The sequence below is a fragment of the Schistocerca serialis genome, chromosome 3, assembly GCF_023864345.2.
Source record: "Schistocerca serialis cubense isolate TAMUIC-IGC-003099 chromosome 3, iqSchSeri2.2, whole genome shotgun sequence".
NCBI lineage: Eukaryota > Metazoa > Arthropoda > Insecta > Orthoptera > Acrididae > Schistocerca > Schistocerca serialis.
The window spans coordinates 407,183,783-407,327,961 of NC_064640.1; the positions used below are offsets into that span (position 1 = coordinate 407,183,783).

Genomic DNA, 144,179 nt, shown 5'->3' on the forward strand with positions numbered 1-144,179 from the left:
AAACCCATTCAGTGTTAGCCATTGAAGATAACATGAAAATATTATTTTTAGCAGGAAAAGAAGCCACTATGAATCCGTTAAAGAAAATAGAAATACACACTCACACACACACTCACAAAAGCACTTCCCCTGATAATATCCTCAATGAAAAGAATGAAGTGGCCATGACTTCTTTCCTGAAAAACTTCCAAAAAGTACTTTCCATACTCCAATATAAATAACTTTTGTACACCTGCCTGCAAATCTAGTAACTAATCTTAAAATATTTTATGTACCTACAATAGTCAATACTATTTATTGGACTAAATAGTAACACATTTTAATGTATTATCATCGTCAATGTTGAAATGGCACATAAGGATTTCACACACATCTTTCTCACATTTCTATGTCTATCGTTATAGCAAATGAGTTTGTAGCGCTATAATTCACAAAATCCCATGTATTTGTCATTTTTGTCTGCATTTAATGCTCTAGGTTTAATGTAAAATACTTTTTGAATGTAATGCAACAGTAATTTACGCCTCCTCCCCCAACAGAATGATATGTCTTTGTATCATTACATTGCAGCAACTTTAACTCTCATTTACTTTGTAAACTCTGTATTTGTTTTTTTATGTTGTAAATCAAACATGTGGTGCACACTGAAAACTCGTTTTGTGACCTAACAAAAGTTTTTTACAATCCAAATCAACATACGTGATTGTGAAAATGCAAAGATCATCGACAATATACTTCATTTCAAGAAAACTGCATAAAGATATGCGCGAGATGGACATTTCAACTAACTTTCATTCCAACACATACCTACAGCGCAATCATTTTGGTTACCTGTTCGTAATTGTGAATTATTATTTATCCAATGGCAACTCACGTGATACCAATGTATAATTTGTTTTGATGAAAGGGTGAAAAATTCGAAACCGGTAACAGTACTTCGTGAATAATGTAACCTAAAATCAATTTGTGGCTGATTGCTGTACAACATCAATAATTTACTTGTTTACTTTTCTTAATTTCACACTATCATTTCTTACAGTATTACATTTTTGAGTAGATCTACGCACGTACCAAGTAAATTCTAAGACTACAAGGGCGGTCAGATTGATCTTGATGTCAGGTCACTTACTTCGTGTTGACTGTACTCAGCTATCTTGTAATTCATTCGGTGATTCCTGTACATATATTCCATCGCTGGATCTGTTGTTGACAACACTGACTCATTCAGAAGAAACTCCAACATTCATTCGGTGAACACCAGAGTGGAAAACGATTTACACCTCGTGAAGCATTCAAATTGAAAAGTTTTCTTGTGGCACACTCCACCTAATCTCTACAGGAATTCTTCACAGTATCTCAGAACTTTTCCGTGAGATGTGTTATTTATACTCACACTTTCTCAAAACTGTCTTTCTGGTTTCGTTAATCCTTAGTTCTTTCGTGTTTTTAATGTGCCCTCTGTAAACTGTGCATTAACATTTGGAGAAGTAGCTTTGGCTCTCATGGTCTCAGGGACACTGATAAATAGACAAAGGAACTAAAACAAAAAAAAAAAATTATCGTTGGGAATGCATGGATCTACACATAAGAAAAATGAAATACGTGGGTATGATCTGCCATTTAATCCTGTAATTTGCTCAGCTGCAGGAAATCTGTATTAAAAAGTGGCACGGAAAAGATCGCTTCACTGAATCAACGTCTGGTCTGTTTTCGTTAGATTTAAACTTGAATGATTCTGTTTGCGATCCGCAAGGAGGACTACTGAATGTACCTAAGAGAAAAACACTGAAGTAGACGCAATCGCTCGTGTAAGTATCTGAATAGGTCTTTCCAATGCGAGCAGAAATACAGGTGTTGGACAAAAATATGGAAACACTGAGAGACATCATACTTGAACATAAAATCAGATGCTAGCCAAGCCTGCATGTTACGCTGCTGTATTTGACCACAAACCGCACCTCTCCAATGTCCTCAATACATTGCAAAGCCAATCGCCGTAGCAAGAGTGTTCTTTACAGTCGTGAGTGGCACTAAGTGAATTAAAACTTGGGTAAACTGTTGCTGCTCTTCTGGTGGGTGTTGCCGTAACTAAGACATCCGAACTGTTTGGTGTTTCAAGACGCACAATATCGGAGATTTATTATATAGGAAAAGGATCATCCTCTACGTCACAATGCGGACGAAAGCGTGTGTTTACTGATCGTGACGGATGGTCATTGAAGTGGATTGTGACGAAAAATAAGAGCACGACAGCTGCAATAATTACTGCAGAACTCAATATCGGTCTCGAACACCGTCAGCACCACACCAAAACACCACGAAGAGAGCTCTATAAGGTGGGAATTTCGGAGCCAGCTGGAATTCCAGAAATCACATATCAGTGATGCAAATGCCCATAACAAGGAAACGTGGTGCTGAAGTCATAAAACCTGGAATGTGGAACAATGAAACAAAGACATTCGGTCGGATGAGTCTTGTTTCACATCGTTTACCACTTTCGGCTGAGCTACGACTCACGAGTGAAATATGGTATGGGTTCGATGAAGATTTGGGCAATCTTTAACCTGGTACTCTGTGGTACCCGTGCGTACTCTGAAAGGTGGAAATACTACAATGTTTGTTCCCCAATGGTGATGCTGTGTTCCAAGACAACAGGGCCGCTGTTTGCACATTTCTCATCGTCCAGGACTAGTTCTCTGAGCATGAGGATGAATTGTCACATCTTCCCCTGATCACCACATTCACGAGATCTCAATATTATTTAGCCTTTGTGGTCTACTTCGGAGAGAAGGGTTTGTGATTGCTATCCACCTCCGTCATCGTTATGCGAACTGGACATTATTTTGCAGGAAGACTGGAATAAGATTCCCTTGAAAATCATACAGGAGCTGTGATTATTCATTCCGAGACGAATTGAAGCTGTTTTTAATGCTAACTGTTTTCCTACAGTAATAGGCATGGTAAAATGTGGCGTTTGTGGCGTTTCCATATTTTTGGCCACACCCTGTTGGTGCGCACATACTGCAGCTTCCATTGTAAATAGTGTGCTTCTGAATAGAGCAGGCAGGTTGAAGGTAAGTGAGACATTAAGAGTGTACTTGGACGGTTAGATAATTGGTCTTCTACGAATAGTACGAGGATCCAACAACGTCTGTCAGTAAATGTGATATTACTAGTGAACAATTTCGTGAAGTGAGAAAACTTCCAGAGTATGTAGAAAACAGAAACGGCCTACTGTATTCTGTCTGTCTGAATTTCAGTTATATTTAGAGAACTGAAGACCTGTTTGGAAGATTTATAGATCAGGAACAGCCGACTGACAGTTTTGTTTCGAAAACTGAAATATAGTGGCCGAAACCAAAAGTGTAACGTACGTACAAGTGCTACTAAAAATGAATAAAAAGCTATTGCAGAACAAAGTGACTTACATCTTAGTAGAGCTGTTTGCATCATGCAGATCAACGCCTTGTTGTTTGGAAGGAAACGAACGAATTGACAAGAAAAATACATACGCAAAGCAGTTATGTTACGTACTGTACCAGGTGATCAAAAAGTCAGTATAAATTTTAAAACTGAATAAATCACGGTATAATGTAGATAGAGAGGTACAAATTGACACACATGCTTGGAATGACGGAGTTTTATTAGAACAAAAAAATACAAAAGTTAAAAAAATGTCCGACAGATGGCGCCTCATCTGATCAGAATAGCAATAATTAGCATAACAAAGTAAGACAAAGCAAAGATGATGTTCTTTACAGGAAATGCTCAACATGTTCACCATCATTCCTCAACAGTAGCTGTAGTCGAGGAATAATGTTGTGAACAGCAGTGTAAAGCATGTCCGGAGTTAGGGTGAGGCATTGGCGTCGGATGTTGTCTTTCAACATCCCTAGAGATGTCGGTCGATCACGATACACTTGCGACTTCAGGTAACCCCAAAGCCAATAATCGCACGGACTGAGGTCTGGGGACCTGGGAGGCCAAACATGACGAAAGTGGCGGCTGAGCATACGATCATCACCAAACGACGCGCGCAAGAGGTCTTTCACGCGCCATCTGTCGGACATTTTGTGAAGTTTTTTTCTGTTTGGTTCTAATAAAACCCCATGTCATTCCAAGCATGTTTGTCAATTTTTACATCTCTATCTACATTATTCCATGGCTTATTAAGTTTTCAAATTTACACTGACTTTTTGATCACCCTGTATATAGAAAGTCCTGTGAACGCGCCCGAATGGCAACAGAACACTGTTTACCATACCCTGGTTAGATCATTCGCTAGTCCCATATTTGGCTATGAAGGAACGTGAACTACAGCAATCCTTTTGGTCGAGCTGTGTATATCTGCTGCCTAGTACGCTGCCCACGTGTGTAGCGCATCTGCAAAAAGTGAAGAAAATGGACATCGCAGAGTACCCCGACATCCTCCCAAGAGAACAGCCACCCTTTGGCAGCTAGCCTAAACAGTGCCGCGCTGCAAAGTGGGACCTTCTCTCGAGTGAAGCAGATGTGTACGAATGCAGCCAGTTTCCAGATCAGTGAACCTGCTGCTGTGGCGCCTGTTGAATGAACCTTGTACACTAGAAGATTTTTAGCAGTTAAGTCAATTCGGTCACAGTTTTTAAACAATTTATTTAATCGGGCATGGAAATAACAATAATATAAAAATATTTTGGCGACGTAGCACATTTCCATGTCTTCATCTAGGGTGGTAGTATGTAACGAGAACTTTATTTAGTGTAGCCAATCCCTGTAACATTGAGTGCCACGATAAATGTGCTCAGAGGAGGACGCGGTGTGCGGGGAGTCCCTTGGCGCCGAGCCCGGTGACGCGGAAGCTGCAGCCGGCCATAGGCAGGCGCTCTAGCTCTTCACGGGTCATGCCGTCGAACGCCGACGTGACGAACAACTCGTCGAGGCCGGCGCCGCCCCACGCCACTGACGTCACGTTCAGTGCCGGGATGTCCACCCGCTGCAGCAACTTGCCACTGCCCGGATCCACCTGGATCACCTGTAAAAAAAAAAAAAAAAAAAAAAAAAAAAAAAAAAAAAAAAAAAAAAAAAAAAAAAAAAAAAACTATTACTGTCCTCCAATCCAAAGTTTAGCATGTACTTTCCCCGTTTCAAAACGAAAATTTTTTAAACGAATGTTGATAGATTAAGCAATTGTAGTTATTCTACCTGCAAAATACTAACGCGAATTCTTTACAGACGAATGGAAAAACTGATAGAAGCCGACCTCGGGGAAGATCAGTTTGGATTCCGTAGAAATGTTGGAACACGTGTGGCAATACTGACCCTACAACTTGTCTTAGAAGAAAGATTAAGGAAAGACAAACCTACGTTTCTAGCATTTGTAGACTTAGAGAACGCTTTTGACAATGTTGATTGGAATACTCTGTTTCAAATTCTAAAGGTGGCAGGGGTAAAATACAGGGAGCGAAAGGCTATATACAATTTGTACAGAAAGCAGATGGCAGTTATAAGGGTCGAGGGGTATGAAAGGGAAGCAGTGGTTGGGAAGGGAGTGAGACAGGGTTGTAGCCTATACCCAATGTTATTCAATCTGCATATTGAGCAAGCAGTAAAGGAAACAAAAGAAAAGTTCGGAGTAGGTATTAAAATCCATGGAGATGAAATAAAAACTTTGAGGTTCGCCGATGACATTGTAATTCTGTCAGAAACAGCAAAGGACTTGGAAGAACAGTTGAACGGAATGGACAGTGTCTTGAAAGGAGGGTATAAGATGAACATCAACAAAAGCAAAACGAGGATAATGGAATGTAGTCGAATTAAGTCGGGTGATGCTGAGGGAATTAGATTAGGAAATGAGACACTTAAAGTAGTAAAAGAGTTTTGCTATTTGGGGAGCAAAATAACTGATGATGGTCGAAGTAGAGAGGATATAAAATGTAGACTGGCAATGGCAAGGAAAGCGTTTCTGAAGAAGAGAAATTTATTAACATCGAGTATAGATTTAAATGTCAGGAAGTCGTTTCTGAAAGTATTTGTATGGAGTGTAGCCATGTATGGAAGTGAAACATGGACGATAAATAGTTTGGACAAGAAGAGAATAGAAGCTTTCGAAATGTGGTGCTACAGAAGAATGCTGAAGATTAGATGGGTAGATCACACAACTAATGAGGAGGTATTGAATAGAATTGGGGAGAAGAGAAGCTTGTGGCACAACTTGACTAGAAGAAGGGATCGGTTGGTAGGACATGTTCTGAGACATCGAAGAATCACCAATTTAGTACTGGAGGGCAGCGTGGAGGGTAAAAATCGAAGAGGGAGACCAAGAGATGAATACACTAAGCAGATTCAGAAGGATGTAGGTTGCAGTAGGAATTGGGAGATGAAGAAGCTTGCACAGGATAGAGTAGCATGGAGAGCTGCATCAAACCAGTCTCAGGACTGAAGACCACCACAACAACAACAACAACAGTTATTCTACAGTATCTGACCAGCAGTACCTGGACACTTATTAGGGTGTGTCCACCATTCGTCTTTATGGCTGCTTTAACTCAGCTGGGAACATTTTAAACTGGGTGTCTGAATGTCGATGGAGGAAACTGAAGAGCCGAAACCAAACATGGTTGTGATGTTGGACTTGGGGTCTGTAGCGAAGTCGACGTTTTAACTCATCCCAAAGGTTTTCCACTGGGTTCAGGTCGGACTCTCGGCAAACAGTCCAATTCAGAAATGTTGTTGTCCACAGACCATTTCCTTACATATGATGCTTAAGGACAGGGTGCACTGTCATGCTGGTACAAACAATCATCGTCTCCAAACTGTTCCTCTACTGTTGTTGTTGTTGTTGTTGTTGTTGTTGTTGTGGCCTTCAGTCGGAAGACTGGTTCGATGCAGCTCTTCATGCTACTCAACCCTGTCAATTTTGGATAAATGACAGCATCGGTCGGAGATACTGGAATCCTTTATTTTACAGATCGATTTCGGGCACTGTAAGAGTATATGGACTATCAGACCAATTGTGTGATTGGATTAAAGAGTTCCTAGATAACAGAACGCAGCATGTCATTCTCAATGGACAGAAGTCTTCGAAGTAAGAGTGATTTCAGGTGTGCCTCAGGGGAGTGTCGTAGGACCGTTGCTATTCACAATATATATAAATGACCTTGTGGATAACATCAGAAGTTCACTGAGGCTTTTTGCGGATGAAGCCGTAGTACATCGAGAGGTTGTAGCAATGGAAAATTGTACTGAAATGCAGGAGGATCTGCAACGAATTGACGCATGGTGCAGGGAATGGTGACTGAATCTCAATGTAGACAAGTGTAATGTGATGCGAATACATAGAAAGAAAAATCCTTTATCATTTAGCTACAATATAGCAGGTCAGCAATTGGAAGCAGTTAATTCCATAAATTATCTGGGAGTACGTATTAGTAGTGATCTAAAATGGAATGATCATATAAAATTAATCTTCGGTAAAGTAGATGCTAGACTGAGATTTATTGGAAGAATCCTAAGGAAATGCAGTCCGAAAACAAAGGAAGTAAGTTACAGTACACTTGTTCACCCACTGCTTGAATACTACTCACCGGTGTGGGATCCGTACCAGATAGGGTTGATAGAAGAGATAGAGAAGTTCCAACGGAGAGCAGCGCGGTACATTATAGGATCATTTAGTAATCGCGAAAGAGTTACGGGGATGATAGATAGACTCCAGTGGAGGACTCTGCAAGAGAGACACTCAGTAGCTCGGTACCGGCTTTTGTTGAAGTTTCGAGAACATACCTTCACCGAGGAGTCAAGCAGTATATTGCTCCCTCCCACGTATATCTCGCGAAGAGACCATGAGGATAAAATCAGAGAGATTAGAGCCCACACAGAGGCATACCACGAACAATACGAGACTGGAATAGAAGGGAGAACCGATAGAGGTACTCAAGGTACCCTCCGCCACACACCGTCAGGTGGCTTGTGGAGTACGGATGTAGATGTAGATGTAGACTGTGTAACCATCTTCAGTGCAGATTAGTCGAAACTTGTAGACCCATATTGTAATGGCACAACATATTCTGTGAGGTGCAACATGTGCTGTGATTATTACTTTCTACAAATATCTTGATTTTTATTGCATACAATAATTTTTAAATTTACAGAAGAGACTATTTTGTAACCGTAGCAGTTGCCGATGCAACGTACAGTTGTAAATAAGTTCACTGTACGTTGGATCGCCAACTGCTAAGATGACAAGATAGGTTCTACGGTCAATTTAAAAATTATTGTATGCAGTAAAAGTCAAGATATGTGTTGGAAGTAATCATTACAGTACATGCTCCGGCTCATAGAAAATATTGTGCTATTATGATATAGGTCTACAAGGTTCGAATAATTTGCACTGAAGATGGTCACATAGCCATCGAAATCGATATGTAAAATAAGGGATTTCAATATTTACGACTCATGCTGCCATTTATCAAAAATATATTGACAATAATATGATCGTGGTGCACACGGTTCACAATGGGATTAGGTATCAAGCCTCTTCATCCCCAAATAACTACCGTAGCCTACATCTTTCTAAATCTGCTTACTGTATTCATATCTTGGTCTCCTTCTATGATTTTTAACCCCCCCCCCCCCCCCCCCCACTTTCCTCCATACTAAATGGGTGATCCCGTGATGTCTCAGAATGTGTCCTATCAACCGATCCCTTCCTTTAGTCAAGTTGTGCAACAAATTTCTTGTCTTCCTATTTCTGTTCAGTATCACCTATTTACCCGATCTACCCATCTAATCTTCAGTATACTTAGCATTCTTCTGTAGCACCACATTCCAAAAGCCAGTAATCACTTCTTGTCTAAATTGCTTATTGTCCATGTTTCACTCCCATGCGTAGCTACAAATGGTTTCAGAAAAGACTTCTTAACACTTAAATCTTTATTAGATGGTTACAAATTCTTCTTCAGAAACGCTTTTGTTGCCATTGCGAGTCTACATTTTATATTCTTTCTACAGAAATCATCAGTTCTGCTTGCTAGAAATATCCTGCAAGAACTCCACCAGGCCATTTCGCTCGGAGGACGCTAAATTAATACGACGCCACTGCCCGCCGATCTGACTGGCCTGCGCGTCTTTTCAAGTGGCCGCACTTAGAGCTTAGCGTACCGCTCACAGCTCAACAGACACCTCACATTTAATATTCTGCAAGCACTCCACCAGGCCATTTCGCTCAGAGGACGCTAAATTGATACGACCCCAATGCCCGCCAATCTGACTGGCCTGCACAACTTTTCAAGTGGCCACAGGCAGAGCTTAGTGTGCCACTCACGGCTCAACAGACATCTCACATTTAATGTCCTGAAAGTGCTCCACCAGGCCATCTCGCTCAGAGGACGCCAAATTGATGCGACCCTACTGACTGGCCTGCTCATCTTTTCAAGGGGCCGCACTCAGAGCTTAGCATGCCGCGCACGGCTCAACAGACACCTCAAATATAGTATCCTGCAAGCTCTCCACCACGCCATTTCGCTCAAAGGAGGCTAAATTAATACGACCCCACTGCCCGCCGATCTGAGTGGCCTGTGCATCTTTTCAAGTGGCCGTACTCAGAGCTTCGCCCCAGATGCTGGGCATCTATAGACCTACCATCATTAGTATCGAACGCTGGCGCGACGATACATTGAGGTAACACGATGCTGCTAAACATTACTAATGTTCACAGACAATTTTAGTGTATCAGCATTAATGACTATTTGTTTCTATCAAGAATACTACTCTCATTTATACAGTGAGGTAACAAAAGTCAAGGGATAGCGATATTCACATGCTTGTAGTATCGTGTATTCAAGGTGTAAAAGGGCAGTGCACTGGCGGAGCTGTCATTTACACTCAGGCGATTCATGTGAGAAGATTCCTAGGTAATTACGGGCGCATGACGGGAACTGATGGACACTGAATGCTGAATGGTAATCGGTGCTAGACGCATGGGTCATTCTGTTTCGGAAATCGTTAGGGAATTCGATATTCCGAGATCCACAGTGTCAAGAGTGTGCCGAGAACACCACAGTTCAAGCATTATTACATCTCACCGCGGACAGTGCAGTGGTCGACGGCCTTCACTTAACGACCGAGATCCTCGGCGTCTGCGTAGAGTCGTCAGTGCTGACAGACAAGCAGCATTGCGTGAAATAACCGCAGAAATCCATGTGGAACGTACGACGAACGGATCTATTAGGACAGTGCGTCGAAATTTGGTGTTATTTGGCTATGGCAGCATACGACGTACGCGAATGCCTTTGCTAGTAGCACGACATTGCCTGCGCTCGTGGCCGTATCGGTTGGACCCTAGACGACTGGAAAACCGTGGTCAGTTCAGATAAGTTCCGATATCAGTTGGTGACGCTGACAGTAGGGTTTTGTCAACAAATCAGTGTGCAAGATGGTGGTGGCTCCATAATGGTTCAAATGGCTCTGAGCACTATGGGACTCAACTGCTGTGCTCATAAGTCCCCTAGAACTTAGAACTACTTAAACCTAACTAACCTAAGGACATCACACACATCCGAGGCAGGATTCGAACCTGCGACCGTAGCGGTCGTGCGGTTCCAGACTGTAGCGCCTTTAACCGCTCGGCCACTCCGGCCGGCAGGCTCCATAATGGTGTGAGCTGTGTTCACATGGGACCGACTAGGTCCTCTGGTCAACTGAACCGATCATTGGCTGGAAATGGTTATGTTCGACTATGGGAGATTGCAGCCGTTCAACGAAGCAATTTTTATGGATGACAATGGGCCATGTACCCAGCCAAAATTGTTCTCGATTGTTTTGAAGAACATTCTGGACAATTCGAGTTAATTATGTGGCCACCCAGATCGGCCGACATGAATTCCATAGAACATTTGTAGGACATAATCGAGAGGTCAGTTCGTGCACAAAATCCTGCATTGGCAACACTTTCACAATTTTTGACGGCTATAGATTCAGCGTGGCTCAATATTTCTGCATAGAACTTCCAACGACTTTGAGTCCACGCCACGTCAAGTTGATGCACTACGCCAGGAAAAAGGAGGTCCGACATGATATAAAGAAGTATCCCATGACTTTTATCATCTCAGTGTAATAAGGCAACAGTGTATTTTACGTCTATGGTTCTGTAGATGAATCCACAACTACGAACATAATTTCCCCAACTGACATCTGGTTTGATATTGTAGCACTCATTCCGAGTTCTACCCAAAAGCTCCAAGAGCCTAATGTCCACGTCCCATTATAATGTACATTGTCATAATTTGGTCTGCATACACCTACTTTAGCTACATTTTTTAAGTATAACAGAGATTTAAACATTCCAATATTTTCTTAAGCAGCGGTTTATTCAACTGCCAAACCATAGAGGAGGTTGCTCCCACTGAGAGCTTGAGCAGGATGTACACTATCTGATCATAAGTATCGGCACATCTATTAATGGACATTAGTATGGGGTGTGTCCAAGCTTCGCATTTGTGATGGCTTGAACTCTGCTGGGGACAGCTTACATGAGGTGGCTGTGGAGGAAGGACAGTCCAATCTTCCTCAAGAGTGGACACCAAAGGAGGTAGTGATGTTAGAGGATGGGGTCTGGACCAAGTAAACGTTTAAACTCATCCCAGAAGTATTCCCCGGGGTTCAGGTCTGGACTATGGGCACGCCAGTCCGTTTCCACGACTATTTTTGTCAACAAACAATTGCCTCACAGATGCTGCTTTACCATAGGGTGCATGGTCATTCTGATACAATCAATCATCGTCTCCTATTCCTCCATTTTACGAAATACAAAATGCTGTAAAATGTATTCATATCCTTCCACATTTATCGTTTTCTTATGCGCAATAAGCGGTCCACACTCAGTCCACGAAAAACACCCACTTACCGTAAGATCATCTCCGTTGTAGTTCACTGTTGGCCTTCCACATGACGCCATGTAATGTTGTCCAGGCATTCGGCAAACCCTAACACTTCCATTGGATTGCCACTGGGTACAACGTCATCATCATGTCAAAAAAATTACTTTTTTCCAGCTATCCACTGTCCAGTGGTGTCGCTTTTTACGCCACTACAAGCGTCGCTTAGCATTGATTACAGAAATGTAAGGGTTATGAGGATCTGCTCAGCCACTGTACCCCATTAATTTTGACTCTCTACGCACAGTCACTGTGCTAGCTAGCCTTTTGATAGCACTTTGGAACACACGAGTTATGCCGTCAGCTGATTTCATACAATTTTTTAAATCCATCCTCCGCAGTTCTCGACGGTTCCTGTACATGAGATGTTGGTTTAGCTGTGGTTGTACCTTGGCGTTTTCGCATCACAACTACATCAACAACAGTTGACAGCTTTAGAAGCAGCTTTAGAATGGTTGAAATGTCCCTGATGGATTTGTTTTCAGGTAATATCCAATGACTCGTTCATATTCGCTGTCACTGAGCTCACGTGGCCAACCCAGTCCACCGTTACTGCTTCTCTACTGACAACACAGTACCCCACGCCTCCTTATGACCGAGCGAGGTGGCGCAGTGGTTAGCACACTGGACTCGCTTTCGGGAGGACGACGGTTCAATCCCGCGTCTGGCCATCCTGATTTAGGATTTCCGTGATTTCCCTAAATCGCTCCAGGCAAATGCTGGGATGGTTCCTTTGAAAGGGCACGGCCGGCTTCCTTCCCCGTCCTTTCCTAATCCAGTGAGACCGATGACCTCGCAGTTTGGTCTCTTCCCCCAAACAAACCAACCAACCAAGCCTCCTTATGCAGGGTGTTGATTTTAAATGAAGACATTGAAATATCTCGAAAACTACACACCGGGTCAAAAAAAGTTGTAATTCGAATTGGACTGTCTCGGAGGTGGACACCCAACCATATTACACGCATCCTGTCACCCCACCCCGAGCGTCGGTGGCAGGGGGTGACTTTGAAATCTTCAATGGGACCCGCGTTTTAGTTGCGGGTTTTGATTCTACGGCAAAATCTACATACGTTTTGTCTGAAGCATTATCTTCGTTTCGCCACAGATGGCGCTGGAATCGGAGGAATAGGAATGAGTACACAGTCGTAATTTACGACATGCTACCCAATGGCCCTTGAATATCACTGTTCGACATGGGTTCTATTTCTGATATTAAAGTATGTGCTTCTAGACCATTTTACCGTGGGAAATTCAAATATGTAAACAAAATATCGTTGTCAGGGATACTTTTTATGTAATATGTATATATATGTATATTCACAATTCATGGCAAACACAGAGACGTTATAGAGAAATGCGGGTATGTTGCCGCATCCAGCAGTGATAAAACGTGATAATTTCTTGTGCAACAGCAGGTGGGAAGAATCAGACATCATTAGGTTATCCCCCGCCACACCTATGTCATTAAGACCACCTGAAACATTTCATTAACTCGAACGGCGACAGCCGATCGCTGCCTCGACAGTAAAGCTTCACGCCTCCTAGGGGCAGGTGCATCGAGTTTACAGTGGTGTTAGCCGCAATTTGTGTCAGTCTTAACGAGTGGGTGTTTTGGCTGATAAGTAACTGTCTGTCATATTTCCGAGCACTGTTGAATTTTTTAGTTCCTGTGTGTAAACTGATTGAGCCTGGTGCTGAAGGTAAAACGACTGCTTGTTTTTACACATCAGCGTTCCTCTAGTTCCCTACTATTAATTTAATACAGGTGTATTACCAAAGTGGTATTTTTAAATTTGCAGAAATGCCACGTCGTCGTGGATGTCGATATAAGCCGGACAACTTCTGCTACATCTGTGGGAAGTTCACTTTTGCCAGAAATAGGAAGAAAATTTCTTCAGTCATAAAGAAAGCATACAAACATTACTTTGGAGTAGAGGTAGGAGACCAAGATAAAGAATGGGCACCACATTTCTGTTGTGCTACATATTACTGCAAACTAACTCAGTGGTGGAAAGGTAAAGAGAATGTGGCGTTATTTGCTGTTCCCATGGTGTGGAGGGAGCCTAAGGACCATGTTACTGATTGTTATTTCTGTCTATCAAAAATTCAAGGTTTTACAAACAAAAAGTTGTAGAGGCACATTATTTACCCAGATCTGCCTTCAGCGAGAATGCCAGTGCAGCATTCCGACAACCTTCCAGTACCTTCAAGAGCTCGAGGTCAAATTCCGAGTGACAGTGAAATAAGTAGTACTGAAGAAATCACAGATGATGATTCTTTATATCACTGCACAAGTGAGTCATCGCCACATTTGTTAACACAGGCAGATTTAAATGTTTTAGTACGCGATCTGGGACTAAGTAAACAAAAGGCGGTTCCCGGGTTCGATTCCCGGCGGGGTCAGGGATTTTCTCTGCCTCGTGATGGCTGGGTGTTGTGTGCTGTCCTTAGGTTAGTTAGGTTTAAGTAGTTCTAAGTTCTAGGGGACTGATGACCATAGATGTTAAGTCCCATAGTGCTCAGAGCCATTTGAACCATTTTTTGAACAAAAGGCGCAGCTGCTTGGTTCAAGGTTACAAGAGTATAATCTACTGCACCAAAGTACTAAAATCAGTGTGTTCAGGCACAGAGAACATGCCTTTATTTCTTATTTTTCAACTGACTAAGCACTGGCATTTTGCAATGACGTTGCTGGCCTGATGAAAGTGCTGAACTTCACTTATATTTCACAGGAGTGGAGACATTTCATAGATGCATCGAAAACAAGTCTGAAGGGTGTTTTGCTCCATAACGGAAATAAAATACCCTCTATTCCAGTAGCTTACGCTAGTTTGACAAAAGAGAATTACGAATTCGTACAAAGGATGCTAACTAAATTCATTAAAATACAATGAACACAAATGGAAAATATGTGTAGATTTCAGGGTAATTGCTATGGTACTGGGAATGCAACAAGGCTACACAAAGTAAGTCTGTTTTCTTTGCGAGTGGGATAGTCGAGACAGAAATTCTCACTAAGTGAAAAATAAATGGCCTAGGCGAAGATGGAAAGTTGGCGAAAAGAATGTACAACGTGAAAGTCTGGTAGCTCCTGAATATATACTACTTCCACTGCTTCACATCAAACTTGGCCTGATGAAACAATTTGTGAAGGCTATGGATCCAACAGGCTGTGGGTTTGCATATCTAGCTACCAAATTGCACCGTCTTTCAGCTGCAAAAATAAGGGAAGGTGTATTTGTGGGCCCACAAATCAGGGAGCTGCAGAAAGATGCAAATTTTGAAGCATGTTTAACTGATAAAGAAAAAACCGCATGGGACTGTTTCAAGACGGTGTCGGAAAACTTCCTCGGAAGAAGAAGAGATACTAACTACAAAACAATGGTGAAGGATATTATCAAAGCATATCAGGATTTGGGATGCAATATGTCTTTGAAGGTACATATGATGGACTCTCATCTGGACTACTTCACAGATAGTTGTAGTGACGTATCGGATGAACATGGGGAAAGATTCCATAAAGACATTTCTACCATAGAAAGGCGCTATGAAGGGAAGTGGGTACCTTCTATGTTAGCAGATTATTGCTGGAATATCATTCGAGAGAAGAAAGATTCACAATACAAGAGAAAAAAGTGATGTGCATTACAAGGCAGATGCTAATTGTTTGTCAATTTTCTGTAATTTCTCATGTCAAATAAATGTTTCAAAGTGTATACACAAAGGTTACGGTGTTATATGTTAGATCCAACCCTCCATTAATGTGATGAACTTATAACATCATAAAGATGTGCATTTGTTTGTCGAATTTCACCTCACGTTTGCTGCACTATATCGGAAACTGAAAAGAGAAATAAAATTGCGATTACTCATAAACTATCCCTGACAGAAAAAAACCAAAAACAGTTTTCAATTCAGCACTCAAAATACAACTAGAATCACAATATTTTTCATCAGAAATAGAAAAAAAGGTTTTTTTTTGTAGAACAGTGTATTCAGTAGCACGTGCGATCCCACCTTCACGCTGCGAGGGTAGGACAGGCCAGTATTTCATAATTTCTAACTGGAAACCCCATTCGCAACGTTGTATTCCTCCGACATACCGAACAGGAGACTACTCGACGCGCCACCCCACGTGCAGCGATGTACGACGTAAAAGGCAGCACATTACGACCGGAGCTCACATATCGTGCAGACGCAGAACATAGCGGCTCTAAACATTGCAACACTTGGCCAGTGCCGGCCGAAGTGGCCGTGCGGTTCTAGGCGCTGCAGTCTGGAACCACGAGACCACTACGGTCACAGGTTCGAATCCTGCCTCTGGCATGGATGTGTGTGATGTCCTTAGGTTAGTGAAGTTTAACTAGTTCTAAGTTCTAGGGGACTAGTGACCTCAGAAGTTGAGTCCCATAGTGCTCAGAGCCATTTGAACCATTTTTTGAACTTGGCCAGTGTTTATTGCCTGCACACCTACGTATCATTTGGAGAACAGGCTTGGAAGTGCATGATGAACGTTGCAACCACAGACGAAAAATTGAAATGATCCTGATTTATGAAGAATGTAGAAGAAATGCTGAGGCTGCTGTAACCTTGTATGCCGAGCGTTTTCCAGAGAAAGCCCGCCCTCGTTCGTTCTTTTACTAGGTTGTGAACGCTTTTATATCTGATGGCAGCGTACAGAGCGACAAAAAGAAACGAAGCAAACGTGTTACAGGAGAAGCTAATGTAACAACTGCACTAGCGGCAGCGCACCACAACAAACGGATAAGCGCCCGGCAATAACACCGCGGTTCCGGTCTATCCGTAGGTAGCATTGTTACGACACTGCGTCGTCGTACGTATCACCCACACCACGTGTCTCTACATCATGAAATTCACGGCATCGCTTTCCACAACCGGATGGTGTTTTGTGAGTGGGCACGTCAACAAATGGAACGACCTCCACGTTCTTTGCCGAGGTACTATTTTCCGACGAGTCTACATTCACAAATCATGATAGCGTAAGCGGCATAACACGCGTTACTAGAGTGTAGACAATCCCCAATGGTTACAGAGAGTTAACCATCATTGTCTTTGGTCGGCTAACGCATGGTGTGGTATCATGCGGAACAAACTCATTGGTCCGTATTTTATCGACGGCACGTTGAATAGACGCAAATATTGAACGTTTTTGGAACAGGAACTACCGGTACTCCTGCGTGACATTGCCCTGGACGTTCGATAACGTATATGGTTTCAGCATGACGGTCACCCAGCGCATTACGCAACTGAAGCACGGGAGGTATTAGACAGTGGTTGCATTCGTCGGTGGATCGGCAGAGGTGGCCTATTAATTGGTCCGCGACATCACCGGAATTGATATCGTCGGATTTCTTTCTGTGGGGATATTTAAAAGATAAGGCGTACCAGCATGTGCCAACAGGCCGTGAAGACATGGTCGAACGCTTCACAAACACCTTTGTTGACATTCCCGCAGATATGCTTCTGTTCTGTGTATAGTCATTTGAAAAGCGAATCAGGAAATGTATTGAAGTTGGCGGTATTACATATGAACACTTACTACAATACGAAAAGAAGAGTAATGTTCGCTTTGAGCCACGGCAACTGTGGCACGTCGAGTAGTCTCCTGCTCGATATATCGGATGACGGTTGGTCGGTTGATTTGGGGAGGGGACCGAACAGCGAGGTCATCGGTCCCATCGGATTGTGTCAAGGATGGGCAAGGAAATCAGCCGTGCCCTATCAAAGAAACCATCCCGGAATTTGCCTGAAGCGATTTAGAGAAATCACGGAAAACCTAAATCAGGATGGTCGGACGTGGGTTTGAACCGTCGTCCTCCCGAATGCGATTCCAGTGTGCTAACCACTGCACCTCACTCGGTACATGTCGGAGGAATGCAACTTTGCGAATGGGGTTTCCAGTTAGTTAGAAGTAATGAAATACTGGCCTGTCCTAGCCTCGCAGCATGGAGGTGGGGTCCCACGTGCCATTAGATATCGAAGGGCCACTGAGTAGCACACCGTAAATTATGACTGTGTACTCATTTCGGTTCCTCCAATTACAGCGCCATCTGCGGTGAAACTAAGAAAATGCTTCAGACAAAATGTATGTAGATTTTGCCGTAGAATCGTAATCTGCAACAGAAACAGGGGTTGCCATTGAAGATTTCAAAGTTGCCCCCTGCCGCCCAAGCACTGGGTGGGTGGGGGTCGAATGTAGCATCGTTGTATGTCCTCCTCCGAGACAAACAAATTGGAATTATAGCTTTTTTTAACCCGCTGTATAGGTTTCGAAATATTTCAATGTATTCACTTAAAATGAACACCCTGTATATAGACGGGTGCGGCCCTGGTGACATTTAATGGTCAATTTCCCACTACATAGTGTGTCCAGATAGTTTTGATAAGACAGTGTACTCCATACCATATAGTGGTTACAGCACGTCGGTGGTGTGAAGGGTTGGTCGCTGCGTAAGACACATAGATCACATAGAGGATGATCCGCAGTAAGGGTGCCAAACAGTCATTATTTAAAGAATAAAAATCAGTATTAATAAGTCATGCTACGTAGAAAACATCAGGAGAAGTCAGTCATTAGCCATAATTATTGTGGCATTATTACAATGCAGTAGATTTCAAGGTTTTGCTGAATTGATGTCGAGAGTAAAGTCGCCATAGAATATTCGAGAAGGTACGAAATCGTGTGAGTTACATAGTAGGCTTTATAGCGCGCCAAGTGCATCGGTCGGCGTTTAGACTTGATGCAGCCGCTCTCCTATCAGGGGAGACACTTTGTCAGTTTGCCGCATGAGTGCAACACCGACTCGTACATCATTAGAACGAACTTTTACGCGAAGTAGGTAGAAAACTGTCCAAATGCTTACTGACGAAGCTAACCTGCTTGCCTCCCTCAATGAAAATGATTTGTGCATGTTATGTGTCCCGGCCGCGGTGGTCTAGCGGTTCTAGGCGCTCAGTCCGGAACCGCGCGACTGCTACGGTCGCAGGTTCGAATCCTGCCTCGGGCATGGATGTGTGTGATGTCCTTAGGTTAGTTAGGTTTAAGTAGTTCTACGTTCTAGGGGACTGATGACCACAGATGTTAAGTCCCATAGTGCTCAGAGCCGTTTGAACCATGTTATGTGTACGGAACCAAGGTCGCTATTCATAGGCGATGCGTCTGCTGCTATATAGCAATATTCGGTCTGGTGTCATAGGTATGTAGCACCACGGACGAATCACCATCAACAGTGTCACATGTTCTCACTCCATGGCACATTGCGGAGAGATTTGGAATTTGACGCATGACATCGGCTCGAAGTCTGGAAATCAGGAACTTCACGCCATCACGTCTTTTCCCTTGTCAGTCAAATACTAGAGGTGACAATTTATTTCACCACAACATGCGTTCGAGTCTAGAGCCACCGCATAAAAGTTTGTTGGCGACCTGGACTACGGCAGTGAGTCTCTGCCCTAAGAGAAATGAAAATGTTACCTGTTTGCCACCATAGCAGGCCACCCACAGTTTTCCGTCTGTATCAATAGTTTGGCCGTCTGGGAATCCTTCCACGCCATGTTCTTCAAAGTTGAAAACCGTCCTTCTGTTGCCTGCAAAAGAAACGCTTCCGTCAGCACAAATCTCCAATTTTAGAGGAAAACAGTTAGGAGAACCATACGTTGCTTACCTATTTCAGCCTTGGTGACATCAAAGTCGAAAGCATCTATTTTTCTAGTGGGAGAATCTATATAGTACATGGTTTTGTTGTCCAGGCTCCATGCAATGCCGTTTGACACGCTGACATTTGGTAAATGCGTCTTAGCGCTTCGGTCTTTGGAAATACTAAAAAATATTCCCCTGTCTACAATGACCTGTTTATTTATTATCGGTGCCATTGTCCCTGAAACGAAAGTAACGAGCAATTTTAAATCTCTGTTGACATACAGCTTTTAATCTTTGGAGGTGCCTATATACTGTACACTCTCATTCTGAAGTCATGGAGCAGGAATAAGAAATGATATGGAAACAAAGAAAAATTTCATTTTTTAAACATATATTAAAAATATTATATATGGTGTAGAAAAATTCACTCAGTCGTAATTCACAGCACGATTTCTTGAAATCGAGCAATAAAACGCTTCCAATAAAATTTCGTCCTTATCGCATTTTCGACAGAAATTGTCGTCAAAGAAGGGGAATTTGGCAACATGGTAGTGACATGTAAGTCAAGTATCTACTTTCAGTGTAGTGTAAATTGGGTTCGAATGTATTAGATTATCTATTTGACGAGTTTGGCATGTCTGTTCTAGTCCACCGGTTCACCTCATCCTTGGTCTTCCCGAAATTCTTTTGCAAATTGGTGTGGTGCTTACGGGTGAAGGCAGAACCAAGCAGAACAGAAGCTGAGACAGACCAGAAACCATAGAGAAATTTAATGCGTAGTGCGAGAGGACAATGTGAACGCTAAAAAGGTAAAATAAGTCCCAAATGCGATGATTTTACTCTCATTTCTGTGTTAGTATTAAGTAACGACACATGTTTAGCGCAGGACTTGGTGTACTTAACCTATAACAACAACCTTCTGTATAGCCAGATAAGCTAAGAGTAGCAAATAATTACAAATACAGTGTTATTCAAAATGATCTAGACACATTCAAGTGATGGTAAAAAATGTTTGTATTGAGGTAAGGCATTTTATGATTATATACATGGAAACAGCAACCCAGGAAGTTTTATTGTCACAATTATCTGCAGCAACACGGCTTCCAGACCAATATAGAAGATATTTTGCGTATTCCTGCCGCAGTTGCAAGAGGATAATGATAATTTCATTTTTCAACAGGATGGTGCTCTACTGCACTTCTACAACGATTTTCCTGGGTTCTTGGGTCCTGACCTACTACGACGATGGATCGACCGTACATCGGCTGGCAATCTCCAATTACTGGCACGTTCTCCGGCCCTGACATCCTATAATTTTTACCTGTGAAATTAATTATGAAGACACTGTTTTCACACCTCCACACAGGCGTGGGCCGAATTGGATTACAGACTTTTTGTGTGCCGTGTGACTAACGGTTCACACACAGAACATTTGTGAACATGCCACAAAAATGTTTTGAGATGATTTTTCCATACATATAATAATATAGTACCTAACAACAATACAGACTATTATAAAATCATTTGAAAGTGTCTAGATTATTTTAAATAAACCTGTATATCTACTTCGAGAATTAAACCATTCACCACTAGTATTCTAATCCACCACTCTACCCACTGCCCACTGCACAAGTTGGCCAGCTTTGTATATTGTATTGAATAAAGAGATACATGTCATACACCTGATTACATACTACGGCACTGTCATTCATTCGGGGACCATTTTCTTCAAAAAATACAGACAGAGTTGACAAAAGTATGGAAACACCATAAACATAACACATTACCATGCTTAAAACAGTGTAGGAAAACAGTTGACATTCAAAATCGCTTCCAGTGGCCTCGGAATGGATAAATACAAGTCCTGTATGGTTTTCAAGGGAATCTTATGCCACCCTTCCCGCAAAGTAGTGGCAAGTACAGGTAGCGATCGTGGATGTGAGTAGCGATCACGCAAACTTCTCTCCAGAGCAGACTACAAAGGCTCAGTGGTATTGATGTATGATGACTGTGGTGGCCAGAGAGATGCGACAAATTATCCTCGTGCTCACAAAACCAGTTCTGGACGATGAGAACTGTGTGAACAGCGGTCCTGTCGTACTGGAACACAGCATCACCACTGGGGAGCAGATATTGCACCGTGGGGTGGACATGATCAGCCGAAACGGTCACATAATCTTTGGCGGTGATATGACCTTGTAGAGTACCCATGGGGCATATGGAAAACCACGATACGGCTGCCCAAATCATCACCGAACCCCCACCATACTTCACTCTTGGCAGCAAGCAAACTACATCGTGTGCTTGGGACATAAACTCGGCCCGCCGGCCGAGGTGGCCGAGCGGTTCTAGGCGCTACAGTCTGGAACCGTGCGACCGCTGCGGTCGCAGGTTTGAATCCTGCCTCGGGCATGGATGTGTGTGATGTCTTTAGGTTAGTTAGGTTTAAGTAGTCCTAAGTTCTAGGGGACTGATGACCTCAGAAGTTAAGTCCCATAGTGCCGAGAGCCATTGGAACCATAAACTCGGCCGGAAATTGGAAACAGTGTGAAAAAAAACTCATCCGATCAAATGACTTTCTTCTTTGCTCCATTAGTCCAGGTATTATGGCTTCGGCACAACGTTTTCCCCTTGCGGGCATTTACACCACTGCTGTGGGGTTTTGGAATTCTAGCTCGCCCTGCAACTTGCAGCTTATGAATCTCCTTTTGTGTTGTTTTGGCGCTGACAGATTTCGCGATTGCGGTATTCACTTTAAAGAAAAATAGTTCAAATGGCTCTGAGCACTATGGGACTTAACATCTGAGGTCATTAGTCCCCTAGAATTTAGAACTACTTAAACCTAACTAACCTAATGACATCACACACATCCATGCCCGAGGCAGGATTCGAACCTGCGACCGCAGCGGTCGCGCGGTTCCAGACTGAAGCGCCTAGAACCGCTCTGCCACACTGGCAAGCGCATTCACTTCTGCAGTGACTTTTGCATCTGTCATCTTCTTATTTTTCGTCACAACCCTCTTCACTGACCGTCTGTAATCATCACTCACCACACAATTTTGCCTGCGATTTCTCTTAGAGGATGATGTCTTTCTGCTCTCTTTGCAATCAGTATAAATCTTCGATACGGTGGCTCTTGAAACACCGAACACTTCGGCTATCTAGGTTACGCAAGCACCAATCATACGAGCACCAGCAAGACGCCCACGTTCACATTCACTTAGCTCAGACATAATGCACTCGCAACGACACAGAACACTAATCTGACCACGACTGGCACTTGCAATGCATTGTGGGCACTGAACAGGTGACGTTCGTGGTCAAATACAACAGCACCACAAGCTGGCTTGGCTGGAACCTGCTTTTATGTTCGAGCGTGCATGTGTCGCGGAGGCTCCGTATATTTGTTCACCACCTGTACATAGGATGAAAATTTGTTTATATATCTTTATGTTGCTAGTATGCAAACAATCGTTCTGTGAAGATCAGGTGTATAAATTTTCCTCCACTCTATATATAGGTGCCGTTGGTAGCGAGGCAAACATCAAGATAGAAGCCCAGATGCACCGGAACTCTCCCTGCCGTATCTTCTGTTATTGAAACAGATAAGCCACATTGTCTTAGTACACTCATCGGACTAAATATTTTTCCTCCCTTCTAAAGAGCAGACTGGTCGCTTTGGAACGCCCTGGACAGTGTTGAGTTAGAGCTGGTACCAGGCGGTTACGAGACAAAACTTTTCGAGACTGGATTACTAAAAAGAGAGAAAAGTTAAGATGATGATTTCAGTGCTTCAGGTGTTCTACACAGTCTTCCACCGCTTGAGTAAAACGGACAGAATATTCATACAACCATGTTAAACTGGCCCAAAATTCCTTCTTTGGGATGTTCTTCATCTCACGCGTCGACTCGAATGTCGGATATGTCGTCAAAGCGTTGATCCTTCGTGTGGATTTCTGCATTTTCTCGTTCTGTGGTAGTTTCGTAACGATAAAACGAAGTCACGCCGCCCGTAATGATTTTTTCCAGAAAAGAATTGTTCGTGTTTGCATTTCAGCCAAATCGCGGCAGACGTTCACGTGTCAATAGTTTTTGTTTTTTCGGGAGTCAAGATTAGCGGTACGAACCTCCCATACACTTTTCTCTCCTTCAAAAGATCTAGAAAACTCGAAAATTTAATTTAGAGATGTTCCTCAATTACAATTTATGACACAACAACATTGACACACTAGAGTGTTACGTCTACAAAAAAATGTTCAAATGTGTGTGAAATCTTATGGGACGTAACTGCTAAGGTCATCAGTCCCTAAGCTTACACACTACTTAAGCTAAATTATCCTAAGGACAAACACACACACCCATGCCTGAGGGAGGATTCGAACCTCCGCCGGGACCAGCCGCACAGTCCATGACTGTGTCACGTCTACAACTTAACACTGATTGCTCACAACTGGCAGGTCGAATGCACACCTGTTGTTTACAGTTGTTGTTCAAGCTGCCACCGTAGTTACTGCACTAATGTCGCTGATACGCCAGGAATAAAATCTCGGAACTTCTTGGACGGACGGTGCACAGTGCAACACTCCGAACTCACGTCCGAGTAGGCCAATGGCTAGATGCAAACTGGCGTTCTAACCATAAGAAGTTAGTTGGTTGCGTGTTCCACTGATCAATCGCACGGTACAGTAGCCGTTATGATGTGGAACGTGTCAAGTGCACAAGCAATGCAGATACGAAACAAGATTTTTTAATATATATATATATATATATATATATGTGTATATATATATATATATATTACAATACAGAGTTAAAGATTAATATTTCTATTATTTACCCCATTCCCTTGAATGGCACAAAATGCATATACTATATTTATAGATTTATTTATTCCTATTCAAGAATTCATCGATGGTATAGAAGGATGTGTCAAGGAGATATGATTTCAATTTGTTTTTGAAGCTTTTAGTACTGTCTGACAGACATTTTATTTCATCTGGTAATTTGTCGAAAATTTTTATAGCAGTATATATTACCCGTTTCTGTGCCAAAGATAGATTGAGTAAAGGATAGTGTAAGTCTTTCTTTTTTCTGGTATTATAATCATGAATGTCACTGTTGTTTTTAAACTGGTCCATGTTGTTGAGAACAAATTTCATTAGTGAGTAGATGTATTGTGAGGCTGTTGTAAGAATTCCCAATGTTTTAAAAAGATGCCTACAAGATGTGCGATTATGAAACCCACACATTATTCTAACCACTTTCTTTTGAGCAGTGAATACTTTTTGTCTAAATGTTGAGTTACCCCAAAATATTATTCGATATGACATGAGAGAGTGAAAGTATGCAAAGTACGTTAGCTTACTGATTTCTATATTCTCAAAATTGGCAGTTATTCTGATTGCAAAAATTGCTGAAGCTAGTCGCTTTAGAAGATCCAAAATATGAATTTTCCAATTAAGATTCTCATCTATATGTACACCCAAAAACTTAGTATACTCTACCCTGTCTACTGACTTCTGTTGATGTGTTATATTTATTGAAGGAATTGTACTTTTTGCAGCAGAAAATTGGATGTACTGTGTTTTTTCAAAGTTTAGAGCAAGCACATTTGCAGAAAACCAATTAATGACTTTTCCAAAGACCTTATTTGTATCATTTTCAATTGGACTTTCTTTTACTGGATTAATAATGACGCCTGTATCATCGGCAAACTGTGTCAGTTCAGCTTCCTGTTTCAGATTGGAAGGGAGGTCGTTCACATACATCAAGAACAGAAGGGGACCAATGATTGAACGCTGTGGAACACCTAATGTAATTTCGCCCCAGTTAGATGAAGTGGCAAACTTACTTAAATCACTTGACCCATATCAGGAAACGTTTTGCTTCCTGTTCTGTAGGTATGACTTACACAACTCATATGCTATTCCATTTATACCATAGAATTGTAATTTCTGTAACATAATGTCATGGTTCACACAATAAAATGCTTTGGACAAGTCACAGAAAATTCCTATTGGTGACATTTTACTTTTTAAAGACTCTGTTATGTGGACAGTGAAATTGTATATCGCTGTCTCAGTGGAATAGCATTGCCGGCCGGAGTGGCCGTGCGGTTATAGGCGCTACAGTCTGGAACCGCGTGACCGCTACGGTCGCAGGTTCGAATCCTGCCTCGGGCATGGATGTGTGTGATGTCCTTAGGTTAGTTAGGTTTAAGTAGTTCTAAGTTCTAGGGGACTGATGACCAGAGTAGTTAAGTCCCATTGTGCTCAGAGCCATTTTTTTGGAATAGCATTTTTGAAATCCAAACTGTGATTTACTAAGTATCCCATTCTTTCTCGAAGAGTTTTGAAAACGCTGTAAGCAAGGATACTGGCCGATAATTAGTGACATCTGTGATACCCCCTTTTTGTAGAGAGGCTTGACAATGGCATATTTTAACTCGTCTGGGAAAATACCTTGAGTTTGTGATGCATTACATATGTGACTCAGATCATCAGCTGTAATTGCTCCATATTGTTTTAATATCTTATTAGGGATGTCATCTACCCCAACATAACATTTATTTTTCAAAGATTTAATAATTTTACTTATTTCACAAGAGACTGTTAGTTGAAAGTTAACCTGACAAAATTTTTTCAAAGCAGACTCTTCCATGTACTGCCTGGCTTTTTCTTTTGAACTGTTCTCACCAATTTTTTCTCCTAAACTTAAGAAATGGTTGTTAAATACATCAGCTACTTGCGTACTGTTAGGATGGTCTCGTTCTCTTTAATACTAATACTACCTACCCCAGTGGTTACTTTTCCTGTCTCCCTCCTAACAACATTCCATATTGATTTGATTTTATTGTCAGAGTTGTTAATTTCTTCTCTAACATACATATTTCTTGATTTCCTTACAACTTTTCTCACTATGTTACAATAATTTTTACAGTGTAAAACTACTTCTGGATCTTTACTTGTTTATTAGTTTGCCGTAGTACCGGATAAATATTAGTCCCAAATTTGGAAGTTCCATGTTGTGTAAGAGAAACGCAGGCAGACAGCCACACCATCCTCCACACATGGAGATACCAACGAAAATTGTTAGCTTATAAAATCGCAGTTGAATCCACGTGGAATCGCTCTCGTCCATCATATCGTGTCGTCACAGTTGCGTCCTCTTCTCCTGATGCCTGGAGGGCGGCTGGGTTGGTGTGGGTGGGGGCGAGGCTGCGGGACGCTCAAGCCTCCGTGACCCTGTGTTTCATGTAAACTGCGCCCCGTGAAATTTGTGGACAGAGAAAGTCTAGTAAAAGTCCACTAGTCCCCTCATCCGAACTCTACCAAATCTTTGAACACTGTACATTCACCAGTCAACGTTATTGTGACACTATACTCCTACCCCATGTACGTCCTTTCAAGGGTGCATTCGTCACTGACTTTATTTTTATGGATGACAATGAGCGACCGCATCCCCAGGCGCAGATGTGGAGCTGTTGGAACGAGAGGATATCCGGCGAATGGACTCGAGTACCTGATCCCCCGACATAAATCCCATCGAGCACGAGTGGGAGGCGTTGCGGAGACATGTTTTAGCACGTCCACATGCACCAACGATAATGCAGCAGCTGTCAACTGCACGTGTTGACGAATGGAACGCCCTACCACAAGAACTCTTTACCAACCTTGTGGCCTGCATGAGAGCACTTTGTTGAGCAGGCATTGTCGTCTGTGTCGGTCACATACCCCATTCAGAACCATGTCCTGCCTTTTGTAATATCAAGCTGAGCATCATGGTTCGCTTTATTTATTAAAGAAAATCCCCTAACAGCCGTAGGTATTTGAGAAGTTATTTTATTTCGACTGCCATTTCGGCATTTCAGTACGCCATGCACACATTCAGATGTATCGATTTTGGGCTACTGGAGCCATTAGTGTCTAGATATCTTGAACTCTACAACAAAAGCACCACAAGTGTTATAATAAGCGCCTGCGGCTCTACGGACACATAATATGTAGAATGGATGAAAACAGAATAACTAAGAACATTTTTAACTTCTTGAATGCAAGTAAATTAAAGAGCAGGTGGATGAAAGACACTCAAGTAGACTTGGAACGATTGAAAGCCTCAGAACAGAAAACTGAGAACACAAAACATTTCAGAAATAAAATTAGAAACAAAAAAAAACTGAATACGTCTCAAGAAACGAAACAACAAGGAATTGATGGGCAGAGGAAAGGAAGAGAAAGTACAGTGATTTACTGAAGATATTTTGGGGAGAAAAGAAAAGAACAAAAGGACGTGAATCTATGACTGGCTCTAGTTCAAATGCTCTCTTAAAAGGAAATACTCTAATATTATTTATTTTCTAACGACCAGGATGCCACCATAAATTTACTTGAGCCAAGTGAACTCACAGTACAAAGTTTAAATCTGCATTTCATCTTCCTTAAAGTATTCCGCTATCAAATTGTGCTAATGTACATCGAAACTGTAGAGTAAGGGAGTAACAAACACTTGTAGGTAGTGGAAAACCCCTTGCAACCAGTTACCTCTACAGTACGTCTTGTGCTTGTTCCTTCTGAATGGCAGTATTGTAGGAGTCACCTCAACCATGTCAGGTTGATCTTGATCCCAACTTCCAGAAACTAGATCCTTTATTCGATGTAAATGTGAAGGGTAACATCAGTGTCGCAGCCCCGTACGACTGATAGACGTCACTTGACGGTTACTTAGCTTCGTATAGCCGAATCACGGTCGACGAGAGATGTCCAGTTGTACGGCCGCCAGGTGTCTGCCCCTATGTTGCTGAAGTAAATGCCACCTACACGGGAAATACCGAGGTTTACAGCAGACATTACCAGAGGACTACTTCGGAGAAATTTCTGTGCGGCATCAAGTCGTCGCGCTAGCCGCAAGACCAACTGTCGTAACGACGAGCCGCAGCGATAAGGCCGCAGAGCTGCATTGTCTGTGGCAGGGGCATCGCGTGGCCTCCGAAGCACCGCAGCTTTATACCTAATACCCAGCCCTCTTCAGTCACGTAGGACCAGTGATGACAACACTATTGGTAGAACTCGGGTATCTCAGCCCAGAAATGCACTTCCTTGTCGTCTGCATACACCGCCACGTTGTTAGGTAAAGAGTTTCTCTCGACTGTACTTGATTATTTACTTATTTCTGGTAGCAAACGTTATGTCACGGACTGTAGAACTGTATGAAGCAGAAACGAACTGACCAGCACAGGACTAGTATAGTGTTAGAAGACGTGCACATAAACGGAGTATTTCCTTCTTCACATGTGCTACGAATGCTACAATCTGCCTTGTGGTTTTGCTCCTGCAAATGGTAATGAAAAATTTAGTGCCTCACAAAAATTGCGTTTGGTTTCCTGCGTGTATATTGCAGCATTTGCACCAAGATATATATATATATATACATATATATATATATATATATATATATATATATATATATATATACAGCTTCGTGGTTAATGGTGGTTAATAAGGTTACGAAAACGAGAAGTTGGTTATTTTATGAGCCCACTGTGAGTATTCGTCACGATTTCAACAAGGCCCTGTCTCGGTAAATTTATTCTGTTTATAATACTTAATCCTTCGTAAATGATTCAGACTGAAATCAGCTATTCTAATTGCTAGCAAAAAACAGCTGATTTCGACCTCAGTCTGTACATGGAAGTCTTGTGGTTCACACATGAGATGCTGTGTTTATATGCGTCTAGGACGATGGTTTCGGTCTTAGATTGTGATACAGATGAATTCTTTGATGTATGGCTTCACATATGGAATGATATTTCGATTGTAAGCCACAACAAGTACGACATATTGCATAATGATTAAGTATAAATAAGTAAGACTCCTTTTATAGAATTTTAAAAACAATTGTAATTGTGTTTAATGGTCTTCCATGGTGTACATATTTAATGTAATATTCGTCCACGTTTACGTATTCTTCTGTAGGTGCTTGAAAACGATTTAGTGTCGAAACTAGCCAATCGCGCAGCAAATACATTACATGATTCTACAGCCTACTAAGGTCAATGTTTTCTTTCAAAAAATTCTGTGAGGCTGTGGACCACGTATGGACAAAATATTTAAAAAAAATACGTTTATAGGTACTGTGATTTGTTAACTCGCTAAACAAACTCATAGTAAATTTAATTGCAGATGACAAGCTACCAATATACAGTAACGTAAAGAGGATCATTGGAATCGGAACAATATAGGAAAAATGAAGGTAATATAACAGAGAAAAACGGTTTTAGGCCTAATTTCCTTAGAATAATTATTTCTTAAAACGTTGTACAGAACTGGATGAAAGTACCCATCACTGATGATGGCACAAAGATGCTGAAATGTTTGGGCATTGTTTGGGCGTTGTTTGCATAATAGGTGGATTTAAAATCCAGTTGTGGTTTGTTTCCATAGCTTCACGTGACACCATTTTTTTTCTGAGTAATGCTATGGCGTCAACGTTGTTGACGACCGCATTGTTTTTAGCCTGCCGATATTCCTCTGCATAGAACTCATTCACTCACCGGCCGACTACTATAGATTCCTGAGTCATTCACTTTCGTTAAGGGTTACGAAACAGAACAGACAACATGGTAGTGTTTACATGAAAAGGAGCGAGCGTTTACCTGCCCAGAGGGTGCCGGCAGAGTCCGCCTTGCCGTCGTTGATCCGGTTGTCCTGCTTGCCATCCTCTTCATCCACTGTCGCGATCACCTCCAGAGCGGCTGGCTTGCTGCTCTCCCCATCCCACGTCATCAGCACCACTTTGCGACGCTGTGTTACAACGAATTTGTCTGCCGTGTCTTTAACTGGAATAATAAGAGACACTTCCTCATCTGTAATAAAAGAAAACCACAATTTTAATCCTTCTGCATGGTTCCCTTCAGATAAAATGATGATTGTCTTCAAGAAGTTAACAAGGAACTCATTATTACCTCTTTTCAGAATAAACACACTACCAGTCGCTTTTATAATTATTCTTTCACAGAGGCGTTTCAAAGAGCTTCAAGGTAATGCGCGTTCTAAGCTCTCAGAGCATGCACAGAAAGGAATCGCTGAAAATGTCTTCCTAGACAGCTCCATTGGTTGCTGTTAACACTATTATAGTTATTGGTGATGAAAAGGAGAAAGAAGTGGCAGAGAAAGCTGACTGAACGTGTAAGCAAATGTTTAAAAGTTAAATAAGTCGATGTTATGCAAATTACGGCAGCAGCGACACGATACAGAGCGGAGAGAGATTCGAATAGCTACTCCTAAGAAGAACGAGAAGAAGGAGGAGAACAAGAAAAGTGCACACAACCAATATCTCATTGAAGATATTGTTGAATGTGTAACTAGGCAGAAATTTATGCAGATAATACTAAGAAATAACAACTTTATGAAAACTTCACAGTTTTCGTCGCACAGAACCGGACGTCAAGGCTAGCAATGAACCTCTGAGAAAAACTGTTCTCTCAATGAGATTAGGTTACAAAGGATGATGGAACAAACAAATCGCCTTGTACGAACCAGACAACATAGTTTGGAAATGATTTTACGAACACTTTTATTGCAGTTCCATTTTTCTGTGAGAGATTTTGATAGTCACATTTGTTGTAAAGAGGATAAAGGAGTAGTAATATTCTGCTTCCGAATGAGTATCGATATTCATGCATCTGAAAATTATCGAAATTACTTACATTAGTCATGTATGTATGATGATGACGATAACGAGGATGATGACGATTTCATGCTCAGGGCACACAACGACTTGGTAATTAGTGATGCTGTTATTATTACTTTAAAACGAATATGGCTGAAATACGAGGTACATCCAGGAAGGAAGTTCCATTTGTATTTCGTTCCGCAGCAGCGCTACAACAGCAGCTTAGTGCATGCGCAGTAATTGCTTTGAGCCAAGAAGAAGAAATGATATCATTTTGAGTTCTGTGTGCGTTGTTTATGCTGTATAGTGCTTGTTTAGAATGGGTAAGTTGACTGAAAATCCCACTGTTTGCGACAATAGATACTCATTAGTTTTCTGAATGTGAAGGAAGCTTTACAAGTCGACACTCATCTACAGATTTTCGAGGTTTAACGGAGAAATTGCGATGAGTGATTCTGTAGTGGGGAGATGAGTCCGAGATTTCAATGAAGGGCGTGATTAAGTGCTCGATGACGAACGAAGTATATGTCCATGTCTGGTCAAAGAGAAATTGGTTCGTGCAGCTGAAGAACTCGTAAAGGAATACTGTAAGCTGACAGCATCACAATTTTCAAAAAATTTCCTGGAAATTTCAAGATCATGTCCACGTGAAATTATTTCCGGAAAACTGAATTTTGGAAGACATTGTGTTCGTTGGCTGCCAAAAGCTCTTACAGATCAACACAAAAGATACCATCTCGGCAGTGGACTAAGCTTTTGGCACGTTACAGCGAAGATGGTGATGGTTTTCTACACAAGGTAGCGTCCGGAGACTGAAACAATAATCAGTGGAATGGAGGCACACTGCGTCACATGTAAAGACTAAAGCGAAGAAAGTCTTCACATCTCGAAAAGTCATGAGCTCATTCTTTTGAGATAGACACGCCATTCTTCTGGCGCATTTTTTACCACGAGGTGAAACAATCAATACAAATGTTTACTGTTAGATGATTAGCGGTATTATTTTCATTCATGGCAGTGCCCAACCTCACGCTGTGGCAAGACACGACAAATCTTGCAGTAATTTGGCTAGAGCCTTAAGGAAGAAAAGAAGAGTGATATGTTGCTTCAAAAAGACTATCGATATTCATCCAACTGAAAATTATCCAAATTACCTACATTTGTTACGAAAATATGATGATGATGATTATGGCATGGTGAGTTCATGTTTATGGTACACGACGACTTGGTTGCTAATGTTGGTGCTCTTATTACTTTCAAACGATTTTGGTTGAAATACGAGGTACATCCAGAAAGTAAGTTCCGTCTAGATTTCTTTCCGCAAGAGCGGTAGAGTCGCAGTTTGGTGCATGTGCGGTAGTTGTCCTGATTCCTTACAGCGTAACCAACTTTTATTCCACCAGGAACCGTTGTACACAGCAACCGTACACTATAAGGAAGGAGAGGCACACAGCTGTCAGTAGCAATCCCATTAGCTTTTGTTTTTCTCGCAAATCTAGATTTCATAGCCATTTTCAGTGCATTTCCGTTATATTTCAACATACTCGCGGCAGTTCGTGTCACCATACGTTCTTACAGGTGTATTTGCAGAAGGACACTTCAGTGTGCCTAACAATTACTAGAGCGTAGGTACACACATCATAAATACTTTATTTTTTATAGAGTGTACGCTACAAACACATCAAAAAACTTTTCTCGCGTGATGAGTCTGAGAAACAAACGATGAAGAAGTATTGGCTACGAGTGACGTACAGTGAACTGATTCACTGAAGTTCCAAGTAATTATAAACTGAAGGATTTCTTAGGCCGTCCATCAAGCAGCACTGTGTACACTCGTTTCGGATGCACGTAGATGCCTACGGTTGCCTTTTCATTTCTTGCTACACCCGCCCCTTACCAAACTTGTAAATTTCTACCAGGTTCTGAAGTGAGTCAAAGGAATCTTCAAACATAAACTTTGTTTTAACAGTTTGGAAAATGTTGGTGATTTTCTTTACAGCTGTGTGCTGTTGTAACACTTCATGTATAAATCGGTCTGTACATTCAAACATCGATCGACGAACTACTTTTTGAATCGATAATCCAGGGCCATGAGCTCGTTCGCCTGACATTGTTTTATGTGTCTTACTACGTACTCGTCGTTCAGTTTTAATGTCTATGTCAGGAAGTGGTTTCTGAAAGTATTTGTATGGATTGTAGCCTTGTATGGAAGTGAAACGTGGACGATAAATAGTTTAGACAAGAAGAGAATAGAAGCTTTCGGAATGTGGTGTTACAGAAGAATGCTGAAGATTAGATGGGTAGATCACATAACTAATGAGGAGGTATTGAATAGAATTGGAGAGAAGAGGAGTTTGTGGCACAATTTGACTAGAAGAAGGGATCAGTTGGTAGGACATATTCTGAGACATCAAGGTTCAAATTCAAATGGCTCTGAGCACTATGGGACGTAACTTCTATGGTCATTAGTCCCCTAGAACTAAAACAACTTAAACCTAACTAACCTAAGGACATCACACACATCCATGCCCGAGGCATGAAGCTTGCACAGGATAGAGTAGCATGGAGAGCTGCATCAAACCAGTCTCTGGACTGAAGACAACAACAACAACATCACTGCATTTTTTTAGTGCTAAAAGTAACAGCATTGTCTATAACTACGGTTCATTCTACCACTAAAAGCTCATTCAGGACTTTTTATCTTGGAAAATCCTTTATCCAGAATCAGTTTTGGTGACTGTAGACATTGTTGGACTAAACTTACTTCCTCCATTATCGTGTGTCAAAAGCTGATGTAGGTCAAAAAGGTAAAATCACGTATAGCTGGAAGGAGAAAGCTTTCTGCGGATGTAGTATCAAGATTTGCCTTGGATGGATCTTGCATATCTTCCAAAGCGCTCGCAATTGTTTCCCCGTCTTCTTTTATGAGCGTAACTCAATTATAATGAGCAGCGCAGCGAGTATCAGAGAGTCGTTTCAAACTTTTTCTTGTTTTTTCTACAAGTAATTCCCCTGTATATGCAACAGACGAAAACAATGAATATAACTTACAGTTCCAAGACAGGTGACGCCAGAGAGAACACATGTGGATGCGTGAATTGTACAAAGATTTAAGGAAAGATTAGCACAGAGACTGAACAGAGCTTTTGGACTGAGTTTTCGAATTTTTCGTTGCAATCTCCCATGTACACATGACATGGATGCGGCATTGGCGTCCAGCACGTCTCTTCCCAGGTGCTGTTGAATATCCTTTGTAATACTCTCTGCAGTATTTCCCGGCATAAAAAAATGTTACAACCCGTTTCTCTATGGTTAATTCCTGGGTATAAAGTCTAGATGACTCTAGCGTGCCGGCCGCGGTGGCCGAGCGGTTCTAGGCGCTGCAGTCTGGAACCGCGTGACCACTACGGTCGCAGGTTCGAACCCTTCCTCGGGCATGCATGTGTGTTATGTCCTTCGGTTAGTTAAGTTTAAGTAGTTCTAAGTTCTAGGGGACTGATGAAGTTAAGTCCCATAGTGCTCAGAGCCATTTGAACCTTTTTTTTTTTTTTACTCTAGCGTTGACGTTGATGTCTACAGTTGGTAAAAACCGTTGCTCAAATCTGGATGACTCTACTCTGGTTCATCTAGTTGGGTTTGCATAGTCACACAATAAACTATGTAATAATAATGCATAAACTTTAAAGAAATAATTTTTAGAATACAATATTTAGTTAAAATACTAACAGGTGACTGGTAAACTCTTCACTGGATTTACGCGCGTATTTTTAAACGGCACTTTAGTACACTTGCGTAGATGGCATGGATATCAAAAACCGTTTAACGTAGAATAATTGCGTCTGGCAGAAAACTGGTTATCATTGCACCGTTCTTAAGTTTCATGCAACGTTTTACAAAAATAATTCCAAAAATTCTGAACACACTCATTGACAGTTGCCATGGCCTGATAATAGATAAGCAGGTACTTGTGTTCATATTTGACTTACGTACAGGGCCTAGAACTCCAAATAGCCTCTTGTTTACTAAAAGTATTTTGATCTTGTTTGGGATTTGATTAAAAATGAGCTGGTCTCGGGGGAGGGGGGGGGGGGGGGGGCTCCAAATCTCGAGGCCATAAAGATTTGGAGGCCACGCAAGACCAGAGGCCCGGGGCAGGCCGCCCCCTCTGCCACCTCCACCCACCGCCCCCCCTCTCCACCCCCCCCCCCCCCCCCATCCCTCTTAGTCCACCACTGCCACAAGGTTCGAATCTTGCGAATGGCAGGAAGTATTTTTTTCACTGGGTTAGACAATTGTGTGTTTACATTGATGTTGTATTTATTATTTCTTTTAGCGATATCGCGGATACAGCTGGTTTATTGCAAAGCACGGTACAACAAAAAACTACCGTATTGCGCCACAAGCAAATGAGTATAATCTTCCGAATTGCGTCACTACCAGTAAATAACCTACGTTTTCTTTACTAAATAAAGTCTGTAAACAAAAAAAAGGTACAAAAACAAAGAAACACAAAATAAGAACAGCTTTTGCTTGGTTACATGGAGAACAGCAACTTTATAACTTCTACATTTACAACAGATCACATTTACAACAATAGCCTAGCGGAGCGATGTCCAGCACTGCCCCCTCCTGGCGAGAGTACGATCGACAAGCCCAACCACACTACACGTGTGCCAAAGTATGCTATCTGGTGATGTCACATGTTCAACATTTTGTCATCCAATTTTCTGGTATTTCCCTGTACTGCAACACCAAAAAGTAGTTGTGCAACATAAACGATAGTTAGTAGGAGCGTTTCTACATCTGAAAGATGATGTCTATTCAGATTTCGCGTCAGTGGTATAAGAGTGGCGCTAAATGGAAATCAGGTTTGCGTGTAATACACACTGTAACGGTCGTGGGCGTTACTGTTTTTGAGGCTGGACTTGGTGAGTCGAGAAAGCCCTTAAGGCGACAAAAACGCCATTATCAATACGTCACTGAGTTTGAACGACGTCGTGTGATAAGTCTACGAGAACCTCGATGTCCCTTCTGCGATATTGTAGGCATACTTGGCAGCAATGTAGCCACTGTACATGATTGCTGGCAGTGATGGTCGCGGGAATGTACTGTGGCAAAGAGACAGGGCTCCGAACGGCCAGGTGGCACCACCGAGAGGGAAGACCATCGTATTCGGCGTATGGTTCTGGTACATCGTACTGCATCTGCAGCAGAAATATGAGCAGCATCTGGCACCACAGTGACACACCGAAATGTTACAAATCGGTTACTTCAAGGAAAGCTCCGACGCAGTCGCCTGGAGTTATGTTGAGGGGTGCGATTTCGTATGACAGCAGGAGCAATCCCATGCACCGTGGCTGCAAATCTATGCATCAGTCTGGGGGTTCGACCTGTTGTGCTGCCATTGATGAATAGCATTCCTGGGGGTGTTTTCCAACGGGACAACACTCGATCACATACCGCTGTTTTAACACCACATGCTCTACAGAGTGTCAACATGTTGTCTTGACCTGCTCGATCACAAGATCTGTTTACAATCGAGCACATGTGGGACATCATCGGACGACAACTCCCAGCGTCATCCACAAACGGCATTAACCGTCCCTGTATTGACAGTGCAAATGAACAGGTATGGAACTCCATCCCACAAACTGACATCCAGCACCTATACAACACAATGCATGCATGTTTGCGTTCAACATTCTGGCGGTGACAACGGTTATTAATGTACCAGCATTTAACATCTCCAATGACTTATCTCGCGCTTACATTGACCACTTAAATATGTTACCTATACAAATGTATTCCTGAAATTTTATTACTCTGCATTAATTATTTTTGGTGCTGCGATTTTTTTCCGTCGGTGTATATTCTGGCTGCCTCATTTCAAATACTTGTGACTGAAGGATAACTGTACATGCAGTCTTACAAGAAACAATTATTAGCTGGTATATAAGTTACTTACATTAGCATGTCTCTTCATATATATGGAGCGATTTAGGGAAATTACAGAAAACCTAAATCTGGATGGCCGGACGCGGATTTAAATCATCGCCCTCCTGAATGCGAGTTCACTTCGCTAGTTACAGTACTGGAGCAGACTCAAGTGTTTCGGAGTACACCGTTCAGGGCACACTTTTGAAGAAAGAGCTCTGCAGCAGACGGCCTCTTGTGTTCCCATATCAACCCAGTGACATCCTCAGTTAAGATTCAAGTGGGCCTCGCCGGGTGACTCACGTTTTTTGTTACACAATGGCAGTATTACACTAAGGGAGACATTCAGCTGACCTGCGGTAGTAATCTAAGGCACAATGGCAGCTGCGGACTGTGTGAATATTATCACGCAGCACGTGCATCCGTTAAAGTTTGATGTGTTCCACGACGGCGGTGGTATCTTTCAGCGGAACAACTGTCCGTGTTATAAGTCTAGAATCGTGCAAGACAGTGGTTTGAGGAGCATGATGGTGAACTCACGTTGATTTCTTGGACTCCAAATTCTGTACTCTACGGAACACATCTGGGACGGTAAGGGGTGCCAGGCCCGCATCAACAGGGTGTTCAGAAGTTCCCGTTACAGACTTTGAGAACTTCGAGAGGGGACTGAGTACATAATATTTTTAATAGAAACCCACGTCCAGAAACGTCGTCCAACGACGCTACAGAGCGTGGCGCCTGTGAATGTGTGTATGTGCAGGATGATTCAGGGATGATGTTATAAATTTTCTAGGATGAAGGAGAAGGGTAAATGTATCAATATGAGGTAAGGGTTCTTGTACCGGAAACAAATGAGTCGTAAGTTATTAGCGAAAACCGTTCTGATACCTCTGAAAGTTGAATACATGTACTAGTACTGTTGTTGCTAAGATTGTAGGGTAGGCATCTTTCACATTTCGTAGCATGGATCATAAGAATAAAAAATTTCCAGTAAACGTGGGCTTTAAAAAGCGTACCTTAAGAGCTATGAGCACTTGTTCAACAGAGGAGATGTGTTTCACACTAGCGAAGATGAACAGGTGCTCACAGCTCATAAGGTATACACTTCAGAAACCATGTTTACTGGATATTTTTTCTTTGTTTTGGTCTTTACTGCAACCTCTGGAAGTTTCCTACCCTACAATCTTAGCAATAACAGTGTATTGTGTATTGAATCGGGGACCTAGAAACGACGGAGAGGCTTCGTCCCGCCGTAGCCCTCAGTGGTTCACAACCCCACCACAGGCCACAGCAGTCCACCCACCCCACTGCCGCCCAACATTGAATCCAGGGTTATTATGCGGTTCGGCCTCCAGTGGACCCCAGGGGAACGTCTCGTACAAGACGAGTGTAACCCCAAATGTTTGTGTGGTAGAGTAATTATAGTGTACACGTATGTAGAGACCGTTTGCGCAGCATAGTGTAAGTGAGGCGGAATATGGGGAACCAGCCCGCATTCGTCGAGGCAGATGGAAAAACGCCTTAAAAACCATGCACAGGCTGGATGGCACACCGGAGCTCGACACTAATCCGCGGGGCGGATTCGTGCCGGGGACCGGCATGCCTTCCCGCTCGGGAAGCAGCGCGTTAGACCGCGCGGCTAGCTGGGCGGGCAGCAACAACACTACCAGTACATACATGTATTCCACTGTCAGAGGTCTCAGAACGGTTTTCGCTTAGAACTTTCCACTCGTTTGTTTCTGGTACTGGGACCCTAACCTTGGACTGATACATTTATCCTTCTGTATCATCCTTGAAAGTTTGTAACATCATCAAGGGATCATCCTTAATTTTGACGCTCTGTAGCATCGTTGGATGATGTTCCCACTCATGGTCTCCTATTCAGGCCATTAAGTACCCGCTCCCCTCTCCAAGTCCTAGTAGTTTGTAATGGGAATTACCAAACACCCTGTAGAAAACACTAGCCCGTAATTTACAGGAATTGCATTACTGTGCGTAGACGTCTGGTGCCACATACCTCCAGAAACCCACCAATGTTTTGTAGCTTCCATGCCACCCTGAATCGCTGTCATACTTTGTTCCAAGAAGCTACTAAGCATGTCGCCATAATGTTTTGGCTAATCAATAAATACTGGGTCAACGGGTAAACTAGAACAATAACGGTCAAAGCGAGCACCTTCTGTTGCGTAGGAAGTTTTATTTATTCATTGATGATTAGTTTCGGACAGATCGTCCATTAACAAATCATACATGTACGTAAGTCGTGCGCTACAACCAGACATGCATTACAGGCCATAAAATATGTAAACGTGGCGCCATACCACGTAGCGGCAACATATGAACATCGCTGTATGTGGCCTGTAATGCACGTCTGGTTGTAACGCGAGACTTACGTACACGGATGATTTGATGATGGACGAGCTGTCGAAGCTACTCATCAGTGTATCAATAAAACTTCCGACGCAACTTAAGACGGTTCTTTTAACAGATAGTGTAATCACATAACAGCTGCAGACCTGTTCAAACCTAGTTTGCTGGAGATATAAGAGTAAATTAGAACTTACCGAAATTGACGGTCACTTCAGTACGAGTCGCCGGGTCGTACTTATGAACTCGCATTCCGTCGATGTCGACGAAGTACAAGACTTTCTTGTCTGTGTCCCAGTGTGGCCCCTCTCCTAATCTGCAGGGTTCGGAAATCTTCTCCACCGTCACTGGAGACATTATGCTCTGGCTGTAAAGTTAAGAAAAACACAGTTTAATCAGCGGGCAGGGGGCTCGGTGACATAAAACTGAATGGCAAATAGGATCAACTTGATATTAGAACAAGAAGACAAGTTTTTAATACTGAAAAGGAAGAATTGTTTGAACCAATTTTGGGCACTGTTAGGCAGTGCTCTGGTCTCTAAAATTGTCTTCGTGTAGCAGTTCCTGGTCATATTGCCATCACTATCTACGAATCGAGGTCACACGTTGTATTCAATCATGTCACGCTGTTCAACAGTACAGGCTGCCAGATTCCAGAGTAGTATCTAAAAGGTACAATAGCACACTATAGCCGCGAAATAGACGAAAGTGAACTAAAATAAAAGTTAATGCCCCTCCCCTGTTTTTGTATTCCAGAAGGAGGAGAAAACGAGAAAAAAAGAAATCGGGCTTTGTGAATGTGTTCATTTTTAAGTAAGCCAACTGCTTCAGAAACTTCAGCTCGTGAGCGGATGTTGGGTACAATATTTTTCCAGATATTCACCAAAATTTTGAATATATTGTGAAGACAATTTGTCAGGGAACTGGTAAGACCAGTATCAGTATGAGAGACTGTACCAAAGTGACAAGCACCTTTTGGCTTTTGGCTGCTGATGATTCTTAGAGAAGTTTGATGTACGCGTTTAAAAGACTTCTCATCGATATGCCCCTTAGTATGAAAAGTTTGCGCCATTTTGGTAGAATGACTTAACTAATTGGTTAAGGTACGTTTGAAATAACTACAAGACGTTTATGTTACTACTTAATTAAGAAAGGATTATGAGTTTCATGACTTCAATACATTTACAACGAGAGTTACTGGAACATCGGAAGTAATGTTTACAAAGAGCGTAATCGAAAAAAGCACAGTTGACAAACTGCTGCTGATGAGCGCAGACCCGATGTAACGAAGTTCACAGAATATTTACAAATCTACAACTTACGCAGAATACAGCTATGTCTCACTGCTCTACATTTTATTCTTGTACGACGCTAGCAGCGACAACTCAATTACTACTTGTTTTGGCAATTTTTATACACACATCAAAAAAAGTTTTGCATCACCCCGGTTCCCAGAACTCCTGAAGATAGACGTTGACTGTGGATATTGTATCACAGACACAGTCCCTTTGACTGTTCAGAGACGTCACTAAATCCGTCCAAAGATGTAAACAACCATGCATGAGCAGCGCCTATTGGACGGAGGGGGTACGGCAGCCGATCAGTTCCAGTCATTACACCAGGAAGGAGGTACACGGCTTGTGTAGTCTGTAGTTCAGCTACGCCTAGACGGTCAATAGCGCGGTTTGATCGCGTCCACATTGTTACTTTGCGCCAGGAAGGGCTCTCAACAAGGGAAGTATCCAGGCGTCTCGAAGCGAACCAAAGCGATGTTGTTCGGACATGGAGGAGATACAGAGAGACAGGAACTGTCGATGACAAGCTTCGCTCAGGCCGCCCAAGGGCTACCTGCAGTGGATGACCGTTACCTACGGATTATGGCTAGGACGAACCGTGACAGCAACGCCACCATGATGAATAATGCTTTTCGTACAGCCACAGGACGTCACTTTACGACTCAACAAACTGTGCGCAATAGGCTGCATGATGCGCAACTTCACTCCCGATGTCCATGGCGAGGTCCGTCTTTGCAACCACGACACCATGCAGCGTGGTACAGATGGGCCCAACAATATGCCGAATGGACTGCTCAGGATTGGCATCAAGTTCTCTTCACCGATGAGTGTCGCATATGCCTTCAACCAGACAATCGTCGGAAACGTATTTGGAGGGCAACCCGGTCAGGCTGAACGCCTTAGACACACTGTCCAGCGAGTGCAGCAAGGTGGAGGTTCCCTGCTATATTCGGGTGGCATTATGTGGAGCCGACGTATGCCTCTGGTTGCCATGGAAGGCGCCGTAACGGCTGTACGATACGTGAATGCCATCCTCCGACCGTTAGTGCAACATTGGCGAGGCATTCGTCTTCATGGAAAACAATTCGCCCCCCCCCCCCCCCCCAAATCGGGCTCATCTTGTGAATGACTTCCTTCAGGATAACGACATCGCTCGACTAGAGTGGCCAGCATGTTCTCCAGACATGAACCATATCGAACATGCCTGGGATAGATTGGAAAGGGCTGTGTATGGACGACGTGACCCACCAACCACTCTGAGGGATCTACGCCGAATCGCCATTGAGGAGTGGGACAATCTGGACCAACAGTGCTTTGATGAACTTGTGGATAGTATGCCACGAAGAATATAGGGATCCATCAATGCAAGAGGATGTGCTACTGGGTATTAGAGGTACCGGTGTGTACAGCAATCTGGACCACCACCCCTGAAGTTCTCGCTGTATGGTGGTACAACATGCAATGTCTGGTTTTCATGAACAATAAAAAGAGCGGAAATGATGTTTATGTTGATCTATATTCCAATTTTCTCTACAGTTTCCGGAACTCTCGGAACCGAGGTGACGCAAAATTTTTTTTGATGTGTGTAGATTCCGTCACGCGCGATTCCGTCCTCACCGGCAACAACTTGTCAACTGTCCTTTTTCAAACTGCATGCATCCTTCTGGCCGTCAATGTACTGCATTTATGACATTCATGTTTCTCTCGTTTATTCACTTCTCCATTCCTGTAGAAAAACAAAACATCGAGTGCCTCTACACAAACTTTCCAACTCCAGCGAAATCACACTGTTTCAAGGGACTCGGCAACGCCGAATATTGTCAACGTGAGAAAAATGAATCAAGGGTGAAAGTAGGAGGGCAGCGTGTATAGCCATAGATCCAGTCATATGAAACGTACTCCATCCCGGGCGGACAACAACGCCAAATACCTCGGCCAACCTAGGCAATTACCAGCAACTTCCTGCTCCATCATCAATATTGCCAGGACAGACGGATATAAAAAGTAAAGCAATCATCAATCCGAAAATTGTTTTAAACTCCACATTGCTTTATTAAGATTAGTCTTGTGGTGGATGGTATGCCGTTGCCTTCCTCCGACCTTTGAACTGACTTACGCAGCCAATTATAGGGGGACTTATTAGTCGACCACAACATTGCACCTGGGGTCATGGCGCTTCGGTCGGAGTACCATGAGTATACGCAAAATTGAAGCCTGGCTCATTATCTTTCCCCTATACCTTTCACCGAATCGTTAATACATTTTTCTCTTGAATGCACGTACAAACTTTTCCTCCTCGTGTATATTTTTTGTGATTTTTTTCAGATAACGGAAGTTTCAGCTCATCGTCTATTTTAATTTTTATTTTTTTATATGTTTTACAGTTTAACGTAGATTCCGAACCACAGTGCAACTCAGCGTTTTGCACATCAGCAAACATTGCAAGAGGTGAAAGAAGTGATAAGTGACAGATAAACATGCTAGAATTGATTGGTACGGAATCCGTTGCCCACGCGCCGCCAACAAACAAAAGGCCGAACTTGCCAGGATTCGAAACTTATTTTTCCGCTCTTCTCTGTTTGCGAGCATCTTTGCTCGCACTGACTAGCAGGGCGTGCACCTTAAAATTCTCAAACAATTGCTTTTGGCTTCATTTTTTTCTGAGGTAGGAGGAAAAGCAACATTATAAGTAGTAATAACTGGAGGTAAACATTTTCATGCTGAGGCGTGGAAGCCTTGTGGATAACAAACGACGTTTCCTAGCAACAGCAACGCCGTTAATTCAGTCATGACCTACAGCATATTAAATTCTCCAGGTGAGGTTCGAACTCCCGAACTTAAGATGATGAGACTTACGTACTGCCTACTGCACTACTTTGTTTTTATTAATTTTATTTATTTCCTTTTTAAATCAGTCAGCTGGCGGAGACAACGAAATTGAGGCCCGGCAATAATCCCTCCCCCATACCTGTCACCGAATCGTTAATACATTTTTCTCTTGAATGCACATAAAAACTTTCCTTCATTCTGTATATTTTTTGTGTTTTTTCCAGACAACGGAAGTTTCAGCTCTTCGCTTTTTTATTTTTATTTTTTATATTTTTTACTTATTCATTTTTTATAATTTTTTCGTCATCTTAGCCTTTTCCCCCCTCACTTCTTTATGGAAGAAAGTAGAGATTTTTTTTCCTTCTAGTAACCACATGTGTAAAAAACTAATAAAGTATTATGTAAATAAATGTTGAACAAAAGGTAAACAATATACTGTTGTTCTTGAAATAAAAATATTCTTTCAACAACATTCTTGGAAAGTGAAACGAATAGAGAAAGTTGTACACCGCTTGTAGCACTCCATAATACACTCCTGGAAATTGAAATAAGAACACCGTGAATTCATTGTCCCAGGAAGGGGAAACTTTATTGACACATTCCTGGGGTCAGATACATCACATGATCACACTGACAGAACCACAGGCACATAGACACAGGCAACAGAGCATGCACAATGTCGGCACTAGTACAGTGTATATCCACCTTTCGCAGCAATGCAGGCTGCTATTCTCCCATGGAGACGATCGTAGAGATGCTGGATGTAGTCCTGTGGAACGGCTTGCCATGCCATTTCCACCTGGCGCCTCAGTTGGACCAGCGTTCGTACTGGACGTGCAGACCGCGTGAGACGACGCTTCATCCAGTCCCAAACATGCTCAATGGGGGACAGATCCGGAGATCTTGCTGGCCAGGATAGTTGACTTACACCTTCTAGAGCACGTTGGGTGGCATGGGATACATGCGGACGTGCATTGTCCTGTTGGAACAGCAAGTTCCCTTGCCGGTCTAGGAATGGTAGAACGATGGGTTCGATGACGGTTTGGATGTACCGTGCACTATTCAGTGTCTCCTCGACGATCAGCAGTGGTGTACGGCCAGTGTAGGAGATCGCTCCCCACACCATGATGCCGGGTGTTGGCCCTGTGTGCCTTGGTCGTATGCAGTCCTGATTGTGGCGCTCACCTGCACGGCGCCAAACACGCATACGACCATCATTGGCACCAAGGCAGAAGCGACTCTCATCGCTGAAGACGACACGTCTCCATTCGTCCCTCCATTCACGCCTGTCGCGACACCACTGGAGGCGGGCTGCACGATGTTGGGGCGTGAGCGGAAGACGGCCTAACGGTGTGCGGGACCGTAGCCCAGCTTCATGGAGACGGTTGCGAATGGTCCTCGCCGATACCCCAGGAGCAACAGTGTCCCTAATTTGTTGGGAAGTGGCGGTGCGGTCCCCTACGGCACTGCGTAGGATCCTACGGTCTTGGCGTGCATCCGTGCGTCGCTGCGGTCCGGTCCCAGGTCGACGGGCACGTGCACCTTCCGCCGACCACTGGCGACAATATCGATGTACTGTGGAGACCTCACGCCCCACGTGTTGAGCAATTCGGCGGTACGTCCACCCGGCCTCCTGCATGCCCACTATACGCCCTCGCTCAAAGTCCGTCAACTGCACATACGGTTCACGTCCACGCTGTCGCGGCATGCTACCAGTGTTAAAGACTGCGATGGAGCTCCGTATGCCACGGCAAACTGGCTGACACTGACGGCGGCGGTGCACAAATGCTGCGCAGCTAGCGCCATTCGACGGCCAACACCGCGGTTCCTGGTGTGTCCGCTGTGCCGTGCGTGTGATCATTGCTTGTACAGCCCTCTCGCAGTGTCCGGAACAAGTATGGTGGGTCTGACACACCGGTGTCAATGTGTTCTTTTTTCCATTTCCAGGAGTGTATTTCTTCCTTTAAAAGCAAACTACAGATTTTAAAAATGAAAAAATAATATTTACATTAAAGATCAGGGTACTTTTCACTAGTCGTTTTGGTCTATTTGTTTACAGGCACTTCGTTACCTCATTTATATCCTACACCCATTCTTTCAAATACAATTTTCAACGTGTTACCATATTTCCTTTTATGGTCTGTACATGTGCAGCGTGCAGTTTCGCAAATTACTCGAATACCTGCAACTTAAAGCAGTGGCTCTTCCCAGTATGACGGTTTCACGTCTCTCAAGCAGCATACGGCATACGCTGCTAGGTTACTGATTTGATCGTTTTCACTTTGCGTCTTTCGCGAAAGTCATTATCGTTGGTAGATCTTAAGTTGTTGACGACGCAGCTGACGTATTTCCGCAGTAACCAGCGTATAGCATTGTTTTTGAATTTCAGAAAATATGCCTCTTGCGGTCTGCAGATTGACATAAGCATTATATATTCCGTTGAGGATCTGGTAAGGAAGGCTATTTTTTGGCTGATCCAATTCCAGTTATTTATATTACCGCTACAGGTAAATCTGTGTATGGCGGTGTCCACTAGATTGCAAATGGCACAAAGGTGCATTGGGTTTAAGCCAATTGCACATAGTCTGTCGTTTATACTGATGAAGTTATTCACTGTCTGGCACCATGCAGAAAATACGTCAGAAGATAGTCCGACAAAACTTATATTTTGCATATAGCATCCCAGTTAAAATGTTAATTTTTTTCTATTTTACTTCTCCCCTCAGTTTTCTTCCTCTCGCGGATAATGATCCTAAAGTCATATTTTGAGAGCATCAGACTTTGTCACTAGGGTAAGTTACAAAGATTTATAAGATTCGCACATGTTGTATTCGGCCATTTGTCCTTTGAAAATAATTATAACCGTCTATATCGCAAGGGTCGTTTATTGAAAGGTGACCGGGTTTCGATCATCGCATGGTGATCTTCAGACCTACAGTCATTTTGATGGATAGTGGCTGTATGGAGCAGGAACCGCTGATTGACGATACTCCATTGTGAGCCTTGCAATCTAGACTGTTATAGCTATTTTCAAAGGTTATATTTGGATCACTGATATCTCCAGTAATGTTTTCAAAAATAATTAGGCCATTTGCCGGCCGGAGTGGCCGTGCGGTTCTAGGCGCTACAGTCTGGAGCCGAGCAACCGCTACGGTCGCAGGTTCGAATCCTGCCTCGGGCATGGATGTGTGTGATGTTCTTAGGTTAGTTATGTTTAATTAGTTCTAAGTTCTAGGCGACTGATGACCTCAGAAGTTAAGTCGCATAGTGCTCAGAGCCATTTGAGCCAATTAGGCCATTTATCCATCTTGCATCAGTCAGTGATTAGAGGCTTTCTGGCTTAACTGCTTCGAAGAGCCTGAACGTGATTCTTTCTCAGTTTCTTATAAGTGTTATAGAACTCCTTTTGAGGAAAAGTGCACACGCTTTGCTTAGCATGTCTTCTAAACCCAGACTCCCATTCCTGGTGTCCAGTGTAACTATTTTCACATCTGCTAGGAAAACATTTCCCCATCATAAGTAATTTGTTATATTATATGTAAACTGAAGTTAGAGGTGAGGAAGACAGGAAAGAAAAGGGAAGGGAGTACTGATGTCAGCTGCATCGAGACATTATGCGGAATCAGCGGCGACCAGCGAAAATGTATACCGGACCAGGATTCGAAATGAGGGATATCTTGCTTACTGAGCAGGTGCGTTAACCACTGCGCCATTTTTTTAATCGCAGCGCCTTTCCGCTGGTGGACTTGCGGACCGTTTGCTTTGTGCGGGCCATGACGTGAGCGGTAGCGAGACGAAGCGGAGCGGCGTGGAAGTGCGTGCGCGACGGGGTCTACTAGCAACACAGTGGTCTCGCAACTGCGCGGACTATCTCGACACGCCTCACGGCCAAACCACATTCCTCTCGAGCGCCACCTACCCACAGTCTCTGTCTATTTCTTCCATGCTCGCTGCTCAGAAATTCTAGCAGGAGGTCGGACGTACTTGTGCATCCGCACTGAAGGAGGTGGATCCATTGCCCATCTAGGCGAATCAGTTATATGAACCTATGCCGTATAGTAAGCAGAATGCAGAAGTTGATAAATTTAATCCCTTGCACCTGCAACATAGTACATTGTAAGTTTACTGTTACAGCTCCATGGATTTTCGCCACTGCTTCTTTGCAGTTAACGGCGATCGTTTTCATCGGGCGTATCATTAGAGTTGTCCCTAGGGTTTTATGTCTGTTTTTGCCCATTCCAGTCTTATCCGATCCAGAGCCCTCAGATTTAATACTTGACTTTTGTTTTCATTTGTTTTTGCACCCGATGCTAGAGAGTATTTTTTAAAGATTCTTTCCAATGAAAATGCCTCATCCTTTTTTTCCAGTACAACGCCCACGTCGTCAGCATAAGCCCTTCTTACTGTTTTTTCAATGTTTAATGTTAAGCCCGTTAGGCTGGCATGAACGTTGCTTAAAAAGGGCTCTAAGGAGATAGCATACAAAAGAATAGGCAGAGGGCAACCTTCAAGAACGCATCGTCTTATCTGTATGGGCTTTGTTGTTTGACCATTGACTGCTATCTTAGCAATTATGCTGGTTACAATGTTGTTCATTATGTCATTAATCCGTGGACGAAAGGTCATTGTTTTCATTGTTTGAAGAAGGAATTTATGATCAGCTTGGTCAAAAACTTTGTGGAAATCGAAAAACAACAGGGCACATTTTATATTGGTCAATGAGGTAACTGCAATGATGTCTCTATACTCTGACACGTTTTGGCAAATGGTTCTGTTTGCAGCACATGACTGGTGCAGACTGTTTTTTTTTTTTTTTTTTTTAAGCCGAAAGACGAAAGTCTTCTTTATTATCCTACAAATTATTATTATCAGAATTCAAGAGCGAAATAGGTCGAAAGCTCTTTATATTGTGTTTGCCTTTACACTTGAGAATCAATACTACTCGTATTTTGGCTTCCTTCAATTCACTGGGGAACATTTTTCCATTTATGACCTCATTTGATAAGCATGTTGCCTTATGATTCAATTAAGACCAGTAACGGGCATCTATGTGAGACCGTCTGGTGCCGGTGCTGTTTTCAGGGGTGAGCTAGATATTGTCTCTTGCATCTCTTCGTTGGTAATTACTGACAGGATCTCGTCATTATCTATTTCCGATGACTGCGGGACTAAAAGTTTTGCGAAATCCTCAACAGCTTCTTCGTCAGTTTGGTTGGCAGAGTATAAGTTGTCATAATATCTCTAATCTTCATCGAGTATATCCTTTTAGGATGTAGGCTAAGTCTTGTATCATTAAGTGCTTAGACCTCGTCAATGAAAAGTTCTACGTCTGCTCTTGGTGTGTCGCAGAAGGTGGTACAAGGATGGTGTTTTATCCTGTGAGATTGACTAGGCCTTCGATTTAATTTTGAGGCCTTCCATTTGCTGTCTCTTAATAGTTAACGATTTTGCTTCGATTTTCTTGATGTCAGACAGCCTAATGCTGGCCCCGTTCACTTAGATTAGATTAGATTAGATTAATTTTTCGTTCCATAGATCCGTGTTGTGGAGATCCTCGTGGATGTGGAACATGTCATTTTTTTTAAAGCTGAAATAACAATACTAATAGTATGAATATATACACTACATCATTTGTTTCTATTAAAAAATTCGTCAATGGAGTAGGAGTTGGCCACTAGTAAGTCTTTCAGGCTCCTTTAAAACTGATCTTTATTTGTAACTAAATTTTTTATGTTTGCTGGCAAATTATTGAAGATGAGTGTTCCTGAGTAGTGGACCCCTTTTTGAACTAACGTAAGTGCTTTTAAGTCCTTGTGCAGATAATTTTTGTTCCTGGTATTGTATGTATGAATAGAGCTGTTTGTTGGAAAAAGAGATATATTATTTAGGACAAATTTCGTTAAGGAATAAATATACTGAGAGGCAGTAGTTACGAGGGTTGTTTTTTTAAGTTAGGGCCGTTCGCGCGTATAGTGCCGTAGTTGGCGCGGACGCCGCAACAAGCCACCGCGCCACTTGCCGGCATCCTTCCCGTTCACACTGATGCAAGTTGCAGCTCTGTAGCTGACGTGTACGCATCGCTGTGCTACTTTATAATGTTTACGATTATTGAATCGCCTGCCGCGTGTGAGATACGGTCAGTGATACGTTTTTTGACCGCGAGAAGCCTATCAGCTGCAGAAATTCATCGTCAGTTAACAGAAGTTTATGGCTTGAATGCAATGAGTGAAAGTAAAGTGCGTCAATGGGTTAGAGAGTTTAAAAATGGCCGTCAAAACTTCCATGACGAAGAACGCTCAGGCCGGCCCTCTGTGATCACTGATGATTTGGTGGCTGCAGTCGAAACAAAGATTTGTGAGGACAGAACATTCACAATTTCCACTCTTTCTTTGGAATTTCCACAAGTTTCAAGATCGGTTTTGTACAAAATTGTGTCTGAAAACCTAAACTTTAAGAAACTGTGTTCTCGGTGGGTACCCAGACTCCTCACAGAGGACCACAAAGAGAAGAGATTTGCCACATCATTGGACTTTTTGATTCGTTACGAGGAAGAAGGGGATGACATGTTGAGTCAAATTGTCACTGGAGATGAAACATGGGTATCCCATATCACTCCCGAAAGCAAGCGACAATCGATGGAATGGCGACACACAACCTCACCCGTCAAGGTCAAAGCCAAACAGACGCTGTCAAAGTGCAAGATTATGGCAACTGTGTTCTGGGACCGGCGCAGTGTTTTGCTAGTGGACTTCATGCCACGAGGAACGACAATCAACTCAGATGCCTACTGTGCAACTCTAAAGAAGCTCCGCAGAGCAATTCAAAACAAAAGGCGCGGCATGCTGACAAAAGGAGTTTTGCTCCTACACGATAACGCTCGGCATCACACCTCTCAAAAGACTCGGGATTTGATTGATTCTTTTGGCTGGGAAGTTTTGGACCATGCACCATACAGCCCCGACCTTGCTCCTAGCGATTTTCACCTTTTCCGGTACCTGAAACACCATCTTGGCGGGCAGCGCTTCAATGACGACGATGAAGTGAAAGCGGCCGTGAACTCTTGGCTGTCGGAGCAGGCGGCCGAATTCTTTGAAGAGGGAATTAAAAACTTAGTTGTACGGTATGACAAGTGCTTAAATAAACAAGGCAACTATGTAGAAAAATAGGTAAAAGAGTGTAGAATCAGAAAATAAAAGTTTTTTTACAAAGTATTTGTATCTATTTTAAAAATAAAAACGGCCCTTACTTAAAAAACAACCCTCGTAGTATACCCAGTTCTTTGAAGAGGTTTCTACAGGACGTCCGTGAATTTATTCCACAAATAATACGTATTACACACTTTTGGACTCTGAAAACTTTTGTTTGACTTGAAGAGTTACCCCAAAATATTATACCATATGACATTATGGAATGAAAGTAGGCAAAGTATGCAAGCTTTTTCATTTTTATGTCGCCTATGTCTTCTAACACTCGAATTGCAAATACAGATTTGTTAAGGCGTTTCTACAGTTCTGTGGTGTGCTCCTCCCAACTGAATTTATTATCAAGTTGTAATTCCAGGAATTTAAGGCTGTCAACCTCTTCTATCTGCTCTTCTTCATACTTTATGCATATGCTGGGTGGAAACCTCTTACAGGTTCTGAATTGCATGTAGTGAGTCTTTTCGAAGTTTAATGTCACTGAGTTGGCTTTAAACCATTTATTAATGTCCATGAAAATATCATTAGCAGATCTTTCTAGTACTACACTCGACATACTATTTATTTCAATACTTGTGTCATCTGCAAACAAAACGAAATCTGCTTCTGGCAGTGTAACTGATGAGAGATCATTAATGTGCACAAGAAAAAGCAATGGCCCTAAGATGGATCCCTGTGGGACACCACATGTAATTTCTTCTCATTCTGATGATGACTGATGACTTAATTCACTAGTCCCTTGCACTGACACCCTTTGTTTCCTTTTAACGAGGTATGACTTGAACCATTTTGCAGCACTGTCCGTGACACCATAGAATTCTAATTTATTTAAAAGGATGTTGTGGTTCACACAATCGAATGACTTTGACAGATCACAGAAAATACCTGCTGCTTGTAACTTGTTATTTAATGAATTAAGTACATTTTCACTGAAGGTGTAAATAGCCTTTTCGATATCAGCACCCTTCAGAAATCCAAACTGTGTTCTTGATAATATGTTATTTGTGGTCGAATGGTTGAGAAGCTGCCTGTACATTACTTTTTCTAAAATTTTTGAGAATGCTGGCAAAAGTGTTGTTCGGATAGGTCTGTTAACACTTTGTAATAATTCTCTATAGCATTTTTCATCTCCCTGGATCGTTCAGCGCTGTATTGTATGAGAACTCGTCTTAGTTTAGGTCTGGTTGTTTTTCTCCACAATCGATGACGCTTGGGTGCCTGTCAGCTGCGCGTAGATACTTCCGTTATCGATCGTTCTAGACCCTTTTCTTTTAAAATAGAGCTATTGAAATTCCACTCATTTCTAACAAGACGCGTCTGTTGCAGACTTACATTAATACAAACTAAAAGGCTGCAATGGTCACTAAAATACACTAGAACTGTTCCGTCTTAAGTAAAACTTTCTTCAAGGGTCGTGACACATGGATCCTATCGAGTCTACTACATGTATACTCGACGAATGCTCGGTGTTTAACTCCCAAAGCATGTTTTGGTTGTAGATCGGTTGCTAGGTATTTTAACTCAGATGAGTAATTAAAATTAGGTTGCAGATCATTACAGTTTAAAACACAGTTGAAGTAACCACCGATTGTGAGGTTACATCGACTTTCCCTCAATAAATAAAAGAGTTGATCTATAAAAAAATTTGCTGTATCCAGCCTATGGGAATTTCCTGATGGAGCAAATACATTAAGACCGTGACATCGAAAATTTTGATCTCTATGGCTCTTCCGGATTCTGTACTTTCCATTTCGCTTACTGGAATGTCGTCTCTGATTTAAAAAAAAACAAAAAAAACTGTTCCTACGTTTGCAGATGATAGGGTCTATATTAACAATTCCGAAATAACATTCGATTTTGAATTCCGGTACCGCGACTTCTTGCAATAAGGCAATTTCTGTTCTAGATTCAGATGGAAAATATTTTGATGCTGTCAGTTTCAATGGTAAGCGTCTTTTATTCATGTTTACTGTAGCAATGGAATACTGGGGGATAGCCGTTTCCAGTCACGATCAGTTTAACTACAACTGCATGCAGTTGCCTCATGGAAAACAGTGTGGATCTTCTCACACTATACACTTAGTAGTTTATCGGATTGCCTATGTAAATCCACTTCTTTTTGAACAAGTCGCGTGATCCGAAGTTTTTCCTTTAACCCTTTACAGCGCAGTGTTAGGTATCGCTTAATTCGTCTGCTCTCTCCTCGTCAGTTCCTTCCCTCATGATATCGTATTTGACGTTTCGTTTCTTGTTTTCTGCTTTGTCTGATTCGAGTTTTCCTTGTTGACGCGAGACGACAAGATTCGGTCCTTGAAGACCGGTGGTAGCCTTCGAGGGAGGAGGAGATTAGTGTTTAACGTCCCATCGACAACGAGGTCATTAGAGACGGAGCACAAGCTCGGGTTAGGGAAGGATGGGGAAGGAAATCGGCCGTGCCCTTTCAAAGGAACCATCCCAGCATTTGCCTGAAGTGATATAGGGAAATCACGGAAAACCTAAATCAGGATGGCCGGACGCGGGATTGAACCGTCGTCCTTCCGAATGCGAGTCCAGTGTGCTAACCACTGCGCCACCTCGCTCGGTGGTAGCCTTCGAGCTGCCAATATTTGGTACCGATGTGTTTGCTGTTATGACAGCTTGCTGGCTGGGCACTATCACTTGCTGACTTCCTCCTTCGGCGTTTTGTCGAACGTCGGAGTCAGCGATCTGTTTGCTAGGGACTTCCTAGACTTCCTCGTGCTAACCGTGCTCTGCTGTGCATCTACACTGAAGAGCCAAAGAATCTGTTACACCTGCCTAATATCGTGTAGGGACCCCGCGAGCACGCAGAAGTGCCGCACCACAACGTGGTATAGACTCGACTATTGTCTGAAGTATTGCTGGAGGGAATTGACAGCATGAATCTGGCAAGGCTGTCCACAAATCCGTAAAAATACGACGGGCTGGAGATTTCTTCTGAACAGCACATTGCAAGGCATCCCATATATGCTCATAATGATCTTGTCTGGGGAGTTTGGTGGCCAGCGGAAGTGTGTAAACTCAGGAGAGTGTTCCTGGAGCCACTTTGTAGCAATTCTGGATGTGTGGGGTGTCGCATTGTCCTGCGGGAATTTCCAAAGTCCGTCCAAATGCGCAATGGACACGAATGGATGCAGGTGATCAGACAGGATACTTACGTACGTGTCACCTGTCAGAGTTGTATTTAGACGTATCAGGGTCCGCAGCTCGTGGTCGTGCGGTAGCGTTCTCGCTTCGCACGCCCGGGTTCCCGGGTTCGATTCCCGGTGGGGTCAGGGATTTTCTCTGCCTCGTGATGACTGAGTGTTGTGTGATGTCCTTAGGTTAGTTAGGTTTAAGTAGTTCTAAGTTCTAGGGGACTGATGACCATAGATGTTAAGTCTCATAGTGCTCAGAGCCATTTGAACTTTTTTTTAGACGTATCAGGGGTCCAATATCACTCCAACTGCACACTTTCCACACCATTACAGAGCCTTCACCACTTTGAAGAGTCCCCTGCTGATATGTGGGGTGCATGGATTCATGAGGTTGTGTTCAAAATGGCTCTGAGCACTATGGGACTTAACATCTATGGTCATCAGTCCCCTAGAACTTAGAACTACTTAAACCTAACTAACCTAAGGACATCACACAACACCCAGTCATCACGAGGCAGAGAAAATCCCTGACCCCGCCGGGAATCGAACCCGGGAACCCGGGCGCGGGAAGCGAGAACGCTACCGCACGACCACGAGCTGCGGACATTAGAGGTTGTGTCCATACCCGTATATGTCTATCCGCTCGATACACTTTGAAACGAGACTCGTCCTACCAGGCACCATATTTCTAGTCATCAACAGCCCAATGTCGGTGTTGATGGGTCCAGGCGAGGCGTAAGACTTGGTGTCGTGCAGCCATCAAGGGTACATGAGTGAGCCTTCGGCTCCGAAAGCCCATATCGATGATGTTTCGTTGAATGGTTCGCACGCTGACACTTGTTGATGGCCCAGCATTGAAATCTGCATCAGTTGGCGGGAAGGTTCCACTTCTGTCACGCTAAACGATTCTCTTTAGTCGTCGTTGGTCCCGTTCTTGCAGGATCTTTTTCCGGCCGCAGCGATGTCGGAAATTTGATGTTCACGGTACACTCGTGAAATGGTCGTATGGGAAAATCCCCATTTCATTGCTACCTCGGAGATGCTGTATCCCATCGATCGTTCTCCGACTATAACACCACGTTCAAACTCACTTAAGTCTTGATAACCTGTCATTATAGCAGCGGTAACCGATTTAACAAGTGTGACGGACACTTGTTGTCTTCTATAGGCGTTGCCGATCGCAGCGCCGTATTGTGCCTGTTTACATATCTCTGTATTTGAATACGCGTGCCTATACCAATTTCTTTGGCGCTTGAGTGTAGTTTGGTTGTTCGCATAGCAGTTTCATGCGAACTTTCGTGTGCTCCGCTACCAGCAGAGACACTTCCTGTTGCTGACAACACTGTATCTTTTTCTGAGGGTGTCGCCACATCGACTTGCGGTCCCTCACCTTCTACTGTTTCTTCATTACATGGTTTTGGCTTCCTCTTTCAAATGGTTCAAATGGCTCTAAACACTATGGAACTTAACATCTGAGGTCATCAGTCCCCTAAACTTACAATTACTTAAACCTAACTAACCTAAGGACATCACACACATCCAAGCCCGAGGCAGGATTCGAATCTGTGACCGTAGCAGCAGGCTTTCTCGTCCCACGAGACTTGCAAGAAGATTCCTCATCAGACTGATCATTAGCACGGTCAAGCAGTCGCTTCTTCTTTGTAAGCTCGCTTTCATGGGGTGATTGTTCAGCGTTACTTAGAAATGGTAGAGGTAGAAATTCATTAATGCCAATGACAGCAGTATCGGAAATGCTAGTTGAATTCATTTGAGTCGCCGGTTCAATTGTGTTACCGTTTGGTAACATCTACATCTACATCTACATTTATACTCCGCAAGCCACCCAACGGTGTGTGGCGGAGGGCACTTTACGTGCCACTGTCATTACCTCCCTTTCCTGTTCCAGTCGCGTATGGTTCGCGGGAAGAACGACTGTCTGAAAGCCTCCGTGCGCGCTCTAATCTCTCTAATTTTACATTCGTGATCTCCTCGGGAGGTATAAGTAGGGGGAAGCAATATACTCGATACCTCATCCAGAAACGCACCCTCTCGAAACCTGGCGAGCAAGCTACACCACGATGCAGAGCGCCTCTCTTGCAGAGTATGTCACTTGAGTTTATTAAACATCTCCGTAACGCTATCACGGTTACCAAATAACCCTGTGACGAAACGCGCCGCTCTTCTTTGGATCTTCTCTATCTCCTCCGTCAGACCGATCTGGTACGGATCCCACACTGATGAGCAATACTCAAGTATAGGTCGAACGAGTGTTTTGTAAGCCACCTCCTTTGTTGATGAACTACATTTTCTAAGCACTCTCCCAATGAATCTCAACCTGGTACCCGCCTTACCAACAATTAATTTTATATGATCATTCCACTTCAAATCGTTCCGCACGCATACTCCCAGATATTTTACAGAAGTAACTGCTACCAGTGTTTGTTCCGCTATCATATAATCATACAATAAAGGATCCTTCTTTCTATGTATTCGCAATACATTACATTTGTCTATGTTAAGGGTCAGTTGCCACTCCCTGCACCAAGTGCCTATCCGCTGCAGATCTTCCTGCATTTCGCTACAATTTTCTAATGCTGCAACTTCTCTGTATACTACAGCATCATCCGCGAAAAGCCGCATGGAACTTCCGACACTATCTACTAGGTCATTTATATATATTGTGAAAAGCAATGGTCCCATAACACTCCCCTGTGGCACGCCAGAGGTTACTTTAACGTCTGTAGACGTCTCTCCATTGCAGATGTCACTGAGTGTTAATTTCCGGCGTTGCGTAGATTATTTTTTAAAACAAAAACACGATATCGGCAGTCATGACGTAGGTCACCAGATTCATTATAAATATGACAGATCGGGACTTGTATTGTATAAATAACATGGGCGTTGTGGTCATCTAGAGATGTGAAATTGAATGTTCACTTTACTTCCATTTCTACAGATCGTACGCCGTTAAAACATTGTAGCTTAAACTGGGTGACCATCTTTCATTAACAATTTTCCTTACCACACCATGCTTTGAGAGGGTTTCTCTAACTTTCGAATTTTCTACCTCAAGAGGTAAATTTAATACGTGCATATTCCTGATTGTAGAATCAGCATTCTTTATTCATACTTTACTCTTTGTCGTATTTCGATGTACAAAATCCATCTCACGACCATATTTTTTCCAGAAAACGATCTACCATCAACGGATCTACAAATTTTACGAAAATGAAGGTATTATCACAGTCTAATTGCAAGGAATGCACAGAATCAGAGAGTATTCCAGTTACTTCGGTAATCCAGTCATGTATTGTTGATGATTGAACTCGACGAGTTTCCTTGCCGAAGGAAAATACCACCATGTTTTTCCTCGGGGAGTTTGCCATGATATGCTGCAGCCCTGAAACTTCGGACAAAGCCCAAATGCCGTCAAAGACGACGCAAACGACAAATTAACACACAATAACAATACTTGTAAAACACAGAAAACGATCGTAACGAACAAGAAATCATGAAACACTGGCGTAAAAACCGATGATGACGGAGCAAACTTGGACGCGCGCGACCGTTCCGACAGCTATCGCGAGACTCACTGTATATTGGGGTATATTGCATCCACATTGCTGTAATGTTGAAGGCAACTCTACTGTGGTCCCACGTTGCTGTAAAATATGGCCCTTATAAATGCACCTTAACATATGTGTGGTCACTACTGACAGATTTAAGGCCGGCCGTTGTGGCCGAGCGGTTCTAGGGGCTTCAGTCTGGAACCGCGCGACCGCTACGGTCGCAGGTTCGAATCCTGCCTCGGGCATTGATGTGTGTGATGTCCTTAGGTTCGTTAGGTTTAAGTACTTCTAAGTTCTATGGGACTGATGACCTCAGATGTTAAGTCCCATAGTGCTCAGAGCCATTTGAACAATTTGACAGATTTAAGCGAGATTGAAAACTACATTTCGCCACATAGCATACCAGCAGAACATTCGCCGTTAGCATATTTTTGTGGTTTGTTTCTGGGATGGATATGGCAAACAAGACCGTCAGTCATTCAGGCTGTTCACACCAAAACTAGCAGGAAAAGCATTAATTCCGTTCTCTTCCCTGTGTCACGAGTAAGTTGCTATAAAAACGCCGTCCGAGCAGATAACGATCCCACGTTCTCTACAATGTTAATAAATAGCCATCCATATATAATTCTGCAAATAGAGTTCTGCCTTGATCAAGCACAGTTTTGTTCTTTAACTCCTATAAATGTTTCGGTGAAGTTTCACCATCGTCAGTGCAGTGAGTTCATTTTAGTTTCTGTCAGATAGCGGGTAAACGTTTCCTTAGTAATACACTGTATACACAGTTTTGGGATTATGGTGTTTATATTTCTAACGTTATTCACAAAATATATAACTTAATATTACATGCTGATGTTACTAGGAAATTTTAATAACCAATTAGCCAGGGAAAGAAAATTCAAAGACACAACAGGAAAACACCCGGCCCAGGAGAGGACAAACAAAAATGGAGAGAACCTGATAAACTTCTGCAGGAATTTCGATCTCAAAATCGTGTCAAAGCAATTCCAGAAACCATAGAAGAAACTACGAACTAGGAAATCCCCCATCAACGCTCTAGGAGAATTTCAGATAGACCACATTGTAATATTTCCGGAAAACACCAGTGAAATTATGAATGTAAGAACAAGGAAAGGATTTTTCGAATCCGATCATCACCTACTCCAAATTAAAGCGAAATTTATACCCAACATACAAATTAAGAGAACCAAAAGAACTTTCAGAACACACACAAAGAGTACCTAAAATTAACCAAAAAAGAAATAAAAAAAAATTAAGAAAACTGACAGTAACAATTGAACAGAACTCTAAAAAAAAATGAACTTATAAAATTGGAGCAATCACCGAGGAAAAGGAAAAATAGGTCGTGAAACGTGACATATGACAGAGGCATAGAAGACAAGTGAAAGTCTGGAAAAAATTTAGAAGTCATAGAACATCCGAAAAAGTGAAGAATTCAACAGTATACAGAAGAACACTTCGAAAATAATCTATAGAGAAAAAAAGAGGTTGCGAAAACAACAGATCGAAAGAGATAGAAGAAGATTTCAACAAAAACAACACAAGAAATTTTTAGAGGACATTCAGAGAAAATATGACAGAATAGCAACCACCGAACTTATGCTTCAAAAGTCAAGACATAATCCGAAAAATCACAGTGAAATATTTGCGCAATACTTTGGCACACAACTGAACTGTGACAAACCGATGCAAACTCTGAAGTTCGAGGAGCCCACAGAAGCCTACAGAACCTAACCTCGATTACAAAACCCTGACACATGAGGATAACGTGAAAAAAATTGAAAAATAATAGGGCAACAGGAGAAGATGAACTGATTGCAGTAAGCTGGAAATTAGACCACGAAAAGGATGCACCCAAAATACACAGAATCATCGAACATATCTGGGAAACAGAAAAGGTACAACAACAATGGAAGTCAGCCCCATTACACCACTTCCACATAAAAGGAGACAAAACAGATGCTGATAACTATAGAGGAATTTCACTACTGCCTGTGGCATACAAAATTCTATCCAAAGCCCTGTTCAATCAGCTAGAGCCTCCGACAGATCCACAGACTGGAGAATACAATGGAGGTTTCAGAAAGGAAAGATCATGCAGTAAACAGATATGGTGCCTGAGAATAATACTGACAACAAGAAAGTCCAGGAACACAACAATAACATTCGTCGATTTCAAGAAGGTCTGTGACTCCATAGATAGAGAGACACTCTTTAACACACTAGAAGAAATAAAGGTGGACAACAAGAACAGAGAGCGAATCCAGGAAACATTAACAAGCACAGCATCCAAAGTGAAGTTTATGGGAGAGATCTCGGAACCATTTGAAATAAATACAGGAGTGAGAAAGCGAGATGGCCTGTAAACCATATTATTTACCTCGGTTTTGGAGAAACTAATCAGGACATGGGACAATGGAGTCAATGGGGTAAAGATGGGGAGACACAAGGATGGAACCGTCAACATAAAATGCCTGCCTGCCGGAGAGGCCGTGCGGTTCTAGGCGCTACAGTCTGGAGCCGAGCGACCGCTACGGTCGCAGGTTAGAATCCTGCCTCGGGCATGGATGTGTGTGATGTTCTTAGGTTAGTTAGGTTTAATTAGTTCTAAGTTCTAGGCGACTGATGACCTCAGAAGTTAAGTCGCATAGTCCTCAGAGCCATTTGAACCATAAAATGCCTGGCTTTTACTCATGATATAACCATCAAAACAAATAGCAGAAAAGAAGCCAAGGAAGCTCGAGAGACACTACAGAAACCTCAGCTAAAACTGGACTACAAATCTCAAATTAAAAAAACTCAGACATCCACTGGCAACGAATTATTGAAAAATAACACAAGTAGAACGTTGCAAATGCCTGGGGGACGTTATACAGAAATCAGGACTGAACTCGACATCCAATGAAGAAAGGCTCAAAAAACTACTAAAATCATGCAAACTTACATGGAACCATTACAACGAAAGAAGAATTTCCGTCAGAGCCAAATTAAGAAACCATAGCACAGTAGTCTTATCGGAGGCCTCGTGTGCTTCAGAAACAAAGTAATCAACCGAAGAACGATAATCAAGGTGATGGAAAAACAACAGAGGAAAATACTGAGAAAGATTTACAGGCCGGTTCAGAAAGAGGGGATCTGGATAAAGACACCGACAAAAGAACTCTACAAACAGAAAGAAACGATTACAAACAACATCAGGAAAACAAGGGCGAAGTTCTTCGGACACATACATAGGATGAACGAAAACAGACTCTCCAGGAAGATTTTTAACATAGTGACAACTAATACAGTGAACACCAAATGGTTTAAGGAGATTGTGGAAGACCTCAAGAAATTGAACATCTTCATGGGAAACATGAGAGACTGGGAAAAATAGAGAGAAAAAATTAAAAAGAACAGTCAATGGCATGGTGTTCATCGTCTTCCCCGCTCCAAAAAAGTCAGTTGATAAGATCCAAGATTAAGATTATATTGAGCTCCCTTTTGGACAGCATCATGAATTTCTACCCAAGGGAGGCGGGAAAGACGATGAGCACCATGGCATTTACTGCCGCTTTGTCTCCGGATCGTATTGGTAGCACCGGGTCTCATCTCCTGTAATGATGTGGATATCGAACAACGCGTGACCTCGACGCTACGAGCGATTCCGGAAGAACCATTTACTGCCAGTTCCCAACAGCTTCACAACCGATGTGAGAAGTGTGTTGCAGCCAATGGTGATTACTTTGAAGGCCAGTAACGGTATTTTGTTTGTAACTTTTCTTTCCTCCATTTTCTGAGACCACTTTCTGAACTCTCCAGACGCAACTCTTACTAGCAAGCGATATGAAATGCGACGAGCACGTAAAATCAGTATTTGGGAAGGCGAATGGAAGGCATAATTTGTGGAAGGATTCTGTGAAACCGCGATGCTTCTGTAGAGGTGGTAATGAGGCGAATTCTGGAGTAACGCTCCAGCGTTTGGAGCTCTAATCACGTAGGTCTGTACCAGACCTTGATCGATTTCAGTGACACACATATGGTCGTTAAAGCCACGTGGAAGTTGACGTAATAAAATAAAACACCTGCAGCCGCCGTTCTGATGTTATTTTATTATACTGCAAGCAGTTTCGGTAACTCAATATACCATCTGCGGGTCTTAATTCACGCTGAGGGAGTGTACTCCAGTCGTATACAGCATCCCATCAGTGGCCAACATCTATGAAACGGCTTCCGTAGAATACTGTAAAAGCGATTTTGTGTCTAAAACCATCAACTTTACTACATAAGTGAACGGCGAAGTCCCGCAGACCAACAATCATACGGATGGACATACAAAAATATGGAAGTTTATTCTAGATGCTTGGGGAACGTAGATGGGGATGTGATGCTGTTCCCGCAAGATTGTGTAAATTTAGAAAACCAGTGACTATATTGCTATCGGTTTTCCAGCAGTGTCAAGTGGTTATACACCCACGAGTTTTCAGCTGAGTATTCCTCGTCCACTGTCAAGTGGTAGCACAGTGGTGGATCAATTCAAGCACACCCTGACGTCATTTATACAGGGTGTAACGTGTATAAATGCAGATATTTCTATTGGTGACGAGGATTGTGTACTGAGCAACCGTTGTTTGCCTCATTTGCTGACTAATACTGACAGCTATTACTGGTCGTATGTTTTTAGGTGGGGCAGTACCTCTAAATACATGTGGCAAGAGCAAGCCATTAACACTTATTTTCTCCTGGGCAGCAGTTGAGGTGCTGAAGTGGGGAGGCGTGGATGCTAAATGGTTGGTCTATAATGAGAGGCGTAGTTCACTTAGTGATGCAGTTAAGACTGTGCAGAAAACATCTGGTCTTAAAGTTTGTGGCTTGTTTTGTGGGAAGACTGTTCGAAGCAGTGGAAAAACAAACACATTGATGTCTGTACGTATTAAGGTACCTTTGTCCGCAGCTCGTGGTCGTGCGGTAGCGTTCTCGCTTCCCGCGCCCGGGTTCCCGGGTTCGATTCCCGGCGGGGTCAGGGATTTTCTCTGCCTCGTGATGACTGGGTGTTGTGTGCTGTCCTTAGGTTAGTTAGGTTTAAGTAGTTCTACGGGACTGATGACCATAGACGTTAAGTCCCATAGTGCTAAGAGCCATTAAGGTACCACATATAAAAACATCAGCATTTTTCCCCACTAGACCCTGTATTTTGTACGGCAAAGAGTATTCCGTTCAGACTGTCTGTGTTCAGATGGGGAGGCCGTAGCTCCAACCACAGCTAACCTGCTCATGGAGAACTTTGAGGATATCTCCTTGAATACGGCTCCAGCAAAAGCCGAATTGTTTTTTCAGCTATGTCGGCGACACATTCGTTGTCTAGCCGTAGAGGCGTGAAAACTTGAGAGAGCTCTTAGAAAACCTCAGTAGCATCCATGGCCACATCGTAGGATGAAAAAGACGTTGCCTTGCCGCTTTTTACCGTCCTCGTCCGCTGAAAACCCAATGGATGTCTCAAACAGGGTGTATACGGAAAACCGACTCATATGAGCCGTTATCTGTACACTTTGAGCCAACACCCCCTGACCCCAAGAGTACACTGTTCGAGGGACTTTAATTCATCGAGCGGAAGCTGTCTGCTGTGACGTTTCCATAAAAACCGAAATGTTCCTGTCCGAGAACTTTTATTACAAGTTATTGTCCTGACAAGGCACGTGTGTGACCTCGAACGCTCAGAACCGCACAAAACAGTTCTTAGAGTATGAGCCATTCGCTTACAAAACTGCGCGTCTTACCATGAGAGACATTTGAATGATCACATATTCAAACTCTAATCGTAAGAAACAATATATCGATATAACAGGAGAAAATCACACCAATTTCAATGTCGTGACTGCTATATTTCCCTCTGTCTCAAATATCTGTTATTTGAGCAAAAAACTTTTTCAAATGACCTGATAGTGTTGGACAGTTATTCAGTCTCCATAGTGCACGTGTAAGATTTCAATGAAGTAGTTAAAGCAAAATGGAAGAGAACTATATATACGTCTGAATAAAGCCGCTTTTTCACATTCGATATCACTTTTGCATTCAAGCTGTCCAGTATCAAACACCACACTAATTATTGTTTTAGACTGAGTTGTAAGTCCTCTTGCACTTTGTAATATCAGTTTATACTCAATAAGTATTTGCCTTGTTCATACGTAATGATTATGGGTAGTGGCATATCTATACAGTACCTAATTTTTGGTTTCCGCTGCATGTCACGGCGTTTGTTTGTACGACAACGGAACTATGAGTAAAAATAAGTGAAATCATGCAGAATCAATCTTATGATCAGACTGTCAGTACCCGGCGCACACGAGATTACTGAAGTGATACATCATTATCGTCATTTTTTGCACTTTTCTTGAAACACTTCAGCTTGTTCTTCTCCATAAATCTGGAAGATGTGATGTAATAGGCTCATGTAGACGCAGAATCGGAAATTATTTTCTTTTGCATTCTAGTTCCTGTTCGTGGCCGCCGTGAAAAGGTGAAGCCGCGTTCCAGGGGTGTGGTTGCCGTGACCGTTCCTAAAGCATCGAGTTCATCTCCTACTATAGGTGTCATTCGACCTTATCTTCGCAATCACAGTGGAGTAGACCAGAAGCTACGATAGATTAACCACAACTCTACTTAAATCACTGTCGATTACAGTCTCATATATGTATATTTTGATAGAGACTTACAAATACATTACTCATGGAGGTCACACGACTGAACACGGTAAAAAGGCACTTAAATTAGTGGCGAAAGCGACTGGATACGAGATAGTTATTACCAAACCGGGAGACTTCGCTCAGTCAACCAAGAAAAACTCCGCAGGTAAGTAATCTATATCTATATCCATACTCCGCAAGCCACAGTGAAGTGCGTGGCAGAGGGTACTTCCCATTGCACCAATTAGTAGAGTTTACTCTCGTTCCATTCAAGTATGGAGCACGGGAAGAATGGCTGTTTAAATGCCTCTATGCGCGCTATAATTAATCTAATCGTATCTCACGATCCCTACGGGACCGTAGGGGTTTTTATTGTATTCCTAGATTCATCTCTTTTAAATCTGGTTCTTGAGATTTAGTAAGTACGCTTTCTCGGGATAGTTTGCGTTTTTCTTCAAGTGTCTGCCAGTTCAGTTTCTTCAGCACCTCCCTGACACTCTTCCACGGAACAAACAAACCTGTGACCATTCGTGTTACCATTCTCTGTATACATTCAATGTCCCCGTCAGTCCTATTTGGTACGGATTCCACACATTTGAGTAATATTCTAGGATGGGTGACACGAGTAATTTTTAAGCAATTTCCTTTATAGACTGATTTCCACAGTATTCTACTAATGAACCACAGTCTGCCACAGCCTTTACCTACGAACGAATCTATGTGACCTTTCCACTTCATATCCCTAAAAATTGTATGAGTTTGTGACGCGTTGATACTGTAATCATAGGATACTACACTCCTTCCTTTTCCTGAAGAGCACTACTGAATGTTACTGAACATTTAAAGCAGATTCCCAATTTTTTCACCACTTTGAAATCTTATCAGGATCCAACTAAACGTTTCTGCAGCTTTTTTCAGATAGTACTTCACTATAGACAAATGCATCATGTGCGAAAAGTCTGAGGTTACTACACTCCTGGAAATTGAAATAAGAACACCGTGAATTCATTGTCCCAGGAAGGGGAAACTTTATTGACACATTCCTGGGGTCAGATACATCACATGATCACACTGACAGAACCACAGGCACATAGACACAGGCAACAGAGCATGCACAATGTCGGCACTAGTACAGTCTATATCCACCTTTCGCAGCAATGCAGGCTGCTATTTTCCCATGGAGACGATCGTAGAGATGCTGGATGTAGTCCTGTGGAACGGCTTGCCATGCCATTTCCACCTGGCGCCTCAGTTGGACCAGCGTTCGTGCTGGACGTGCAGACCGCGTGAGACGACGCTTCATCCAGTCCCAAACATGCTCAATGGGGGACAGATCCGGAGATCTTGCTGGCCAGGGTAGTTGACTTACACCTTCTAGAGCACGTTGGGTGGCACGGGATACGTGCGGACGTGCATTGTCCTGTTGGAACAGCAAGTTCCCTTGCCGGTCTAGGAATGGTAGAACGATGGGTTCGATGACGGTTTGGATGTACCGTGCACTATTCAGTGTCCCCTCGACGATCACCAGTGGTGTACGGCCAGTGTAGGAGATCGCTCCCCACACCATGATGCCAGGTGTTGGCCCTGTGTGCCTCGGTCGTATGCAGTCCTGATTGTGGCGCTCACCTGCACGGCGCCAAACACGCATACGACCATCATTGGCACCAAGGCAGAAGCGACTCTCATCGCTGAAGACGACACATCTCCATTCGTCCCTCCATTCACGCCTGTCGCGACACCACTGGAGGCGGGCTGCACGATGTTGGGGCGTGAGCGGAAGACGGCCTAACGGTGTGCGGGACCGTAGCCCAGCTTCATGGAGACGGTTGCGAATCGTCCTCGCCGATACCCCAGGAGCAACAGTGTCCCTAATTTGCTGGGAAGTGGCGGTGCGGTCCCCTACGGCACTGCGTAGGATCCTACGGTCTTGGCGTGCATCCGTGCGTCGCTGCGGTCCGGTCCCTGGTCGACGGGCACGTGCACCTTCCGCCGACCACTGGCGACAACATCAATGTACTGTGGAGACCTCACGCCCCACGTGTTGAGCAATTCGGCGGTACGTCCACCCGGCCTCCCGTATGTCCACTATACGCCCTCGCTCAAAGTCCGTCAACTGCACATACGGTTCACGTCCACGCTGTCGCGGCATGCTACCAGTGTTAAAGACTGCGATGGAGCTCCGTATGCCACGGCAAACTGGCTGACACTGACGGCGGCGGTGCACAAATGCTGCGCAGCTAGCGCCATTCGACGGCCAACACCGCGGTTCCTGGTGTGTCCGCTGTGCCGTGCGTGTGATCATTGCTTGTACAGCCCTCTCGCAGTGTCCGGAGCAAGTATGGTGGGTCTGACACACCGGTGTCAATGTGTTCTTTTTTCCATTTCCAGGAGTGTATTAACATTGTCTGCAAGGTTATTAATAAAAACACCAACAACAAGGGTCCGAACATATTTTCCTGGGGCAAACCCGAAGTTATTTCAACATTAGTCGATGACTCCCCATCCAAGATGATATGCTATGTCTTTCCTACCAAGAAATCCTCGATCCAGTCACAAATTTCGCTTGATACCCCATACGATCGTACTTTTGACAATAAGCGTAGGTGTGGTACTGAGTCAAATGCTTTTCGGAAATCGAGAAGTACTGGATCTACCTGACTCCCTTGATCCATGGCTTTCATAATGTCATGTGAAAAAATGTTTTCGGAATGCGTACGGGTTGTCATGGAAGAAGACGCTCTGTTTGAAATATCTCATAACGTTTAAACTCAGAATATGATCTAAGATTCTGCAACAAACAAAACTAAACTAACTAAACTCCGTCCGAACAGGCCATGAAGGCCCAACGGCACCGACCGGCCGCCGTGTCATCCTCCGCCCACAGGCATCACAGGATGCGGATATGGAGGGGCATGTGGTCAGCACGCCGCTCTCCTGGCCGTTGTCAGTTTCGTGACCGGAGCCTCTACTTCTCAATTAAGTAGCTCTTCAGTTTGCCTGGCAAGGCCGTTGGCTCTGCAACTAATGGGTGTCAAAAACATTGCGTGGTAGTTTTGTGGGTCACTTCTGCAACTCTTCTTGTGGTCGGATGTGACCTGTGCTTTCTTCCATTCTACTGGGTGCCGTTTTCTCTACCATACGGTAGAGGAACTAACTCGATCGCGAATTCGGTATAGAAACTGATAGATATTCCATCGCACAGTGGAGCTTTGTCCAATTTTAGCGCTTTGTTTTTTTTCTGAACACCATTTAATATCTGTATTACTCATCTTTGTGGCGGTACGACAATTTAACTGGGGTAATGCCCCTGGATTTTCATTTATAAAGGAACATTTGTAAACTGAGTTCAGCTATTCTGCTTTTGCTTTGCTACTCTCAAATTCAGTCCCTCTCATCCATGAGCGTCTGGACACTAGCTTTGGTATCACTGACAGCCTTCACATATGAGCAGAATATCTTTGGGTTTTGTGAGAGGCCGTTCGAATATTCTGCTACGGCAGTCATTAAAGGCTTCACAAATTTCCCTCTTGAAAGCCAAACACATGTCATTCATTCTGCATATCTATAGCGCTATACTTTGTTTTATACCTATTACGCAGTAGTCTCTTTTTCTTTAGAAGGTTCTTTCCGTTGACTCTATACCACGGAGGGCCCCTCCCATCATTAACTGTTCTACTACGTACAAATCTATTAATTGCATGGTCAACTACTCTTCTAAACCTGGTCCATAGTTCTTTAAATTCTGTTCTCCAGAGCTAAATGTCTCGAGTTCCTTATTAACATGCGACACTACCGCCTTTTTATCTAGAGTACTGAGAATTTATATCCTTCATTTTTTAGTTACCCTTTGTCATTTGGTAATCTTTGTTGCTGCAACAGCCTCATACTAACTGATACCTTATCCTGATGCTCTTCGAATCACGCACGGGCACTGCGAGCTATGTGAAACGTTGCATTGGTTGGTTGGTTGTTCGGAGAAGGAGACCAGACAGCGTGGTCATCGGTCTCATCGGATTAGGGAAGGATGGGGAAGGAAGTCGGCCGTGCCCTTTCAGAGGAACCATCCCGGCATTTGCCTGGAGTGATTTAGGGAAATCACGGAAAACCTAAATCAGGATGGCCGGACGCGGGATTGAACCGTCGTCCTTCCGAATGCGAGTCCAGTGTCTAACCACTGCGCCACCTCGCTCGATAAACGCTGCATTGCCCTGCTGGTAGATGCCATTGTGTTGAGGAAAAACAAACTGAGTGTAGGGGTGGATATGGTCCCAAAAGGATAGATACATACTTTTCTTGATCCATTGTGTCTTCCAGAATAACGAGATCACCCCGGGAATGCCACGAAAACATTTCCCATACCATAACGCTCCCTCCTCCAGCCTGGACCGTTCCGACGATTGTTGAATGGTGTTTGCTTTCACCCGTTTCACGCAGATAGAGCATTAAACGTGATTCGTCTGAAAGTCAGCATGGGTGCACTAACCATGCGTCTGCTGCGGAGGCCCATACGCAGCAACGTTTGCTGAACGGTAGTTGAGGAGACACTGCTGGTAGCCCCTTGCTTCATCTCGGCGGACAGTTGCTCAGCAGTTGCACGTCTATGCACCCGTACACCCCTCCGCAACCGTCGTTCACCCCTGTAATCTGTCGCATATGGCGAATCACAGTTGCCTTGGCGCCAGCTTTGGATAACGCCATTTTGCCATGCACGATATACTTTAAACTCGGCGCATACGAACGGTTTACAGACTTAGCCGTTTCGGAAGTGCTTTCACCCTTGGCCCAAAAGCCGATGAACATGCCTTTTTTTAGCCGGCCGATGTGGCCGAGCGGTTCTAGGCGCTGCAGTCTGGAGCCGCGATGCTGCTACGGTTGCAGGTTCGAATCCTGCCTCGGGCATGGGTGTGTGTGATGTCCTCAGGTTAGTTAGGTTTAAGTAGTTGGGGACTAATGACCTCAGATGTTAAGTCCCTTAGTGCTCAGAGCCATTTGAACCATTTTGAACCATGCCTTTTTGGACGTCAGGTAAGTCGCTCCGTTTCCACATTTTACGACAATGACTGCTCTATTTTACGCACCCTCTTGACTTGCTTTATATATCCTCCACTGCCAGTGCTGCCTCCAGCCGTCTGTGACTGGCTATTGCACGCTGATGTCAAACATAGGCGGTAGTCATATTAATGTGACTGGACCGTGTATTCGTGGCCGCGCGGGGTTAGCCGAGCGGTCTGGGGCGCTGCAGTCGTGGACTTTACGACTGGTTCGAGTCCTCCCTCGGGCATGGATGTGTGTGTTTGTGCTTAGGATAATTTAGTTTAAGTAGTGTGTAAGCTTAGGGACTGATGACCTTAGCAGTTAAGTCCCATAGGATTTCACACACATTTGAACTTTTTTTTTATATTAGTGGACATTCATATAGGGTGTGTCCACCTTCGCGTATTGACTGCTTGAACTGAGCTGGACTCACTTTCGATGAGTCCGCCCCTGGTAGCTGAGTGGAAAAAAAAGAAAAAAAAACTGGTCAGCGCGACAGAATGGATGTCCTAAGGGCCCGGGTTCGATTCCCGGCTGGGTCGGAGACTTTCTCCGCTCAGGGACTGGGTGTTGTATTGTCCTAATCATCATAATTTCATCCCCATCGACGCGCAAGTCGGCGAAGTGGCGTCACTTTTCGAGGAGGTGTCTGAATGTTTGTGGAGTAATGGCAGCCCATTCTTTCTCCAGAGCCGAAACTAGAGAAGGTTGCTGGATGCTGGAGTCTGGAGCCAAGTCCACTTTTTAACTCATCCCAAACGTGCCCCACTGGGTTCAGGTCAGGACCTTGAGGTAGGCCTGTCCATTTCAGGAGTGTTATCTTCAACAAATCATTGCCTCACTGATGCTACTCTATAACAGAGTGCATTACCATGCTGATGCAAATAACCATCGTCTCCAAAGTGTTCCTGTACTGTACGCAGCACACAATGCTGTTAAATGTGTTCATATTCGTCCGCATTTAGCGCTTTCTTATGCGCAATACGAAGACCAAACCTCAACCACGAAATGTACCCCATACCGTAACACCACCTCCTTCGTACATCACTGTTGGCACTACACACGATCCAGGTAACATTCATCGGGCATTCGTCAAACTCCAATCCTTCCATTGGATTGCTACAGGGTACAGCGTGATTCATCTTTCAAAATCACTCGTCTTCAGTCATCCTCTTTTCAGTGGCATCACTTTTTACATCGCCTCTAGTGTCGCTTGGCACTGAGTACAGAAATGTGTGGTTTGTGAGGAGCTACTTGACCGTTGTAGCCCATTCCCTTAACTCCGTATACACAGACATTATATAAGCTGGAGTACTGGTAGTAATTTGTAGCTCACGAGTGATTCATTCCGCTGATTTCATGCAAAAGTTTGACAACCACTCCCTGCAATGCTTCATGGCCCCTGTCCGTCAGTACATGAGTCTGCCGGTACCCGTGGTTCTTCTTTCACGTTTCCACTTCACAACCACATCATCAATAGTCGACTTGGGCAATTACAGAAGGGTTACAATGTTCTTCAAACAAATGGTTCAAACGGCTCTGAGCACTATGGGACTTAACTTCTGAAGTCATCAGTCCCCTAGAACTGAGAACTACTTAAACCTAACTAACCTAAGGACATCACATACATCCATGCACGGGGCAGGATTCGAACCTGCGACCGTAGCGGTCGCGCGGTGCCAGGCTGTAGCGCCTAGAAACGCTCTGCCACTCCGGTCGGCTTAAAATGTTCTTGATGGATTTGTTACTCAGGTGACATCCTATGACTAATCCAGGTTCGAGGTTACTGAGTTTTCCTGACCGACTCATTCTACTGCTACTGCGTTTCTACTAACGAAAGTATACCCTTGCCTCCTTTTATAATGGCGTGTCCGACTCTTGTGACATCTAGTGGTCAATTCTGTATTATACAGGTGTGTCCGGATACATTGGATCAGATAATGTACTGCATATATAGGGTGATTCAGCTAAGCTGTTCACTTCCTTAACCGTTTAAAACACATTTCTGTTTTCACCCAAACGAATCGTGAACAATTTTTTCATTAAATGACACAATCCCTTTTCATAGCTATATTAATTACAGATATATCAGTATCAGTTCGGATTCTCAAATGAAACTGTAGTAATTTCTATTGCTTGTGTCATAGTTCTAAGAAAGACGAATTCAACGGCATTTCTTTCTTCAAAATCCAATTAGTAGTTTAGGAGATACTACAATATTTAGATCTTAGGATTTATTTTATTTGAACATGAAACCGGTTACTGTCGTATGTGAACATTCGTGTGGTTACACGAGAGTGTCGCGTCAGGCTGATAAGATGCTCCAGCTTGACGCAGCAAGGAGAGTTTAGTAACGTATTTTGTTTATCTATGTGTGGTGATCGTTCTTTCGTACATGCAACCGTATATATAGAATGAAAAAGAGATTTTCAGATTGCAGCTACATATGGGCACTGAAGCAATTGCAATGGTGACATGTGAAAATCTGTGCCGGACCAGGACTAGAACCCGGATGCTCCATTCTTCTAAAACGGTTGCCTCAACCGCCTCGGCCATCCGAGCACGCCTCCTGCCCAGTCCAAATTCCCAAATTCCACAAACTACAAAGGCGTCCATTATCCCCTAATTGCTCACAGCTATTCAGCTAAGTGTCGCAAGGGTTCGGATGAGTGAGTGAACCCACAGAGAAAATATCCCTTGCAGGACTCAGGTGAATAAGCTGCGGGAAAATAGGGGATAGTGGACGGAGGACACTACCTCTGTAGTGTGCGGCATTTTGGAATTTGGACTGGACAGGAGGTGTGCTCGAATGGGTGTGGCGGTTAAGGCAACCATTCTAGAGGAGCGTAGCATCCTGGTTGGAGTCACGCTCCAGCACAAATTTTCGGCTGATGTCGCTGCATTTAACGCAACGGCCTTGTGCAGTCGGCCGGAGTGGCCGAGCGGTTCTAGGCGCTACAGTCTGGAACCGTGCGACCGCTACGGTCGCAGGTTCGAATCCTGCCTCGGACATGGATGTGTGTGATGTCCTTAGGTTATTTAGGTTTAAGTAGTTCTAAGTTCTAGGGGATTGATGACCTCAGTAGTTAAGTCCCACAGTGCTCAGAGCCATTTGAGCCGTATGCAACTGGGAGGTACTAATTGCTCTTTCAGTTTAGTAACGCACTTCCCAGGTGCAGAGTACCCCTAGACGGTTTCAGAGAAAACGTAAAGCGGCCGAAAAGAAACGGGTGTACGAGGGCAAGCCGAACACCGATCCGAAAGGGGAAGACAGGACAGGACGAAAAGCAAACGCCAAACCAAAATAATCGTCAATATCGTGTGAATAAAACCTGAATGTCAAACCAAGAGAATAACCTTGAAATAAATTTGATTGGTTGACTTGGGGGAAGGGACCAAACAGCGAGGTCATCGGTCCCATCGGATTACTGAATGATGGGGAAGGAAGTCTTCCGTGCCCTTCTCAAAGCAACCATCCCTGCATTTGCCTGAAGTGATTTAGGGGAATCATGGAAAACCGAGATCAGGATGGCCGGACACAGGTTTAAACCGTCGTCCTCCCGAATGCGAGTCCAGTGTGCTAACCACTGCGCCACATCGCTCGGTTACAAGTTTCTCGTTCGGTTCGGCGACCTGAAAGCTTCAGATGCCAAAACACAACTGGCCGAGGAAGGCGTGCTTACTTTCCTCCTATCCTACGCGGCCAGAGGATGTTGCCAAGTCACGTGGTGTCCGCGCCGCTCGTGGTGCGGCCGTGAAACGAAATGACTCTGGACGGCCAACGCTGGTGCATTTGTCTCGGTATCGTTGTCTGAATCCGGCGACCATACTTAAGAGAGTCTACTTACAAATGCGGAATAACCGAGAAAATTTTTGAAACTGATAGTAATCACAACTGGCTACATATGGTGGGACTGAAACACCAACTGGAAGGCAAAGGACGTAGCATCTAAGGGTGACTCACCAGTGAACTACGGTGACAATTCTGCTTTTGTTTCTGTCATATCCTTGAAAGAATGGTGCACATAAAAACTTGGTTGGATATGTAAAACAGAAAATCGAGGTACAAAAAGTGTTAAATAATAACTTGGTGTCATGCGTTTTATGTCAAAACACACACCTACATTGCGAAATTACATCATCAACAGCAACAAAAAGAAATTCTCAATGAATTTTGTTATCCACACGTCCCTAAAATTCAACGGATGTCACGTAGTGTTCGAAATGTGCATCACACACTGCAGCTTACCTCTGTAGTTGCAAGGGTAAGGACTTCTGCACAATCTGAAGAGATTCCTGCAACATCATTGCACATGCTGCAACAATGCGATGTTTTAAATACTCTTTGGTCGTTGCAACGAGTTAAAATTTAATAGAGTGGATAACACATGAGTTCAGCGCTTTTTGCGCCAACCAACGTTAACTCGGCCATCATCTCCACGGTGGTCAAAATACTGAAAGAAACCTAACGAGTTAAACTCAGGCTTGTCAGTTTCCGGTTTTGAATAAGTCTGTCGACACCAACGGATCCTGATAATTTCTATTTTTAAGCAGTAAAATTATTATTATAAACTGACAGTAGAATTTCATTTTTTTAATATCTAGTAAACTTGTTTTGTTGATCACTGTTACTGTCTTCCAAATCCAAAAAAGCTGAAAGTATGACAGACTACAAGCAGAGAATGGTCTACTGAAGAAGCATACAAAGCAACTTAGTGTGCCACACAAAAGAACAATTGTGTAGTTAAAAACTTGAGTTGCTAGTTTGAAAAACGTCAGAGTATGCCGATGCAATAACTCCGTACTTAACGATTATTTACAACCGTTCTCTCGACGAAAGATCCGTACCCAAAACTGGGAAGATGCACAGATCACGCCAATATTCCAGAAATGTAATAGATGTAGTCAACCAGCCGCGCGGTCTAACAAGCTGCTTCCCGAGGGGGAAGAAGTACCGGTCCCAAGCACGAATCCGCCCGGCGGATGTGTCGAGGTCCGGTGCGCCGGCCGGCCTGTGGATGATTTTTAGGGCGGTTTCCCATCTACCTCGGCGAATGCGGGCTGGTTCCCCTTATTCAGCCTCAGTTACATTATGGCGGCGATTGCTGCGCAAACACTGTCTCCACGTTCGCGTACACCATAATTACTGTACCACGCAAACACTGATGTTACAATCGCCTGGTATGAGACGTTCCCTGGCAGGGATCCACTGGGGGCCAAACCGCATGGGTTTGGTGTGGGGCGACGATGGGGTGAATGGACTACTGTCGCCTGTTGTGGGGTTGTGAAACGCCGAGGGCTACGACGGGACGAAGCCTCTCCGTCGTTTCTAGGTCCCCGGTTCAATACACAATACACAATGAACTAAATTACAGTCCCATATAATTAAGGTCGATATGCAGCAGGATTTTCGAATATATATTGTTTTTGAACATTCCAAATTACCTAGAAAACAACGATATATTGCAAATAGTCAACACGAATTTGGAGAACACTCTTCTCATGAAACACAGCTAGCTCTTTACTCACACGAAGTGCTGCGTGCTATCGACAATGGATTTCAAATTGATTCCGTATTTCTAGATTTCCTCACAAGCGACTTGTAAGCAAACTGCGAGCGTATGGAATGTCGTCTAAGTTATGCGACTAGATTCGTTATTTCCTGTCAGAGATGTCACAGTTCATAGCAACTGACGGAAAGTCATCGAGTAAAACAGAAGTGATTTCTGGTGTTCCCCAAGGTAGTGAAATGAAATGTCGTGTGGCAAGAGCCTCCCGTTGGGTAGACCGGTCGCCTGGTCCAAGTCTTTTGAGTTGACGCCACTTCGGCGACTTGCGTGTCTATGGGGATGATATGATGATGGTGAAGACATCACAACACCCAGTCTCTGAGTAGAGAAAATCTCCGACCCAGCCGGGAACCGAACTCGGGTCCCTATGCACAGCCGTCGGTCGCGCTGACCACTCAGCCATCGAGGTGGACCCCAAAGGTAGTGATACAGGCCCTCTGCTGTGCCTTAGCCATATAAACGGTTTAGGAGACAATCTGAGCAGCTGTCCTAGGTTGTTTACAGATGGTACTGCAGTTATCGTTTAGTAAAGTCATCAGGAGTTCAAAACCAATTGCAAAACGATTTAGGTAAGGTATCTGTATGGCGCGCAAATTGTCAATAGACGCTGAATAATGAAAAGTGTGAGGTCATCCACGTGAGTGCTAAAACGAATCCGTTAAACTTCGCTTACACGATAAATCAATCAAATATAAAGGCCATAAATTCAACTAAATGCTTAGGAATTATGGAAAACTTAAATTGGGAAGAACACACAGAAAATGTTGCGGGGAAGGCGAACCAAAGACTGCATTTTATTGTCAGGACACTTAGAAGATGTAATAGATCTACTAAAGAGAGTGCCTACACTTGAGTTGTCCGTCCTCTTTTGGAGTACTGCTGCGCGGTGTGGGATCCTTACCCGATGGGACTAACGGAGTACATTGAGAAAGTTCAAAGAACGATAGCACGGTCTTCATATTAAAATAAGGGCAGATATACATGTTAGTTTCTTTCGCGAGCTGCTCGAGTGTGGAATAATAGAGAACTAATATGAAGGTGGTTCGATGAATTCTCTGCCAGGCACTTAAGTGTTATTTGCAAAGTAGCCATGTAGATGTAGACATGTAATTCAGTTTTTGGTGCGTTAAATACTGACAATATAATTGATCTGCTGAAGGAGGTTTTGGAATTTCAAGCTAATGGTAAAGCATCACAATATTCCCAGCAAATAAGGAAATTAGCTCTGACCCGACATTTTTATTCCGCTAAGGCGTGTAGCTGGTGACAAAAGTTTGTGAAATTATCTCAGCCTGAATCACTTCACTGCAATTACTGAGACGTCCCTTATTTACACACTGTGACCATCCTCTCACAGTAACTGAACTTGAGGAAGAAACACATTATAACACTTTTCCTCAAGCATTATTTCATCTGCAAAATAAATTATTTACGTAAACCTAAATTTTTTTAGCAGAGATGTAAAGTCAGGATATAACTATTATACCAAGCTTATTTTAATTAAAGGAAAGTGAAAAAATAGAATGTCGACGAAAACACTAAAAATGAAATGCCAATGAAAACAGCCGCAGGCTATGGTGGCCTTGAAGCTTTCCCTGATGCAAACATTTTGTCTTGGAAGACCTGAAGTATAGCGGAGAGTACAGGCCTACTAGCTAAGGTTCCCTATGGTACTTTGGTTCCAGACAAGCCCATTTAATTTGTCTACAAGAAGAAAGAAGAAGCTGAATGCTGACGAATATCTCTTTATTTGGGCCAAAGTAGGCAATAACAACTGTAAAAAATGGTTCAAATGGCTCTGAGCACTATGCGACTTAACTTCTGAGGTCATCAGTCGCCTAGAACTTAGAACTAATTAAACCTAACTAACCTAAGGACATCACACACATCCATGCCCGTGGCAGGATTCGAACCTGCGACCGTAGCGGTCGCGCGGTTCCCGACTGTAGCGTCTAGAACCGCTCGGCCACCCCGGCCGGCAACAATTGTAAAGTAAAGATTACTGGTGACTGTATGTTATATTATAGACAATAAAAATTCTTTACCTTCTTTCCTTATAAGCAATAAATTACTTAATTGTCTTGTAAGCCATCATTATTATTATCGAATTACTTGTGCTAATTAATTGTAACACATATTTTTTTTTAAATCTTCTCGTCTTTGGCGGTCTGGTTTCTTAGGCTGAGGCTGTATGCTTAAAATACAAACAAAAACACAGAATTTCCGCGCTAGTCACCGTTTCTGTTAGCTAACCATAATGAGTTTCGAAGTTTACTCCATAATCTTCAGATGGTACCTGCTTAAAACGCATTGATTTACGTTCAGTTTGCGAGCACCAGGAAGTACCACATATATCATATTCCTTCCTCTAGGAGAACCGGTTAGACTTGGATAAGAACTTGTGGGTATCTTTTAATAGTCGCGGTTCCTTCAATGAAGTGATGACCAGTCACGTAGTCTCCAACACTCCAGCACCAAACGTTAAACTCCACTGTCTCAGATGTTCAACCTGCCTACGCCAATGTGGATTCTCAGTGGCCCAATAATGCATATTTCTTAAATTCACATTTCCATGATTTAAAAAGGTGGTTTCGTAGTTAAGGAGAATTCTTTGAAGAAATATCCAATCGTCCTGATGTCGTATCAGAACCGAATAACGGAATTCCAGGCGTCTTCTGCAATCCCGCTAGTTAATCTGCTGAAGAAGTGACAGATCATACGGACAGTAGTCGTTTATGCGCAAAACACAATCAACGTTGGGGTGACTTATTCCCGAGGCACTTGAAATTTCTCTGGACCTGACATGTGGATTACGAGCAACAGCTGTCACCATGTTTACACTGAGGTGACAAAAGTCATGGGATAGCGAATATGCACTTATACAGAAGGCGGTAGTATCGTGTACACAAGGTATAAAAGGACATTGAATTGGCGGAGTTGTCACTTTTACTCAAGTGATTCACGTGAAAAGGTTTCCGACGTGCTTATGGTCACACGACGGGAAATACCAGACTTTGAACGCGGAATGGTAGTTGGGGCTAGACGCATGGGACATTCTATTTCGGAAATCGTAAGGGTATTCAATATTCCTAGATCCACAGTGTCAAGGGTGTGCCGAGAATACAACAATTCAGGCATTACCTGTCACCACGGACAACGCAGTGGCCGACGGCCTTCACTAACGACCGACAGCAGCGGCGGTTGCGTAGAGCTGTAGTGCTAACAGACATAAACACTGCGTGAAATAACCGCAGAAATCAATGTTGGACGAGGGACGAACGTATCCGTTAGGACAGTGTAGCGAAATTTGGCGTTAATGGGCTGTAGTGGCAGGCGACCGTCGCGAGTGCCTTTGCTAACAGCACGACATCGCCTGCAGCACCTCTCCTGGGCTCGTGACCAAGTCAGTTGGACCCTAGACGACTGGAAAACCGTGGCCTGGTCAGATGAGACCCAATTTCAGTTGGTAAAAACTGAAGTTATGGACCCTAGTTGTCAACAAGATACTGTGCAACTTGGTGGTGGCTCCATAATGGTGTACGCTGTGTTTACGTGGAATGGACTGCGTCCTCTGGTCCAATTGAACCGATCATTGACAGGAAATGGTTATGTTAGGCTGCATTTGCAGCCATTCATGGACTTCGTGTTCCAAAACATGTTACTGGGCCACAGTTGTTCACGATTGGTTTGAAGAACATCCCAGACAGTTCGAGCAAATGCCTTGGCCACAAAGAACGCCTGACATGAATCCCATCGAACATTCATTGGATGTAATCGACAGATCAGTTCGTGCAAAACATCCTGCACCGGCAACATTTCCGTAATTATGGATGGCTACTGAGGCAATGTGGCTCAATATTTCTGCGGGGGACTTCCAACAGCCTGTTGAGTTCATGCCACGTCGAGTTGCTTCTCTGCGCCGGGCAAAAGGAGGTACCCCACAACTTTTGTCACCTCATTGTGCACTTGTATCGCGGTAGTGCAACACACTACTTAGTTGACGTGACGAATTTAGTTATATGGGTATGAAATTACAAACTTCCGGCGGAGGTTCGAGTCCTCCCTCGGGCATGGGTGTGTGTGTTTGTCCTTAGGATAATTTAGGTTAACTAGTGTGAGGGCTTAGGGACTCCCATAAGATTTCACACACATTTGAACATTTTTTACTAACTTCCGCATAAGACAGCAATCGGTTTCAGGTTCAAAAGAAATAAATCTGAAGTTCTCCGAAACTAGTAACGGGAGTTAGAATAGTTTAACACCTTTAATTTCGTCTCTTTTAGAACTACAATAAAAGCAGCACAAATTACTGTAGTCCCATTTGAAAAAGATAAGTTGAAAGCGATATCTCTGTAATCAACGTTGTTGTTGTGGTCTTCAGTCCGAAGACTGGTTTGATGCAGCTCTCCACGCTACTATATCCTGTACAATCTTCTTCAACTCTATGTAACTACTGCAACCTACATCCATTTGAACTGACTTACTGTATTTAAGTATTTGCTTCCTTCTGCAATTTTTACCTCCCACTCTTCCTTCCATTATCAAGTTTACGATTCCTTGATGTCTCAGTATGTGTCCTTCTGTTGCACCATACTTCAAATTCTGCTACTCATTATCTTTTCTGAAATGTTTATCGCCTACGTTTCACTTCCGTATTAGACTGCACTGCATGCAAATACCTGCAGAAACGGCTTCCTAACTCATAGTTTTCCAGAATGAACTTTTTAATTCTACAGCGGAGCGTGCGCTGCTATCAAACTTCCTGACAGATAAAACTGTGTGCCGGACCGAGACTCGGAACTCGGGTCCATTGGCTTTCGCGGGGATGTGCTCTTAACAACTTTTTCTTATTTTTACTTTTTTTATGGACACGTGCGTCTTAGAATTTTTTATTTGTTTCGTTTTTAATTTTTTTTTTAATTTTATAAATTTTCCCATCTAGAATCTGTTGAATTGAAACTAAAGTCTTACTTAATGAATGTTATACTTCTTCTGTAATCAAATTAATTTCGGTCTTTCATATAAGCAATTACATTAAATTTTTTCTTCAAGAGTGGGTATCTCACTGGAACACAGCGATGGTTTGTGGGTGGACCACAGTAAAGTGTAAATATGAAACAAAAGTAATTTCCTCTTGTCCCAATTACCAGGCAGTTAAGGTACGAACGTATTTAATTCTATACATATCTAAATGTGTATTTAGCAGTAGTAGATAAGAGATATATCTTAAGTACGCGTTGTATTTGGCGGTGGTTACTTCGTCATCATTGCGATGTTTGTCGATTTTTTCCCTGTTTCCATCGTTGTTTTTACGTAAGACGGATAAATTGAAAAAAAAACTTTTCTCTTGTCCATTTATTGTTGCGAATTTCTTGTATTTCATGAATGATGTGTTGTTTAAAGTCATCAATAGACTCTCCTCCCTCGTTAAAGACGTAGTACACTGAAGCGCCAAAGAAACTTGTATAGGCATGCGTATTCAAATACAGAGCTATGTATACAGCCAGAATACGGCGCTGCAGCCGGCAACGCTTATATAAGACAAGTGTCAGGCTATCAAGATTCAGGTAAGTATGAACGTGATGTTATAGTCGGCGCACGAGCGTTGGGGCACAACATCTCCGAGGTAGTGATGAACTACGGCTTTTTCCGTACGACCATTTCACGAGTGTACCGTGAATACCAGGAATCCGATAAAACATAAAATCTCCGACATCGCTGTGGCTGGCGAAAGATCCTTCAAGAACGGGACCAACGACAATTGAAGAGAATCATTCAACGTGACAGAAGTGCAACCCTTCCGCATAACACTGGACTCGCATTCGGGAGGACGACGGTTCAATCCCGCGTCCGGCCATCCTGATTTAGGTTTTCCGTGATTTCACTAAATCGCTCCAGGCAAATGCCGGGATGGTTCGTTTGAAAGAGTACGGCCGACTTCCTTCTCCATGCTTCCCTAATCCGATGAGACCGATGACCTCGCTGTCTGGTCTCCTTCCCCAAAGAACAAGCTCGTGGAGACTCTGTAATGGTTTGGAGCGTGTGCAGTTAGAGTGATATGGGACCCCTGATGCGTCTACATATGACCCTGACAGGTCGCACGTACGTAAGCATCACCTGCAGCCATTCATGTCCATTGTGCATTCCGATGGACTTGGGCAATTCCAGCAGGACAATGTGACAGCTAACACGTCCAGAATTGCTACAGAGTGGCTCCAGGAACACTACTCTGAGTTTACACACTTCCACTGGCCACCAAACTACCCAGACATGAACATTATTTAGCATATCTGGTATGCCTTGCAACGTGCTGTTCAGAAGAGAACTCCACCCCCTCGTACTCTTACGGATTTATGGACAGCCCTGCAGCATTCATGGTGTCAAGTCCCTCCAGCACCACTTCAGTCATTAGTCGAGTCCATGCCACGTCGTGTTGCGGCACTTCTGCGTGCTCGCGGGGACCCTACACGATATTAGGCAGGTGTACCACTTTCTTTGGATCTTCAGTGTATGTGAAAACATATATATAGACCATGCAAGTGTTCTGGTCTTGGACGCTGGAAAAGCTTTAACGTCCATGTATTTTACTTTATCGGTATTTAGTTCATTAATACTCGTTGGTAACAACACCGCCGATTTAAACTTTATCCATTTTCACAGACCTGCAATTCTGGAGCAACCTACAGTTGGTGTACGGCAGTGTGAACAATTCCACAGTACTGGCAGTGCGGATGACTAGTCAGTTTTATTCTGTGGCGTCGAACAGCCGTTAGGATTAAATCATTTATAAACAGGTAAGCTGTTTCCCGTCACGATACCCACCCAGCTTTTAGTAAGTCCGACCGACTAGCCCTTAATTTGAGAGTGTTTATGAGATTTTTCACTATAAGGGCTCAACATTTTGCCTCACAATCCGTGAAAACTAGGCTACCTCCGTTAAGTGAAACTACCTTTCCAAATAAACCACCCTGTGTACTTTTTAACTTGGGCGATACATTTCCTGTCAATGGGTATGGTTTGTGCCACAGACCACTTTGTCGATGGGCCCAGTATGTTTATACATTCGATTGTCTGAATGATGCTTAATTGTCTGTTCGCTATTAGGGCACCTCTCACTTTTTCTTCCATTCCTTGGGAACTGGTGTCAATTAACTCCTTAATGTGTTACCTTAATTTCACTCCTTGCACTTCCATTTCAACACATACGGAGAAGGGGGTGGTATGGGATGGGCATCTTCATGTAGCCACAAGAGCTCTGTTTTTCCTTTGTTCATCTTTACCCCTGCTGCTTCTTTACAAATCTTTGCTGATATTTCTGTGATGTCTTGGGTTCTGTAATTATAATGGTACCATCATCAGCGTAAGCGTTCACGATGAATCGTTGTACACCAACATGAAATGCTCATACCGAGTCCTGATTGTAGGGAGTAAAGGTTCTAGGGAGCTGACAAACAGAATCATTGATAAGGGACAACCCTGCCGGACAGAACGTCGGATCTGGAATGCTTTCGCGAAATATTCGTTGATTTGCACCTATTGTTTCCTGAGGATATCTGAAATGATTTAGCACATTCCTTAGATATTGACTGCTGACGTTATCGAAAGCTCTCTCTAGATCTATGTTCAAACACCCCAGTGGTTGTTTTTGATGCTTCCATTAGTAGAAGGCCGTATCCCTTAATGAGGAAAGTCCAACTGTAATACTTCTGTTATGTATGCTACGCGTCTGTTCCGGCCCAAGGATATCTGGAAGCGCTCGCTTTAAGCTTGCTGCTACGACACGAGAAATTATTTTCGAGTCAGCGCATAACGACTTTACCGGCCTGGAGTCCGTTATTCTCCATGGGATCGGTTTCTGGGGAACGAGAACGATAATTACGGGTTACTTTCTTGAGTGCAGTTGTCCACATCGCTGTTTCTCCCTTGCAACTTCCATGAACTCTTTCTTAATAGTAGACCACAAGTAATTATAAAAGGGGATGCCGTCTGCTCCTGGGCTCCTGCGCTTTGATAGAAGTTTGAGAACATCTTCAATTTCTTCCTCATATACTGGTTCCTTTGTTAGATGTGGCGTACAGTTCTGTAGCAGCTGAGCCAGTTTCAGAGCATCAGACGGCTGTGTACTTTACTGTCTTTGGAAATGTTCACTTATTCCTTCACGACTAATATACTCGTTCATAACTTAGACGGAATATTACATAAAAATCTCTGTTTGCATCTCTTTCGTTGCTTGTGAAGTGATAAATACTTCGCTTCTCATCTGTTATACTTCTGTAATCCTTGCAGGTGAGAATTTTCCCTTCTAGTTCCCTTTCCTGCAGTTCTATTATTTTCTTTTTAAATTTGTTAACATCGAGTATAGATTTAAGTGTCAGGAAGTCGTTTCTGAAAGTATTTGTATGGAGTGTAGCCATGTATGGAAGTGAAACATAGACGATAAATAGTTTGCACAAGAAGAGAATAGAAGCTTTCGAAATGTGGTGCTATAGAAGAATGCTGAAGATTAGATGAGTAGATCACATAACTAATGAGGAGGTATTGAATAGAATTGGGGAGAAGAGGAGTTTGTGGCACAACTTGACAAGAAGAAGGGACCGGTTGGTAGGACATGTTCTGAGGCATCAAGGGATCACCAATTTAGCATTGGAGGGCAGCGTGGAGGGTAAAAATCGTAGAGGAAGACCAAGAGATGAATACACTAAGCAGATTCAGAAGGATGTAGGTTGCAGTAGGTACTGGGAGATGAAGAAGCTTGCACAGGATAGAGTAACATGGAGAGCTGCATCAAACCAGTCTCAGGACTGAAGACAACAACAACAACAACAAATTTTTTTAAAATTAATTTCCTCGATCTTCCCCTTGGCCTACTTTTGTTTGCAGTTCACAAGTGATAAGGTATTAGTACTCTATGTTAATTCTCCTGGTTCCATTAACATTGTAGGCGACCTTTATAAATAGTTTCCGAATACCGGATTTTGCAAGGATCTCCCACCACTCAATCGCGCTACAAAAGTAACGTTTCCGGTTTATCCTCGATTTGAAACGAGCACTGAACTTTGCTTTTAGCCGTGGTATATAGTGCAGGTTACAATTTAATTTCCAGCATCCTCTACCAACTACTTTGGAATGAGGGAGACCTTTACTTTAAGATCCACAGGTGCTGGTTGGAAAAGCTGACAGAGTTTACATCGACATCTTGCATAGTCATCCCCGTTGTGATGTTGGTTCTGTCAAGCCTTGGCGCTGCTGCTGCTAACATTCGTATAGTGAGCACGCGTGATGCCATGCCGCTCAATCAGATCTTTCGAGTTCAGACATCCGATCATGTTTAGCAGCAGCGGACCACAGAAGGGCGAAGCGCTTTTCGCGTCAGTCACCCTTAGAATGCAATTGGCAATTGGAATCTCCTGCGATGATGATACTGCCTCAGATAATATAGGACATCTCCGGTTAAAAAAAAAAAAAAAGAACTTTGCCACTGCAGCTCTGTTATTGGATCAGGAGGGAGCGTGTAGATTTAAAAGGGATATCTCATTCAGAACGCCTTTGACTATGAGTCCTCACGGCTCTTTCTGTGCAGCCTCTAACTCTAATCCCTCTAATCCACCCCTGGTTAAAATACAGCAACAACTGCCACCAATGCCAATGTTGTTATATACACCATATGGCTGAAAGGAACCTATCTCTGCGCAAACGACTTCTTGTAAATCGGCAATATCGATATCATTAGTTCTAAGAAATTTCTTCCAAAATATTTTTTTTTCATTCCTTATCCCGTAAATATTTAACGTTAAAAACGTGAGCACTCTTCTATTATCCATATAACTAACAGTTAATGTATCACCACTTATTCAGGTCCCCGATTTTATGGTCCAGGATCATTTTCTGTTTGTGCTATTCACGTGTCTATCTTACCTTTGTCTTTTCGGTGTTCTTTCACTTCTTCTCTCTTCATTTTGTTACGAGATACGTTTAAATTCGGTTTGGTCTTCACCCGTCACGATTTTGCAATACCTTGGGCTTGAGCGGCTTCTCTGGCGGCTTTTTCAAAGCCTCTAGTGGTGTCCACAGCAGAGCCATCAGTGAGAGTGAAAGTTGTTTTGGAAGCGTATTCCGAATTCCTTGTCGGCTGTTGTGCCCACACTCAGCTGTTGCTGCGATGTAGCCTGTTGTGCTCCTCCGTCCGTCGGCTGCTGTTTGCTTCCCTGCGTGGCCTGGCTCGGGCGGTCTGTTACGTCTGCTGTGATATCCTGTAATTGCAGTCTAGTACGTTGTTATAAATTGTTCCTCAAAACGAACACCCGCTGCGGACAATTTCCTCAAAGGTGTCCTGATTCGTTACAAACATAACACGTTGGTTTCTAACGGGTCCTTGCAGCCAGATAACAGTAATGTGGGATGGCACGTCAATTTTAACGAACATGCACTAACCTTATGCCGTTATAACACTGAACTTTGTACTTACTGAACCACTTTTCAAATTAAAGTGTTTAATCTGCAAAATTTAGAAAGAACCTGTACAAAATCATTATTTCCTAGTTCTAGGGGAAGATTCAAAATTCGAGCAGTTTCTAGCTCTTGTTAGCCATATAAATTTTTACCATGCTAACAGAATCATCACGGCGACGGAATTGAACTTCTCCCTCAATTTTCGTTAAAATCTTGTCCAACAACACAGAGTTATACAATTTGACAAACACACAATACTTTCCACTATCAGTCTACATTAATAATGCATAATATCCTGAAATACCGAAGTTACCACGTAACCATTCATTGATTTCCAAGGCAGTGGATTGAACATGACGAGTATTGCTGTCGAATGAAAATTTTAGCGCGTTTTTCCTGAGACATCCCAACATGATGAACAAGAGGGAAATGCTAATGTTAAGCACTTACAAGACTGGGAGATGTACAGCCAAACCCGTAAAAACACTTGATAATACACTACTGGCCATTAAAATTGCTACACCACGAAGATGACGTGCTACAGACGCGAAATTTAACCGGCAGGAAGAAGATGCTGTAATATGCAAATTATTAGCTTTTTAGAGCATTAACACAAGGTTGGCGCCGGTGGCGACACCTACAGCGTGCTGACATGAGGAAAGTTTCCAACAGATTTCTCATACACAAACAGCAGTTGACCGGCGTTGCCTGGTGAAACATTGTTGTGAAGCCTCGGGTAAGGAGGAGAAATGCGTACCATCACGTTTCCGACTTTGATAAAGGTTGGAGTGTAGCCTATCGCGATTGCGGTTTATAGTATCGCGACATTGCTGATCGCGTTGGTCGAGATCCAGTGACTGTTAGCAGAATATGGAATCAGTGGGTTCAGGAGGGTAATACGGAACGCCGTGCTGGATCCCAACGGCCTCGTATCACTTGCAGTCGAGATGACAGGCATCTTATCCGCATGGCTGTAACGCATCGTGCAGCCACGTCTCGATGCCTCAGTCAACAGATGTGGACCTTTGCAAGACAACAACCATCTGCACGAACAGTTCGACGACGTTTGCAGCAGCATGGACTATCAGCTCGGAGACCATGGCTGCGGTTACCCTTGACGCTGCATCACATACAGGAGCGCCTGCGATGGTGTACTCAGCGACGAACCTGGGTGCACGAATGGCAAAACGTCATTTTTTCGGATGAATCCAGGTTCTGTTTACAGCATCATGATGGTCGCATCCGTGTTTCGCGACATCGCGGTGAACGCACACTGGGAGCGTGTATTCGTCATTGCCATACTGGCGTATGACTCGGCGTGATGGTATGGGGTGCCATTGGTTACACGTGTCGGTCACCTTTTGTTCGTATTGATGGCACTTTGAACAGTGGACGTTACATTTCAGATGTGTTACGACCCATGGCTCTACCGTTCATTCAATCCCTGCGAAACCCTACATTTCAGCAGGATAATGCACGACCGCATGTTGCAGGTCCTGTACGGGCCTTTCTGGATACAGAAAATGTTCGACTGCTGCCCTGGCCAGCACATTCTCCAGATCTCTCACCAACTGAAAACATCTGGTCAATGGTGGCCGAGCAACTGGCTCGTCTCAATACGCCAGTCACTATTCTTGATGAACTGTGGTATCGTGTTGAAGCTGCATGGGCAGCTGTACCCGTACACGCCATCCAAGCTCTGTTTGACTCAATGCCCAGGCGTATCAAGGCCGTTATTATGGCCAGTGGTGGTTGTTCCGGGTACTGATTTCTCAGGATCTATGCACCCAAATTGCGTGAAAATGTAATCACATGTCAGTTCTAGTATAATATATTTGTCCAATGAATACCAGTTTATCATCTGCATTTCTTCTTGGTGTAGTAATTTTAATGGCCAGTAGTGTAGTTCTACCAAACACTAGACGTCATACCACCATGCACCGCTACGCTGCGTCCGCACTCGACGACAAGTAAACAGCTGCGAATTTTATCAACTGAGCAACCCAAGCACGACTCACGACCCGTCCTAACAACTTTTCTTCCCCCAGTTCCTCATCTCCTACCTTCCCAACTTCATCCAAGTTGCGGGACTTGCGGGGCTAGCACTCCTGGAAGAAAGCAAGCCGTGGAGACACGGTTTACCCAAGCCAGTGGGATGTTTACTGATACGAAACTCCCTGGTAGTTTAAAACAGTGTGCCGGACCAACACTCGAACTCTGGACCTTTGCCTTCTGTGGGCAAGCGCTCTTACCAGCTGAGCTACCCAAGCACGACTGACGACCTCTCTTCACAGTTTTAATTCCGCCATTATCTATCTCCTACGTTCCCAACTTCATAGAAGTTCTCTTGCGAACCATTCGTGACCAGCACTCCTGCAAATTAAATAAATTTGCGGACACACGGCTTAGACACAGCCTTAGATAGCTCAGCTGCTCAGAGCACTTGCGCACGAAAAGCCAAAATCTTGAGTTGGAGTCTCAGTCCGGTACACAGTTTTCGTCTGCCAGGAAGTTTTATGTCCATCGTACACTCCTCCGCAGAGTGAAAAATTCATTCTGGTAACATCCCACTGGCTGTTGCCAGGCATGTTTTCACAATACCCTTTCTTCCAGGAGTGCTAGTAAAGTTTCGCAGGAGAAGTTCTGCGAAGTTTTAAACGTAGGAGATAAGGTACTGGCGTAAATAAAGCTGTGAGGAGGGGTCGCGAATAGTGTTTGGATAGCTGAGTGATGTACTTAAATTTTTATTCCATGTTAACGAAGTACTTCGCCGCAGAAACGCTTTTCTTGCTATTGCCATCTACATTTCATATCCTTATAATGTAACTATGAAAAGAGACTATATGTCGTTTGCTGAGATCTTCTTCGCAATTCTTTTTGTGTGAAAGTTAAAGACATGTATGAGGAGAATGCTTAGCTGAATCATCCTTTCTTTTGCGTACAATGTATCGTTGTTGTGATGCTTTCTGCACGAAATGTGTTCAAATCTGTGTGAATTTCTAAGGAACCAAACTGCTTAGGTCATCGGTTCCTAGACTTACACACTATTCATACTAACTTATGCTAAGAACAACACACACACCCATTCTTGAGGGAGGACTCGAACCTCCGGCGGAAGGGGCCGCGCAGTCCGTGACATGACGCCTCACACCGCGCGGTCACTCCGTGCGGCCTTCCTGCACCTAAATGGAGGCAAGTGAATTCGAACATGGGGAAACTGTTGGTGGTCGTATGCTGAGTGCTTCCGAAACCGAGGTAGCCGAAGTGTTTGGTGTTTCAAGAGGCACTGTATCGAAGATTTATATCGCGTACAGTGAAGTGGAGAAAGATTATCCGCTAAGTCACAACACGAACGAAACTGTGTGTTGAGTGATCTTTACAGTCGGTCATTGAAAAGTATTGTGACGAAAAAGAAGAGGACTACAGCTGCAAAAGTCACTGAAGAACTGAATGCCGCATTCGCGAACCCTGTCACCACCAACACACCACGAAGAGAGGTGCATAAGGTGGGAATTTCAGGGTGAGCTGTAATTCCAAATTCACACATCAGTGATGCAAATAACCATAACAGGGAAACGTGGTGCCGAAAGCATAAAAACTGGATCATAGAACAATGAAAGAAAAACATTTGGTTGGATGAGTCTTGTTTCACACTGTTTCAAATTTCTAGCCGAGTTAACGTCTGGCGTAAGTGGTCCAACCGTACCAAGCTGCCAAGAGTGAAGCATTGCAGGGTTTCGGTGATTATCTGGGCGGCCATATCATGGTATTCGATGGACCCCATGGTTACTGTGCACGGTCGCAGTACTTACAATCACTAAGTGACCATTCTGGCTTATCAGGTCCATCCTATGGTACAATATTTGTTCCCCAATGGTTATGTTGTGTTTGAAGACGACAAGACACCTGCTCAGACAGCTCGCATCGTCCAAACCTAGCTTTGTGAGAACGAGGATGAACTGTCACATCTTTCCTCGCCACCACAGTCACCATATCTCAGTATTATTGAGCTTTTGCCGTCTGCTTTGGAGAGAAGGGCGCGTGATCGCTATGCACATGCATCATCGTTACCTGAATTTGCCATTATTTTTTTTAGGAAAAATGGTATAAGATTCCCTTGAAAACGACACAGGACCTGTATTCTGACACGACTGGAAGCTGGTTTGAATAGCAACGGTTTTCCTACACCGTACTAGGCATGGAAATATGTTGGGTTTTTAGTGTTTCCAAATTTTCGCCCACCCCCTGTACTTAGGCACTGTATACACTGAAATTGACCAAGGGACCAGGGGCTCTTACCTTTTTGAGTCAATTGAATCTACCGACAGTGGATATCGGCTTTGTCCCATGACGGAATGATGCGGCGTGTGACGTCATCCATGCTCAAAGAGAAAGAGAACAGAACACCGAAATACACTCCTGGAAATGGAAAAAAGAACACATTGACACCGGTGTGTCAGACCCACCATACTTGCTCCTGACACTGCGAGAGGGCTGTACAAGCAATGATCACACGCACGGCACAGCGGACACACCAGGAACCGCGGTGTTGGCAGTCGAATGGCGCTAGCTGCGCAGCATTTGTGCACCGCCGCCGTCAGTGTCAGCCAGTTTGCCGTGGCATACGGAGCTCCATCGCAGTCTTTAACACTGGTAGCATGCCGCGACAGCGTGGACGTGAACCGTATGTGCAGTTGACGGACTTTGAGCGAGGGCATATAGTGGGCATGCCGGAGGCTGGGTGGACGTACCGCCGAATTGCTCAACACGTGGGGCGTGAGGTCTCCACAGTACATCGATGTTGTCGCCAGTGGTCGGCGGAAGGTGCACGTGCCCGTCGACCTGGGACCGGACCGCAGCGACGCACGGATGCACGCCAAGACCGTAGGATTCTACGCAGTGATGTAGGGGACCGCACCACCACTTCCCAGCAAATTAGGGACACTGTTGCTCCTGGGGTATCGGCGAGGACTATTCGCAACCGTCTCCATGAAGCTGGGCTACGGTCCCGCACACCGTTAGGCCGTCTTCCGCTCACGCCCCAACATCGTGCAGCCCGCCTGCAGTGGTGTCGCGACAGGCGTGAATGGAGGGACGAATGGAGACGTGTCGTCTTCAGCGATGAGAGTCGCTTCTGCCTTGGTGCCAATGATGGTCGTATGCGTGTTTGGCGCCGTGCAGGTGAGCGCCACAATCAGGACTGCATACGACCGAGGCACACAGGGCCAGCACCCGCATCATGGTGTGGGGAGCGATCTCCTACACTGGCCGTACACCACTGGTGATCGTCGAGGGGACACTGAATAGTGCACGGTACATCCAAACCGTCATCGAACCCATCGTTCTAGCATTCCTAGACCGGCAAGGGAACTTGCTGTTCCAACCGGACAATGCACGTCCGCATGTATCCTGTGCCACCCAATGTGCTCTAGAAGGTGTAAGTCAACTACCCTGGCCAGCAAGATCTCCGGATCTGTCCCCCATTGAGCATGTTTGGGACTGGATGAAGCGTCGTCTCACGCGGTCTGCACGTCCAGCACGAACGCTGGTCCAACTGAGGCGCCAGGTGGAAATGGCATGGCAAGCCATTCCACAGGACAACATCCAGCATCTCTACGATCGTCTCCATGGGAGAATAGCAGCCTGCATTGCTGCGAAAGGTGGATATACACTGTACTAGTGCCGACATTGTGCATGCTCTGTTGCCTGTGTCTATGTGCCTGTGGTTCTGTCAGTGTGATCATGTGATGTATCTGACCCCAGGAATGTGTCAATAAAGTTTCCCCTTCCTGGGACAATGAATTTACGGTGTTCTTATTACAATTTCCAGGAGTGTATTTTTTCCAAAAAAATGGCTCTGAGCACTATGGGACTTAACATCTTAGGCCATCAGTCCCCTAGAACTTAGAACTACTTAAACCTAACTAACCTAAAGACATCACACACATCCATGCCCGAGGCAGGATTCGAACCTGCGACCGTAGCAGTCCCGCTGTTCCGGACTGCAGCGCCTAGAACCGCACGGCCACCGCAGCCGGCTATTTTTTACAACTACATTATTTTTTGTATTGTAGGTTGTGTGGGATATCTGATCTGTAGCGTTGTCAGACGTACAGCGTAGGTCATTGGAGATAATATGGTTGTGCGCTGGGTTAGCAATATCGAGGGCTTCAGTTATTCGCTTTTATTTTGTTGAGGTCATTACTAGTGGATTAGGCGACCAGGCCACTCGCCAGATTGTTCGGCATTAATATTTTCCGATTATTAATTCAAAAACATGGAAATGTTCAGAAGTAGAAATTTGAGTTCTTCTTTGGAGCTACGACTGGGGTTACCATATTTCCAAAGAAAAACACTGGAGGGTATTACAATCAATCTTTATGTGAACCACTTGGGTCACTTTTCAACAAAAGCATATTTCTAGCTTCCTCGAACCTTCTTCGAAAGTTGGTAGGCGTGTTTCTACATCTGAAAGAAGACGTCCGTTCAAATTCCGGCGCTATTACCCCCAGTATGAGGATGCAAATGTGGACTACACTCTGTAATGGTAGTGAACGTTACTTATCTTTGCGACTGGACGTGGTAAGTTGATGGTAGTCAAGAATGTCTTTAAGATGACAAAGACGCCATTATCAACACACCACTGAGACTAAATGAATCGTGTAAAAGGGCTACGAGGAGCTGCATGTTCCTTCTGCACTATTGCAAAAAGACTTGGCGGGAATGTAGCCACTGTACGTAACTGCTGGCAGCGGTGGTCACGTACGGTCGCAAGAAGACCGGGTTCCGGATGGCCACGTGACACTACCGACAGGGAAGGCCATTGTGTTCGGTGTATAGCTCTAACGGATCGTACTGCATCTGCAGTAGCAATCTGAGCAGTAGTTGACACCATAGTGACACAAGAATTGCTACAAATCGGTAACCTCAATGACAGCTCCGAGCCAGGTGCCCTGTAGCCTGTATTCCACTGACACCAAACCGCCGCCATTCGCGACTTCAGTGGCGTCAAGCGAGAGCTCATTGGAGAGCAGGGTGGAAGTCTGTTGTGTTTCCTGACGACAGTTGGTTCTGCCTCGGTGCCAGTCATGGCTGTGTGTTGGTTAGAAGCAGGCCATTTGAGGTCCTTCCACCAACCTACATCTACATCTACATCTACATTGATACTCCGCAAGCCACCCAACGGTGTGTGGCGGAGGGCACTTTACGTGCCACTGTCATTACCTCCCTTTCCTGTTCCAGTCGCGTATGGTTCGCGGGAAGAACGACTGTCTGAAAGCCTCCGTACGCGCTCTAATCTCTCTAATTTTACATTCGTGATCTCCTCGGGAAGTATAAGTAGGGGGAAGCAATATATTCGATACCTCATCCAGAAACGCACCCTCTCGAAACCTGGCGAGCAAGCTACACCGCGATGCAGAGCGCCTCTCTTGCAGGGTCTGCCACTTGAGTTTATTAAACATCTCCGTAACGCTATCACGGTTACCAAATAACCCGGTGACGAAACGCGCCGCTCTTCTTTGGATCTTCTCTATCTCCTCCGTCAACCCGACCTGGTACGGATCCCACACTGATGAGCAATACTCAAGTATAGGTCGAACGAGTGTTTTGTAAGCCACCTCCTTTGTTGATGGACTACATTTTCTAAGCACTCTCCCAATGAATCTCAACCTGGTACCCGCCTTACCAACAATTAATTTTATATGATCATTACCTGTTTGCGTGTTAGACACACTGGACCTACACCTGGAGTTTTCGTCTTGGGGTGCGATTTCGCATGTCAGCAGGAGAACTCTCGAGGTTATCCCACGCACCCTGACTGCAACTTTGTACGTCACTCTGGCGATTCGACCTGCTGTGCTGGCATTCATGAATAGCATTCCAGGTGGTGTTTTCCAACGGGATAACGCTCGCCCACACATCACTGTTGTAACCCAGCGAACTCCAGCGTTATCCACAACCAGCATTAAACGCCCTGTATTGATCCAGCAAGTGCAACAGGTATGGAACTCCATCCCACAAACTGACACCCGGCATAATGTAAAACACAATGCATTTACGTTTGCATGTTTACATTCAAAATTCTGGTGGTTATACCGTTTATTAACGTACCAGCATTTCGCATTTGCAATGGCTTATCCCGTGCTTACATTAAGCTGTGATCTTGCAATGTTAATCACTTAAATTTATTACCTGGACAAATTTGTTCCCGAAATTTCGTTACTCTACATTAACTGTTTTTTGGTACCGCGATTTTTCTCCGTCAATGTAGTTATAACTGACGATCAACAGATTCTTTGCACACTGTACAGAAAGTCTATTTCTTTCATCAGTCCAACGTATATTTAATAAGGAAAATATCCTTTCCACAATTGCGTTGTGGGCAGGAATCGAAAAAACTTATTGCACAATTTTAAAAGTTATGAATATTCATCTTCAGAACGATTGTTCACGAGATCAGAACCAAGCTAGATGGCGCAGTAGTAAGCATACTGGACTCGCTTTCGGGAGGACGACGGTTCAATCCCGCGTCCGGCCATCTTTATTTTGGTTTTCCATGAGTTCCCTCAAATCGCTCCAAGCAAATGCTGGGATGGTTCCTTTGAAAGGGCACGGCCGACTTCCTCCCCCATCCTTCTCTAATCGGATGAGACCGACGACCTCGCTGTTTGGTCTCCTCCCCCAAACAACCCAACTCCAACCCATGAGATCAGACTATCAGATTCAACTTTCTCTAAAAATGTTTATCTGGTTTCAAGTCGAAGCTGTTCACTTAGAAATATTTTTAGCCGATTTACTTCATCAAACGATTCACTGTCATCCACAAGGACATATCTGTTTTTCAAATACGCTACAACTTTTTCGCTCTTTCCCAGTTAAGTTCTTTACTAAGAATTAACCAACTGAACACAGTTAGTTCATCGTACTGTCTCATCCATTTGCTAATGTAATCACTGCACACAGAACACATTAACAAGTTGCTCATTGTCACCTATAGAGATGACATCTCTTTCTGTTAGGGGAACGAAGTTATTTTTAGACCTGTATTGCAGACTTGGCAAAGTATCACTCAGGACAGAATACACTTACACTACAGTCTTTTTTGGCAGACTTGGCACAATATCACTCAGGACAGAATACACTTACACTGCAGTCTTTTTTACCGGTAGTGCCCAATATCTGTTTGTATAGGTAGTTGGAGATCCTTATGAAGAAACCATAGATAACCCTCAGCCACAGGATTTTGCAGAAAAAGCCTAACTGTAATGGGAACATTATTTTCAGACATGAAGCAAGATTTAAGGGCCTCGTACATTTGCTATATTTACAATGCGCAACCGATATTTTTATAGGCCAGTACGTCGATAATTTTTGCATCGATACATCTAGGGCCAATAATGATATTTTTAAAATATCGATGTGCCGAGTTCCCGATATTTTTAAAAACAGCATCAGGCCTGGCGTGAACCTGGGATATATGGTGAGACCCTTGCTCTTGATGTTATAGGTTAATGAACAAACAGTATTAATAGCAACCTCAGATCTTTTTAAGATGATGCAATTATCTACAGTGAAGTACTACCTAAAACAGATGCACAAGTATTCAATCACATCCTAATATTGTTTTAAAGTGGTGCAAAGATTGACTACTTTTTTTCAATATTTAAAAACTGAAATTATGCACCTCACAATAGTATCCTACGACAACAACATCAATGAGTCACAATTGGAATCAGTCAACTCATACAAATACCCATGTGTAACAATTTGTGAGGATATGAATTGAAATGATCATACAGGCACAACCGTAGGTGAAGCCTTCGGTTCACTGCAAGATACATGGAAAATCCAGTCAGTCTAAAAATGAAATTGCTTGCAAAACAATTGCATGTCCCATCCATATTACTCAAGTATGTGGAAATTATACTAGTTACGAGTAAGAGGGGAGACTCAACGTATACAAAGAAGGGCATCATGAATGATCATAAGTTTTCTCCAACCATGGGAGTGCGTCACGGAAATGCTGAAAATCCTGAACTGGTAAACACTTGAAGGTAGATGTCAGTTATCCGACGAAAGGCTACTTACAAAGTTGGAAGAATCAGTATCAAGTGAGGAATTTAGGGACAACACTAAATATACTACAGCCCTTTATAAATTTCTCCCATAGCGACAACAAAGCCGACATTAGACTAATTACAGCGAACAAGGATGCGTTTAAGCAATCATCCTTTCACGCTCCGAATAGAATGGCAACAAAAATGTTCAAATGTGTGTGAATTCCTAAGGGACCAAACAGCTTAGGTCATCGGTCCCTAGACTTACACACTACTTAAACTTTTTTTTTTTGTTATTAGTCTACTGACTGGTTTGATGCGGCGCGCCACGAATTCCTTTCCTGTGCTAACCTCTTCATCTCAAAGTAGCACTTGCAACCTACGTCCTCAATTATTTGCTTGACGTATTCCAATCTCTGTCTTCCTCTACAGTTTTTGCCCTCTACAGCTCCCTCTAGTACCATGGAAGTCATTCCCTCATGTCTTAGCGCATGTCCTATCATCCTGTCCCTTCTCCTTATCAGTGTTTTCCACATATTCCTTTCCTCTCCGATTCTGCGTAGAACCTCCTCATTCCTTACCTTATCAGTCCACCTAATTTTCAACATTCGTCTATAGCACCACATCTCAAATGCTTCGATTCTCTTCTGTTCTGGTTTTCCCACAGTCCATGTTTCACTACCATACAATGCTGTACTCCAGACGTACATCCTCAGAAATTTCTTCCTCAAATTAAGGCCGGTATTTGATATTAGTAGACTTCTCTTGGCCAGAAATGCCTTTTTTGCCATAGCGAGTCTGCTTTTGATGTCCTCTTTGCTCCGTCCGTCATTGGTTATTTTACTGCCTAGGTAGCAGAATTCCTTAACTTCATTGACTTCGTGACCATCATTCCTGATGTTAAGTTTCTCGCTGTTCTCATTTCTACTACTTCTCATTACCTTCGTCTTTCTCCGATTTACTCTCAATCCATACTGTGTACTCATTAGACTGTTCATTCCGTTCAGCAGATCATTTAATTCTTCTTCACTTTCACTCAGGATAGCAATGTCATCAGCGAATCGTATCATTGATATCCTTTCACCTTGTATGTTAATTCCACTCCTGAACCTTTCTTTTATTTCCATCATTGCTTCCTCGATGTACAGATTGAAGAGTAGGGGCGAAAGGCTACAGCCTTGTCTTACACCCTTCTTAATACGAGCACTTCGTTCTTGATCGTCCACTCTTATTATTCCCTCTTGGTTGTTGTACATATTGTATATGACCCATCTCTCCCTATAGCTTACCCCTACTTTTTTCAGAATCTCGAACAGCTTGCACCATTTTATATTGTCGAACGCTTTTTCCAGGTCGACAAATCCTATGAAAGTGTCTTGATTTTTCTTTAGCCTTGCTTCCATTATTAGCCGTAACGTCAGAATTGCCTCTCTCGTCCCTTTACTTTTCCTAAGGCCAAACTGATCGTCACCTAGCGCATTCTCAATTTTCTTTTCCATTCTTCTGTATATTATTCTTGTAAGCAGCTTCGATGCATGAGCTGTTAAGCTGATTGTGCGATAATTCTCGCACTGTCAGCTCTTGCCGTCTTCGGAATTGTGTGGATGATGCTTTTCCGAAAGTCAGATGGTATATCGCCAGACTCATATATTCTACACACCAACGTGAATAGTCGTTTTGTTGCCACTTCCCCCAATGATTTTAGAAATTCTGATGGAATGTTATCTATCCCTTCTGCCTTATTTGACCGTAAGTCCTCCAAAGCTCTTTTAAATTCCGATTCTAATACTGGATCCCCTATCTCTTCTAAATCGACTCCTGTTTCTTCTTCTATCACATCAGACAAATCTTCACCCTCATAGAGGCTTTCAATGTATTCTTTCCACCTATCTGCTCTCTCCTCTGCATTTAACAGTGGAATTGCCGTTGCACTCTTAATGTTACCACCGTTGCTTTTAATGTCACCAAAGGTTGTTTTGACTTTCCTGTATGCTGAGTCTGTCCTTCCGTCAATCATATCTTTTTCGATGTCTTCACATTTTTCCTGGAGCCATTTCGTCTTAGCTTCCCTGCACTTCCTATTTATTTCATTCCTCAGCGACTTGTATTTCTGTATTCCTGATTTTCCCGGAACATGTTTGTACTTCCTCCTTTCATCAATCAACTGAAGTATTTCTTCTGTTACCCATGATTTCTTCGCAGCTACCTTCTTTGTACCTATGTTTTCCTTCCCAACTTCTGTGATGGCCCTTTTTAGAGATGTCCATTCCTCTTCAACTGTACTGCCTACTGCGCTATTCCTTATTGCTGTATCTATAGCGTTAGAGAACTTCAAACGTATCTCGTCATTCCTTAGTACTTCCGTATCCCACTTCTTTGCGTATTGATTCTTCCTGACTAATGTCTTGAACTTCAGCCTACTCTTCATCACTACTATATTGTGATCTGAGTCTATATCTGCTCCTGGGTACGCCTTACAATCCAGTATCTGATTTCGGAATCTCTGTCTGACCATCATGTAATCTAATTGAAATCTTCCCGTATCTCCCGGCCTTTTCCAAGTATACCTCCTCCTCTTGTGATTCTTGAACAGGGTATTCGCTATTACTAGCTGAAACTTGTTGCAGAACTCAATTAGTCTTTCTCCTCTTTCATTCCTTGTCCCAAGCCCATATTCTCCTGTAACCTTTCCTTCTACTCCTTCCCCTACAACTGCATTCCAGTCACCCATGACTATTAGATTTTCGTCCGCCCCCGTAGCTGAGTGGTCAGCGTGACAGACTGTCAGTCCTAAGGGCCCAGGTTCGATTCCCGGCTGGGTCGGAGATTTTCTCCGCTCAGGGACTGGGTGTTGTGTTGTCCTCATCATCATCATTTCATCCCCATCGACGCGCAGGTCGCCGAAGTGGCGTCAAATCGAAAGATCTGCACCAGGCGAACGGTCTACCCGACGGGAGGCCCTAGTCACACGACATTTCCATTAGATTTTCGTCCCCCTTTACATACTGCATTACCCTTTCAATATCCTCATACACTTTCTCTATCCGTTCATCTTCAGCTTGCGACGTCGGCATGTATACCTGAACTATCGTTGTCAGTGTTGGTCTGCTGTCGATTCTGATTAGAACAACCCGGTCACTGAACTGTTCACAGTAACACACCCTCTGCCCTACCTTCCTATTCATAACGTATCCTACACCTGTTATACCATTTTCTGCTGCTGTTGATATTACCCGGTACTCATCTGACCAGAAATCCTTGTCTTCCTTCCACTTCACTCCACTGACCCCTACTATATCTAGATTGAGCCTTTGCATTTCCCTTTTCAGATTTTCTAGTTTCCCTACCACGTTCAAGCTTCTGACATTCCACGCCCCGACTCGTAGAACGTTATCCTTTCGATGATTATTCAATCTTTTTCTCATGGTAACCTCCCCCTTGGCAGTCCCCTCCCAGAGATCCGAATGGGGGACTATTCCGGAATCTTTTGCCAATGGAGAGATCATCATAACACTTCTTCAATTACAGGCCACGTGTCCTGTGGATACACGTTACGTGTCTTTAATGCAGTGGTTTCCATTGCCTTCTGCATCCTCATGTCGTTGATCATTGCTGATTCTTCCGCCTTTAGGGGCAATTTCCCACCCCTAGGACAAGAGATTGCCCTGAACCTCTATCCGCTCCTCCGCCTTCTTTGACAAGGCCGTTGGCAGAATGAGGCTGACTTCTTATGCCGGAAGTCTTCGGCCGCCAATGCTAACTTATGCTAAGAACTACTCACACACCCATGCACGAGGGAGGACTCGAACCTCCGGCGGGAGAGAATGGCAACAAACTCTAATACGTGATATAATAGTAAGTGCCCTCTGCCATGAACTTGGCATTAGTTTACGAAGCACTGATATACACAGTGTTTCACAATTCATATTCCACGCTTCTAGACATTGTAGAGGAGACTTAGTTGATAAAGTTCTACATAGGAACCCATTTCCGGACACGTCATCCAAAGACGCTACAGAGCGTCAAAGTTACAGACGCAGGCGCGAGTAAATATACAGGATGATTCCGTGATGATGTTACAGACTTTCAAGGATGATGGAGAAGGGTATACGTATCAGTTTGAGTTGATACGGAATAGATTCCCAGCTATGTGAGTGGCTCGAAGACTTTTTTAAGTACTAAAAGCCAGAATGATCTCCTTGATGACGTATGTTTATCAGAGGCAGAGGTATCGTCAGGAGTACCCCTGGGAAGTGGGATGCGACCACTCTTGTTCTCTATATACATTAATGATCTGACGGATAGGGTGGGCAGCAATCTGTGGCTGTTTGCTGAAGATGCTGTGGTTGGGGTTGGGTGTTGGTGGGAAGAGACCAAATTGCGAGATCATCGGTCTCGTCTGATCAGGGAAGGACGGGGAAGGAAGTCGGCCGTGCCCTTTCAGTGGAACCATCCCGGCATTTGCCTGGAGCGATTTAGGGAAATCACGGAAAACCTACATCAGGGTGGCCGGACGCAGGATTGAACCATCGTCCTCCCGAATGCGAGTCCAGTGTGCTAACCACTGCGCCACCTCGCTCGGTGATGCTGTGGTGTACGGGAAGATGTCGTTCAGTGACTGTAGGAGAATACAATTCTAATTGGTGTGATGAATGGCAGCTTGCTCTAAATGTAGAAAAATGTAATGTGAAAGCAGATGAGCAGGAAAAACAATCCCTTAATGTTCGAATATAGTATCAGTAGTGCGCTGCTTCACATAGTCGCGTCGATTAAATAACTGGGCGTAACGTTGCAAAGCGATATGAATTGGAGCGGTCACGTAAGGATTGTAGTAGATTTGTTATCGGTAGGTTCGATCAACACGCAAGTATGATAGAGGTGCCTCGGAAACTCAAACGGGAATACCTGGAGGAAAGGCGGCGTTCTTTTTGGGGAACACTATTGAGTAAATTTAGAGAGCCGGCATTTGAAGCTGACTGCAGAACTATCTAACTGCCGCCAACGTACATTTCTCGTAAGGACCGAAAACGTAATTAAAGTTAGGGCTTGTGCAGAGGCGTATAGACACTCGTTTTTCCCTCGCTCTATTTGAGAGTCGAACAGGAAGGGAAATGACAAGTAGTGGTATACGTACCCTTCGCCACCTGCCGTATTGTGGTTTGCCGAGTATGTATATAGATGTAGATATAGATCAGCTAGACAGATGAATGTTATCCTCGTTCTTTTACCATAAATGTGAAGATGTACACACTGCACCTGTGTTATCTTTGAGCCTTCGGCTCGTTTTGTCTGCAGTTCTGACGACTGTTGTCCTCGTCATCACAACAGTATTCAAGTGCCTGCAACTCAAGTACTTTGCAATGTTATTACGTTGCGTTCCGGAAATGCTATGTTAGTTTACGATATCATCATGTTGATAAAATATCAGTATGGTAGTAATACTGGCAGTTAGCACTTAAAGATAAATGTATACTGTCTTCTTAAAGAAAGGTGCAACTGTTGTAGCCTTTGGCCTCATGAGTAATGAGCCGTAATTAGAGTCCCTCAAGTTGTACAAATTACCAGCGATAAAACGTGTAGATATGAAGTGGAAAAACACTGTAAGCTCAAATGCAGGTAAAACATATGAAAGGCTATGATTTAGTGGTGCGATGCTACGAAATTGCGTTTTATCTACGAACGAGATTGCATACAAAATTAAGTCGACTCTCGATAACTTGAAACTCTCAATAATCTGAAACTTTTGCTGGTCCCCTGAAAAATGCTCGATGAATTGAAACACTCAGTGTGTTTTGGTCCCCTCAGTAACCCGAAGTTGCAGTGGTGAGGACATCTCGCCAACACTTTATACAATTTGAAGACCCCTACTTCTGTGATTTCCATTGATATCCCCCTACTTCTGTGATTCTCAGACTGTAGATCCGTGTTTCTTGAAACTGTGATACGCCACGAGTGCTAGAAGGAACAAGTGTCTGTCAGTTAATGATAAAAGCTTGTTATTCAAGCTTTGGGGAGATGTAGTTTCGGGAAAAGATGTTGCAAAACAGTTCAATATTTTACCATCTACATTACCGATGATTTAAAAAAATAAAGATCGTGTCATTGGAAATGTATCAGGCACATGAAGAAAAATGTCACGACAGGACGAATTTCCCCGTCTTGAGAAGTGCTTGCTTAAGTGGACAAATCAGTACAGAGGGCAAAACGTTCCCGTGGGTTGTTTGATGTTGAAGGAAAGCCAAGTCTTTGCTCAGTCTATCGGGATTGGAGGATTTGCGGAAAGTGAAGGGTGGCTCTCAAATTTTAGAAAACGTCACCCTATCGCATTAAAAAAAATCTTGGGAGAGGGGGCCATCGTGGACAATTCCCTTTGTACTGAATGGATTGATGAACTAAAACAACTTCTGAATGACTTCGACCCACACAACATAATACAAAACAAATTAAATCGGGCTTTCTTTAAATATCTTCCTGATCGCACCCTAGCATTCAAAGGCGAGAAGTGTCGTGGAGCAAAATTGAACAACGGCAGAATAACTATCCTTCTAGCCAGTAACACGGAGGTATCTCAAAAGTTGAAGCCACTCAAAACAGGGAAACGTGCGAAACCACACTGCTTAGAGGGAAGAAAATCGCTCCCCATAACTTATCACTCAAACTAGAAAATCGTGGATGATGACACAATTGTTTAATGAATGGCTGACTTCGGTTAGTAGTAATACGAAAAAGAAGAAACGTAGAATTCTACAGTTCTTGGATACGATTACAACACGTAAAACTGATTTTTTTCCACCCAAAACGGCATCAAGATTGCAACCGTTGGACCAGGGCATAATATAAAATTTAAAACTCTCTACCACAGAGAAATTGTTCCACTTCTTGCTGGATAGCACTGCAAAATGTGAAAGGGTGAACGTAACAGTTTTGACCGCTACAGCCAACGAATTCATTCCCGCCAGACTCGCCGGCCAGAGTGACCGAGCGGTTCTAGGCACTACAGTCTGGAACCGCGCGACCGCTGCGGTCGCAGGTTCGAATCCTGCCTCGGGCATGGATGTGTGTGACGTCCGTAGGTTAGTTAGGTTTAAGAACTTCTAAGTTCTAGGGGACTGATGACCTCCGAAGTTAATTCCCATAGTGCTCAGAGCCATTTGCACCCGCCAGACTCAGGTTGGGAACTCCTACCCAGCTGTGGTGAATTAACATTTGAGGGTTTCGCTCATGCTGACGACGGCATCGCTGTCCATAGTGTCCTAACCGGTGCTGAATCGTTGGCCTGTAAGGTTGAGGACGAGGAAGATAACAAAGAACAACCACTAACTCCAGTCATATTGAGCGAGGCAAGGTCATCTGTCCATACCCTACGTTGCTACGTCCTCAGAAAGAAAACGCATGATTTCTCCTCCGCTCTCATCACTATCGAAAATTAAATGGACATGTTTGATGGAAGTTCGCTCTCTCTAAGGAAAATCACCGACTATTTTTCACAATGAAGTGTAACATTCTCGTTGATCTGTTTTTCATGTACTGTATGAATGTACCATATGTGTACAATGTGTGTGACAAAAGTAATGAGACTGATTTTTTTACCTACTAATTTTTTTTTTTCAAACAACCTTACCGTCCCTTTCAAAGTAGTTCCCTTCAGCAGCCATACATCGGCGGAGTCGTTGTTCTTAGACTTGGTAGTAGTGCGGAAAGGTTTCAACTGATAGGGCCTTTATAGTGTCAGTCACATACTTTTGAATGTTCTCCAGAGTTCCAAAATGACGTCTTTGTAAGGCATTTTTCAGTTTCGGGAAAAGAAAAAGTCACAAGGACTCAGATCAGGAGAATAAGGGGCAGGATGTGGGGCGTGCGGGGGGGCTGTGGAACAACAAGTACGCCTTTTGAGGTAAAAAATTCGGCGTTGGAAGTAGCAATGTGACAAGGAGCGTTGTCATGATGCAGCATCCACTAGTCTGCAATGTCCGGTCTCACTAGATTCACCCTTTTCTCTAGCCTTTCAAGGACATCTTTGTAACATACTTGGTTGACACAGTTTGTTATTACGGTTAAACGTCGGTCTGATCTCACAAGACCACGCAAACGTTCGACATTTTCGTCAGATTTTGAAGCTGAAGGGGTCCCAGAGCGACATTCATCTTCAAAGTGTTCTCGGCCTTCCAAAAACGATCTGCGCCAGAGAAAAACTTGTGCTCTTGATAAGGAATGTTCCCCATAGGCCTGTTTTAATATTTCAAAGGTCACACTCGCAGATTCCCCAAGCTTAACAAAAAACTAGCTGGGATAACGTTGCTCTGAATTCCGCTGTTCCATTTTTGCAACATACAACAAAAATACGACTTCACAAATGACGCTCTCAAAAACCACGTAATGACTGGACGGAGAACTCGGACTGAGCATCTGGATGGGATGATCACACCGATCTACTCAAATAGAACAACGCAGCGTTGCCAGGTCGCTCCCAGTGTTGTCAGTCTCATTACTTTCCTGATTCGCCTCGTACATGTGTGTATTATTTTGGGCATTATTAAAATAAACATAAATTTACATATGTATGTAACATGTATGTACTACAATTTATTTTCAATCAAATTCTCGTTTATTGGATATTTTTTTCCTTCATCCCTCTCGGTTATTGGAACTTCTATTAATTTGAATTCTCAGTAATTTCAATTTCTTCCCTTGACCCTCCAAGAGTCGACTGTACTTGAAAGTCCAACACTGGAATATTTCACATCTTTGAGATCCGTATTAGGTCTGAGTGACTGAGGAAATCAAGTGAATATAAAGAAGAGCAGAAAACAACAGGCCAAAATAATATTTAATTTGAGAAAGAGCTTACTCATCTATAAGAACACCAGTCAGGAAATAAGAAAACAGGTCATGAAAGCATTTGCTTGGAATATGGTCCTATATGGGTGTGAAACTTGGTCAATAGGAAAACAACAGAGAAGACAGCTAGAAGCCTTGTAGAGTTTGTGCTGCAAAAGGATGTTGAAGATCAGTCAGTAAGATATTGTTACCAAAGAAGAGGTGCTGAGAAGAATTTAGAAAACCAGACCTTTCTGAATGCGCATCCAAAGAAGAAGAGAAAATCTCATAGGACATATTTTAAGATACAATATCATTGGAATAATAGCAGAAGGAGCTGTTGAGGGAAGGAATCGTTGGAGACGATCAACGGTGTCATACACACAGCAGATTACAAGTGTTTTAGGGTGTGCTACATATATGGAAATGAGCAAAGAGGCGAAAGAAAAGTGGAATGGCTAACCAACCTCAGGGTTGAACACTAAAGAAAAAGAAGACAACGACGAGGAGTGCGAGTGATAATAAGTCTGTTCGGCAAACTAACCTGGCAGCAATCCTTAAAAATCTAACCAGTGTACACTGGATGAAAGGCAGTACTTTTCGCGGAAACCTGTTTAGAAAATTCTAAGACGCGGCTTTCAGCCCCAAGGCCACGATAATTGCTCCGTCTCCTACGTAGATATTCCGTAGCAATTGTAAAGAAGACAAAAAGTTAATAATAGCTTGCACAAGAACGTGAAAGGGATGAAAAAAACCCTTAATATGCGTTGCAATAAGTACGTGCTTTTTGTTACACAACCACAGTCGAAGAAAACCGCTTGCATACTTCATAGGAATACACAATGAAGAAAAGGAATATTCAGGGTTAGCATTCTGCTCGATGTCATTAAAGGTGGAGCACACAACTACATAGAACAAGGATAGAGAAGGAACCTCACCGTGTTCTTTACGATGGAAACATCCGGGCTTTCACCGTAATCGATTCTGGTAAATCACTGAAAACTTAAATCTGAATGACCGGACTGTGATTTGAAAACGTTGCTCCTCGCAAATGCGACTCCAGGACACACAATAATACTATTTATTGCACATTATTTACGGCCTGACTTAGCAATGGTGTGGCCACTGATGTGTGGCTATACAAATGCACAGCTCAACGAGTGCGACACGGCGTCCCCTGCAACAGTGCTCTTCCGTTCTGCTGCATCAAAATAACTGTTGCAAACACTGAATATTAAGTACAAAAGTAAATATCGCGATTTCAGTAAAACTGATTTGCGAACATCAAACGCAAAATAGGCGAGATGAATCGAAACTGATGTCGATAAACCGGAACTGCAGGGTGCAACGACGAAATAGTTGTTCTCTGGGTTTATGCATGTCTGCTAGTATCTGATCAATAATTTAAGTCAGTCGAGTGGCATCAACACACAACTTGAAGGTAATCATTGAAATATAAATTCCATACCTGCAGAGTAGTACGCTGTTTGAAAAGGCTAAGGTGTTCTGCCGGCGACAACCTCGCACGTACTGCACTAACCTCACTCGCCTGTCACATGAGCGTCGGGTCGCGGGAAGGTAGATTTGCGTTTGCGCGCATGCGCAGTAGCTGCCTCGGACCGCTGGCTTTTTCATCGCAAAAACTAAGCCACGGCATTCCAAGTCCAGTTCATGAAACGCCACAGGCCGTACGCGGTACACTTAAACCGCATGAGACTAACTAACGATGAAATATGCATTTGCGGAGAAGCTGGAACACCAGAACATGTCACACTGCTATGCAACACGTTGGCACACATGAGACCTATACAGAACGACAGTGACATCACCAGAATAATACGCAATCCCGATAATTGGAACACATTAAATAGCGTAGCCCATATTGTATCGAACACACTGCATGAAGAATAAAAGCGCCAAAACCCATATGGAAGAAAGCGTAGACAGGCGCAAACAACACAACAGACCACATGGGACAACACAAGCACGACCTCAGATTCCGAAACCGAGGAAGAAACCAACACACTAAGTGAACATGACACAGAAGGGATCAACAGGTAAGGGACCCAAACCAACGACACATGAAACTGCATGCCGTAACACAGTCACAAATACTCAACTGACAGTAATAATCGTGAAACAAACAAACATTGACACCATATACTAAGGCTCTAGTAATAAGGTACTGTCGCTTGGAAGGAGAAAGCTCGAAGAACTTTTATTCCGAGGCTCCCCTTCCCCAGTGACACATTGCATATTGTTTGAAGTATACTGCAAACAAGCAGTAATACATTATTCGTCTTATTATGTGTAGACAGAAGTATATTCTCTTCTTTATGTAAAGCTACAATCAATGAATTTTATATATCAAATGTGTTTTCTGTATAAAGTATGTATAAAACTAAAAATGTAATGTATTAATTTATTTTAAGTTATTTAAGGAATACTGCACTCATGTAGCAATGAACTACATTTTATTTCTATTAACAAATTTACAACCATAAGTGTATTCCTCATGTAAAACTAAAATTCACGTAGTCCATGTATCAAATGCTCAATCAGCATTTAACCTGTGTAGTACCACGTGTATGTAAGGTATCACATAGAATATACGACAACTACCAACAATAAGACAAACATACAACTACTGAATATCATGTAGTGTCCTGACATACAACACTGCAAGTAATATACCAGTACACACAAATACAATAAACATACACAAACACAAACCATTTCAGTTGAGAATAACTCGAGGTTCTACCGAGATCTACTAGCCTGAAATAGGTAGAAATAGGCTATCATCAACCAACAAGCTATATTACACATCCAAATATAGTATATCACTTCCCTCTTTGTATTGCAACTTATTTTCACCACACGTATTCTATCACATTTTTCTTTGACATTTGCATTATATAAATTATATTCTCATCAACGAGGCAGAAAAAAATTATATACAACCACTTTAACAATTGTTAAGCATTCAATTCTCTGTAACCTTAGAGAAATTTTTATGTATTAAGTTATTTCTATTACTTAAAAAAAGCATTATCAGCTATATACTAACAGGACTGTAATAATAAGATGTCTCTGCTGTTGGATTTAGAAGCATCCGACCCACCTTACATTTCAAGATGGTGGGTTACTCTGTATTGTTGATGAAATAAATAAATAAATAATTCACAATTGCATCCGATTCAGTGTACGTGCTTCCCGTGCACTGGCCATCTGTTTGCACTGCTAATACACCATTACAAAAATACAGAAAATTCTTTGCTCTTTCGTCTACGAGCCATTCACTTTTCTATTTCTACTACATACCTTCTGTTGTTGTAGCTCATTTGGTACTCAAAATGCTGGATACAAAATCTACGGATATCATAAGACTTGCCTGGAAAATGTAGATGTCGTGTTGAAACAACGAACAAGTCTGAGTTTGGAATTGCTCTCTTCAGCTAACCCCATACGTGTTTAAGAATGACTCTGAGTCATGTACAGATTAAAGGTGAGGAAGCAATGCATGAGAACTGAGCAAGTATTAACCCTTATACAGTGTATTTAAGAGCTGATAAAGTACGAAAAGTGAAGGTAAACTACAAAAAATGCTAACTGATTATGCAGTTACTTGGTACCTCGTTGAGGTTCAGGTGTACAACAGAGATATTTGAATGTTGGTAATCATTATTGTCCGACGTTTCTCCAGTTGTTGTCACGACGACCTGCGCAACATCACAGCGAAACGACGTTATTTTACATTCCTTTCAGTAAAATTTATCGCAAAGTTCCTTAAAATTTCTAGAGAGTGAGGGGATCACGTTTGATGTCGCAAAGTAAAAAAGTTGTAAAATAGTTCATTGAGAGCAACGTATCTGATGTTCGTTTTGCCTTCAAAATATTATGCGACTATATGTCTCAAGGGGAGAATTGAGTACTGCGAATATTTCATTGTACTGTTGTGAAATTTCTTGTAGTATCTGTCATAAGCTGAGAATTTTGTCTTGTCCTTTCAGTCTAGATGTGCATACGGACTGAAATTTGCAGTAACATTTACGGGTTTTCACAGATTTTTACTCTCAGATTTCTACTAAAATTGACATAGGAAAACGTGAATCTTCCTTTTTTTTTTTTTTTAACGTATATTCAGAGCTCGGGAGTGGCCTCTCTAATTTTACTCAGACTTAACATTTCCCCAGATCTAAAAGAAATATGCTACAGTTCTTGCATCTGACGCAGTTACATGGTATTTCTGTCTAAAAAATATAATAGAAAAGTAAAACTGTCATCAACACGAATGTTGATCTGAACATCACGGCTATTCTAAGTACGATGCTATAAGAAGTGTTATGCCGTTGCCTTCCATCGACCTATAAGCAGACCATATATTAACAGTTAATAATTCAGATTGGAATATTTGAACATTATGACTCTCGAAGAATCGGTCTTGTGCCGTTTTTCGTTATCTAGCCTGCTCAAACATATACACGTTACTACTATCTAGCATTTATCCCTGCTCTGACCGTATCATCTTTCAAATGAACTGATAACATACGACTCAAAACGTGATTTTTTTTCAGACAGTTGTGGAATTGTGGAATGCTCTCCCGCATTCACCACTATTACACTGATGGAAAAAATCGAAGCATCAAAAAATAGTTAATGTAGAGTGATGAAATTTCGGGAACAAATTTGTCTAGGTAACATATTTAAGTGATCAACATTGCAAGGTCATAGGTTAATGTAAACGCGAGATAAGCAATTGTAAATGTGAAACTCTGGTACATTAATAACCATTGCAACCGCCAGAATGTTGAATTCAAGCAAGCAAACGTGCATGCATTTGTTTCCAGGTGCCGGATGTCAGTTTGTGGGATGGAATTCTATGCCTGTTGAACTTGGTCAGTCAACACAGGACGGTTGGTGCTGGCTGTGGATGACGCTGAAGTTGTCGTCTGATGATGTCCCATATGTGATTGATTGGAGATAGATCTGGTGATCGAGCAAGCCAAGCAACATGTCGACACTCTTTAGAGCACGTTGGGTCACAGCAGCGGTATGTGGGCTAGTGTTGTCCTGTAGGGAAACATTCCATGGAAAGCTATTCACGAATGGCAGTAGTACAGCAGGTCGAATCAGCAGACCGACGTACAAATCTGCAGTCAGGGTGTGTGGAATAACCACGGCAGTGCTCCTGATGTCGTACAAAATCGCACCCCAGACAATAACTCCACGTGTAGGTCCAGTGTGTCTAGCACGCGGACAGACTGATAGTGGGCCCTCAACAGACCTCCATCTGATCAACACACAGCGCTTGACGCCACTGAAGTTTGGATCAATGGAATGCACGCTACAGGGTGTCTGTCTCGGAGTTGTCCTTGAAGTAACAGTTCGCTGATATCACTGTGGTGCCAACTGCTGCTCACTGAGGTGTTGATAATGACGTCTTTTTCACCTTAAAGGCATTCTTGTCCGAAATCAACTAGCACGTTCAATCTCAAAGGTACTAACGCTCACTACCGTTACATCATTTACTTAAAGCAAACCTGATGTGCACCCTCATGGTAGCGCTACTAGCGCCACTCTTATGCTACTGGCTCGAAATCCGAATAAACAACACCTTTCAGATGCAGATATACGCCTACCAACTTTCATTTGTATCGCACAACTCCTTCTTGGTGTTGGGGCTTTTTTCCGTCAGTGTATTTATCCAGCTAACACTTTAACGGTAACTTTTTTCGTCAGACTAGATAAAACGAAACATAAAATACTCCATTATTCCTGCTTCTTAAAACATTATGAAATACGGAACAAAGTAATACGAAACAAAATAAGTTTTAGTTCTCTTTTGCGTTAGTATTGAAAAAGATAGGAACAGTAAGAGTTTGCTCTCTCAGCGAGTCTTGAGTTCCAGCACTGCCCAAAAGTGAAGTATAATCAGCAAAAGAGGAAAGTGGTTAGAGAAAAGGTCATCGAGAGTTGTAAATAATCAGACTAGAATTGAGCAGGTACGTGAGTCAAAGGTAACGAAAAGCCTTGCATTAGTGGCATTAGTGCGGTGAGGTCATACTCTAGTCTGAATTTTGGTTTTGAACAGCGTGATTATTTTATTTCGTTTATTGACCTCAAGAAAATTTGGCGATAGCACAGTAAGTTCTTCGGTCCAAGAGTACTATGGAAAATAAAGAGACAGGAAGGTATTTAGAGGACAATGAAGTATATGATTGAGACTGTCGTCTGATGTCTCAATACACTGGCATGCCGAGGCTCCTGATACACATATTTTGTAGAGACAACTGTAGAAGCAGCCGTGATTAAAACACATGCGAATAATGTACGTTGCAATATTTATGGACATTAGGGAGTTTCCTGTTTTTCCAAGTTTTAGTTTTTCTTTGTGCTGCCCGCAATTTTGCTTCCACTGTACGAAAAAAATGAGTAGTGTGTAATTTGGGCTCCGAGGAAAAGAGGAAGTGGTTCTCCTCAGTCTCTAAATTTGCAGAAGCGAAAAATTGCATAACGGTCTTACTAATTTTTTACCTCAAGAAGTATTGCTCAGAAGTTGCTGATTCAACAAAAACTTTTTTACCTTAAAGTTACTGTTTTAATGGTAACAACATATTTTATAAAGTTGTAATGTACAACGTTTGTGAGGCCAATATGAAGAGAAAATCATATTTTCTTTTAAAAATGGTTAGTCTTTGATAAAGTATCTTTTTGTGCCTTGGAAACTTAGGGTGATACGCTAATACAACCTGAAACGCGTACTGCTTCTGTTTCTGGATTTTGTAAATTATTCATCGCAGTCGTCTATGGAGATAACACGTCCCTCAGACGTATCACTTGTAACTTTCAATTTAGTCATTCCGTGTAGAAAATTGGTGAAATCTTCATTTTCGTGTCACTGCAATAGATCTGTCGTAAGGTACTTACCATTAAAACAGAATCTGGTGAAAATATTCTTATTTTATTAGAGACAAAGTGATGAATCCTATTATTGATAACTTCTGGGATTTGATCGCTTCTTACTTGAAGTCTTTTAATACTTACATTTAATGGCTCTCGGGATTCACTGCATAACCATTTTAATTTTGACTCAGAAGATTGATTAGAATCAGAGATAGCAGAGATGACAAAATAGGAAACAGGAAACAAATGACGACTAACCTCGACTTGCATTTGGGAGGACGACGGTTCAAAACACCGTCCGACCATCCAGATTTAGGTGTTCCGTGATTTCTCTATAACTCTCCAGGCAAATTCCGCGATGGTTCCTTTGAAACGACACGGCCTATTACCTTCCCCCTCCTTACAAAAAGCAATCGGAGTTTTTGCTAGGTCTGTATGTAATGACCTCTTTGTCGACGGGCGTTAAATCCTAATCTTTCTTCCTTCCTTCCTTCCTTCCTTCCTTCCTTGCATGAGGGATAGCCCTTATAGCACGGAAAGATTCTCCACGTGATGGTGCTTTGGCAAGAGACATTGCAGCTATTTTCAAAATTTCAATAGATTCAACGTATATCGATTTCTCCAAAGTGTCGTTCATCTTCCCATGGTGAATTCCATTTTGGAATTAATTAACATCGAATCCAGATCAAGCGTTTTGAAATTTTTTCAAGGTTGATATAGTCGAACATGCGTCTCTACAGCTCACTTCTCCACTGACGATGATATCGTATACTTGATACGTATAAGGGAAACAAAATGGGTCTTTTTCGAAAACTTTTTCAAACAAAACGCGCACAACTCTAAATGTGCTCATGTTGTAGTACCAAAACGAATAATTTAACATTAAGACTGAAAACCCACTTCAGCGAGAGTTTGATAGACTACTTTTGCCTGCTTTTGTTCATAGCCATTTAAACTACTGAATGATGAGTAAAATTGCCAGCACTGGATAATTATTTTCAAATACATTTATGTATAAGATTTATGTTCTTTTCATTCTTCTGACTAACCATTACTGGCTGTTGGCTACCACTCGATGTATCTTTATTCTAAAAACGGCTGCATGTAATAGATAATCTGAATTTGTCATATATTTTCTAACCAAGATATTCTTCTCCGCCCTTTTGTTCTTTTACCCTCAATCTTCCCTTATACTCGTATTATCAACTGTAAAGGTATATATTTACGTTCCGAAACATATATCTTAGCTATGCAGGTTTTTTTTTCTTTTAAACGTTATTAACATTTCTCGCTGTTGGTCTGTTCGTCGCAACATTTCGGCGTTACTTGTTCTTGCTGTCCACGATTTTAAGCATTCTGCGGTAAATAAACATTTCAAAGACCCCGATCTTCTCCTTTGTTGGCTTATTTAGTGTCCATCCTACAGAACTGTATGTAAGTACAGTATATTAAGAATACATAAAAACATAACTCATTTTTTCTCATACATGAACTTTGACCTTCCTTTCAACAGTTGAATACCAAAATTTGCTTATCTTCTTCAATAGCAATGAAATTCAAAGCATTAATATAATTAAGGTTTTTTAAAAAAAAGTTTCCTTTTGCTTACGAACCTCGACCGATATTACAGCATATTTTTTGTAGTACCCTCCGTCGTTGATACAATGCTCCCAATTTTAGTATGCAGTTCTTATGTCGAAATTCGTGCTGTTTCCCAACAAATTATCTCGTCCCGCCATCTAGTGTGGCACTTGGGTGAATAATGGATTCCAGCACCCTCAAATTGTGAAAGAAAACCATTAAGTTTGTTTGAAATATGGCAGTTTGCATCAGTTATTTAATGGGAGCTATACCCGAGGATATAATATATCTCTCGTAAACGAATTTAAGATGAAGGCATTGTACGTACTTGCTGCCAGGGGCGGTGACAAGGGCGGGGGAACTTGGGGGCTATAGCCCCCTCCCGCCCTCCCCCCAATTAAGTATCATATTACACTGGATAAAACGACTTCAAAAATCAGCGAGAATATTGCCTCAACAGATTCAATCATTTTTTATATTTATGTAGCAATATAGGTTGCAACGTATTTCAAACACATTTTAACGAAAGAATAAGAGCGGCAAATAGCTTACTACCTAAACCGATAAATATCATTTAACTTAAAATGGGCGTCTTATTATTTATTAATACATATTGGATGTATATTAATGTAGGAGTATCACTTACAATAATCAAGATAGCTGAATATGCCGGGTATGCCTACCGACACTTAAATTGCTGACCCCAGACAAAAACTTTGAAATCGCCGGACATGTGGGTCAAATTGTATTATTTTCCCGGGCACACACAGTCTGTAGACGTGTTTTTACCCTGAACTCCAAAACAGTTACCAAAAACTACTTTAAGCAACACCAAATTTTACCAATTTGTCGGTGGAGGACCCCAACTCTCCTTTTATTAAGCGATATTCCATTCCCTCAAACCTCTCACCCCCCCCCCCCCCCCCCCTCCTTGATCGACTTCTAGAATCGCCCCTGCTTTCTGCAACTGTCGCCGTTCCTCAAAAGTGAAGACTTCTGGGGTGGTGCGTGTTGGGTCGTAAAAAGGAATGGCTCGGCTCGCTCTAACCCTCTGCACCTCTCTTGGGTTCAATGATCCGTCGCTTTACTCCACCAGCCGAATCTGTGGACTGATAATGCATTCAGTTAAAGAAATTTGAATAAAAATCCTGCCTACACTCGTTAATGAATGCATGAAAGGCGTTTTTCGTTGCGACGGAATCTTCTCACGAAATTCCAATCACCAACTTTCTCCTCCGAATGCGAAAATATCACCGCGAAAAATAAGGGAAATCAGAGCTCTTACGGAAAGATATAGGTGTTCATTCTTTCCGCGCTATACGAGAGTGGAATAATAGAGAATTGTGAAGGTGGTTCGATGAACCCTCTGCCAGGCACTTAAATGTGATTTGCAGAGTATCCATGTAGATGTAGCTGTAGATCATTCAGAAATAATAAATGTTTTTTTCTTTCTTTCTCTTCTTGATTTTCCGATTTTGAAGGCTCCTGGGCACATTTTCCCCTTCTTCTAGTGAGCACAAATTTCACAAAGCTCATTTTTACATGGACTGGAACGAAAATGAGAGTCGCCAAAGAAAAACTGTCAAAATTTTTAGACAGTGCCAGATAGGAGATGTAAATGCTATAGTTTTTCTTTCGTATGTGGGAATTATTTCTCCAAGAACTGACAAAATAATTGATAAAAAAAGTGTAATTGATCTCCCGCCCATCGTATAGAATCTGCGAAAGATGATCTGCTTTTACAAAAGACAGCGATCTATGGAATTCCTTGTCAGTGTGGTAAAACTTATATAGGATAAACCAAATGTGCAGTACAACAACTGTGTATCGAACACCAACGGCACACCTGCCTTCTACAGCCCAACAAATCTGCTGTGGCTGAATATGGCATTTCCACTGGCCCTTAAATGGATTACGGGAAAGTCAAGACACTGGCCATAGCCTCACCATATTGGGAATCAGTGGTCAAGGAAGTTGTAGAAATACAAATGGCCAACAACCTGCTCAACCGAGACGAGAGTATTCCATCTCGACAATTCATGGAAGCATTTCATCCAACCTCTCAGACTGTCCTTAGTCTTCACTGCTGACATTCCAACGCCTGCCTCAATTTTCGTGATTAACCACTTAACTGGTAAGCACTGTGGATTTACTGACTCAGCGCTTGTAACGTCTGTATCTTATACGCATTAGTTTTATCTGTGACTGGCGCTGTTGTACCGACTGTCTTATCTGCACGCGCATTTTACTCCGCCGTATATCCTTGAATTACTTGGTTTTAGAATATCAGTGCGTAAACAGGCATACGCTAGTACTCTCATAAGTCAGACACCGACTCGCCTCCAGGATGACTGTAATGTTAACATGCGATATATTTTGATAGAGGAGGTATTGCGGTTCCGGAAGCACGCCTATTCTATTCGCTGGAAAAAACTGCAATACAATTGAAACTTTAACAAATTTCATACTGGAAACAACCTGAGATGTTTCAACAGCGAAGTGGAACAAACAAAACAAAATTACAGAGGACATTAGACAAATGATGAAGAAAAGTAAACAATTGAGAGTGAATGGTAACAGAAGTCAGACTGCATTAACTGAACTAAATGTAATAATTCAGAGACATTTAAAGAGATGTCAGAAACTGTAATGAGAAGGTTACAAGGGAGACAATCGAGAATAACTGAAGTACAAAAAAAAAAAAAAAAAAAAAAAAACGCTTACGCTGGATAGACATATGTCACATCAGTCAGTATATCAGATGGCTCTGTTACAATGAACGGGAATTCTTTACTACAAGTGTTTGAAGATTTCAAAACCCGTTTTTAGTTAGAACGCGTTCTTACTAATTAAAACTAGGTTTTACTTAGCCACTTCGTCAAAACGCGTTTTGCCTAGTTAAAACTAGTTTTAACTGACTATCGCTTTTGACCAGCAGTAAATTGTAGTTGTAACTAAGGCTATCAGTATCAGCTAGTTTCAACTAGTAAGAACGCATTCTAACTAAAATAGACACAACTAATTTTCACTAAATTTATTTAAGGGCAAATATTGAAATGATGGTCAACTACATGTTGATTGAAGCAAAAAACAGCATTTTTGTATTGTGCAATGCAATATTTATTGGAATATTGATCGTACATCCAAACATATTCCAGATAGTGAAAACAATAAGGCGCCGACACGAAAATGGCGAGTGTTGCTGCAAACTGGAGGACAACGGGAAAAACGTAAGAAGAGCTACGCGTGTGTGTGGTGAAGAGTGCGATGTTGGATTGTGTGCAGTACCATGCTTTGAGCTATACCGTACAAAGAGTCATTTCTAATAAATATTCTTCAAGAAACTGTGTTTCCTTTAGATCTAGCACTAAAAAACTTCCTCATTATATAAAAATTAATAATAAATAATTTTTAATTCTGCAACAGCGTTACTATTGTGGAAACCGAATTGTTAGGTATTCAGTTGTTAGATAATCACTTGCGCCCACAACAATCGCACATAAGCGTGTAAATACGCGCCGCTATAATAAGCGCTAGAGGCGCGGAAAGAATTACACGCGCGGGGACAGTTGTAGGCGCCAAAACTCCCCGCCTGGGCTTCGCTGCAACGGCCGACAATAGCCCGCCACTGGGCGCTTTTTGCCACAACAAACAACACGGTCGAGGGGTTAGATCAGCTTGTACGTATTTATCATGGCTGATCTAAATCACGAAAGGCGACGCAAAGAAGAATTTGTGAGAAGGATGTTACAGATTGAAGAACACGGCAAAAGAGAAAACCACTACAATGTTATGACAAAAGAATCTCACGATAAATTAGTGGACGAAATTGAAGAAGCACAATCAGCTGAGAAAAAGACACAGAAGCAGTACAGAAGATTAAATCGATTCAAGGTTATTAATATTTGTGGGACCAGGAAGTCAGTGACAAGAAAAGAGCCTGTGAAGTACTACTTATATGTCAAAGAAATTTTCGACATTACTGAATCAGCTTATCAGGCCGTTGGTCGTGGAGGTCGAGACAGATTAAAGGTTGAAACTTCAAGAAAATATGCAAACATAACAGTGGTGATGATAAACATTTATCTGTCTATATGAGAAACTTGTCAGCGCAATAGGAGCATTAAGATAAGGGGCCATGTTCCGAAACCTATACTTCATTCAGAAATGAGCAGTCGTTACCAAGTTGATCTGATCGACATGTAAACTCAAGAAGACCGTGAATTCAAGTATATAATGGTGTATCAGCACCACTTGATAAAATTTGTTTTGTTACATGCACTACAAGGGAAGAGGGCATAGGAAGTGGCACGTCATTTAGCAAATATATTTTTGACATTTGGTGCTCCTTGTATTTTACACTCTGACAACGGAAGAGAATTTGTTAATTCTGTCATAAACGAGCTGGCTGTACTTTGGCCTGAGTGTAAACTGGTTTACGGAAATCCGAGGCACAGCCAAAGCCAAGGTTCTGTTGAACGCGCCAACCAAGACATTGAAAAAGTTTTGGCTTCATGGATGCAAAACATTACCACCAACTGGTCAAACAGTCTTCGTTTTGTACAGTTTATGAAAAATCGGGCATATCATTCTGGTATCAAGCAAACACAGAAGCAGTGCAGAAGATTAAATCGATTCAAGGTTATTAATATTTGTGGGACCAGGAAGTCTTCTTTCACTTCTAAAGGCTAAGATATCATCTTTAATTAGTAGTATGATAACTTCCTCATACATCGTGCTAGTGTTTCACTAAAGGAACGCCGACAATAGATTTAAGTTTTCCGTCAGTTCCTTATAACCCGTAATGTCGAAAATATGGCTGCGGTTCCTTTAAAACGGATATGACTGACTTTTGGCACAGAACCGCGAGTAGGTCTTATGACTTCGAGTTTGAGTCTATATGTTATTAAGGAGATACAAGATGAAGATGATCTTGAAGAGGCTTTAAATAAAATTAATGTGGTAGACGCAGTAAATGAGACACCTGATGGACTGGAACTATCACACGACTCAGAGGAGATAGCGGTTATGGCTAGTAGCAATGGACAGATTACAGCTGCAGCCAGACAAGAAGATGCAGAAGCTTTGCCCAGTACAAGTATACAGTCTCCAACAACAGCAGCAGCCAATCAAGAGGATCCAGAACCCGTAGCTAGTACGAGTGCAGAGCCTCAAATAACTCCAGCTTGTCACGAAGATCCAGAAGCTGAAGCTATTACGAAACGACAATCTCAAATACGAACAGCTAGAGAAAACGCTCATGAAAACTTGATGAAAGAGGCCAAAAGAATGAAGATGGCTTCAGATTCAATACACGCTACTGTAGTGACAATATACACTCCTGGAAATGGAAAAAAGAACACATTGACACCGGTGTGTCAGATCCACCATACTTGCTCCGGACACTGCGAGAGGGCTGTACAAGCAATGATCACACGCACGGCACAGCCGACACACCAGGAACCGCGGTGTTGGCCGTCGAATGGCGCTAGCTGCGCAGCATTTGTGCACCGCCGCCTTCAGTGTAAGCCAGTTTGCCGTGGCATACGGTGCTCCATCGCAGTCTTTAACACTGGTAGCATGCCGCGGCAGCGTGGACGTGAACCGTATGTGCAGTTGACGGACTTTGAGCGAGGGCGTATAGTGGGCATGCGGGAGGCCGGGTGGACGTACCGCCGAATTGCTCAACACGTGGGGCGTGAGGTCTCCACAGTACATCGATGTTGTCGCCAGTGGTCGGCGGAAGGTGCACGTGCCCGTCGACCTGGGACCGGACCGCAGCGACGCACGGATGCACGCCAAGACCGTAGGATCCTACGCAGTGCCGTAGGGGACCGCACCGCCACTTCCCAGCAAATTAGGGACACTGTTGCTCCTGGGGTATCGGCGAGGACCATTCGCAACCGTCTCCATGAAGCTGGGCTACGGTCCCGCACACCGTTAGGCCGTCTTCTGCTCACGCCCCAACATCGTGCAGCCCGCCTCCAGTGGTGTCACGACAGGCGTGAATGGAGGGACGAATGGAGACGTGTCGTCTTCAGCGATGAGAGTCGCTTCTGCCTTGGTGCCAATGATGGTCGTATGCGTGTTTGACGCCGTGCAGGTGAGCGCCACAATCAGGACTGCATACGACCGAGGCACACAGGGCCAACACCCGGCATCATGGTGTGGGGAGCGATCTCCTACACTGGCCGTACACCACTGGTGATCGTCAAGGGGACACTGAATAGTGCACGGTACATCCAAACCGTCATCGAACCCATCGTTCTACCATTCCTAGACCGGCAGGGGAACTTGCTGTTCCAACAGGACAATGCACGTCCGCATGTATCCCGTGCCACCCAACGTGCTCTAGAAGGTGTAAGTCAACTACCCTGGCCAGCAAGATCTCCGGATCTGTCCCCCATTGAGCATGTTTGGGACTGGATGAAGCGTCGTCTCACGCGGTCTGCACGTCCAGCACGAACGCTGGTCCAACTGAGGCGCCAGGTGGAAATGGCATGGCAAGCCGTTCCACAGGACTACATCCAGCATCTCTACGATCGTCTCCATGGGAGAATAGCAGCCTGCATTGCTGCGAAAGGTGGATATACACTGTACTAGTGCCGACATTGTGCATGCTCTGTTGCCTGTGTCTATGTGCCTGTGGTTCTGTCAGTGTGATCATGTGATGTATCTGACCCCAGGAATGTGTCAATAAAGTTTCCCCTTCCTGGGACAATGAATTCACGGTGTTCTTATTTCAATTTCCAGGAGTGTAATTATACCGAGTCCTGTTATTAACAGAGCAAAAGCAGATCCCCCAATATTATTGGAGTTGTTCTTCAGAAAGATGAACAGGGCTTGCACAAGTTTGGAACGAAATATGGGATACTCGACAAAGTGTATTGCAGGTCTGTATTTCTGAACTGATTTCAATAATTAAGGACAAAATTAATTAATTACTTGAATAGTTAGCAACATTTTCGGAGCATTAAATCAATGATCTGGAAATTTTGCTAACTATTCAAGTAATTAATTAATATTTTAAGTTTTAGTACTTACATTGTAATATATTTTATAATATGTATTAAGTACCTAATCGCCTTTCAAACAAGCTAATTAAAAGTTTTCTTCCAGATCCCAATTCGACGTGTCCAAAGAGAAATTCTTGCTGCTGGAAGACGTGCCAGGGACAAAGGTACCATTAAGAACCGCTGCCAAGATGGCATCCTTAGGATCAGGACAAGGATTTGTTCGCTGTATGTGTAAGAAGGCATGTATTTCAAAAAAGTGCTTTTGTAGGAAAAAGGAAACCTTTGTAACTCAAACTGTCATGAAAGTTTGCCTTGCAATAACAAATAATCAAAATTTAATTGTTAAAATTTTTTGATACGTTTCTCTTTTATTAAGACTGTAGAAACTTTTGTCACATGTACGAGTAATTAATATACTTATACTGTATGATTATTTTGTTTCCAATTTCGTAACTAATACTGTTAATATGGCTCTGTAATGTTCCTTAAAATGTTTCTTCAGTGTATGGTTATTTATGTATTGCTGTAGTTAATATTAATGACTTAGAGATATGATCAATTTTCTCAATAAATATCGCACTGCACAACAAAAAAATGCTGTTTTTTATTTTGATCAACACGTAGTTGCTCTTAATTTTAATATTTGCCCTAAATAAATTTAGTGAAAACTAGTACTGTCTAGTTTAGTTAGAACGCGTTCTTACTAGTTGAAACTAGTTGATGCTGATAGCCTTAGTTACAACTAGAATTTACTGCTGGTCAAAGGCGAAAGTCAGCTATAACTATTTTTAACTAGACAAAACGCGTTTTGACGAAGTGGCTCAGTATAAACTAGTTTTAAGTAGTAAGAAGGCGTTCTAACTATAAACTGGTTTTGACTACATATATATGTTTTGTGGAAGCAGTAGTTGGTATTTTCAATTCATTGAATGGACCTTTCCAGGACGCTCTTAATTACACCACTCAAGTAATTCGTATTAAACGTTTTAGGTGTCAGAAGATTATACATATTACCATTCCATTTGTACCCGTTGCAGTGCTGTTATTTCTTCTCGTATGAAGATGCGTGTCTTACGTGTGATTACAGTGTTGCGAAACTACGATTCTTTCACGTCCATTTTCTGCCGAAAATGTGCACAGGTCGAAATTTTGTTACACGCATTTCCGGGTAGACAGTGTGCGGGGAATCGCGCTGAGAGATTTGAGTGAGCTTCAGCCTGCATCTCCAGGATGAGACGTACCGACGACGCATCAGCGCCTGCCGAGTCCTGTTATCGCGCGGCACGTAACTGTATTCTCGTGTGTCCGTCAAGTGGCTCCTGTTAGCATCTTCACAGCTTCGTGGCGGCGGATCGTTTAAATCCCACGATGACCAAATAATACGAGAGTTCTTTGGAAGTTTTCAGCACGGTTCCGGCAGAGGACGAAGGACCGACTGATCACAAGGTATTTAGCGCAGAACAATGTCCAAAACATGTAAGCGTGGCGAAGAAAATTTAGTCAACCCACAAGACAACACGATAATACTGAATAACACCGCCTCTAGTCTTGGTATAGTCCCAGTTCGGCGAGGAAGTGAGATACCCCACATCCAGCTGAAACAAGTATCCTAGCGCTATCAAATTAAGAAGATACTGATAGAAGCTAAAGTAAGGTCTCACGCTTACTGGGCAGATGTGTTATCCACTACAGCACCCTGGAAATGCGGCTAACATAGCTGCACGGTCTACCCTGGTCCAATGTCCTTTCTAATACATACTTCACCCCTGAGCCCATCTTGATTCTCCTCTTCTTAAATCCTAAGTATTTCCCCAAGTCTCCCTGATACTGGAACAGCACCCCAGCTTTGTATGTAATAGGGAAATCCTGCCTGTACCTCCAGGAAAATGTACATCAAATCACTAGATCACCTACCCTGAGGTACAGACGGGATTTCACGCATTGTGTACAAAGCTGGGGTGCTATTCCAATATCGAAGAGCCTTGACAATACTGACGATTTAGGAAGGGGAAACTCAAGATAGGCTGCAGTGTGAATTGAAGTTTACGTTAGGAAGGGCATTGGGCTGGGGTAGTCTGTGCAGGTGTATTAGCGACAGTGCCGGGGTGATGCAATGGTTAAAAAACCTGCCTTAGTAAGCAGGAGAGAGCGATTGAAGTCCTGGCCTTGGCACAAATTTTAATTCATTACATAAGTTTCTGTCCTTATCAAAGATAAAACTGAGACGCAATATGTCTCCAGGGAAATGTAATTACACAGATTAAGAGGATACTGATGTTAGATTTCACCTGCTGTCCCACATAGTCCCAAATATATTCTATGAGATGAAGACTGAGTGGTTTAAGGTGCCAGTCGAGACATGATAGGGTCTCTGAGCGTTTGTCAAACCTGAAACGTATGTTTACAGCCCTGTGAACATCGCTGTTGTCGTCTTTTTATCTTGGAAAGCGGTAGTATCACACATCACACTTATCATGAAGATGTAGAAGAAAAGATAGCACTTCTTCACCGAGCTGATGAAATGAACATACAGGCTCATGTTCACGTAACCTAAATGAGTGGACCCAAGTGGTGGAACGAAAACCACCTGTAAAACATCACAAAACCGCCACAGGCATGAACTGTACTCTCCACAGACTGTGACCTGAACGCTTCATTGGACTTCCAGTGCAGTCAACACTTAACATCGTTTGAAAATAAGCGAAATCTCCACTCGTCGGATCACACAATAAGCTTGAAAGGGTACAGTACCGCCCGACATTGAAAATAGGTACAACATACTTCATTATTTTTGTCAGAACAACACATTTTTTGTAAAATAACTCAATTTCAATTAATACAGCGAAGCCGGATACCAGTGTGGGAAAGAATGACAATTTATTTATTTAATTGATCACATGTGCACTCCCACAAAATAAATCCCTACATCCAGTTTGGTGAGATCTGTGAAATGAATGAATGTATGGTCATTTGCTAACTGCAGATAGTGAATGTGAATATATCATCATCTTTGAGACGATCCTTTGGCCACCTTTGGTGGGACCAAAGAGATGAAATTGACCTGAGCTTTGAACGCCTGAAATGTGGCTGACCAATACGGTAGCAAGGTGCTCCCCCACTTCGACAGAGGTGTGAGAGGACCTGGAGAACAGCCATGTTTCAGCACTCTGCCGCTGGACCTTGTGTTGTTAAGACCTGTCTTAGGTGTGCTCCGTAAAGACAAAAGAGTGGAGACATGGTATGCATGTGGAATATTTAAGAGTAGTTTGAAATAATAATTTCTCTATTTCAGGAACTTTTGTGGGGAGAATTATATGTCAGGCAGGTAATGTTAATGGGATGGTAGTAATCTTCGGTAGTGACCAACGGTCACAATGAAACCACATGTAGCAATAAGTTGAAATACTTCCGTGTGCTTAAGTTAAGCTGAATTACTAGCGTGTGTACAATAAGTTAAAATATTTAAGAAATAGCGTGTGTACCATAAGTTGAAATATTTAAGAAATGGCGTGTGCAGGACTTGAAATTAGAGACGAGTACTTCCACATGGTGAGTACTGTGTGAGTCTCAAACTGTGTATGAGACAAAAGATAAAGAGAAGTACTCGCGTGTGTGATGAATACGTTCTTAATATTACTTTGCGTGATATGATTCCGTGTGACGCTAGATTCAAACTCTGAGAGAGAAGCAAGGTGAGTCGGCCGTCTATCCAGCAACGCCACTTGGCTTGCATTGCACAGGAAGACGTGCATATATCTCCAGAGTTCATAGTAGGAAAGTAGAATTACGAAGTGGGGCAGTGTCGTGTGAAACTGGGATAAATATTAATTGAAGTGGGAAAGCTGAAAGTGATAATGTTGTGACTATTCCCTGTGTAGTATTTCATATTGTAGTGTGGTGTATGTCATGTAATTTGGGTGTGTGTGGTTTGCATGGGAGAGTAGCGAGGTAGTTTCAAAAGATTAGTGGGTTATGCTTGTTCCTTCGGTACCGCTCGGTCTGGAGGAAAGTTTCGTGATGATGATTGTGAGAGTCGAAGTGTGAGGTATAATAAAAGATCCACCATCCTATCCAGAAAGTGCACTGTAGCGTTAAATAATTACGAGACCATAAGGTAGAGAATCACCAATGTTAAGCCATGCCCACTGGGCGGAATTTCTCATGTGTTATTGTTGTAGGTTATAGAATTTGTGTGTTTAGGTTATAGAATTTATCGGAATAAATAAGATAGTGAAAAGAAAAAGATTGGTGGCCTTTTCCTTCGAATTGTATGTTGTCGTGATATCCAGTATTTATAATGTGTGCACCACTCATATTCAGTGCGATGGCCACGTGTTGATAAAAGCCGTTAAATAAAAAGGAAAGAAAATGTGGTATTGCCAGTGTGTAGTGAACAGTCAGAGTTCTGTAAATTACTGATAGTCAGATGCGTGTTTCCGTTGCGTATTATTCATACAGGAGGATAATTTGTAACTTAATTTTGAGTACGAGAGTTCATGTTACTCGATAAATAAGAATGAATCCACTCGCTTGGCAGACCACTCATCTTACAGGCCTGACTGCTTGATGCCACAGTATGAGCAAGGCATGTGGGTGCCTCTCATAATTTCGACCCTGCCAGGATGTTTTGCCAGGATGTTTTGCCAGGATGTTTTGCCAGGATATTTTGCCGGGATATTTTGCCAGGATGTTTTGCCAGGATATTTTGCTGTTAGGGTTTGCTGTTAAGATTTTTTTATTTGATGGAATATATTGTGATAGCACTAAAAAGTAAAATTTTTTTTGTCTGCAATTTCTTTCTGGATTGGTGAGGATCTTTTATTTTTTTTATTTTTTTTTTATGTAATTAATTGCTATATCGTCCAAGGCTGGAAGATCGTTGCATAATTTTTTTTGCGTAATGTCCGTAGTAACTAGGTCGCAGTCGAAAAGTGTAGTCGCCATGGAGAATAGTGATTCTGGCGTGAATGTAGCAGTGCTGCAGGAAGTAGTTGTCGACCATGGGCTAATGAGCGGGAACGGCAAACACTCGGAAGGGGCTGAATTGTTCAGCGGACCGCGGCTAGATGATCCTTTATGCGGCGGGCTTTGTCCACAAACGGGGGCTTTTCCCGACGATGCGGGCAAGCCGGGACTAGGTCAGGTATGCAGTGATAGTGCAGCTATCCTTAGCGAAGCTATGGTTTCTCAGGCGAACGAGGTGAGCGCACCGAAAGTAGCAAATGACAATGTGCTACTGCAGTTGTTACAGAGGATGGATAGAGATAATAAGGAGAGGTAGGGAGATGGATAGAGATAATAAAGAAAGATTGGAAGCGATGGATAGAGATAATAAGGAGAGAGATAGGGAGACTAACGAAAGATTGGAAGCAAATAAGGAAAGATTGCAGGCAATGGATAAGGGAAATAAAGAGGCAATGAGGAAGCTACACACAGTTATCGATGAGCGTCTGTCCGCAGTTAATAATCGGTTAGACGAGGGGGAGAAGAATCTGGATGCGTTGAAGCAAGTATGTGATTCCGTGAAAGAAAAAGCCAATGATTTGGAGGTACGAATAAGTGCAATAGAGAGTGATATTACAGAACGTAGGGACGTGTTGCTGGATGAGCGAATCAAAGAGATAGTGGAGGACTTACTTGCAGATAAACAAGGGGCATTAGACAGCGTGGAAGCTCAAGTCACCCGGCAGGAAGTGGCGCTAAATAAACACAGGGATGAAGTTGCGGAGGTAGTGGTCAGAATGAATACGATTAGCGCAGATGTAGAAAAGATCAGTATGAGAGGTGAAACAGGCTCTGACAGTACGCAGCGAGAGGTTTATGCCGACCAGGAGGAGATACTATCACTATTACAGTTTAAAGAGGCACAATTAGAAACAAATAGGAAACATAGGGAAGAACTAGCACAGTTGCAATTAGTGTGCAGAAGTGAAGGTGAAACACCACCAGGTAGACTGCAGAGGGTGAGTGAGATAAATTCAAAGAACGAAAATAGGCAGAAAGAGGAAGACGAACTCAGAGAGTTAGAAGAACGGTTGTGTCGGATAAAACAGGTGGTAAACCCAACTGGGTATAGTCCAAGGTCGGAAAACATAAATGCGGAAGAAGAATGTAGGAGGCACTTCGTGTCGGTACAAACGTACACTTGTTTTCCGGATCCTGATAATTACCGACATCCATGCCTGTGGCTGTCTCAATTTCAAGATTCATTACCTTTATCGTGGGGACCGCTCCTCAAAATGAAGTTTGTGTGTAACCATTTGAGGGACGAGGCTAGAGCGAAAATGCAGGAAGTTATTAAAGACTGTAGTAGGTACAAGATGTTTTGTGATAAGTTTTTAAATGAATTCTGGTCGAAAAGTAAGCAGGACCAGGTTAAGCAAAGCATTTTGATGATGCCAAATTGTAACGAAGGTGGTATAAGAGATCCAGTGTCGTGCTATCAGGAAATGCTGAGACGAAATAGGTATTTGGATGTGCCATACGAAACTGGGGAGCTCATTAGGATCTGTATAACGAAGTTGCCAGTGAGATTGCGCAGAGATATAGTGATAGCAGGCAGAGGCTTAGACGATTCCGCGTCATTTCAGCACTTGTTACAGGAACTGGGTAATGAGAGCAACATTGTGAACGGCGACACGACTCATAGGTCAGACAGAGTTGAGGATAGGAACGGCAGAAACTATCAGAATGACAGCAGAGCATGGAATCAGAGGAATGATGGAAATGGAAGATGGCGAGGAAATAGGGGGCAGAATTCATGGGGATATCGACCAGCAAACCGGGAAAATAGAAAATGGGACAGAGATGGAAGAAGAAGGGAAAATGAAAATGATGGGCGAAGAGAGGATAGGCAGTCATTGGGTTCACGACAGGACAGTCACTGTCACAATGACGGAGGGACAAGAAGGGATAGACGGGTACAAACCAGGACTATTAATGATGTAAATATTAGGTATATCGATTACGGAAAACTAAGGGAGAATCTGTTAGAGGAGGTAGGAGATGTGGGGAGTGAAGTCCACCCAATAATTAGCGTAGAAATAAATAATATAATCGTACCTTGTGTCATCGACACAGGCAGTGTAATGAGTGTATTGAGGGAAGATGTGTTTAAGTGTTGTAGTCTTACAAAACCATGGCCAACGTTGCCATTGCAAAGGACAACAGTGAGAGGGGCAATTACAGGAAAGGGAATTGAGGTGAAGTTACAAGCGCAGGTAGACTTTGTGTGCCAGGCGAAGAGGTTTAGTACAGTGTTCATGATTGTGTCATCTCTAACTGTTGAAGGGATATTAGGCGTTAATTTTTTGAACCAATATAAAGCAGTCGTTAACATGAGAAATGGTTCGATGGAGTTGAAACGAGATTCGGAGGAAATTACATTAAGATTCGACGATTGCTTACATGCTAAAGATAACGCACACTTAGCATTATGTCTGGCGGTAAAGTCCGGTAGACAGGCACAGAATACGGGGTTCGAACAAGAGAAGAAGGAAATTCATAAATGTTTGGAGGAGGGGATCAGGGAGAAAATCTGGCATTTACGAGGGACCACGGTCTACGGGGAATTGCAGAAAATTTTATACGAGAATAGAGAGGTATTTAAACATGCTGCGGGTACAATAAGAAATTTTGTGTATAGATTCAAGGTCAAGCCTCATAACAGTTTAGGGCCCAAGTGTACCCGATACCTGTTGTGTACAAAGAAAGAGTGGAAGCTGAGATCGAAAGCATGCTACAACAAGGGATTATCGAACCAGCATCCAGTCCGTACAACAGCCCTTTAGTTTGTGTTGAAAAAAAAAGGATGGGTCAATTAGATTAGTTTTGGACGCAAGAAGGATTAATAAGATAATAGAGCCAGAGACAGATCGGCCGCTGACACTTGAAGAATTGCTACAAAAGTTCCACGGGATCAGAGTTCTCAGCTCAGTTGATTTGAGAATGAGTTTCTGGCAGGTGGAGTCAGATAGGGGGTGTAGAAAATACACTGCTTTCTTGTGCTACGGGAAATCGTATCAATTCCGGAAGCTACCATTTGGGTTAAATGTATCATCCGCGGCATTTATCAGAGCGCTAAATACTGTCATTCCCAATGAAATAAAAGATAAGGTAACACAGTACGTGGATGATGTCCTGATAGCCGAAAGAATCAGGGAAGACCACAATAGAACGTTAAGCATATTGCTCGGTGCATTGGAGAGACATGGGGTAACCATGAATTTGGGAAAGTCAGAATTTGGACGAAAAGAAATCGAGTTTCTAGGTCACATTGTGACACCAGAGGGAATAAGACCAAATCCAGACAAACTCGAAGCACTCAGAGATTTTCCGGTGCCAAGAACAAAACGTCAGCTACGGGGTTATTTAGGATTAATCAATTTTTACAGGAGGTTCATTAAGATTGGGGGTGCAGCGACACCCAGACTATGTCAGCTGACTGGAAAGAAAACGGTATGAAATTGGGACCCCGTCGCGCAGGAAGAATATGAGGCGTTAAAGAAGGCACTGCTATCGGCACCTCTTCTCGGGCATCCAGACCTAGGGAAAGAGTTTTGTATGGACACGGACAGTTCCCGTAGTGGACTTGGGGTAACATTGTTCCAAGAGCAAGAGCAAGGAGGAGAAGTAATACAACAACCTATTGCATTTGCGAGCCGAGTGCTTAGCAAAGCTGAGAGAAATTACACGGTAACTGAGCTTGAAGCTTTGGCAATAGTATGGGGTTTTAGTAAGTTTAGATACCATTTGTATGGGAGGCATACTAAAATCTATACTGACCACAAGTCACTACAGTTTCTGATGTCGGCCAAACTTAACCATAGACGACTCGCTAGGTGGGCACTCTATTTACAGGAGTTTCAGTTTTCGGTCATGTATATTCCTGGGCCACAGAATATAGTGGCAGATGCGTTGTCAAGGAACCCAGTAGGTCATGGTCAATGCTTCGATGAGAAGGTAAACGAGAACAGATATGATATATTGTATATGCAGGGCGTGCCGTTCGAGAAATACATAGGGGCGGTACTCACAAATATCGCGAAAGAGCAGGATAAAGACGCGTCTTGGAGAATGGTGAAGGACAGAGTTAGAGCGAACTTAGATGCCAATATAGCGCGCTTTTATACAATTCAGAACGGGGTCCTTTTCTACCGTAGAAATCCGAACACACAGGACTGGGTGTTGTGTATACCAAATGAAATAGTCAACAAGCTGATCTGGTACACTCACCTAAGTTACGGGCATTACGGGGCAAGGAAATGCTGTAAGAAGTTAAGGGAATCAGTTTATTTCATTAGTATGGAGAGAAGGCTCAAGAACGTGCTTGATAGTTGCAAATTGTGCCAGAAGGCAAAATCGTTAACTATCTCATGCAAAGCACCGCTTTTTCCGATAGTGCCAGGTAGATTGAGGGAATTGGGAGCAACAGATTTGTTTGGCCCGCTACCTAAGTCAGTGCAGGGATATAGATATGTTTTAGTAGCAGTGCAATTGGTGTCAAAGTATGTGACTTTTACCGCATTGAAACGTGCGACGGGAAGGACAGTGGCAGCAGCGATCGTTAAAAACTTTTTGCGAGAAGTAGGAACTGTAGAAAAGTTCATAGCTGACAATGGACCACAATATAGATCCAGACAATGGCTAACCACACTGAAGAAAAGAAGGATAAAACCGGTGTTCATATCCCGATACCATGCTGCAAGTAACCCAGGTGAAAGAGTGGTAAAAGAACTGGGAAAGTTGTGTAAGATCTATTGCCATAGGCAACATAGAAGTTGGAGTATTTTTCTCAAAGATTTTCAGGACATCCTCAATTAGCTACCACATGGAGCAACTGGTTTATCACCAATTACGGTACTAAAGAATGAACCACCACCAGATCGAGTCAGGGAGCTGGTAGATTTTCCGCGATCAGGAAAGCAGAGGCACACAGAAATTTTCAAGGTTGCGATAGAGCGTATTAAGAAAGCAGCTAAGGATAGGCAGGAGAAGCAGAAAGGAAAGATCCGTAAGATCGAATTGGCAGCAGGAGACAAGGTTCTACTTAAAACTCATCGATTATCAAAGAAGCACAGATTCCTAACTAGCAAATTCTTTACGGTGTATAGTGGACCATTCAGAGTGAGGCGGATTGTCCATGAAAATGCCGTACTGATTGAGACGATCAAGGGAAAACAATCTCGTGGGCTTCATCACATTTCTAACATCAAATTATGGAAAAGTTAAGGATAGATCTAAAGTAGGCAATTTATGGTAGATAGTCAGTGTATTTATTTGTGGTGTGTAACGTTGTGCAGGGTCAAATAGAACATAACAATTTTCAGGCGGGATGTCAGGAAGTATGACGGAATAGACTGGTCGAATGAGTCATGAACGGGAGTCGACAGAGTGGTGTATGTACGTATTTTTTGTCATATGAATAAGGATCAAGCAGAAACGACGTGATGATTAATGAGTGGATAAAGATGGTAGATAGAGAAGCGACGTGATAAATAGTAGTGGATAAAGGTGATATTTAAGGAGAGAAGCGACGTGAAGCAGTGTGATTAATAAAGAGAGATTCGACGTGATGAAACAGTGGTAAATAAAGGTGAGTAGAACTAATAATGTGGAGATGTCTTAGAGGTATGTTACAGAGAGGCCTGTGTATGCTGCAATCGAGATTGATACGAATGGCGAAGGAAGACCAGGAAATGATGGAGTAATCGACGGACCGAGAGCCGAAATACGAATGAAGAGATGAGGACAACTGCCCAATGTGAAGGGACATAAACGGAGTATGAGATCCAGATGGTGAACGTTGTGGAATACTGACGTAAGATGTAATATAAGTGTAAATCTAATTATTACCATAACATTTGCTATATGAAAAAAATAATTTTTGTAGTTGTTGTTGAAGCCTGGTACCAGTATAACTAATCAAAACGGTACCAAGAATGTGTACAGTTATTTTGCAGGATGAATAATTAGTGTATTTTTTGTTCTTAGATGAAATGTCGCAATTCTAAGTTGATATTTAGCAGGATGAATAATCGGTTAAGTGAATGCAGAGGTAAGCCAATGGAGAGAGGTGCCAGAGTGAAAGGACGAATTCGGAGACTGGAAAGCTATCTCCGAAATAGCTTCATGTGTTATGTGGTTGAGTATAAGGGAGCAAAGGTATGGTATGTTGTCGTGAGTGTGGTGGTGTTAAGGTTAGCTGACTTCTAGACCTATTCTGTTAGTGTATTAATGGATTGAATGAGAAGGAAAATGTAATGTCTGGTGAGTGAGAGTCGTAGAGTAGTGTGATCAATGCGCACACTCCTGTAAAGGGGATGCTACCGATCCATAACTAAAACACTATTGTGTTATTGTTTGATTTGGATGAACCTCGATGGCAGGTAGGGATCTGGCATCGTGTGGATGGTACATACATGTCCTAGAAATGTTGTTATATATAATAAAAAGGTAAAATATATAAAGAGATACTAATTTCAGTCTGTCACAAGCACAAAGGTGCATTGTATGTTGTAGATTTAGAGTCATCAGTTTCTAAAATGTTTATTGTTTTAGGATGTTAAAGTAGTTTAATATTAAATGACATGTGGTAGGTAATTGTCAGCTGTGTAGATTATTTCTTATTTTTTTGTTAGAACACTTTCAAGGGGTATTAATTTCAGTCTGTCACAAGCACAAAGGTTCATTGTATATTGTAGTTTTAGAATCGACAGTTTCTAATATTTTCACTGTGAGAGGATGTTAGAGTAGTCTACTACTATATATTGTAATTATGAATTGTATAGATTGTTTCTTATTCCTTTTCTTTTTTTTAACACTTTCATGTTTTGTATGAGGGACGACAGGTACAATCAATAGCACAAGTGTGGGCTGTATATAGAAAAGAGATAAATGTTGATGTTGTATGTGTAGAAAACTAAGGTCTATAATTTTATGTTTTTTAGAACAAAGATTCTTTTATTACCAATGTATCTAATAGATCATACGTGTAATCAATGAGTATTTAAATACTGTAAGAATATCCTTTTGTCTGTAATGTTGCGAGATGCACGGAAGGGTCTGACTGATTGGGTATCGTAACGCCCATACCGCTAGCGGGGCGAAGCTGACGTCACCATGGGAGAGGTGACAAAGCCGCGATACTCCCCACTCCACTGCCGGTCGGGGTACACTCCACGTGCCCGCTACAGCAGGTCAACGGCCTGGGGCGACACGCATGTACCACTGGCCATTCATAAGTTCCGCCACCCTTACGACTGGGGAAAGTATCCCGCGGAGGCAACAGCGGGTGGTTTCTTCTGCTCAACGGCGGAGCGACGGCAGAATGAACGACGCGCGGCAGAGTCTGGCAGGCATTTTCTAACAGCAACTATTAACTAGTAGTGGACTGTGGAGCCGTGAAACAAGATGACTGCTCGTATGTCTCCATAAGGTGGAAAGTGAAGGACTGGTGTTTCCGCATTGTGAGTGGTGGAAAAGATTTTGTCTTTAGCAGACAGGACGATTGTTTTGTTTTGTCTTGACCACTGAAAGGTGGGATCCATAAACTTTTGGCAGTGACTTGTTAAGTGTGCTTTGTGAATTGCATGTGGGACGCTTGGTATACTTAAAGAGGACAGTTGTCATTTGGTGACTAATTATTGTATGAACGCAAGAAACTAGAGTGGGACATTGACATTTGCGTCTGTAGTAGGAGACATTTCTTGAATTGGTGCGGGAATAAGTGCTGTTTGTTGGAACTTACGACTTTTAATTACACCATGAACTGAAAGGACAGAACCGTGGGTAACAGTAGTTGTAGGGCCATTTCTGGACGACCAGATTCGTGTGGATGGTACGCTGAGAGTGACTATGACATTTGTGTTTAATGTGAGATACAGTTTACTGTTCAGTGCTTGTTCAAAATGCCGTTTTGAGTGACTTAAAGACTTTCATCCGGGTAACCATGGGAGAGCTTTGACACCGAGACAGTGTTTCTAGGGAACCTGTCAGCAACTTTTTAGACCCCAAGAAAATCACAGAATGAAATGTTTCCGTGTGACTCGCAAGATAGGGAATAATGTATTTGTAATTGTGTAAATGTTTTTTTTATATGTTTCATTCCTAAAGGGACAGCAAGTGTAATTGTATTTCATTAACATTTGTGTTTAGAAGAGTTAGTGTTTGTTTTTTGTTTGTTCTGGGTTATCAAGTTCACATAGCATGTTTATTAGAATATTTGGTACAATGATGCTTTAATTATTAGCCAGTGGCGTAATACTAGCGTAGCGGCTCTTGTTGCATTGGTCAGTAAGGTTGTCACAGGGGACAAGAGTTGGCATTGCACAACAAATATCGGAATTAACTGATGTATTTTGATGTCGTGGACAGTAATAATCCTGTTGGTGTGTTGACTCAAGCCACTTATTTGCATTATCACAGTGGTGATATTTCACAATAAAGTGTAACGAAGGCTAGTCGAAATGCAAGTTCTTGTCGGCCAAATGTGTAACAACAGAGAAATGAGCAGTAGAGTAAGATACGAGAGCTACTGGTGGATTCAAGCACTTATTGCTAAACTATTTACTGTGTGTATTGATCAAAGTTGATGGACTGACTGGCTCAGCAGCAGGTATCTGTACTGGTGGACAAGGATAAGGTTAAACTCACAGTCGAGTAGTGGTGGCAACTGCTTAGGTGATAATAGTTAATGAGGTATGACATGATGTCTTAGACGAACTATATTACGTAACCAGTATGTAACTTGTGGTATATTTCATTGTTTTTCTTCTCCGTTTTATTTCTCTGTAGGTTTGATGTATATTTTAGAGTAATGGTATGGAGCCTGACATTCTACATGTAACTAGTGTACGCAATGTTTTTCTTTTGTTGATTTTGTTTTGTATTTAGACTTTGCTGTCTAAAGGTTTTTACCCCGCAATTTATGAATGTCAGATTACTTGCCCTATGTTTGGACGGTGAGCTATTTAAAATTTCATGAGTACAATTAGTATTTTTTTTATTTGTCATAGAATTAGTGAAGTTTGGATTACTCATAAAAATAACGAAGATCCCAGTAACTAAGCAAATTTTTATCTCAACATTATTTTTTATTTGTATGATGTAATGTTTTATTTGTCATGTGGATTGTTGTAAATTTGTATGTGTATGTTACTCCGGATTGTGGAGAGTACAATAATGCAACAACTGTGTCAATAATTTGGTAAAGTAACAGCATTTGGTCGTCTATTTGAGGTCACCAGGGGCTAAGGTCTCCTCTTGGTTATTTTGATGACTTGCTATGTTTGTTCTAATACAGTTTTCTTAAAAAAATGTTCGGAACTACCCTCGCATTGCAAGGATAGTACCGTGCTATTTTTTTCTGCATGGGTAGCTGATGGTGAAAGGGTGCAGTACCGTCCGACATTGAAAATAGGTACAACATACTTCATTATTTTTGTCAGAACAACACATTTTTTTGTAAAATAACTCAATTTCAATTAATACAGTGAAGCTGGATACGAGTGTGGGAAAGAATGACAATTTATTTATTTAATTGATCACATGTGCACTCCTACAAAATAAATCCCTACATCCAGTTTGGTGAGATCTGTGAAATGAATGAATGTATGGTCGTCTGCTAACTGCAGATAGTGAATGTGAATATATCATCATCTATGAGACGATCCTTTGGCCACCTTTGGTGGGACCAAAGAGATGAAATTTACCTGAGCTTTGAGCGCCTGAAATGTAGCTGACCAATACGGTAGCAAGGTGCTCCCCCACTTCGACAGAGGTGTGAGAGGACCTGGAGAACGGCCATGTTTCAGCACTCTGCCGCTGGACCTTGTGTTGTTAAGACCTGTCTTAGGTGTGCTCCGTAAAGACAAAAGAGTGGAGACATGGTATGCATGTGGAATATTTAAGAGTAGTTTGAAATAATAATTTCTCGATTTCAGGAACTTTTGTGGGGAGAATTATATGTCAGGCAGGTAATGTTAATGGGATGGTAGTAATCTTCGGTAGTGACCAACGGTCACAATGAAACCACATGTAGCAATAAGTTGAAATACTTCCGTGTGCTTAAGTTAAGCTGAATTACTAGCGTATGTACAATAGGTTAAAATATTTAAGAAATAGCGTGTGTACCATAAGTTGAAATATTTAAGGAATGGCGTGTGCAGGACTTGAAATTAGAGACGAGTACTTCCATGTGGTGAGTACTGTGTGAGTCTCAAACTGTGTATGAGACAAAGATAAAGAGAAGTACTCGTCCATGGTATCAGTTGAGGACTCGCGAGTGTGATGAATACGTTCTTAATATTACTTTGCGTGATATGATTCCGTGTGACGCTAGATTCAAACTCTGAGAGAGAAGCAAGGTGAGTCGGTCGCCCGCATCTCGTGGTCGTGCGGTAGCGTTCTCGCTTCCCACGCCCGGGTTCCCGGGTTCGATTCCCGGCGGGGTCAGGGATTTTCTCTGCCTCGTGATGGCTGGGTGTTGTGTGCTGTCCTTAGGTTAGTTAGGTTTAAGTAGTTCTAAGTTCTAGGGGACTGATGACCGTAGCTGTTGAGTCCCATAGTGCTCAGAGCCATTTGAACCATTTTTGCCAAGGTGAGTCGGCCGTCTATCCAGCAACGCCACTTGGCTTGCATTGCACAGGAAGACGTGCATATATCTCCAGAGTTCATAGTAGGAAAGTAGAATTACGAAGTGGGGCAGTGTCGTGTGAAACTGGGATAAATATTAATTGAAGTGGGAAAGCTGAAAGTGATAATGTTGTGACTATTCCCTGTGTAGTATTTCATATTGTAGTGTGGTGTATGTCATGTAATTTGGGTATGTGTGGTTTGCATGGGAGAGTAGCGAGGTAGTTTCAAAAGATTAGTGGGTTATGCTTGTTCCTTCGGTACCGCTCGGTCTGGAGGAAAGTTTCGTGATGATGATTGTGAGAGTCGAAGTGTGAGGTATAATAAAAGATCCACCATCCTATCCAGAAAGTGCACTGTAGCGTTAAATAATTACGAGACCATAAGGTAGAGAATCACCAATGTTAAGCCATGCCCACTGGGCGGAATTTCTCATGTGTTATTGTTGTAGGTTATAGAATTTGTGTGTTTAGGTTATAGAATTTATCGGAATAAATAAGATAGTGAAAAGAATAAGATTGGTGGCCTTTTCCTTCGAATTGTATGTTGTCGTGATATCCAGTATTTATAATGTGTGCGCCACTCATATTCAGTGCGATGGCCACGTGTTGATAAAAGCCGTTAAATAAAAAGGAAAGAAAATGTGGTATTGCCAGTGCGTAGTGAACAGTCAGAGTTCTGTAAATTACTGATAGTCAGATGCGTGTTTCCGTTGCGTATTATTCATACAGGAGGATAATTTGTAACTTAATTTTGAGTTCGAGAGTTCATGTTACTCGATAAATAAGAATGAATCCACTCGCTTGGCAGACCACTCATCTTACAGGCCTGATTGCTTGATGCCACAGTATGAGCAAGGCATGTGGGTGCCTCTCAAGCTGAAGTTGAGTTTCTGGGTTTTCTGTCACGACAGCAGCAATTCCTGTCAGGTTTGAAACCGACTGTCATTATCAACGCATGACTCTCGTCTCTGGTTCCTGTGAGTTAGAATCTTTTTATGATAACTGTCTTTATGTCTTGTTATGCTAGGGTACACCATTCCTTGTAGACACATCGAACAGTCTGAGTAGACACGACAACAAATCCGATAACGTCATTCACGGTGTGATTATGGGCACGAACAAACACGAGAGCTCCTTTCTGCCATTCTGGCACGTCTCCATGTCGACCCTTCACGCTGCACTTACTCAATAAAACTAACTGGCACATCCGCATCACTTCATTGCCTTGACTTACGTTAGCAGTGGGGAGACACATGACGACCTGATAGCAGTTCGCACGATCTGCAGTACACTAAAGCGACCAGTGTGCTCTTTTAAGGAGGCGACCAATATTATTTCCAATACGATATTGCAGTGCCTGTGTTATTCTGAATTACGATGTAAAGTTCCTTTGGACATGTATGCAAGTCCAAAGGAAGATGGCCGTGCGGTTCTAGGCGCTTCAGTCTGGAACCGAGTGACCGCTACGGTCGCAGGTTCGAATCCTGCCTCGGGTATGGATGTGTGTGATGTCCTTAGGTTAGTTAGGTTCAAGTAGTTCTAAGTTCTAGGGGACTGACGACCATAGATGTTAAGTCCCATAGTGCTCAGAGCCATTTGAACCATTTTTGAACCAATCCAAAGGAAGAAGAACTGCAGTTACTTCAGCCGTTATGAAATACATTAAATGTATTCGCTATTGCGAATATGGAATACCATCAACTATAGAATGGAATGACGACAACGAAAGTTTGTGTCGGATCGGGATTCGAACCCGAATTAACAATCAGCTATCCGCACACGACGTACGATCAGACCCAAATTTCCATATGGCGTCAACCATGCGTCTACAACGTGTACTCGTACATCGATTATGTATATTGCGATGCAGATGAGACATTTTACTTGAAAGTCGCTTGCCTGGTGTCGGCGAATACATGCAATTTTGCAGTGCCTGTGTTATTCTGAATTACGATGCAAAGTTCCTTTGAACATGCATGCATGCATAAGCAGGAAATCCGGGTTCGTCTCCCGGCCCGGCACAAATTTTCCTTGTCGTCATTCCATCCTACAGCTGATGATTGTCCATATTCGTAACTGCGAATACATTTCTTGTATTCAAAACGGCTGTAGTTGCCGCAGTGCCTGTTCATTGTCCGAAGGAACTTTGATTCGTAATTCGGAATAACACAGGCACTGCAATATCATATTTATCCGCCGGCACAGGGCAAACGACTTTCGAGTAAAATGTCTCAGCTGTATAGGAATATACATATTCGATGAACGAGTACTGGTTGTAAACGCTTAGTTGACGAATAGCAAATTTCTAAAAATAAAATTTTCATTATAAAAGTACAAAGAAAACGGAAACTTAGTTATACATCAAGAAGCAACTGATAGGAGCTGTAGTTGTCACACATGGTTTGTATGACAAGTTTTATTAACAGTCGACTCAATTTCTGAGGAGGAACTGGTGGCGGCTGTTGGTCTCCTCAATTCAGATTAGGACATCTAACTGAAAAGTCCATGCTGTAGTTACCTTCAGCTGCTAGAACACTATCAATCAGATGAATTCGATTCACACGGACGTTACAGCCCATGTTAGGCAACTGCACCTATTAAAAGTCACACATGTATAATAAAGATGTGATGACGATGGTTATGTGTTGAAAGAGACTAAACTCATCGGTCATATGTCCCTCCATTTTATGAGAGAAATAAATAAAACGTGAAAAGCGAAAAAAGTGGGGACTTCGCTCCTCCAACAATACGAGCAAGTCAGAGAGTTTGAAAAAGGGCGTGACTGCAGTTGTAACACGGTAGGTAAAAGAAAACAGAGACAACCGAAGCAGCATCATGCACAAGAGGGTCTAAAGGCAAACAAAGCGAGGGGGAAGAAAGTAACTGCAGGCACATGAGGGCTACCCGTAGCAGGGGGAGGCTCCCCCTCCCGGCAGCCACCCCAAACACAGAAAGAGAGAATAATTTAGTGTAAAATACGCTTTCCCTCAAAAACTGCAACACTTTTTTAGTGGCTGTCTCGTCATCCGCAAGCATCTGAGGTAGGAAAGCTGAGAGCCTGTTGCAGACCGAACAGCAAAGCGCACTCAACAGCAACACGCACTATCGTCAGTAGACTACCGCAGCTGCAATGAGGAGGATTCTCCCGGCGCAGAAAGAACTGGTGGGTGAGTCTCGTATGGTCGATGCGTAGACGGCACAACACAATGGCATCTTGCCGAGTGGCCTGGAAAGATGTAAGCAGCACCTTTGTGGACCCCTTAATCGCTCTTAACTTCTTTCGTGTTGCAGTGGCCTGCCATTTTAATTCCCAGAGCCTCAGAATATTGAGTCGAAGTTGTAATCGTAAGTCTGTGGCCGGTATTCCGAAGTCAAGATGACCTGTAGTTGCGTCTTTAGATAGCGATCGGCGAGTTCATTTCCTGGAATGCCTATGTGTTTCGGTGTCCAGATGAATGTCACTGTCTTTCCAGAGCTGTAGAGGTCAACAAATAGGTCCTGGATTTTAGTGACCAAAAGATTTTTTGGATAACAAGGGATATGACCATATATATAAGCATTTAGATACTTACAGGTCTAATTTGAGAAAGATGGGACAGGTTTGCGGCCGTGGTCTTACAGTACGAACCATCATGGCATCTAGTTCTACACAGTTCATTGATTTCGCACTACCAATCAACACAAACGCTACACACACAATAGCTGATGTCAGGACAATGACCACGATGTTTGGTTTCTATTTTGTGTACTGCATCTTCCCATTTGTTCACTCCGTAATGAATGAGACGTTGAGGAAATTCTGGAAATTTGTGGTAAGGTGCCGGCCGCTGTGGCCGAGCGGTTCTACGCGGTTGGTTAGTTAGGTTTAAGTAGTTCTATGTCTAGGGGACTGATGACCTCAGATGTTAAGACCCCATAGTGCTTAAAGCCATTTGAACCATTTTGTGGCAAGGTCTTATGGGACCAAACTGCTGAGGTCATTGGTCCCTAAGCCTACACACTACTTAATCTGTTTCAAACTAACTTACCCCATCCGACAGGGGGGGGGGGGGGAGGGGGCTGCCACTAGGACCATGATAAGGCTCCTCAGACCACGCGGCTACCTTGCACGGCGATGTTGAGCATATTGGTTTTATCTTTTATACTCCAGTAATTGCTTCATAAGCTTAGAGAAAGAAAATCAAAAAATACGTGTGTGAAAATAATATAATTTTTTGTGAGAGCAGTATGTGATCTTAAGGGCATGTTGAAGAGATTTTGGTGTGTTATCCATCCAGCCCTGATAAAACTTTGATATCTGGTGAGCAAGGTGTTTGAGATAAGAGAAACACCCTCAGACTTCAAGAAGAATATAATAATTCCAACCCCAAAGAAAGCAGATATTGACAGGTGTGAAAATTACTGAAATATCAGTTTAATAAGTCACACCTGCAAAATACTAACACGAATTCTTTACAGACAAATGGAAAGATTGGGTTAAGACCAGTTTGGATCCTGTAGAAATGCTGGAACACGTGAAGCAATACTGACCCTACGACTTATCTTAGAAGAGAAATTAAGAAAAGGTAAACCTACGTTTCTAGCACTTGTAGACTTACATAAAGCTTTTAACAATGTCAACTGGAACACTCACTTTCAAATTCTGAAGGTGACAAGGGTCAAATACAGGGAACGGAAGGCTATTTACAATTTGAACAGAAACCAGATTGCAGTTATAGGAGTGGAGTGGCATGAAGGGGAAGCAGTGTTTGGGAACGGAGTGGGACAGGGTTGTAGCCTATCCCTGATGTTATTCAATCTGTATATTGAGCAAGCAGTAAAGGAAACAAAAGAAAAATTTGGAGTAGGAATTAAAATCCATGGAGAAGAAACAAAAATGACATTGTAATTCTGTCAGAGACAGAAAAGGACCTGGAAGAGCAGTTGAACCGAATGGACAGTGTCTTGAAAGGAGGATATAAGATGAACATCAACAAAAGTAAAACGAGGATAGTGGAATGTAGTCGAATTAAGTCGGCTGATGCTGAGGGAATTAGATTAGGAAATGAGACACTTAAAGTAGTAAAGGAGTTCTGCTATTTGGGGAGCAAAATAACAGATGATGGTCGAAGTAGAGAGGATATAAAATGTAGACTGGCAATGGAAAGGAAAGCGTTTCTGAAGAAGAGAAATTTATTAACATCGAGTATAGATTTAAGTGTCAGGAAGTCTTTTCTGAAAGAATTTGTATGGAGTGTAGCCATGCATGGAAGTGAAACATTGATGGTAAATAGTTTAGACAAGAAGAGAATAGAAGCTTTCGAAATGTGGTGCTACAGAAGAATGCTGAAGATTAGATGGGCAGATCTCGTAGCTAACGAGAAGGTCTGAATAGAATTGGGGAGTAGAGAAATTTGCAGCCCAACTTGACTAGAAGAAGGGATCGGTTGGTAGGACATGTTCTGAAGCATCAAGTGATCACCAATTTAATGTTGGAGGGCAGCGTGGAGGGTAAAAGTTGTAGAGGCAGACCAAGAGATGAATACACTAAACAGATTCAGAAGGCTGTAGGTTGCAGTAGTTACTTGGAGATGAAGTGTCTTGCACAGGATAGAGTAACATGGAGAGCTGCATCAAACCAGTCCCTGGACTGAGGACCACAAAAACAACAAATCCATCCATCTCTAAATCTGAATCTGAAGAAGACATTTCAGCAGTGGAACTGGTATAATCGACATTGATGAGTAACCGATCAACAGTACAATCTATGAACCCATCCATGTGCCACAATTTGTCTTCTTCTTTTATTACGTGTTGTGCTACATTTCACAGTGACATGTGACAGAGGTTTGTGCATTAATTCAAGCATGTCTGGTAGCTTAAATGTAGTAATATTTCTTCTGACATTGAGTGGTCACCTAACGACAATGTGACCAAACAGAAGCTCTACAAACACCTCAAGATTAACATTAGTACAGAAAGGCATCTGATTGATGGGTATACATGTATTTAACGATCCACCAGAGCACGTTAAATGTCATGTATATAATGTAGTGGAGTTTAAGATTGAACTAAGTAGCTTCCTATTGGGCAACTCCTTCTGCTTCATCGAAGAGCGTTTTCACATAAACTTGTAAATTTAGTGTTTTGGGTTCATTTACAATTAGAAATACCACTATAATACAGTGATGTAATGTCATTTCTCTGTTTTGCACTTAATTTAAATAAACATCTTTGACTTCTTTCTACATCCCAGAGACCACTCTTCATGGGAACCTTGGATTACAGCTCACGTACTGTAATGTAAAACAAAAATATTCCACCTGGTATGCAAGATATATGAAATAGGTGAAGTCTTTTCGGAGTTCAAGAAGAATATAGTACCTTCAATTCCAAGAATTCAGATGCTACAGATGTGAATATTGGCGAAGAATTTGTTTAATAAGTCATAGTTGTAAAATAATTACATGAATTATTTATAGAAGAAACGACTGTCTGATAGAAGCTGGTCTTCAGGAAGATCAGTTTGGTTTCCAGAGAAATGTGGGAACAGGCGAGGAAATACTAGCCCAATGACTTAGCTTAGAATGTAGCGTAAAAAACGGCAAACCTTTATTCATAGCATTTGCAGATTTAGAGAAAGCTTCTGACAATCTTGACTAGAATATACTCTTTGAAATTATGACGGTGACACGGACAAAACACAATGAGCAGAAGATTGTCTGTAACTTGTACAGAAACCAGACTGCAATGCAGTTATAAGAATTGAAGGACATGAAAGGAAAGCAGTAGTTGAGAAGGAACTGAGACAGGCTTATAGCCTGTCCCTAATGTTGTTCAGCTTGTACGCTGAACAAGCTGTGGAGGAAAGTCATGAAAAATTTGGGACAAAAATGAAGGTTCAGAGCGAAGAAATGTAAATTACATGGTTCCCTAACGTCATTGTAATACTGTCATAGACGACAAAGAAATTGGAAGATTACTTGAACAAAATGGATAGTTTGTTGAAAAGAGGTTAGAAAATGAAATAAAAAAAAGTAAAGGAAAGAGTTGTGGAATGTAGTCGAGTTAAATAAGACTATACTCATGGCGTTAGCATATGAAATCAGACACTAAAAGTAGCAGATGAGTTTGCTTAATCCGGAAACAAAACAACACAATGGATGAAGTTGAAAGCATATAAAAAGCAGACTGACAAGGAGAAGAAAATACTGTCTGAAAGAGATAAATTTATTAACACTGAATATAAATTTCAGTGTCAGCATCTTTTTTCTGAAGGTTTAGCCTTGTACAAAAGTGAACTGAGGAGGATACAGAGTGTCCAGACAAGCAGAGAATAGTAGCTTCTGAACTCTGAAGATTAGATGAGTAGATGGGATATCTAATGATGAGGTACAGAATCGAATTTGGGAAAAAGAAAGTTTTGGCATAATATGACTAAAAGAAAAGACTGATTGACATAAAGAATCTTGAATCATTCAGAAATCATAAATTTTGTAATTGTGGGAACTGTTGGTGTAAAAATTGTGGAGGGGGCCAATGTTTGACTATAGTAAACAGGTCCAAATGTATCTAGCTTGCAGTAATTATACAGAGATGAAGAGTCATGCAAAGAAGAACTGCTGCAAACCAGTCTTTGGACTAAATACCACAATAACAGCAATTTTGTTCGACCCAATAAGCCTGTACCATTCACTATTTCTACAGCCATTCATGGTGTATAACTAGATAGTACAGTATTCTGAATGGTTAGCACAATAATAATTGGTCATTTAAGTCAAAAATATTCAGGAAGAGTAATACTCAGATTAACAAAAATTATCTTTCTTAGAAAAGAAATAATTTATCGTTGTGGAGCTGTTAAACACAATATGTAAACAACTCAGAATCTATCAGTCATATATACTATATTCAATATGAACAGACAGATCGAAGACCAGCATATCTTTCACAAGATTTATGTTGTCTTCAAAAAACTGGAAATTTGTGGTAAGTTCCTATGGGACTAAACTGCTGAGGTCATCCGTTCCTAGGCTTACACACTACTTAATCTAACTTAAACTAATTTACGCTAACGACAACAAACACAACCATGCCCAAGGGAGGAATCAAACCTCCGTCGGGGGAGGGGGGAGCCGCGCAAACTGTGCAACGCGCCTGACCGCGCGGCGGCTTGCTTTCAGAGCAGATGCTCATTACGACTGCCAGTGCCTTAAAAATGAGCCTCCACAACTGAGCCATTTCAAAGGAAACTCTATGTTTAAACACTGTTGCATATTCGTCCCTGTGTACAGAAACATAATTACAAGGAAAACTCGTTCTACAAAACGAATCGTGACTCCCTATGAAGAGCACATCTCCAGTTCATGATATAATCTTGTTATTATTGTGTCCACAATAAAGGGCCTACAGCTGGATTGTCATGTGGGAGACACAAACTGTTGGGCGCTGGACGTCCATACAACTGCTCTGAGCATCTGAAACTGCTGCAATATTTAAGGAAAACTTGCCTGTAGATATAGGAGGAAAATAGGGGACCACCTCAGAACTGTAAGAGTTTTGAATTGTAAGATTTTAGAATCACCAGATTCGTTCTGATAACTAGCAGAAATAATCCCAGAATAAAAACTGTAATAATATATTTATGTCTCGCAAATTTTTATGAATGTCATCAGTTTTACTGAGTTTTAAAATTATGTGACTAATGAAATTTGAAACTGTAAAATTTGAGCACATCAGTGGACAATAGGTCACTGAGATGGTGTGTTCGTAACTTAATACACGGTATACTTTTATTTTTCTCTTTATCTTGCACTTTTTAATTTATGTCTTTAACCCTAATTTTTCTTGCAATCCTTTTTGAA

General features: G+C 42.7%; 1 protein-coding gene across 1 annotated transcript; it reads right to left on the reverse strand.

The window, feature by feature from the left end:
* Positions 1-4,615: 4,615 nt before the first annotated feature.
* LOC126470269 (regucalcin-like) lies at positions 4,616-105,775 on the reverse strand. Its single transcript, XM_050098008.1, has 6 exons — positions 105,667-105,775; positions 39,741-39,910; positions 30,224-30,433; positions 19,598-19,810; positions 19,408-19,520; positions 4,616-5,014 (listed from the first exon to the last, which is right to left on the reverse strand). The coding sequence occupies exons 2-6, from the start codon at positions 39,898-39,900 to the stop codon at positions 4,784-4,786; spliced, it is 927 nt and encodes a 308-aa protein (XP_049953965.1). The 5' UTR covers positions 39,901-39,910; positions 105,667-105,775; the 3' UTR covers positions 4,616-4,783.
* Between the last annotated feature and the right edge of the window lie 38,404 nt (positions 105,776-144,179).

Bases quoted from the DNA above. Each gene is read 5' to 3' on its own strand.
- LOC126470269 (XM_050098008.1), bottom strand. From the start codon at position 39,900: ATGTCTCCAGTGACGGTGGAGAAGATTTCCGAACCCTGCAGATTAGGA. The intron at 30,434-39,740 runs GTAAGTTCTAAT...CTTTTATTACAG, and splicing joins TGAAGTGACCGTCAATTTCG to ATGAGGAAGTGTCTCTTATT. The intron at 19,521-19,597 runs GTAAGCAACGTA...TTTCTTTTGCAG, and splicing joins TGTCACCAAGGCTGAAATAG to GCAACAGAAGGACGGTTTTC.